General features: G+C 39.9%; 2 protein-coding genes across 9 annotated transcripts; one reads left to right on the forward strand and one right to left on the reverse strand.

The window, feature by feature from the left end:
* The first annotated feature begins 8,616 nt into the window (after positions 1 to 8,616).
* Positions 8,617 to 38,073, forward strand: cpdp (CPD photolyase). The gene is made up of 10 exons (XM_072572376.1): positions 8,617 to 8,725; positions 11,800 to 12,383; positions 14,584 to 14,729; positions 16,501 to 16,683; positions 18,637 to 18,795; positions 21,278 to 21,476; positions 29,069 to 29,221; positions 31,407 to 31,528; positions 34,858 to 35,017; positions 35,880 to 38,073. The coding sequence occupies exons 2-10, from the start codon at positions 11,906 to 11,908 to the stop codon at positions 36,020 to 36,022; spliced, it is 1,743 nt and encodes a 580-aa protein (XP_072428477.1). The 5' UTR covers positions 8,617 to 8,725; positions 11,800 to 11,905; the 3' UTR covers positions 36,023 to 38,073.
* Positions 38,074 to 41,324: 3,251 nt separating this feature from the next.
* rubcn (rubicon autophagy regulator) lies at positions 41,325 to 101,689 on the reverse strand. Of its 8 annotated transcripts, XM_072572378.1 has the most exons (23): positions 101,415 to 101,689; positions 97,441 to 97,594; positions 95,506 to 95,589; positions 87,574 to 87,721; positions 86,412 to 86,518; positions 82,498 to 82,657; positions 78,731 to 79,261; positions 74,357 to 74,401; positions 72,285 to 72,380; positions 71,402 to 71,517; positions 69,686 to 69,890; positions 64,476 to 64,574; positions 62,925 to 62,999; positions 60,061 to 60,121; positions 54,554 to 54,686; positions 54,020 to 54,165; positions 53,840 to 53,904; positions 52,004 to 52,242; positions 50,317 to 50,378; positions 47,582 to 47,762; positions 46,792 to 46,885; positions 45,756 to 45,889; positions 41,325 to 43,549 (listed from the first exon to the last, which is right to left on the reverse strand). In XM_072572378.1, exons 1-23 carry the CDS (start codon positions 101,480 to 101,482, stop codon positions 43,535 to 43,537), a joined length of 3,018 nt encoding a protein of 1,005 aa, XP_072428479.1. In that variant the 5' UTR covers positions 101,483 to 101,689; the 3' UTR covers positions 41,325 to 43,534. The 8 variants fall into 8 exon arrangements, with proteins under 8 accessions (XP_072428479.1, XP_072428478.1, XP_072428480.1 ...); XM_072572377.1 differs by lacking the exon at positions 41,325 to 43,549 and having other exon boundaries at positions 44,893 to 45,889; positions 101,415 to 101,688; XM_072572379.1 differs by lacking the exon at positions 41,325 to 43,549 and having other exon boundaries at positions 44,893 to 45,889; positions 47,582 to 47,735; positions 101,415 to 101,686.
* Positions 101,690 to 108,189: the final 6,500 nt, after the last annotated feature.

The following is a 108,189-nucleotide window of genomic DNA, read 5'->3' on the forward strand; positions in this document are numbered from 1 at the left end:
AGCTTACTATCATCATCTCTATGTTGGCCTAACTTTCTTTGTCTCTCTCTCTCTCTCTCTCTCCCTGGGCTCCAACTCCACTTATCTGGCTATTCCCTTTACTCCACCCCCTCTCATCAGGGAAAAAAAAACACTTTTCCAACCTACTGTCAGCTCTGAAGAAGAGTCACTGGACCCAAAATGGTAACTCTGCTTAGTCTTTACAGATGCTGCCAGACCCACTGAGTTTCTCCAGCAAATTCTGTTTTTGTTTCAGACCTTCAGCATCTGTTACTGTTCTTTATATTATCATGAAAGGAGAGAGGTTTTGCTAAAACTATGCATGACACAAATCAGACCACATTTGGAATAATGTGAAGAGTTTTGGGCCTCTTGAATGGCAGAGCAGACTTGATTGGCTGAACGATCAACTTCAGCACCTTCACCTTGTGATCTTATGCTCTCATTGTCTTTCCTTCCTTGACCACCTGCCCCTCCATATTGGAACAAATCATACTTTAAGCATGAATAACGAATTACTTGTTGTTTTAGTCATAACTGCTATTGCCCATATTACTCCATAAATGATCTATATCTGGAATTTTCTACTATCTTAATTACTCCACCGAGTATTTTTAAAAAATTTATTTGCAGTGTAATCAACTTTCACATGAGGTTCCGAGAATTCTGTAATAATTTGCTAAGGATTCTAAGGACTTTGGCCAGACCAATGTAAACGTTTATCACAACATTTTTACTGTTCTGAGTCAACTTGCGGATGAAGTTTCCTTTCAAATTCTCTTTTTTAAAAACTACTTTGCAAACCATAGAAGAGGTTTGTCAGGTCACATTCACCCTCTGTCAAGAGCTGTCTTTTAATGGCATACACATTCTATTTGAATTTGTTTTTGCAATATTGATGTCACATATCAAATTCAAGCCAATGAACAAGACTTGTTTGACAGAATGTCATGCAATTGAAATATTATCTCTATGTCTCTCTTCAACAACATTTCCTGACTTGCATCCACTGCTCTCTGTCAATAAAAAGCTTGGAAATAGGAGGAGTACACCGTTTATTGTGGCCATGCTGATTATCTAACTCAATAGCCTGTTACCGTTCATCCCCATAGCCTTGGATCTTGTTTGCCCCAAATGTTATTTCCAATTCCTTCTTGAACTCATACAACGTTTTGGCTTTGACCAACTTCCATGGTAGCTGTAGTGCTTGGAACAAGGTCAGCCACAAGGACCTCATAGAATATGAGCTCCCTGATTGGGGCTGTTAAAACCGGTTCAATCAGTGAGACCTGGCTGACATATAAACAGGAATGCCAGGGGTTCTGCTCACTCTAGGGGCTGCCTCCAAGCCAGCTGGATCAATGTCATGTACTTGTGAATAAAAGGCAATTTGGTGATGGGATACCAGCCATTGTAGGGTTCTTTCAGTGGCAACAAAAGAAAAAACATGCCCCTGGAAAAATTTGCTTGCAACATCATCTTTAAATTGGGGTAAGTATTTCTGAGGAGAAAGTGAGGACTGCAGATGCTGGAGATCAGAGCTGAAAATGTGTTGCTGGAAAAGTGCAGCAGGTCAGGCAGCATCCAAGGAGCAGGAGAATCAACGTTTCGGGCATGAGCCCTTCTTCAGGTGTATTTCTGACCATGCTACCAGTTGGGAAGCTTAACTCATTCAGTCCTGCCGTTGAAGATTGGGTCCAGTATGTGGAAAGAATGCATTATTTTTTTCCAAGCAAATGGCATTGGGACAGATGAAAAGCAATTCTCCTATAGACCTGCAGCTTTTTTTAGTTATGAGAAGCCTAATTTCCTTTGAGGCACCACCAGATACTAATTCCTTTCAATAGTTGACGGATTTGGCAAAGGAATATTACGATCCCAAGCTTCCTCTAATTCTGAGACACTATTGGTTTTACTTAGCAGTTCAAGAACTAAGGGAATCCATATTGGATTTTTGATGAGTTTAAGATGACTGGCAGAGGCATGTGATTTTGGTTTAACCCTAACTAAGATGTTGAGAGACCATTTGGTATGTGGGATTAATGATGTTAACATGCAAAAGAGCCTACTAGCTGAAGCCCAACTAGTCTTCAAATTGACTTTTTCATTAGAAAATGCAGCAAGTGGAGCATAGCAACTATAGGGTATTCCGATGGAAGTGGACAATCTGGAGGCTGACTGAACTTGGGGAACATTACTTGAGTGAAGACAATTATATAGCCACACTAAGGACATATCCTGACCAGAGGGACTTTACATCAGGCCACAGCATAACCTTAAGTCAAGCCTTGGCCAAATGGTTAGAACTTTCTTGAGGATCCAGGCAGGAAGGCCATTGTTGCTGCCAGTATATAGACTCGAGATAGCAAAACAGTCCTATTAAGCATGAATTGAGTAAGAGGAGTCATAGGCCGGGGTGATCTAGGACATTGCCCACCGTGGACAGTCTACCTACAGCTGGTTTGGAACGGTTAAATTGCTTAGCAATATCCAACTCAGAGCCAATCAAAATAGACATCTGGTTAAATAGTCACCCCGTTTGAATGGAGGTCGATACTGGTGCGGTTGTATCAGTGATTGTGAAACCAGTATTTATCAAAATTCGCACTGGACTCCAATTCTTAACTTTGTGTGAGAACTCGGCCAAGGTGAGAACCCATACTGGGGAACCCCTACAGATTTAGGATGCAGCTTCGGTTCCAGACTCTTATCGAAGCAGCTGGTTCAGTTACCACTGATTGTAGGAAAAGGCTTGGGCCCAAGTTCAATGGAGCAAAATTGGTTGAGAAAGATTCAACATGATTGACTCAACATTTTTCAATCAAAAAATGGCTGCCTGGGTGAAGTCCTAATTAAAAACCCGGAAGATTTTCAGGAAGGTCTAGTGACTATCAAGAAGCTCTAGGCCACCTGGCAGGTTGACCAAGAAGCAATTCCATGATTCTGCAAGTCCCACCCAGTGCCATTTGCCTTATGCTCAAAAGTAGAGGCAGAAATTAGGAGGTTGGAAAGCGAAGAAATCATCAAACCAGTACCATTTGTGGAATGGGCAGCACTGGTCATACTGATTGTGCAGCTCCACCAGTCATTTTGCCTTTGTGGGGATTTCAAACAAAGATAAACTATTTTGCACAGCTGGATAAATACCCAATCCCTCACACTGAGAACTTGTGCATAAAACTGGCATGGGTGGGGGCTGTGCTTCACAAGGCTGGACCTGAGCCATGTGTATTTACAATAAGATGAGGATTCCCAGAAATATGCTACAATTAATACTCATAAGGGTTTGTGCCAATGGACAAGACTGCCTTTTGAGGTATCTTTAGCCTGTGCCACTTTACAGCAGATGATGGAGACCATTTTACGAGATCTGCTCCAGGTCACCATTTATCTGGATGATGTGCTAATAACCAGCAAGACCAATAAAGAGCACTTGGACATAATGTTTAAACATTTCTCAAAGGCGGGTATAAACCTAAGGAAGGAAAAATGGATATTCCAAGCACCCTATGTGACCTACTTGGTCTACAGAGTTGATAGGACTGGATTACACCAGTTGGAAGGTGAAATGAAGGCTACGCAATAGTGGCCTGGCTCCCAAGTCTGTACCAGAGCTCAGGTCTTTCATTGGGTTGGTGAATTATTATGGAAAATTCATACATAATGTGGTCTCCAACTTGGCAAAAAGTGTGGTGCTGGAAAAGTACAACTGATTAGGCCGCATCCAAGGAGCAGGAAAGTTGACATTTCAAGCATAAGCTCTTCATCAGGAATGTGGCCTCACCGGCTGTGCTTTTCTAGCACCACACATTTTGACTCTGATCTCCAGTACCTGCAGCCCTCATTTTCTCCTCTCCATCTTGTCACTGTTACATCTGCTGTTGAAAAAGGGTCAGCCCTGGAAATAGTTTCGTGGTCAAAATGTAGCCTTTAGGGAAGTAAAGAAGCAGCTTTCGTTGTCTAAGGTGTTGGCTCATTACAATCCTAAGCATGGTGTGCTGCTGACATGTGATGCTCCCTAAATGGTATTAAGGTAGTGTTGGCTCATGGGTAGCCCAATGGAGAGAAACGCTCAATAGCGTATGTTTCCTGATGGTACAGAACTAGTTACACCCAGATAGTCATCTTTGGTGTGAGCAAGTTGCACCAATACCTTTGTTGACATAAATTTGTAATAGTAACATACCACTAATCCCTGCTAGGGCTACTTAAAAAGGACAGGGCCATGGCCATAGCTTCAGGGCAAATTCAGTGAAGGGCTCTTATTCCCTGTGCATACAATTACAAGTTTGAACACCATCCAGGAGGGTAAGCAACAAATGTGATTGCCTTGAGCCACATCCCACTGACAGATACATCACCAGTGGTGTCACCACTAGAAGAGTCTGCTCTGGTTGTAAACTTTCTGGATAACCTTTTGGTCACTGCCAAACAATATTAAACAAAACTAAAACAGCTGGTGGTGATGGGGGAAACAAAAGGGTCATCACAACCAGAATTGACACCCTTCTGGGCGCGGTGAGACCAGATCTCTGTAGAGGACGGCACTTCATTATGGGCAGCAAGAGTGATTACCCTGAGCAAAGGTCACTGCCAGATCCTTGTAATCTCCACCAGGGTTATCCTAGGGTTTCCAAAATGGTAGCACTGGCAAGAAGTTATGTCTGGTGTCCAGGATTGGATGCTGACATAGCCATGTTGGTGGGGCAGTGGCCAGAATATCAACAAGGACAACAATTCCTGCCAGCAGCTCCTCCATGGGAGCAGCCAGGTTAACCTTGGACTCGGCTACACATTGACTATGCCGGTCCTTTCATGCACTGTGGTTGGACATACATAGAGTTCATTTATCAAACACAGGGTTGACGATTGAAAAGTTGCAAGCATCTTTTGCAATACACGGACTCCTGGAGGTGTTGGTCACAGACAAAGGGCCTTCATTTACCATTAGGGAATTTGAGTGTTTCCTAAAGTCAGGTAGCATTTGGCAGGGAAGGCCAGCTCCATACCATCCCATCATCCAATGATCTGGCAGAAAGAATGGTCCAAACTTTGAAGACAGGTTTAAAGAAACAGCCTTCACTCAATATCAAATCACCCCGGTTCCTATTTGATTATTGGACCACCCTCATGCAACAACAGGAGTTCTGCAGAGTTGCTAATGGGAAGAACACTCCACACCAGGTTTAACTTGGTCGTCCTGGACCTGGGAAGGAGGGTGAAACAACACCCTGAATGCCAATACCGGACACAAGATTCCTCTAAGCGAGAGAGGCAATTTACTTCAGGGAATGAAGTTTGGTATCAAAACCATGGGAATGGTCCTGTATGGGTAAGAGGCATGATCGATGCAAGGTCAGGTCCCACAATGTACAAAGTTTGGGTAGGAGAGTCTGTCCTGAATAAGCACGTAGACCACACGAAAGCTGCAAACTCACAAATGGGTCAGGACCAAAACATACCCAGCCCCTCAGAAGGTCCAGCTAGGCTGTCAGAACCCTGTGATCTCCCCCTTTCCCTTGTGTCGAAGAAACCTCTATGGATGAGACGGACAAGGCAGATGTCACAGCTTCAACACCGTTACCACCGGATGGAGATGAATTTTGGCTGAGACGCTCCAGGCATAACAAGCATGTCATAGTCCAGTACACAATGCCAATATCCAAAGCAGAGTCAGAGCAACCAGACATGGTGTGAAAATGCCCCAGGAGAAGCTACAGGAAAAAGAATGGGCCTACATCCCAGGACGTAGGCAGGAAAGGATGTAGTGATTGGAACAAAGTCAGCCTGGTAGCCCTCATAGAATTTACGTTCTCTGATTGGGGCTCTTCACTTGGTCGAATCAAGAATTTCTAGCTAACAGATATCAACAGGAGTGTCTGCCCATTTGCCACCGGGCAGTGGGGATCCCCAGTGGAAGGCTCTCTACGTGGGTGTCCTCCCCCTTTCTCTTAGGGATCTGGGGTGAAGGGTGCTGCACTCAGTGGTCCCCTGCAACTGCATGGACTCCCAGGCCAACTGCTTGTTTTGTGGTGCTGTGGAATCCGTGGACCATGTATATATTGAGTGTGGGCACTTGCACTCCCTTTTTGTTTTCTCAAAAGCCTTCTTCTCTGCTTTAGGCTGCACTTCAGTCCCACACTCCTGATTTTCAGGCATCCGGTACAGAGTGTGGAGGGCAGGTTAGAGGACCTCCTCGTGGGTCTGCTCCTGGGCCTGGCCAAACTGGCCATAAACATGTCCAGACAGCGGACCATGGAGGGGGTCGTTAGGGCCGACTGCCTGCCCCTCTTCCGTGGGTATGTTCGAGCCCGGGTGTCCTGGAGAAGGAGAATGTGGTGTCCACCAACACCCTTGAGCTGGTCAGGGAGAGGTGGGCATCGCAGGGAGTAGACTGTATTATTTCCCCCTCCAATTCTATTTTGATTTAATCCCTGCCCTCACTCTTTGATCATGCAGCATTGCCCTCTAAGAAGGGCACTGCTTGTCAATGCTGAAAATGAGTTGCTGGAAAAGCGCAGCAGGTCAGGCAGTATCCAAGGAACAGGAGAATCGATGTTTAGGGCATCAGCCCTTCTTCAGCCCGAAACGTTGATTCTCCTGTTCCTTGGATGCTGCCTGACCTGCTGCGCTTTTCCAGCAACACATTTTCAGCTCTGATCTCCAGCATCTGCAGTCCTCACTTTCTCCTCACTGCTTGTCAATGGCCACCTGGGTGTTTTCTTTCTTCCTGGTGGAGGAAATTGAATAAGGATTTGTACACCTTGTCTCTCACCTGTGTCTCACACCTGCGCACACACATGGGCACTGAGGAAAATATAAGCACTACCGCTGTTAGGCTGCAGTGTGGGGAAGAAAAAATTAGGAGTGTCAGAGGTTCCTTTCACTCTGAGAGCTGGATATGGAGGAGCTGGATCAGTGTGTGAAGGACTCTCCATTTTTGTGAGTTAGGGAAAAGGGAGCTGACCTCTGAATTGCCTGGACCACACACAGTGTGTTCATTACTGCTGTTGGTGTTTCCTACTGGGGAGAAGAGCTTTCCTTTTTGTCTTTCCCCCTTGTTTCAGGTAGACTTTGCTTTGATTTCTTTATTGTGATTGTTCCTTTTCTCTGGATTTTTTTAATAAAAGAAAAAAATAAACAGGAGTGTCAATCCTACATGGGTGCTGGGGAAAAATAAGCACTATAGCAATTAGGCTGTAGTGTGGGGTAAGAAAAAGAAAAAACAGGAGTGTCAGAGGTTATGTTCACTAAAAAAAAAATAAAAATAAACAGGAGTGTCGGGGTTCTCTTTAGGAGCCAGCTCTGAGCTAGCTGAGCAGTGTCATGTACACATGTAGGGTAACTTGCTGATAGGATACTGGCCACTGTGGAGTTATTTCAGCAGCAAATTCACAGGCTCACCGCTCTCTGGATAGAAAGAAATTCTCCTCATCTCAGTGCTAAATGTTTTACCTCCTACCCTTAATTCTGGACTCACATCTAACCTGTCCACTTTTGTTAGAATTTTATTGATACCGACGAGATTCCACTCGCCCCCCCATTCTGAACTCAGGAAATATTTCAGATTTCCAGCTGCTGTGCTTTCGTGCTTAACTTTTGCTGGTGATGCAATCAGGAAGAAGCAAAATACTTCAAAAGGAGCATTTATTTCATACCCTTCAGCCTAAAACTTTCCTGAATTCTCTGACTACATATTCACTACATTCCAACCGTGGCTGCACTTCAGAACTACTCAACTGGAAGGCCATGTGACACACCAGCAGAACTTTAAACCATGAAGGCGCTACATTAATGCAAGCATTTCTTTGTCTTGTTTTAAAGTAGATTATCTGAACCTTGATTCATTGAGGCTGTCTAGACAACAAAAACAGAGATTGCTGGAGAAACTCAACAGACCTGACAGCATCTATGGAGAAAAAGCAGAGTTAACAGTTTCGTTCCCTTCTGAAGACGGGTCACTGGAGCCGAAACGTTAACGCTGCTTTCTCGCCACAGATGTTGCCAGACCTGCTCAGATTCTCCAGCAATTTGTTTTGATTCAGATTTCCAGTATGGGCAACTCTTTGGTTTTTTTTCTCTCTCGGAGACATAAAACTCTCCGCAGACCAAGTATCACAAATTCCACAATAGAAGAATCAAATTGATTTCGTATTGGTTGATGTAGACTTTAGTGAGTGTATGCTATGATACCGCGGGCTGCTGCGCACTAAGCTCAGCTGTTTCTTCCGGGACTCCAAAATCCACATATTCAATCACTTCATCTACCTGGCACTGAATTTTAATGCAACAAAGAATCAATTAATAGCAGGAGGTTCTGGTTTGCCACCGTCCGTGAATCAAAGGGAGCTGTAGAGGAAAACTTCTGGTTTATGTCTGAATTGTCCATTTCTCAGTCATTATTGTAATGGCTCCTTATTAGTTTTTTTTTAAAAAATGATTTATAGTATTTACTTAACATGCATTAGAACATGCTACACATATTCTCTAAGATGAAAATGTGCAGTTCAGTTTAAAATTCATACAACCACAGCCATCTCCTCCAAGTGATCTCATGCGGAAGTTGGTGTCTGGGCGGCTGCGCATGCCCAGTGGAATTATGTAACATTAAAAAAGTTACACCATGTTCCAATGCTGGCTTTTGTGAAAGAGCAAAATTGAAGGGAGAGTGCAAATCGACGGCAATAGAAGGGCAACAGCGCCTGCGGCTGGCAGCTCAAAGCAGGTAAAAACAACAGGGAGGCTATCTGCAGATAAGGCAGAGACGTGGTAGCTGTGCTTATTTGTTCTGTAATGATTTTATTGATCGAACCTTCTAACCTGAGATAAGAGAGCACTGATACAGCATCCAGTTCATAAAACGATAATGAACAGCAATTTGAGAAAGGGCAGACCTTCGAGGTGGCACAATGACAGATCATGTTTTCTTTTAAGTTCACAAGGATATAGGATCGGACGAAAGTGAGGACTGCAGATGCTGGAGGTCAGAGTCTAGAGTGTGGTGCAGGTCAGGCAGCACCCAATGAGCAGAAGAATCGAGTACAACACTTCCTCCTGTAAAATTATCATCCTTTAGTCCCAATTCCACCGCCTTCTCCGCATCTGCTCCCAGGGAGACCAGTTCCGCCACAGAACACACCAGATGGCCTCCTTCTTTAAAGACCGCAATTTCCCCTCCCATGTGGTTGATGATGCCCTCTAGTGCATCACATCCACTTCCCGCACCTCTGCCCTCACACCCCAGTCCTCCAATCGCCAATCACAACAAGGACAGAATCCCCCTGGTCCTCACCTTCCACCCCACCAACCTCCATATACATCGCATCATCCTCCAGCATTTCTGCCACCTACAAATGGACCCCACTACCAGAGATATGTTTCCTTCCCCACCCCTATCTGCTTTCCGTAAGACCATTTCCTCCGCGATTCTCTTGTCAGGACCATGCCCCCTGCCAACCCACTATCCCCTCCCGGCACCTTCCCCAGCCACTGCAGAAATTGCAAAAACTGTCCAAGGCCCCAAAAAACCTTCCACATCCATCAAAGTTTCACCCGCACTTCTACACATGTCATTTACTGTGTCTGTTGCTCCTGATGCGGTCTCCTCTACTTTGGGGAGACAGGACGCCTACTCACAGAGTGCATCAGAGAACATCTCCAGGACACCCGCACCAACCATCCCCACCGCCCTGTGGCTGAACATGTCAACTCCCCCTCCCACTCCTCTGAGGACATGCAGGTCCTCTGCTTCCTCCATCGCCACATCCTACCCAGCTGATACCTGGAAGAAGCATGCCTTATCTTCCACCTTGGGACCCTCCAACCACACGGCATCAATGTGGATTTCACCAGTTTCCTCACTTCTCCCTCCCTCACCTTGTCCCAGCTTCAATCTCCCAGCTCGGCACCACCTTCATGACCTGTCCTACCTATCCATCTTCCATCCCATCTATCTGCTCCAGCCTTCTCTCCGACCTATCACCATTACTCCCACCTCCATCCACCTATCACCCTCTCAGCTATCTTCCTCCCAACCCCTCCCCCTTCCCATTTATCTCTTCACTCCCGAGGCTCCCAGCCACATTCCTGATGAAGGGCTCCATCCCAAAATGTTGATTTTCCTGCTCCTCGGATGCTGTCTGACCTACTGCGCTTTTCCAGCACCACACTCTTGACAAGGATGTAAGTCAAATTGCATTCAAAAGAAAGATTTGGTCAGGTTTCAGAAAGACTGGTGTTCCATTGCATAGAGTAGATCTGGGTCATTTGAAAGAGGATTATAGGAACTCAATGTGCATGTAGAAACTAGTCCCTCTGTTGCTGGGATTAAATAGTGCTAGGCTGTTCAGGGGTGGCAGCACAAACTACTTCATTCTTAAAGGGTAGTGGAAATCTCCTAGAGTCATAGAGATGTACAGTGTGGAAACAGACCCTTTGGTCCAACCCATCCATGCCGACCAGATATCCCAACCCAGTCTAGTCCCACCTGCCAGCACCCAGCCTATATCCCTCCAAACCCTTCCTATTCATATACCCATCCAAATGCCTCTTAAAAGTTGCAATTGTACCAGCCTCCACCACATCCTCTGGCAGCTCATTCCATACACGTACCACCCTCTGCGTGAAAAAGTTGCCCCTTTCCCCTCTCACCCTAAACCTATGCCCTCTACTTCTAGACTCCCCGACCCCAGGGAAAAGACTTTGCCTATTTATCCTATCCATGCCCCTCAATTTTATAAACCTCTGTAAGGTGACCCCTCAGCCTCCGACACTCTGTGGAAAACACCCCCAGCCTGTTCAGCCTTTCCCTTTAGCTCAGATCCTCCAACCCTGGCAACATCCTTGTAAATCTTTTCTGAACCCTTTCAAGTTTCACAACATCTTTCTGATAGGAAGGAGACCAGAATTGCACGCAATATTCCAACAGTGGCCTAACCAATGTCCTGTACAGCCGCAACATGACCTCCCAATGCCTGTACTCAATACTCTGACCAATAAAGGAAAGCATACCAAATGTAGAGGAGTTTTGCAAATTACTGCAAAGTTAACCCTGCAGACTTACAGATGCTTATTGACAAAAAGGAAAAGCTAGGAAGTGACTTTTCTTTGAGGGAAGGACCCAAAAGCTGCATTTTTGAGGCTTTGCTTTACTGTTGGTGGTTGCAGATTTTTACATTGACTTTTTTGTCTCTGTAGTTTTCAAACTAACCCCTTCCTCCTATTCATTCTGAATCATATTTTTGTGTATCACAGAGAAGTATCACCTGGACTTCCAAGATATTAAATACCTCACCGTCAAAAACCTCCTTTTTGCAAACATCCATTATACAGCTAATGCTTAGTTTGAATCCGTTAAGTACAGGGAAACTCATGTCAGATTTTCAGCTACTAGATTTAGGCAAACTATCTAAATTTGCACATGATCCTACTAGCTGTCCTTCAGCTCGGTAAGGGAAGCAATCAGCTGGTGGAAATCTTACAACTGTTCTAATAGCAGGCAAGCTGCCAGTTTAAAATTTTATTTTTACTTCATTTTAAGTTGTTTGCATTTAATTATTTTAAAATAATTTAAATGCAATTAATAATTAATAATAACTTCTGCAATATTTTTGGTATTTAAAATAGTCAATGTGCTATTTTCAATTTTATTTATTTTTAGACATGCAGGAAAATGCATAACATGTACAAACCCATACAGGACCAGTCTGATAAGTGCTTCATCAGATGCAGGAACCCTGTGGTATTATTAAATAACATGGTGAATACAATGGAGACTTATTTCCTTTTTACCGTTTCCAGGTTATTAAGCATCACTTGCCGATCATTTTGCCACAGGCTTTCTGTAATTTACTGCCCCCAGCCTTCAGGTTGTGTGAGTCTGCAGTGTGCTAAACAAAGAAATAATATGTCTAAGAATGGGAAACAAACCGACAGGAATGCTGAAGATTCTGAGCACAAGACAAAAATTGAAGAGAAATCAAATAAAAAGGAAACTGCATTTTCCAGCTCCTCCAACAGTCTGAAAACATCCACGAAAAAATCAACGAAGAAACCTAATCATAATAACTCCAGTCGGGAAGATTCCCCAAAGCTCCAAGCTAAGGGAAAGAGAACAGTGGAAGAGAGACCTCCAGGATTGACTGAGGGGAAATTGTCCAATTCGAGGATCAAAAAGAGGAAAACTGAACACCAGGCTGAGACATCTCCCTCTGGAGAAGGAAATCTGTTGAAAAGTATCAATAAGTCACGTTTGGCCACAGCAAAATCAGTGGAAGAGTTTAATTTTAATGAAAAACGTATCCGTCTCCTTTCTAAAACAGAGAGCGTCAGGGAAAACTCTTGGGGAATTATTTACTGGATGTCCCGTGACCAGCGAGTACAGGGTAGGTTACATTGCATCTGTGGGTTGTTCTCTTCATGCAGTCAATCAGCATTCATTTTACTTGGCACACATTGCAGTTTTACCATCTGAAGAGTGTTTTTAACAAAATGTCACAACTTGGACTAACAACTAATTAAGAATGAATTACATTACTAAACATGGTTTAATCATTAATCTCTTATTTTTCAATTGATTTTATAATTGTTGATTATGTACTGTCATAGGATGTATTAGATGCCACTAATTATTCACAGTACGTGACTTACTCACAATACTGATATGTCCAGTTTCTTGTATTTGAATCAAAATGGTGATCAGAGAGAATTCGCAGCCAAGTTATTGAGACCCTTCCCACTTTTTCATTTGAGCAATGTTCTCTGCTGGTTAGGTGTTAATTTTTATTTATTATAAATGACACTGCAATTTCCAACAATCCATGTTAAGTATCTCTATTTTATTGAAAGATTCATATAGATATTTATAATATTTGTTAAAAACTTGATCCAGAATGTTCATCTGTAACAATGAAATTTGAATTTGTTCCCTCCAGGACAGCCTGGTCTGATCTTCCCCCACTCCCACCACTTCCTCACGTCCCCATGGCACTTTCCAATACAATAGCGAAAGGTGTAACACCTGCCCATTTACCTCCTCCCTCCTCATTATTCAAGGCCCCAGATACGCCTTCCAGGTGAAGCAATGTTTCACCTGTACTTCAGTCAATCTATTCGCAGTATTCACTGTTCACGTTGCAGTCTTCTCTACATTGGAGAGATGAAACGCAGACTGGGTGACTGCTTTGCAGAACACCTACATTCTGTTCACAAAAAGTACAGATGCCTGCTGATTTAACATACCACCATGTTCTTTGGCCAAAATCTCTGTCTCGGGCTTGCTGCAGTGCTCAAGTAATGCTCAGCGCAGAAGAACTGCGTCTCATTTTCAGCCTGGGGATCCTGCAGCTTTTGGGACTCAAAATGAAGTTCAATCATTTTAGGACTTGGACGTTTCTCTGAGATCCTTACTTGCCACCATCACACACCAGACCTTGTAATCACATGGGCTGCCATCAGAACCATCCTATTGGCAGCTACTAATGGTCCAAATTAACTGCTATTGATACCCTGAGGCCAACCTTTACCCATTCTTTTGCCTGTCCAACTGTTAGCTACAGTAATTTCTGAAGAAAGGTCACTGGACCCGAAACATTAACTCTGCTTTCTCTCCACAGATGCTGCCAGACCTGATGAGTTTTCCTGGAAATTTCTGTTTTCATTTCTGATTTCCAGCATCCACAGTTCTTTGTTTCTTTTTTAATTTAAATGTACCTTGTATTATGATTGGATGCATAAAGTCTGTGCAAGGACTAGCTCCACACTATGTAGTGATATTGTTATGGACTAGGCCAGACCACTCAAAACATTCTTAAGCAGGCAACCCTGACCATCACTTTGCAATTTGTTTCAGTCAGTGTACATGAAAATTACCTGGAGTAAGTTAGCTAGGTTGACTACCAGGTTTTAAAACAGACAGAAATGTATTCAAAAATTACACAATGAAAATACAAAGAACAGAATAAAGAACCCCTACAGAAGTCAGTCTATCCAAACTAGACTTAACTATGCTGTTCCAAATACACACAACAGTCCCAATAAGCAAACCCCTTTTAAAAACAGTAAAAATGGAACAGATGCTTACAGGTTGAAGTTAGAAGGGCAGAAGAGAGAGAAAGCCTGTTTCCACATAGCTGAACTCCAAACTAGTTCTGGGCTGAACTGCTCAGCTAGAGAGCTGACCACTCCCCTTTCATTATACAGGTCACTTCCAAAACGTGACCACTTTGGCCTGAAGTGTCATCTGTTTACATATAAACAAAAGGCCTCTCAATATCCTTTAATCTCTGTACCAAACTAATCTAATCGGAACTGGGAGTTGGTTTACAACCTCTCTGAAAAAAATCAAGGACACAGTATCCTTGAGAAAAGGAACAGCTTTTAGAAAAAAGGGACCAGTTTTGTGACAATATACATGGTTAATTTTGTAAAGAAAGTATCAAAAGGGGATTGGTGTGATTGTCCAGTTCTGCTTTGATAAATTACATAAAAATGTAACATCTAACCAATCTTTTAGCATTACTGTGGAGTCCAATAAGTGTTATCATCAATACATACATCATCTTCTGAGTGATTTTATTTCCACAGATAACTGGGCTTTCTTATATGCACAACGGCTAGCTCTTAAGCATAAACTTCCGCTCCATGTCTGCTTCTGTCTGGTGCCCAAATTCCTAGATGCCACCATCCGCCATTTTGGTTTCATGCTAAAGGGACTCCAAGAGATTGCTGAGGTAAATACTGTCATAGAAACATAGAAGATAGGAGTAGGAGGAGGCCATTTAGCCCTTTGAGCTTGCTCCACCAGGATCTTTGATCTCATTCACCCCAAGTGCTATATCTAGCTGCCTCTTGATTACATTCAATGTTTTGGAATCAACTACTTCCACAGGCTCACCGCCCTTTGAGTAAGGAATGTCTCCTCACTTCCATCCTAAATGGTCAACCCCGAATCCTCAGACTGTGACCCGTGGTTCTGGACACACCCATGATTTGGAACATCCTCCCTGCATCTACCCTGTCTAGTTCTGTTAGAACATTATGAATCTCTATGAGATTCCCCATAATTCGTCTGAACTCCAGCAAAAAACAGTCCAAACCTGGTCAATCTCTCCTCATACGTCAGTCCCACCAACCCCGGAACCAACCTGGTAAGCCTTCACTGCACTTCCTTGAGAGCAGGAGCATCCTTCCTCAGAAAAGGAGACCAAAACTGCACACAATATTCTAAATGTAGCCTTACCAAGGCCCTGTATAACTGCAACAGCACACCCCTGCTCCTGTGCTCAAAACCTCTCAAAATGAATCTCTCAACATACTATTTGCCTTCTTCGATTAATGTCTTGCATCAATGTTTTCAAATCTTGAGAAAGCTGACACTTAATCCATTACGAAAGGACTACTTTACTGCTGAAGATGTTCTGTCAAGGTTCAGTCTACCCTTGGCTGTTGATTCCAGAGATAAAAGCTATATAAAAAAAAAGGTCTCCTCCAAGTACCCTGGTCAACATTTATCTCTCAGCCAACATCACCAAATAATTTAATTGGTCTCTTAACACATTGCTATTAGCAAATTGGCACATTTTCCCGACATAATGACAATACTTCAAAACTAACTCTGAATCTAAGTTGCAATTGGATGTTGAGACCATGAAAGGCATTATATAAATCCAGGCTTATTTTTCTTTATACCTGCAGTAAAATGTAAATAATCTGTTAGCACAAATGAAGAAATATTTTGCATCCATTCCTTGGAACTGTGTGCCATGATTAGAAACAAAAGTTAGATTAGATTAGATTCCCTACAGTGTGGAAACAGGCCCTTCAGCCCAACCAGTCCACACCAACCCTTCGAAGAGTAACCCACCCAGACCCATTTCCCTCAGAGTAATGCACCTAATACTACGGGGCAATTTAGCATGGTCAACTCATCTGACCTGCACATCTTTGGAGTGTGGGAGGAAACCGGAGCACCCGGAGGAAACCCACGCAGACACGGGGAGAATGTGCAAACTCCACACAGATAGTTGCCCAAGGCTGGAATCAAACCTGGGACCCTGGTGCTGTGAGGCAGCAGTGCTAACCACTGAGCCACCGAGCCGCCCTATTGATTATGTTTTAGTCAGCTATTAAAACATTTTATAATACTGTTTCTGAACTGAATTATCCATTATCCTTAAGATGTATTTATTACATATGGTCTGCTTTTCATAGTATTTCCACAGGTACTTAGATATTCTCTATTTTAAGTAAACTGCCCTGTTAGATTTTGAGATAACGCACTAGGTTTCATGGCCTTTTCTTCCTTCCAGAATTCTCTGAGAAATTTGACATAAGACTTAATTAATTCAAATAAATTAATTTTCCTATGTTTAGTAAATTTAAGAAAATATTGGAAAAAAAGAATTTGAACAACAGTGGGGAAAAGTAATTGTACTAGTAAATTTGACGAGCCAGATCATGCAAATTGCCCTCACTGACAGTATTGCCGGTGTTATCTTGCAGGAATGTAAGCAGCTGAATGTTTCTTTCCATCTACTCATTGGTTTTGCCAAAGATGTCCTGCCAGAGTTTGTGAAAGGGCACAACATTGGAGGGATAGTTACAGATTTCTCTCCATTGCGTCTCCCACTGGAGTGGATCGAGGATGTAAGACACAACCTACCAGAAAATTTACCATTTATTCAGGTTTGTTCAGAATTTCTCAAAAGAATGTTTATGTTATGGAAAAGATGGAACTAATTATTGGGCAGCATAAAATATTTTCATCTTTCAGTGCAGGAGTTTAAATTGAGAAGAATGCCATTCAGTCCAAGCTTTATCTCCCCAATTACATTACTTAAAAAATAAAATGATCTGACCAATATCTCACTGCTGATAGTTAACTGTGGTGCTCAAAGAGGTTGCCATGTTTTCTGACACCCAGAAATGTTCTTCATAAATGCAAATTTTCTTCCCTTTTATTCTATTATTTAGTACAAGGCTTCCCCTCTCCACATGACAGTCAAAATTTAGCTGCAATGAGTTGAAGTTTGACACACTTTCTGGAGCCAACTTAAAAGAGGGAAGGTGTATTGATAGTTAAATTTTAACTGTAAAGGAAAGGATTAGAAAATAATTTGTAGTCCTTCTTCCCAGTCTCCGAACTTAAAATTTCTCAACCGCCCAGACATAACAATCTAATTCCCTTGCCCTTTTTCTCTGCAGCAATTACACAGCCTTGCTGCTGTTACAATCAGGTGAGAAGGGATGAACTGGCTGCCTTCTGTTTAGCCTACTTATGTGATCCCTTTGGATATATAATTTGGAGATGCCGGTGTTGGACTGGGGTGTACAAAGTTAAAAGTCACACAACACTAGGTTATAGTCCAACAGGTTTAATCGGAAGTGTTGTGTGATTTTTACCTTTGGATATATTTCTCCTTCTACAGCTGTCTCTCAGGATCAAGGCTGCCTTCTATCTGACTGAGTTTGAGTTCTGAGATGGCCAATGTAAAGTATGATGTGCAGACCCTGTCACATGTGGAGTGGGCAGTGCCTGACTGTTATCTTGATGAGTTCTTCTAAGGTCATAAATACTTTGGTGTTGATCACTCCAATAATTGATCTGAGTACATTACTTTCAGAGGAGTGCTCATGTAGATCACTCAGTAATACCCTAAATCTAATTCAGCAATGTAACAAAAGGACCACCTTCGGATTTCAACTAGATGGTATCTTTTTCATACTGCTATTACATGTCTCTGAGATGTGTTTATAGTAGACAGAAAAATATTAGGACAAAGTCAGATATAAATTATTAAGGAACTATATTTACAGGCATCAAGTGAGCACACATATTAACAACCAAAACAAAGTTAATTTACTTTGCTCATTTTCCTCACAAATGGACAAAATTAATGTAAGACACATTCTGTGCCTTTTTGTGGCCTGACTTGTTTAAGGCATAAACTTTCTTTCAAACTATGTCCAACTGCACAAACTGATCTCCTCCTGCTCTGTGACAAGTCCCTTTAGCCCTTAATTAAAATCTGAATGGCTCTGCAATTGTTTTGTGAACATTTGTCAGTCATCTAAGATGAGCTATATTATCCATGGCCAATGCCTGCTTCATTAACACATCAAGTTTTGCTCCATTTTTTGAAACGTGTACTTTTCTATGAAAGTGGAACATCTCAATGTGGTAGCTCATCCCCAAGTCCATTCAGCAAATCAGAAAGGGGAAAGCAAACTAATGTGATTGCCTCTCAGTGTGTATTGCTTAGATGTCTTCATGCACCTTGCTGCACCATCTGTAGTATATGGAAATCATTGCTGTGGAAATCGCTGCTGTAGCAGGGCGACCACAACACACTGTATTGTGAGACAGCCCAAGATCCAGTGAACAATACTTAGTGTTGTAGTGATTTTTTAAATATAGTTTAACTGCCAGATATATATATATATAATATATAAAATCTATATTGCGCAAAGAATATTTGATAATCAGTCTATATTCCTCTGATTTGGAGGCGCAATCTCTCTTTATTTCAAAGAGGAACAGGGACTGACTAAATTTAGAACATTATATTGGAAGGTTTCATAATTCTGCTGTAACTTGCTTCCATTATAATCTTTATGATGTGCTTTATGCTTGTGTAGGTCGATGCTCACAATATTGTACCCTGCTGGGTAACTTCAGACAAACAAGAGTACAGTGCCAGAACAATCAGGAAGAAAATTCATGATAAACTCCCTCAGTTCCTGACGGACTTTCCTCCAGTTATCCAACATCCTTTTAGCTCATCCTTGAAAGCACAGGTTGGTATCAGGATATTTAATCTAGAAGCTCACTGATTTGATTGAATGTTGGAAGATACAGAAATATGTTACTGTCTTAACTCCACTATTAAAAATATAAGGGTGGTAATTAGAACCAAAGTAGTTTTGAGCTTATGCTGGTTTGAAATTATTGCTGGCTGAGAGGCCAGCAATATAACACAAGGAATCTCCATAATTATTAAAAGCATTAAATTACTTTTAAAACAAGAAAGATGCTTTTGTATTTTGAATAGTGATTTACAATATATTACATTTCGTAACAAAAGCCCCCAATATTTACTGGCAATTTGTATTAGAAATTAGGAATGTGTGACACCTAAATATATAAACATATGAATTAGGAACAGGAGTCGGACATTCGGCCCCTGACACTGAATAAGATTTGCTGATTTGATGTGGTTTCAATTCCATATTCCTATCTACTCCCAAAGGCCTTTATTGCCTTATATTATTCAAGAATCCTTTCTGCCTACAGTCAGATTGTAATGGATTCTTACTGTATTGAGAACACATTTGTTTGATGTGTCTTAGTGAAAGAAATCCAATCTCATGCTAGTTCAGAGATTTGAAAATAAAACATACAGAAGCAGGCAACACCGTTGAGGCCTTTGAACCTGGTCCATCCGTCAGTATGGTCAGGCTGTTCATTCAACTTCTTAGCCTTTTCTTGCTTTTCCTCCATATCCTTTCAATCCTTTTAACCCCAGGTATTATAACTTGAAATCATGCAATGTTTTCACCTCGACTGCTGTCTGTGGCACTGACATCCACAGGCTCACCACTCTCTGGGTGCAGAAATTTCTCCTTATCCTAGTCTTAAATGGTTTATCCCATATCCTTAGATTGTGACCCATGGTTTGGACTCCCTGTACATCAGGAACATCCTTCCTGCATTCACCCTGTATGATCCTGTTAGAAATTAATAGATTTCTATTTGAGAATTTATTTTCTGCTTTTGACTATTTCACAAGAATTTCAAAATTTCTGTTTAAATTTTGCTGGATGTCTGTAAATGTAACTGACCAGAAGCCAGTTTTCTCATTCAAACTGGCCACCTTCAAAACCTTTTGTATGAAAAGTATCCAAAAGATAAACAGCTGGTTTTCTTTGATGTTAGCTTTAGGTATGTCAAGTAATTTTATCTTTACTGTACAATTTCTTTTTTATTGTTCAATATTTCACATAATGTTCTTGCCAGTGCTGTAGAGTCAGTTACTGAACCCCTGGCCATCAAAATCAGTGTCATCCTGTTTACCCTGCCACATCACTAAAGGAAACTAAGAATGGCTCATTGAAATGAGCCATATCAGCAGTATTATTTTCTACTGGCTATTTCAAATTGGATTTATAATGCTGGATATTGCAACAATATTAAATGGATTTACAGCCCTGAAACTAGTATAATGTTGTCATTGTTCAGGACATTGGTGAGGCCACTTTTTGAGTACTGTGTACAGTTGTGGTTGCCCTGCTATAGGAAGGATGTTATGAAATTGGAGAGATGCAGATAAAATTTACAAGGGTGTTACTGGGATCGGAAGGTTTGAGTTATAAGGAGAGGCAGGATAGGTTGGGATTTTTTTCACTGGAACATAGGAAATTGAAGGGTGACCTCACACAAGTTTATAAAATGATGAGGAGCATAGATAATGTGAATAGCAAAGGTCTTTTCTGTAGGGTAAGGGAGTTCAAAAGTAGGGGACATATTTTTAAGATGAGAAGAAGGATTTAAAAGGGACCTGAGGGGTAACTTTTTCACACAGAAAGTGATTCATACATGGAATGAATGCCATAGGTAGTGGTAAATGTAAGTAGAGTTGCAACATTTAAAAGACATTTGGATAGGTAAATGAATTAGAAATGTTCAGAGCGATGTGAGCCAATGAAGACAAATGGGACTAGTTTAGTTTGGTAACTTCAACATGGATGAGTTGGACCAAAGGGTTTGTTTCCATGCTGTACGACTCTTGTTTACCTGAATATTGAACTACAATGTTATGACCATCTCATGAAATGCCAGTTTGATTAAGTTACTTTAGCAAGAATTACATATCAAGGTCTTGTGGTGCAGTAGCTGGTGTCCCAACCTCTGAGACAGAATTCTGGGTTCAATTCGCATCCCAGCACATGATGATGAAGGAAGATTTATTCATAGTGTGACGAGCTAGAATGACTACTAAACTGCAAATCATTTCATTATGCATAAGTAACATGTGGCAGGAGTGGGACAGAGTCCTAGTCAGATATCTGATAAGAAAGAAATTTGAAGCTTCAACCATCATAATCCATAGCTCCAGCCAACAACACTCCCTGAGTGAACTACAGTACTTCACCACCTTATGATTACAGTATCCGATAGGTGCTTACTGGGATTTCTTGCTCTCTGTGTTAACTAAGTGTTTTATTCTTGTAAAAAAAAATGTTAATTGTAGCTTTCCTTGTTTGGGATTTATCTTTCCAGTTGATTGATTGGGATGCAGCTGCAGCAAACCTTGAAGTGGATCGCACAGTGAAGGAAGTTGACTGGGCTAAACCTGGGACTGCGGCAGGACTAATTAGGATGGAGGCATTCATTAAGGAGCAGCTTCAGCATTTCAGCACTGACAGAAACAATCCAAATAAAACTGCCTCGAGTAATATGTCACCGTGGTTTCACTTTGGTGAGTATTCAGGAAGTGTTTAACTTTAGATCTTTTTTTCTACAGAAGTATTTCATCTTCAGTATCATACTGGTCTCAAAAGAAATGTTGCCCCTTGATGGAGGGATCAGTAATCGGGGGCATAGAGTTAAGGTAAGGGACGGCAGGTTTAGAGAAGATATGAGATGGTGGTAATCTGGAACTCACTGCCTGTAAGGGTGGTAGAGGTAGAAATCCTCATAAAATTTATAGAGTCATAGAGATGTACAGCATGGAAACAGACCCTTCAGTCCAACCTGTCTATGCCAACCAGATATCCCAACCCAATCTAGTCCCAACTGCCAGCATCCAGCCCATATCCTTCCAAACCCTTCCTAGTCATATACCCATCCAGATGACTTTTAAATGCTACAATTGTACTAGCCTCCAGCACTTCCTCTGGCAGCTCATTCCATACACATACCACCCTCTGCGTGAAAAAGTTGCCCCTTAGGTCTCTTTTATATCTTTTCCCTCTCACCCTAAACCTATGCCCTCTAGTTCTGGACTTCCCCATCCCAGGAAAAAAAACTTGGCCTATTTATCCTAGCCATGCCCCTCATAATTTTATAAACCTCTACAACGTCACCCCTCAGCCTCCGACGTTCCAGAGAAAACAGCCCCAGCCTGTTCAGCCTCTCACTACAGCTCAAATCCTGGCAACATCCTTGTAAATCTTTTCTGAACCCTTTCAAGTTTCACAACATCTTTCTGATAGGAAGGAGACCAGAATTGTATGCAATATTCCAACAGTGGCCTAACCAATGTCCTGTACAGCCACAACTTGACCTCCCAACTCCTGTACTCAATACTCTGACCAATAAAGGAAAGCATACCAAACGCCTTCTTCACTATCCTATCTACCTGCGACTCTACTTTCAAGGAGCTATGAACCTGCACTCCAAGGTCTCTTTATTCAGCAACATTCCCTAGGACCTTACCATTAAGTGTATAAGTCCTGCTAAGATTTGCATTCCCAAAATTAAACTCCATTTGCCACTTGTCAGCCCATTGGCCCATCTGGTCCAGATCCTGTTGTAATCTGAGGTAACCCTCTTTGCTGTCCACTACATCTCCAATTTTGGTGTCATCTGCAAACTTCTAACTGTACCGCTTATGTTTGCATCCAAATCATTTATGTAAATGACAAAAAGTAGAAGACCCAGCACTGATCCTTGTGGCACTCCACTGGTCACAGGCCTCCAGTCTGAAAAACAACCCTCTACCACCACCTTCTGTCTTCTACCTTTGAGTCAGTTCTGTATCCAAATGGCTAGCTCTCCCTGTATTCCATGAGATCTAACCTTGCTAATCAGTCTCCCATGGGGAACCTTGTCGAATGCCTTACTGAAGTCCATGTAAATCACATCTACTGCTCTGCCCTCATCAATCTTCTTTGTTACTTCTTCAAAAATCTCAATCAAGTTTGTGAGACATGATTTCCCATGCACAAAGCCATGTTGACTCTCCCTAATCAGTCCTTGCCTTTCCAAATACATGTGCATCCTGTTCCTCAGGATTCCCTCCAACAACTTGTCCTCCACTGAGGTCAGGCTCACCAGTCTATAGTTCCCTGGCTTGTCTTTACTGCCATTCTTAAAAAGTGGCACCATGTTTGCCAACCTCCAGTCTTCCGGCACCTCACCTGTGACTATCGATGATACAAATATCTCCGTAAGAGGCCCAGCAATCACTTCTCTAGCTTCCCACAGAGTTCTCGGGTACACCTGATCAGGTCCTGGGGATTTATCCACCTTTAGCCGTTTCAAGACATCCAGCACTTCCTTCTCTGTAATCTGGACATTTCACAAGATGTCACCATCTATTTCTCTACAGTCTATATCCAACAATATTCCAACAGTGGCCCAACCAATGTCCTGTACAGCCGCAAAACGGCCTCCCAACTCCTGTACTCAATACTCTAACCAATAAAGGAAAGCAGTAGTGAGATGTGCTTTTGAATCCCAAGCCAAACTACGCGATGGCCAAGTGCTAGAAAATGCGATGAGAATAGTTGGTTGTGTTTTTGACTGGTATGGATGCAATGGGCCAAAGGGCTTTTTGCTGTGCTGTAGATCTCAATGACTTTCTATCTCTTTGCACCCTTATGCCATCCTCATAACTTATGTTTCTATCTAGCTTTTATCTTCAGGTAGCTTTGTAATTTCAAGGTAACCAGCCAGAATCAGCATGCTTTTGTAAAAGGGAAAGGCTGTGAATAAGGTGCAAGAAGTGGAGAGAGTGTACTTAGATTTCTTAAAGACATTTAATATGATACAACATCTAAGATAATTGTTGGAGGCTAGCATATTGCTATGGAGAGAGGATTGGCTAGCTGACAGGAACCAGAGATTAGGCATAAAAATGTCTTTATTCATCTTGGCAAGAGGTAATTCGTAGTGTGCCACAGGGATCCGTTCTGGAACCTCAATTGCTTGCAGTTCCCAGCAACATAGAACAGTACAGCACAGCACAAGCCCTTCGGTCCTCACTGTTGTGCTGGCCTTTTATCCTACCTAAAATCAGACTAATCTACATACCCTTTGTTGTACTATCTTTCATGTGACTATCCAAGAGCCACTTAAATATCCCTAAAGTATCTGACTGTCCTACCACTGCCGGCAGTGCATTCCACGCTCTCCCCATTCGCTGTCTAAAATACCTACATCTGACATCTCCCCTAAACCTTCCTCTAGCTACCTTAAAATTATGCCCCCTCGTGATAGACATTTCTGTCATGGGAAAAAGTCTCTAGCTATTCACTGTATCTATGCCTTTCAACCTCTTGTACGCTTCTATCAAGTCATCTCTCATCTTTCTTCACTGCAATGAGAAAGGCCCTAGCTTCCTTTCATCATAAGACATGCCTTCCAGTCCAGGCAGCGTCCTGGTAAATCTCCTCTGCACCCTCTCTAAAGCTTCCACATCTTTTCTATAATGAGGTGACCAGAACTGAATACAATATTCCAAGTCTGGTCTAATCAATGCTCTACAAAGCTGAAGCATAACCTTGCAGCTTTAAACTCAATCCCTCTGCTAATGAAAGCCAATACACCATACACGTTCTTAAAAACCCTATCATCGTGGGTGGCGACTTTGGACAAAAGACCCCAAGATCCCTCTTTTCCTCCGCACTGCCAATAAACCTGCCTTTAACTCTGTATTCAAATTTGACATTCCAAAGTGAAAGACTTCACACTTTTCCAGGTTGAACTCCATCTGCCATTTATCAGCATAGTTCTGCATCCTGTCAATGTCCTGTTGCAACCTCTAAAAGCCCTCCACACTATCCACTCCACCAACCTTCATGCCATCGGCAAACTTACTAACCCACCTTTCCACTTCCTCACCCAAGTCATTTATAAAAATCACAAACAACAGAGGTCCCAGAACCGATCCCTGTGGAACACCACTGGTCATCAAGCTCCACACTGAATACTTTCCATCTACCATCACCCTCTGTTTTGTATTGGCCAGCCACTTCTGTATCCAGACAGCCAGATTTCCCTGGGTCCCATGCCTCCTTACTTTCTGAATGAGCCTACCATGGGGAACCTGATCAAATGCGTTGCCAAAATCCACGTACACCACATCAACTGCGCTACCTTCATCAACGTGTTTTGTCACATCCTTAAAGAATTTAGTAAGGTATGTGAGGCATGGCCAGCCCCTCACAAAGCCATGCTGACTATCTGTCATCAAACTATGGTTTTGCAAGTAATCATAAATCCTGTCTCTCAGAATCCTCTCCAATACTTTGCCCATCACTGACGTAAAACTGGTCTATAATTCCCAGGATTATCCCTATTCCCTTTTTTGAACAAGGCAATAACATTTGCCACCTTCCAATCATCTGGCACTACTCCAGTGGACAGTGAGGATGCAAAGATCATCGCCAAAGGTGCAGCAATCTCTTCCCTCGCTTCCTGTAGTAATGTTGGGTATATCCCATCTGGCACAGGGGATTTATCTGTACTTATGTTTTTCAAGATTTTCAGCACATCCTCCTTCCTAACGTCAGCCTGTTCTAGCATATCAGTCTGTTTCACGCTGTCCTCAGAAATATCAAGGTGCCTCTCAGTAGTGAACACTAAAGCAAAGTATTCATTAAGGATCTCCCCTATTCCATCTGACTCCAGGCGCAAGTTCCCCCCACCATCCCTGATCAGCCCTACCTTCACTCTAGCCATCCTCATATTTCACATATAAGTGTAGAATGTCTTAGGGTTTTCTTTAATCCTAGCCACTAAAGCTTTTTCATGCTCCCTTCTAGTTCTCCTAAATCCATTCTTCAGTTCTTTCTGGCTACATTGTAACTCTCTAGAGCCCTGTCTGATCCTTACTCCTCAACCTTAAATAAGCGTCCTTTTTTTTCTTGACTAGATGTTCCACATCCCTGGTCACCTAAGCTTCTTTCAATGTACCATTGATTCCTTGCCTCAGTGGGACCAACCTGTCCAGCATTATCAGCATGTGCTTCCGAACCAGCCTCCATATTTCTGTTGTGCATTTCCATGAGAACATCTGTTCCCGACTTAGGTGCCCAATAGCATTGTAATTCCTCCTCCCCCAACTAAATACTTTCCCATGCCATCTGCTCATATCCCTCTCCACGAGTATGGTAAATGTCATGGAGTTGCGATCACTGTCACTGAAATGCGGTCCCACCAAGACATCTGACATCTGGTATAGTTCGTTGCCAAGCACCAAATCCAACATTGCCTCCCTCCCAGTCGGCCTATCTACATATTGCATCAGGAACCCTTCCTGGACACACCTAACAAAAACTGCTCCATTCAAGCTAGTTGAAGTAAGTAGGTTCCAGTCAATATTAGGGAAGTTAAAGTTGCCCATCACAAAAACCCTGTTACTTCTGCTCTTTTCCAAAATCTGCATTGCCTCTAATGGTGTGTAAGGTAGAATTCCTCATTCCTGTTATGTGACCTATATCACATTCTCTCCTTATGCTCAAAACGCTTTATAATATCTAGCTTCTCTTCCAGTGTTACAGCTTTTCTTTTGCATTCACCACCTGCAATTGTATCACCAGGACACTTCTTGCTAAAATTCTTGTCACTATGCCCTTCCATTTTTGCACGAAAAAAAATGTAGGAGTAGATTGTGTGTTATGCAGATACAAGAACAAATTAGAAAGGCATATGTAATGCAGTCCTGTAGGAATTATAGAGAGTTTACACAGGAAATAGACAAGAATATTCTTGTCTCAGAGGGAGAGCAATGAACCTTCAACAGTTTAATTTTTGAGATGAAGCTGCTCAATGTACTGTACCTCTCACATGCTCTGATGGCAGCTGACATTGGCCATGCGCAGAATGAAGTATGCAAAACGATCGCCACTGGAATTGAGAACAGAAATAAGCATTCTCGAAAATACCGTTCCCTAATTCTTCAGTGACATTGCAGGCAAATTGCACTGCCAAAAAGTCACTTCATACGAGAACTATCTGAACAAGTGAATTGAGTGGCAAAGTATGGAAAATGGAACATCACGTCAGAAAATTTGAGATCTTCCATTTTGGCAGGAAGAGTAAAAGAGCAGCCTATTGCCTAAATGGTGAGAGATTGCAGAATACTGAGATACAGAGGGTGCGAGGTATCCTTGCAGAGAAATCACAAAAATTTAATATGGATGGACAGAAAGCAATTAGGAAAGCTAAGAGAATGTTAGCATTTATCACGAGGATAATTGAATATGAAAGTAAGTAGGTAATGCTTCATTTTATGCATGGCACTGATAAAACTACATCTGGAATACTGTGCACATTATTAGATATCATATTTAAGGAAGGACATAGATGCATGAGAGGTAGTTTGGGGAGTGGTTACTACACTAGTACCTGGAATTGGGTGTGGTCTTATGAGGAATGCTTGAGCTATGTAGTCATGTATGCACTGGGATTTAGGAGATTTTGATGTGACTTGATTGAAACATACAGGATCCTAAAGGGGTCTTGACAGAGTGTTTACTCATAGTAAGAGAGTTCCAAAGACACATGAGAATCAGGTGAAAAACAAATTCACCTCATTTGTGTTTTAGAACAGTTCTCTTAGTTCTGAGAAGCCAGTAAAAGCAGAGTCCTTGAATATTTTTAAGGCAGAAGCGGATAGATTCTTGTTTAGCAAGGGGATGAAAGGTGATCAGAGGTAAGCAGATTTGAGGCCACAATCAGAAATGCCATGATATTATTGAATTACAGTACAACTCAAAAGAGCTGAATAGCCTAGTGCTGCTTCTAATTTGTATGTTCAGCAACTTTGATTCATTCCTCTCTTTATATCCAGGTCATTAATATAGATTGTAAATGGTTGAGCCCCATAACTGCTCTTTGCAGCACTCCATAAATTACATGTTTGCCAATTTGTGAATGCCCTATTGATGTTAACTCTTTGCTTCCTGTCTGTCTATATTAATATACGACCTCCAATTCCATAAGTACTTAACTTGCCTAATAAGCTTTTATGTTCCATCTTATTAAATGCCTTTTGGAAATCGCTGTATACTACATCTACTATGAGCCTATTATCTACATTACTAAACCCTCAAATATCTCCCATGATTTTTTCAAATACAAGTTCCCTTTTGTAAAACCACATTGACTTTCTCTGATTGCAGTCACACTGTCCAATATTTGATAACACAAACAAAGAAAAAATCAAAGAGATTGCAATATGTAATCACTCTGTGACCTGAAATTAAAACGTATGTTCTGAGGGTCACTCGACCCAAAACATTAACTCTGATTTCTGTCCACAGATGCTGCCAGACCTGCTGAGCTTTTGCAGCAATCTTTATTTTTGTTTCTTTTGCGCTTGGCCGTGCTGCACTCCATGTTTGCTTAGATCAATGGATTGGTATCAGAAAACTGCTTTATTTTAGATGCAGAATAATGACTAGTTAAATCTGAACATAATCTCTCTGATGCCCATTCCTCCTTTATGAATTAGAAGCATAACTTTCAACATCATACTATCCCTGTTATTTGCCTCACTTAACTAATTCTGGTTAGTCTCATTACTGATGCTGACCTGCTATCTTCAGGCAAAGTCCATACTCTCTTAAATCCAACAATCTTGCTACTCTTTTTCTTCATTACCGGATCTTGCAGAAAACCAATCTGAAAATATTGGTTTTTGTTCTCCCTTGCTTGCCAGTGAATCTAAGCACTGCCGTGTAACCCTTATTTGGGGATCCGTGTAGATTTAATGCATATTTCTCATTTGTCAATTAAATTATGTCCATGTCAAATTAATTTAGCATTTTTGATAGAAGTCATATTATTGTTTATCCTAGGGAAAATGGTCATAAATTGTCAAACATTTTAATTGGAATTGAACAGAATATAGCTATATAGATAGGATAATGAATAGGGACCAAATTTATTTGTTTGAATTAGAATGATATAAGTAGATTAAAGGTGGGTGTGCAGGGTAAGTGCAAAGAAATAGAAATTTCAAGTTTTGAGTTGGCAACTAGTATTGGTTTATCAAACTGAATGCCATTTTTGGAATAATACCTTTGGTGATTTTGAGGGTATCTCGATCTCTTTTTGAAGGTCAGGTTTCAGTTCAGCGAACCGTTCTGGAGATAAAGAAATACCGCAACAAGTTTAAGGACAGTGTGGACAGTTACATTGAAGAAGCTGTAGTGCGACGGGAGCTGGCAGACAATTTTTGTTTTTACAATAAACAATATGACAAGATTGAAGGTGAGGAGTAGCTTTGTTCTGTTTTAACTAAAGTATGAATAATGGTTGCTCTCTCAATGCTAGCTTTTTTGTTTTTCAATCTTAGAATATTTTTATAATTATTTTAATTTTAGTTAAATAAGAACTTAAAAATCTTAATCTAGCAGATCCATGGAATTGAATGTAATGTGCTCTCTCTTTTGATGTTGATTTGCTGTAGTGCACTCCGAAGAAAGGACCCGTATGTGTGGAATCTTAATCCCAGTTTCCCAGTAGCAGTTGTTCAAATGGACATTTATAAATATTCAGATACTTAAATAGCTTTGCACCAACGAGATTTTGCTGTTTAATGTTTACTTAGGTTTCAGGATGAATGGGTTCGACGAAATTTAACAAGGTTCAATTTTTTAAAATTTTAATCAGGGTGTACTTAATGTAATCTAACATTTTCACTTGACAGCCTGGGCAAGGAATCTGCCACTGCTTTCCTGATGCATAAACTACCCCAGGACTTGCTTATAAGAAAAGATCACAAAAGATGGAGGTTAAACACTTTCTCTTTATGGGAACAGGAGGATGATCCTCCTGGGCCATAGAAGGTATTTTCAGCCTCCTCTGGCCCAGCCTACACCTGTGTCTCTCCTACATCAAGACCCTCTGGGATCGTGCTCACCACACTTACCCAAGTGCCAGAAATCAATTCTTGGTTCTCTGATTTCTTCTTATCCCAGAGGCAAATGGCCTCCTCTTGTTCAATTGCAGACAGTGAGTAAACCAGGGCATCATAATGACATATCCGTTAAAATCAACATAGTTATCATTTTTAACTGTAAATCCATTTGCATTTGTTGTGACCAGGATGGGAGGACTGCACTGTCTAGCTCCACTACTCCAGGGTCACAACATAAATTTGATTAAGAATCTTAATCTAGCAGGTTCCAAATGTAGCAAATCATATGCTGTCTTTGTATTAGACTTAAAAGATCCATCAACTAAATTACATTATTAAATATGAAAATGTTTTATTATAAAGCAAAACATATCAATAATGCTAAACTAGTTAACACAGTCTTTAATGTGAAAATGGAAGTGTTCATTCCTCTCTAAATAACTCCAGTGAAACATAGAAACACACAGACACATGCACACCAGGTAGAGAGATAAAATGGATTATTCTTTGCAGAAAACACCTTTAGGGAAAACACCTTTTGGCCAATAAGACTTAGTTCTTGCAGGCAAATGGGACCAGATGTGAACGTTCTGATGAACATTCTGTAATGTGTACATGAGCGGCACGGTGGCACAGTGGTTAGCACTGCTGCCTCACAGCGCCAGAGACCCGGGTTCAATTCCTGCCTCAGGCGACTGACCGTGTGGAGTTTGCACGTTCTCCCCGTGTCTGCGTGGGTTTCCTCCGGGTGCTCCGGTTTCCTCCCACAGTCCAAAGATGTGCAGGTCAGGTGAATTGGCCATGCTAAATTGCCCATAGTGTTTGTTAAGGGGTAGATGTAGGGGTATGGGTGGGTTGTACTTCGGCGGGGCGGTGTGGACTTGTTGGGCCGAAGGGCCTGTTTCCATACTGTAAGTAATCTAATCTAATCTAATCTAAAAAAAAATGAGTGTTACCAAACATAAGTCCCTTGGATCTTGGCAGACATTGCTTAGGAAAGACAGTAGCAGAAGTCTTGCAGTCACTCTTCAAAAGGGCAGTCAGGTTTGACGCTGGATTCACAACAAAGGTGCTTCAAGAACAGGAGGTACAACTGAACAACTTGGTCTTTTTACAAACATCCCTCTGCCTGACCAATTGAACATCTAAACACAGTCTCCAAGCCTTCAAACAGAAACGCTTTAAACCCCAGTCATCTTAAACCCCAGTCTAGACTTTTTAGTCTAGCGCCTTCACCAAAGTAAATTCAGGCAACCAAGACCAGCAACTATCTGGAAACATGTAGTTTCTGAGAGATGCCTTGTTTAAAAGAAAAATATCCAATGTATCTTTTTTCTAAGTTATCAAAAAATTTGGTTGCCTTTATAATCCTTCAAAGTCAGCATGACAAAAAAATTAAATGTGAAGTCATAATCATAATACATTTGAAATACCTTATGTTATCTTTTAAGAAATTGAATATTTAGTGATTCTTAGGAATTTTGCAGATAGTTAAATCTGAGCATTGGTTATCCTCGAGTTATTTGTTTCTTTCAGGTGCTTCTGACTGGGCCCAGAAAACTTTGAAGATGCACAGCAAAGACCAACGCCAGTATCTTTATACACTGAAAGAACTGGAAGACGGGCGAACACATGATTCCTTGTGGAATGCAGCACAGGTGTGTACAGACACTAGCAATGTTTCCTCTCTATTTTTCTTTAGTTGGGTTACAAACTTTTCTAAGCATTCATGACTTGCGTTTTGATGCAAATTTCTTTGAAAGAATTGATAAAAGTGGCCAGTTTATGGCAAAAATGGTTTGATTTCCAGATCATTAGAAACTGGATATATAAGTGAGATACACATTGGTATCTTGCAAATGTAGCAAATGATGCTGACCTATGTAGGAGTTGCCTAGAAATTTCTTTTGAAGTTGTACTCAGTGCCCCTGGAGAAAATGGGAGGAGGAATCAGGGGAATGATCAATTGGATTGGCAGATGATTATCATTGCTCCTCAGAAGATCTAGGCCAATAGACCACTGTTACTATCACAGTATGTCCTATCCTACCAACAGGAAAGGCCCTCCAGAAGTTCTACACACTGTGTACACTTAGAAAGGAATTGCCTTGAGAGTTCTCAAAGTTGACATCTCAAGGAAGCAGGAAGTTTGCCCAAGTTTGACCTGACAAGTATTGTCTACCAAGACTCCCTGCCCCTTAACCTATAACTCAGTATATCTCTGTGCAGAACACCAATTGGAAGAAACACTTAGGGACAGAGAATGCAGCCTAGGTTGGGGACTTCCATGTCCCTCATCAAAAATGGCTCAAAAGCATTACGCAGACCAAACTGACTAAAGAACTAAAGTACGAAAGAATGCAGATGTTAAAGTGGGTCAGTGGCAGGTAGTTTGAGAGCCAATAAGTAAGAGAAACTTGACTGATGTCATCCTCACCAATTTGCATATCACAAATGCATTTATCCGTGATAGTTATTGGTTATAGCGATAATCAAACACTCCTTATAGTGTTCCATTTGCTCAAGCGGATACTCTCCATTTAATTGCATGACACGATCACTAAATGGAATAGATTTTGAACAGATCTAGCAACCCAAAACTGGGCACCTGTGAGGTGCTGTGGGCTATCAAAAGGGACAGAATTGGACTCAACCACAAGCTGAAACCGTGTCCTTGCATATCCCCACTCTACCATTACCATCAAGCTGAGGGTCAATCCTGATTCATTGAAGAGTAGAGGAGGACATGCCAGAAACAGGACCACATATATCTAAAAAGGAGATGTCAACCTGGGTGAACCTTCAACACAGAATACTCACCTACAGTAGAAACAGCATGCAATAGACAGGACTAAGCAATCTCACTACCAACAATCTGATCTAAGCACTACAGTCTTTCTGTATCCAGTTGTGAATGATGGTAAACATTGAACAACAAAAGGAAGTGGATGTTTCACAAATAATTCTATCCTTAGTGATGGGGAAGCTCAGAACATCAGTGCAAATGACAATAATGAAGCATTTGCATCCATCTTCAGGCAGAACTGCCAAGTGAATGATCCACCTTCAGGTTTCTTCTTTATGGCTGTAGCACTACAGATACCAGTCTTCATGCAGTTCAATCCACTCCTTGTAACATCAAGAAACAGCTGAAGACATTGGATAGGGGAATGGTTGTGGGTCCAAATAACATTCCAGCAAAAGTATTGAATATTTGTTCTACAGAACTAACTGCACCACTTGTCAAAATGTTCCAGTGCAGCTACAATACTGGCACCACCTTGGCAATGTAGAAAATTGCGCTAGTATGTCCTCTCCACCAAAAGTGGGAAATGTCCAACCTCTCAATTTCTGTGGACTCCCTATTATTAGCAAAGCAATGGAAGGCTTCATCAAGCTGCACTTCCTCAGCTGCTCATTGACTTTCAGTTTGTTCTGCCAGGATCACCCAGCTCCTAATCCTATTACAGGCTTGGTTCAAATTTGGACAGGAAAACTGAACTGCAAGATGTAAAGAGAGGGTGACTGTACTTAAGTTCGAGGCAGAGTATGACTGTGTCTGTGTGCAGCATCAAGGAACTTGTGCAAAACTGAATTTGTGGTGAGGGGGTGAACTCCCCATTGGTTAGAGTTAAACACACTGCTAAAGTTAAATAGGTAATTGTGGTTGTTGATAGTTAATCATCTCAGTCCCATGACATCACCAAGAGTTCTTCAGGGTAATATCCTCACCCCATTACCTTCCATTGCTTCATCAATGACATTCCCTCCTCCACAAAGTCAAAAATGGAGATGTTCACTGATGATTGCAAAATTCAACACTATATGCAACTTCTCAGCCTGTCTCCATGGCTGACAGATGGCAAGTAAAACTCATGCCGCATAAATGTCAGATACTGACCATTTCCAACAGTAGACTCTAACCAAAACAGAAATAGCTGGAGAACTAACCTCTCAAGAAGGGTCGCTGGCCCCAAAATGTTGACTGTTATCTCACCTGCTGTCAGACCTGCTGAATTTCTATAGCTGTTTCTGTTTTTGTTTCAGAAATCCAACCGCACTTCTTTCCTTTTTGTTTAGAAAATCTAACCATCTAATCGTGTTTAGTGGCATCAGTATCAACTAAACCCCCTCCTATTCATCTGGGAAATTATCATTGACCAGAAACAGAACTGTCTAAACTAAAGACTGAAGAACAGGTCAGAAGCTGGGTTTTCTGCAGTGGGTAATTCACCACCTTTCAACTCCCCAAAGCCTGTCCACCACTTACAAGGCACAATTTGGGAGTGTGTTGAAATACTCGCTATTTGCCTGGATGAGTGCAGCTCCAACAACTGGACACCATTCAGGTCAAAGCAGCCAGCTTGATTTACTAACTACTTTCAACACAGGTGCACAGTAGCAGCACAGTGTCCCATCTATAAGATGCACTGCAGCAGCAAGTCACCATGGCTGCTTCAAACACCTTCTGAATCTGCGATACCTACCACTTAGAATGTACTAGGTCAGCAGATGTTTGGGAATACCATCACCCGCAATGTTCCCCTCCAAGCCACACCCTGTCCTGATTTGGAATTATTTTGCCTTTCCTTTACTGTCACAGGGTCAAATTTGAGGTGGACTGTAGAAGTTCAAGGAGATAGATCATGGCCAGCTTACCAAGGGCAATTAGTGACATGAAATGAATGCTGGCCTGGCCAGTAATGTCCACCTCCTGTGAATAAGTGAGAAAAACCTATGATTATGTTTAAGGTTAAAATACTGATGCTTGTGAATCAGTTCTGAAAACAAGACATCAGTATTCAATAATTCTAGAAATTTCAGATATCAACCTGTTAAAAGACACTAAATAGGAAAACCCATTCAAATTATCTTGACTGTTTTGTCCAGAAGTAACATGTATGCCTATTCTGCCTGCCACTCCTAGCTGTCTTTCTGTAAAATGCAGTAATTTCAGCTGCAACATTTTTGTTATCATTCAATGTAGCTTCAGATGATCCATGAGGGGAAGATGCATGGTTTTCTTCGAATGTACTGGGCTAAAAAGATTCTGGAATGGACTACTTCTCCTGAGGAAGCCTTGCAGTTCTCCATCTACCTGAACGATCGCTATGAACTGGATGGCAGAGATCCAAATGGATACGTAGGTAAGCACAAATTTGCTTTTATATTTATCTAAAATTTTGTGCTGCATACATACCTTATGCCTCTACATAAATATTAGTGCACAAACCAGTTAAAAATAAATTATTAGACCATTTATAGTCCCTTTAACCACTTTTAATGCTGCCTTATTCCATTGTGCTCTGTTCTTCGATTCCTCCATCCCTTACCTTAATATTGCAAAAAGGGAATCTCTGCTGATTGGTGGAATCTATTACAGTGGGTAGGCATTGAAGTGTACTGATGAAAAAAATCATCTGGTATTTTCAAGTGCCACTTAGCTTTGCAAAGCAAAAACAAAAGTAAATAAATTCATTTTGACATACAGAGGAAGACCTCAAAGAGGCCAAGTCATCTGACATATTTAAAGTGGATCTGCTCCTGACAAGGTTGCATTACATTTATCCATTCCAAGCTACACTGGAAGAGACAGATTTCTAATACATAAAGCCATGCATTTCATGCATATGGCAAAGTATGTTACCAAGGAAATGCTAATTTCCCATCTAATCTAGAAGCTTCAATGGCATGAAAGTAAGGTACCTAGCACTTTCGAAACAGGTTCTGGTCTAAAATCTGATCCTGGTAGTAATGCTGCACCTATATTACACTGTTAACGCACTAAAATCACCATCCTTCTTTATTCCCTTTAATCTCTGACCTGAAATATAATCGTCCTGTTTCAGTTTGACAGCATCTGTTAAATATTACACTATTTCATCATTGAAATCTTGGTGACTGCCAACAAGTAAAACTAGTGCCCAAAAATGCAATTTCCTGATGAACCATCACTTTTCTGCCAACAATTATTTACTATTCATTTCTGATCAGCATTTTCTCTTATAGGTTGCATGTGGTCAATCTGTGGAATCCACGACCAAGGCTGGAAAGAGCGACCTGTTTTTGGCAAGATTCGCTACATGAATTATAATGGCTGTAAGAGGAAATTTGACATTGGTCAGTTCGAAAGAAAATACAGTTACAATTAGTTTAGAAATCCATTGTAAGTCAGTGTGCATCCTTTCATAAAATTGAATATTATGGATGTCTTTGTTCCATTTTATGGCAAATTCAGGGTGTGTGTGGGGTCTAGAAGATAGATTTAGAAAGATAATCTTAAATAAAATCAAGAAAATCTCATTTGAGTACTCATAATACAGGCTTTGTATCATCTATCCTGTTATACACAAAACTCCCCTTATTCTCACTTAATTTTTTGAATGAAGCTCCTGGATCCACAAAAGCAACAGAGAAATATTCTAGAATCTCTACTACTACTAGCCATGGCCAGTCTTGCTTTCCTCTTGATGCTTTCTTCAATTTTAGTTTTGCCAGAATTATGACATTGCTTCAATGTATTTAGATTAGATTACTTACAGTGTGGAAACAGGCCCTTCGGCCCAACAAGTCCACACCGCCCCGCCGAAGCGTAACCCACCCATACCCCTACATCTACATTTACCCCTTACCTAACACTATGGGCAATTTAGCATGGCCAATTCACCTGGCCTGCACATCTTTGGACTGTGGGAGGAAACCCACGCAGACACGGGGAGAACGTGCAAACTCCACACAGTGAGTCGCCTGAGGCGGGAATTGAACCCGGGTCTCAGGCACTGTGAGGCAGCAGTGCTAACCACTGTGCCACCGTGCCGCCCACATATTGTGATGCAATATATGTTTAAAGCTATATAGAACATATTCCACTGTGACTATTGAGTTATTCTTGCTAAAGGCTTCTGCTGTCCATTGCTGGCTGCCAGTAATGTAAATGGAGCATCTGTGATCTTAACCAAATAATTTTAAAGATAAAGCAAGGCTAAAGGAAATAGGTAATTACAGCTCAGTTTTTAGCCCTAGGTTGGACAAATGGAGTTTTGCACCATTGTACACAATGCCAGTTTCCTACCTCTATTAACCTGCTCCCCTCAGCCTTTTTCTGAGAGGAGGACAGGGGTGACTGGGCTGCGTGAAAAAGTTGCCCCTTAGGTCTCTTTTATATCTTTTCCCTCTCACCCTAAACCTATGCCTTCTAGTTCTAGACTCCCCGACCCCAGGGAAAAGACTTTGCCTATTTATCCTATCGATGCCCCTCATAATTTTGTAAACCTCTATAAAGGTCACCCCTCAGCCTCCGATGCTTTAGGGAAAATAGCCCCAGCCTATTCAGCCTCTCCCTGTAGTTCAAATCCTCCAACCCTGGCAACATCCTTGTAAATCTTTTCTGAACCTTAGTATATCTTTCCTCAGTTAAGGAACCCAAGTTGTTCATATTATTCCAGCTGGGTATCAGCATTTTCTGATTTATGTACTGGACTTCCAAATCCTAGTGTTCCATTGCTTGCTGCAGTTTTCCTCATTTAAATAATATTCAACTCTTCTATGCTTTCTGCCAAAAAGCATAACCTTGCATTTCCCCCACACTATATACCAGGTACCGAGTTTCTCTCCCCGCCCCCCCCCTCCCCCAACCAAGTCATTAAAAATTTCCATATGCTACTGCAGACTATCATCCTAACCACTTGCCTTCACACCTATTTTTCTTATCTACAAACTTTACTATTGTAGACTCACTTTCCTCATCCAAGTCATTAATATATAATGTAAATAATTGTGGCCAAAGCACTGATCCCTGTGGCAGCCTACTAGTTACAGGTGATCCCTTATCCCAATTCTCTTCCTTATATGAGTTGGCTAATTGTATATCCATGCCAATATATTACCTCCAACACTTATCCTGTTATCCTAATGTGTGGTACCATATCAAATGCCTTCTGAAAATTCAATTATACGACATCCACTGCTTCCCCTTTATCAATCCTGCTCGTTACCTCCTCAAAGAATTCGACTAAGTTTATTAGGCATGCTTTTAACTTTGTGAAGTTATGTTGTTGACTCAGATCACGCATTTCTAAATATTGCTTTTACATCGCTTATATTAGATGCTTGACATTTTCCCAATAATAGATATCGTTAACTGACCTATACTTACCCATTTTGTGTAACCTTGCCATTCCAAATAAAGGAATTACATTAAACAGTTTTCTAGTCCACTAGGTCTTTTCCAGAATATAAGGATTCCTGGAAGATTATTACCAGTGCATTCATTTCTGTAGCCTTTAAGATCATTGGATGTATCACACTGGATCCAGGGGACATATTGTTCATTAACTACATTAGTTTCCAAACACCTTTTCCTCTAGTGGTAGTTATGTTTATTTCCTGCCTTTCTGCCTCTTGAATATGTAATAATTTTGGAATATCTTTAGTCTTTTCTACTATTAAGGACTGATGTAAATCTTTTTGCCAACTCCAATTATACTATAAGAGTCAGTTCATTTTGACTTGTCTACATTTATGACAACTTAACATATCATTTAAAAGATAGTAGCCCTCATAGCACAGCACTTTCAGCTCTGGTAGGTTAGTCTTTAGTGCTGAGGTTTTGGAATGGAACTGAAGTACAAACTCATGAGACCTGTACATTATCAATAGATACAGCTTGCAGTAAATCCTACCCTCAGATTAAGTTGGGTGGTTGACAGGGGTTGAAATGGGAAGAAAAGTGTACGCATTTGAAATAAATACCTTAAACTGCTAGGAACAATTTTTGACTCACAGAGCTAGGATCTCTTCTCATTGTTCCCTTCTAAATTGCCACATTTATATCAGCAACATAACTTGGATTGTACAGAACTTAACATGAAATTTCAGAATGAATTACTGCAGTGGGATTCATTTCAAATTATAGTGTAAACCCAGCTATTTCATAACATTGGAGGGGTTGCTGGCAAGCTTGGGTACTGGCCAAGGCCAAGAATTCAGTGGTGCAAATTATATAGCAATTTAGTCTACTCCACAGCTCATCTCTCTCCACTCCCATTTGTTTTTTTTTCCCCACTTCAGTAATGGCCAATACTGTGAACTCTATAATGCCATCAATTTCCAATCCATTATAAGAATTATTTGTGTAGCAGTACCACCTGTAGCTATTCATGTTATGCTATGCATTATTGATATTATTGTACCAGAGCACACCACAGTAACTCAAATGGAACACTGCATCTGAATAGTTTAAGGAATGCAATACACTGAAAATATTAACCTCAGATTTAGCTGGAGTGCAGCAGTTCAAGAAGGCAGCTGTCCACCACCTTAAAGGACAACCAGGATAAGCAATAGAACATAACAGCGCAGTACAGCCCCTTCAGCCCTCAATGTTGCCCCGACCTGTGAAACAAACTCAGAAGCCCATCTAACATACACAGTTCAGTCTTCATCCATATGACTATCCAATGACCATTTAAATGCCCTTAAAGTTGGCGAATTTACTACTGATGAATAAATGCTGGACAGCTAGCAATGCCCACACGCCATGAATTAATTAAAATAACAATATGTCACTTTTGCATTTTTGAGATTTCCAGTTTCCATGGGTATTTTTAACATTTGATATATACATTCAGTTTTATCAGCTGCTGGGAGTATAAGTGCTACGACATTAATGGAAATGTCAGAGCTTTCCTGTGGTACACAGCGAACAGGATTATGAACTAAATTGCAATAAATGGACTGTTCTTGAAACTAAGTGACTGTTGAAATCAGCCAAAAGTGTCTTTAGCTGCTCCCAACTCTTGTTCACCTGTCACCGTGTTTACTAACCTAAATTAGCCCCCAATTAAGCAACACCTCAGCTTTAAAGTTTTTGTTGTTTTCAAACTCCATTATAGCCTCAACTTTTCTCAACCATAATTGTTTCCAGTTTTAATACAATTAGAAATCTAAACTCCTCCAAATGTAGAATCATTAAAATTGGGAATGCTAATGTCAATCAAACCACCTTCTCCCTTAAATTTTCCTTGAAGCCTCTCTAGCATGCTTTCGATCAGCTACCAAAAAAAGTCCCTTTTGTGCCTTGGTGTCAAATTTTAATATTTCGATGAGGGTGCCTTGAAACATTTGGCTACGTTAAAGCTGTACACAAATATGGTGGTGACATAATAATCTTGTGATAGCATGAGCCTAATAAGATCCATTTCAGTTAAGCAAGGAGGATAATTAAGTTTTTTTGTGCTAAAAAAAAATGAATTTGACCAAATTATTGTGTGGGAATTCAGTGGTCAAGACCATATGAAATTAGAACAGGAGTAGGTCATTCAGTACTTCGTGCCTGCTCCACCATTCAATAGGATTGTAGAATCATCCTCATACCCTCTTTTCTGCCCTTTCTCCATAACCCTTGATTCATCTACAGATCAAAATATATTTAAAAATATATCTCTGCCACGGACACCTGGGGGGGGGGGGGGGGGGGGGGGGGGAAAGAAGAAAGAAGAGAAAGAGGAGGGTCCTTGTGTAGCTCTAAGGCTGAGTTCCAAAGATGCTCAACCCTCAGAAGAGATTTCTCAGTTGTAAACTGACACACCTTTTCATCTGAGACTTTGCCCTCTGTTTCTCAACTCTTCCTATGAAGGGAAACATTCTTTCAGCATTTACCATGTCAAGCTACTTAAGAATCCTATGTTTTGATGAGATCACCTGTCAGTTTTCTAATCACGAGTAAAGTCCCAACTGATTTGGCCTTTGCTCATAAAGCAATCCCTTTATACTGGGGATCATCTCCAATGAAATAGTATCTTTCCTGAAAAGGGGACCAAAACTGCTCAGAGTACTCCAGATGTTATCTCACCAGCACCATGAACAGTTGCATTAAGACATTTCTACTCTTATACTCCCCAACCCCATTGAAACAAGAGTCAGAGTCAATATTTCATTGGCTTTCCAATTACCTACTGCGTGTGTGTGTGTGTGTGTGTGTGTGTGTGTGAGTGGGGGGGGGGGGGGGGGAAGAAAGAGAGAGTCCCCTTATGTTGCAGCATTCTACAATTTTTCCCCATTTAAATAACACTGACATTATTCTACCCTCCATAACGAATTTTACATTTTCCCACATTATATTCAATTACCAACTTTTTTTTGCCCACTTACTTAACCTATCAATCTCTAACCTGTATCCCCGCAACTTGCCTTTCCACCTATTTTTGTGTCATCTGCAAATTCAAGTACAGAACATTTGCTTCCTTCCTCCAAGTCACCTGAACACAGAAGTTAAATTAAACCATACCTAATAATGCAGGTGGTTATTTTAGGGTGGTGATTATAGTATCTCTGATAATGTTAACAAGGTATTTATACCTTTGCAAAGACATTACTTGAAGGTAGGCCAAAAAGAATCTTGCTTATGGAAATTGGTTACTGCTTGATCCTTGTATATAAAAAGTGTTAGCTGCTTTTATTTATATTAAGTATAAACAGTTCACAAAGAAAAACATAACACATTTGGAAATAACTTTATATATATAAAATTGTGGATGGGTTTTGAATGTAGTCACCATGTAACCATCAATTTTCTCCGCTCACATCCCACAAGATTTATTGAATAGGTCAGTTTACAAAATTACACTTTCATAATATTTACAATAATATTAAATGTCAGTACGTTGCTTTGCAGCTTCAAACAAAATAGTTTTGTTATTCAACTTTAGGATGCACTGCTATTCAAAATTGAGGAAGCATAAAACAGTTTCAAAAACCTGAAAGTGTTCAAAATAAAAATTGTATGTTTAAGCTAGGAGTCAAGGAGTTCAAGCACTATACAGTCAAAGAAAATTGTTTGAGCTGTATTCTTAAACTGAAAAATATTATAAATAATGTCCATTCTCCAGAAGAACTAGTACTATCATTGCATCTGGTGAATTGCAGCAAACCAAATTCAATTCATTCTGTATCACTAAACCATAAAAAGGGTTGTTTTTGGGTTGGAATGCAGTAGCATGCATAACAAGCAGAGGTGTATATCCCATCTAATGTACACCTTACTTGATTTTCCTGTCCATTGCATTCATGAAGTGCAAAGCAGAATATTTATTGGCTTATTAATAAAATTACATCTGCATTTTTTATTCACGAATTACAAACATACAGAACAAGACAAAATTCTTCCATTTTGAAATTCTGAAATTCCAGAAACAGTTAAAAGCTGCCAAAAACCAAAATGTTCATTACCCAAACATTTAGATCGTAGTGCTGAACCAATATTTTTCTGATGTAAATTTTGAAATAAGCTAATGACAAAAAAAAATCATTTGGGAGAACCTCCATCTTATACAAGATGGACACTTATTGGGAGATCAAATGTTAATAAATTTAAAAAGGAAAAAAACTGGCTGTATTTGTGCCTGAATGCAGGGTTGAATGTATCTGACCATTTTAATGGTCTTTCTCTGTACTGGTGAAGTGAATCCAATTCATAGAAATTTCCTTGCATCATAAAACAGCTAAATAAAAATAAATTATGTGGAGAATTAAAAATATTTGGTAATATACCAACCAAAAGAACACCACAGCACCCAAGATCTTGCACTGGACAGAAACTGTAAAGATTAAAACAATACTTAAAAAGTACTGGATCATTAAACGATAATTCAGATGGCTTTAAAAAAGTTCGGCTTCACATTAACATATCATCTGAGCCCCTTTATCTGTGAACCATACAACTGCCTATTCAATTCTTTGAAAATAATGAAGATTCTCCTTTCATGCAATCATGTTTGGATATATCATGACGTGGAGGTGCCAGTGTTGGCCTTAAGTTATCTATCCAAGGTTTTATTAAAAAAGGAAAAAAAGGTGACATCTCAGCTCAATCAATGCATTGAATGTGTAAGGGTACCCATTAGGATGGCCTCAACCGGGTCCTTGGATTCATTCCACACCAGTGGCTACTATATATTCACACACAGTTAGTTTCTCACTCACGGAGACCCTCTCTCATATACATGCTCTGTCAGACACAGACACAGTCACTCCTCCCCCCACCCCCATAAGGCACACATATACAAGCATGCACACATACAAGTATATGGGGTGAATTCATAATTGCAGATATGTTACATTTTGTTCAAAAAGCACAATCTGCAGGCAGTCAATCCATATAACATTTTATAAATTCCTACTTTGGAAACAGAACCAGTCTGACTCAACATTGGGATACAGAGACCCCAATCCTAATGCATTGTCTGAGCTGAGACATCATTATTTTTTATAAAACCTTGTTGTTATGTCAAGGTGGTGACTTATAATAGTTCTGGAATTTACATATTACATGAACTGAAGCTTCAACTCATTCTAAAAGATGAAAGACTTAACAGCTATCTCGGTATGTTCAATATATATCAGTTGCATGCACGACACTGATCTTTTGCTATAATGATCCTGCTCCACAGCTACCTGAAGGGGCAACGTTCTGACAACTAGTACTTCCAAATAAACCAGTTGAGCTATAACCTGGTGTTGTGAGAATTTTAACTTTAGACGTATGACATACCTGTTGGACAGGTAGGACTTGACTTGAGATCCTCTGGCTCAGAGGCATTACTATGTCACCAGATCCCAAGTAGGGATCTTAGGTGGAGATTGCTCAGATCCAGGAGGTTCAGTTGTCAGATGTTAAATGCCTAGTAATTAAAAGATAAAAAAGGTAAAAGATGTTGGGTACTGATTAGAAAGTATCTTAGATATGCTCCCAAACATGTCAATAACATGTCTGAACAGAAGGATTAAAAAATTTTTAAAAATTGATATTTTTGTAGATGCTTGTGGCAAAGTATACTATCCCTATCTTTAGGCTGGATGACCTGGGTTCAAGTCCAACTTGAGCAAAGATGCATCATAATCTGTCTGAATAGGAGGATTTAAAAATATCTACATTGAAAAGATACCACTACAATTGATATGTGATTAGCATCAAATTTTAAATTACCATATCAGATGTGCCAACACCTACACAAGGTTATGGTAATTAAATGACATATCCAAATTATGTTCTCAAACCTGCCCATCCAGAAATGTGCCAACCTGTCTGAATGGGTTGCTTAAAAATATCAAAAAAATCGCTAATATCTACTTAGGTATGTTTGAGTGCGCAATGTTCCTACCCCTGGGCCAGAAGGTCAAGGTTCAAGTCACATAAACAAACAAACAAAGCATCCACATACTCTTCATAAGTAGGCTTGGAGGGCACCCAAAAGTGATATGTCTATTTCAAAACTTCGTAATTCTAATGCAGCTCATTTTACACAGGTCTCCAATACTTTTCTTCATGATAGTATTGTGATGTCATGGACAAAATCTGTTTTATTACTGGTTTGTACCAACTTCCACTCCACCCGAGTTAAGACATTGCATTGCAATTAAACATCAAACCTTGTGGCCCTGCATCAGGACACAGATTTTGTTGCACGAGTAATTGGGTTTATATTAACATGACCTAGATCCAAAGCAGTTACAAGAACCTCAACATAACCAAGATTTAAATAGCTTCCTGTCTTGTCAAACCTCAAAAATCTATTTCATTTCAAGTATCAAGCGAGCAAAATATTTATGGCACGGGATGTTGACATTGCAGAATAGCAAACAAAGCTGAACAGAGTGAATAACCTTGTAGCACCACAAAATATTGAACAGTAGAGAGAAATACAACAGCTAAAATACACATGAATTTGCCAAATAACATCAGAAATGTTTGAAGGTATTCAATATCATTTTTTGCGATCTGTTCATTCTCAGTATTGAAAATCTACAAAAATAGATGTATATATCTGGCTAGAAGTTATACTGTATTTCGAATGCGACTCATTTAATCCATCACAACTCAATATTCCTGTGACATTCCAATGAAACAGTCTGCTTGGAAAGAAAAACACAACAAAATCGCCTCAATCATCCACATCATGAACAACACAGCTATAGAATACTCCAAACATTAGGTTTGACAGCTAGCAAAACAAAAAAATTTACATTCAAGCCAAACACTTTATTCTTGAACAATCCTTTTGTCATTCTACAGAATATATGATTTTAAAATAAATTTATACATTCTTGGTTGATTAAACAAAAATACTTTACAGCAGCTCAAATAAGGCAGCAAAACAAAATCAAACAGTAGTATAGTTAAATTTTCAGTATCCAGAAACCTTATAGATTATAAATTGACTAAAAACTTCCTTTGGCATTATCCAACATTACAGTACCAAGTTTTAAACTAAATACCAAAAAAATACTGCTGTACTAAATCAGGCATCAATACCACAGGAAGTGATACTACAATACCAAGGGTCAGAACTTCAATTTACAGACATTATCTTAAGTGCATCTTCAAGAATCTATGTACTTGCCTTCAGCCAGAAATGGGAAAAGTGGATGAAAACAGATTTTGTAAATAACATGTATACCCGCTCAGCTGACTGAAAACTCCCTCATTCTGGCAAGAATATAGACCAATCCTGGAATGCATTTTGTAGTTTACAAAATAGGAAAACTGCTCTGGATTGACAGCCTCCTCCTTCCAAAACAGCCTTTAAGCATTCATGCAAAAACATTTAATATACTTAAAACATGTAAATAAACAAAAAAATGGTCAGCATCAAGGACAAATGTACATTTGTTAACAGACAGATCAAAAGCACACCATCACTAAAGTTTACATTCTTGGAAGGCAATAAATAGCATTTTTATTACAGTTTTAGTATAGATGAAGCCCATAGCGCCAATTCTAATAAAAAAGTGCATGAACTCAACACTGCTTTGATCCAAACTTTCAAGTAGTTTTGTCAACTTCTGTTGTCTTCCTGCTCAGTCACAACTTGTACTCTGTGAACTCACTTCCTCTTCACCTTCTGACTCCAAGTACAATTCTATGGTCTGTTCAGCAAGGAGTTCTTTACGTGCCTGCAACCGGTCACAGCGGGGACATTGATCTGATTTAAAGCAGCACTTGTGGTAACATGCTTTACATTCTGCAAAGAAAAAAAATAAATCGCTTAATACTTTACAATAACAGTTCAACACACATTCTTTAAAGGGTGTTACTGTTTTAATACTTAACACAATTGGAAGTGATAAATGCTGCAAATGAGACAGAGTTCAACTACCAGAGTCTGAGAAAAACATTGGAATTGAAGATTGCTGCAGGACAAAATATTGCACCCTCCAAAATAGAATAGACCATTTATAAAGCTCCTTTAAGATGGTGCACTTGTCAAGGAGTTACAATGAGACATTATCGTTTCAGCAGATGGATTGATGCAGGGATAAAGGGAGACAGCGTTCCTGGTCGAAAAATGCAGTAATTTAAGGCATGTGGATTTGAAACCTCATTCAATCTCATCCTAAAATGATTCAAACAAACATTTTGAAATAAGTAGAGGAAGTGGCCAGCTGCTTTATGACTGATCACTGAACCATAAAGTAGAAATTGGGAGGTTCACTGATGATTGCAGGGTGTTCAATATCATTCCCAAATTCTCACAAATTAAAGCAATCTGTGTCCATTTCCGTAAGACCTAGTTAACATTCAGGATTAGATTGATAAGTGGCAAGTAATATTCAAGCCACACCAGTACTGGTTAATGTCCATCCCCAACAACAGTCTGTTTGCTGTTGCATGACCTTTAGCAAAACTGCAGTCGCTGAATCCCCACCTGAAACATTCTGGGAATTACATTTGAAACTGAACTGGATCAGCCATATACACACTGTGACTGCAATAGCATCTTGGAGATGGGAATTCAGTAGCAAGTAACTTGTCTTCTAACTCCCCAGATTTTGTCCATCAAAAATGGCAGTGAGCAAGATGTGAAGACGCTTTTACAACAGATTGTTTTTGGCTCGTCTTTTGATGTACCTTCAAAATACTCACCTTCACATCGTTTACATTTGTGCAATTCAAAAGGAAAGATGATATCAGTGCCATCACCACAGAATTCACAGATGAAGCCTTTTGCTTGACAAAGCTGAGTAAAAACAAAGATGACTTTTGTTTTATAAAAATAACGCTTTAGGTACAATAAAAATTCACCCTAAAAAGCATCAGTTCGTAAGTCCGACTAGCTTTCTTTCAGAGGAACTTTAGCAGCATAATTAACAACTACAGTGACAAAAATGATAAACCCATGTATGAACCTGGGTTACATCAAAATTGGCTCCATATTTCAAAGTGAACACACTAGACTTCAAAGTCATGGGAGAAATGTACATTTTCTTCTTCCCCCTGCCATCACACAGTCAAGGAATGAAATTATCTATCTTGCCAGCTTTGAACTGATTTACTGATAAAATAGGAAGAGTGTATATCATAATGAAATCTTCTCACTTGTATGGAGTCTATTTAAAAAGTCACAGTTCAACTTGTTCAGAACTTCAGTATTATGCAAAAAGAAGAACAGAATAGGGAAAAAAATTCAAACATGAAGAAAAGTGAAAATATAGAACAGAAATTAGCCCACTCATGAACAGTATAATCCTACCAAGAATCAATAAAACCAGAACTCTTTAGAACACAACTGTCATAGATGACTACATTGAATGTTTCCAAAAGCAATCACACCCTTACTTGCACTACAGTTGAATGGTTATGTTGCAGAAAATTACAACTTAACTGCAAATCCTTATTTATATTGATCATAAATGTAAACTACTTTTGTACATACCATGCAGCTCTCCACGTGTGCTGCTCCTATCTTCACAAGTTCTTTCAACCTTCCTGCCAATTCCCCTTTCTTCACAGCAGTGAGATCATTTAGTGAGTACAAGTGAAGATCCTCAGTCAGATGACCTGGTTTTGTGTCAAAGTTATCCAAGAGTCTACAAAAGCATGACAATATTCCATATCTAAGATTAAAAAAAAACTTAACTGCACTCCCAAAAGTCTGACATTGTCAATGACCCAACAATAAGGAAAGGATATTTCAGGGGTTCAGTGAGTTATAATAAGGTTTACCTCCAATTTAGTAATCATAGTCAGCAGTTTTTTTTTGTTGCTACAACAGCATTAAAAACAGATTTCAATTAAATAGCAATCAACTGATTACTGTAATTTGAACAAACCTCAATAGGAAACCCTTCAAGAAGTGGTACAACTTCTAATACTTCATTCTAAGTGCAATCCTCAAATAAGCTCTTTAACAAGGAAGGTTAATGGAGAAACGAAGCCTGGAATAGTTTATTGGTGGAGGAGGAGATGAAGGCATTCTATTACAACTTAGAGTCCAAATGTTATAATTGCCCAGACCCACGCCCATCTATCATCGTGTCTGGTTTAAATCTTTTCTACAGTTTTCCATCTATTCCACATGACCGACCTGCTATATACACACAGTGTGTTGTTCCTACTCATTCTCTCTTTGCAGTTTGTGACAGTGGTCATCAACATTCTCTCCTACAATGTTACATTTTCTGTCCTTGAAGATTGGCTCCCTAATTTACCTGCTAACTTACTTTAATAAAGCACTATACACAATTCACATACAAATTCAGTTGAACAATTTTGTTCTCTAGTCTTGGCTATTTGCACTGTCCTCGCTTATTCCAGACATCAGAAAAATTGAGCCAATCAATTGCCATTACCACTGGTACCATTAAATGGCATTACGCACGACTTTTGTAAAACAAAAACTATTTCAAGTTTTTAAGCAACAGTTGCTTCACATTAAAATCCAATTATGTAGCATTATATCCTTTAAGGTAGCCCTGTCACCTTAAAAAAAACACCCACAATTGCTACATTAAGACCAGAGATTTAAACTAACCAGGTCCTGTAATTCCAATCACCAGATATTGGAGACAAAGAGGGTACTGGATAAAAAGCAAAAAGGAGGCCACTCAGTAGCAAATTTTGAAAATAACCACAAAAAAAAACAAAACAAAGAATGGGTCTGACAAATCACTTGTTCAATTAACATAAAATTCACAACACTTGCCACATTCTAACATTTTGATAATCCATTACATGGGTATTGTGTTCCACTGTTTCATTTAAAATAGAAACTCTTTTGGAATCTGGTCAATTGAAGCATGTGTCAATAGGTCAACTGTTTTTAGCCCCCTATGAGTTTCCACAAACAGAAGGCAGCTCACAGCTCTTGCGAACTTCTACCTTCTAATGATTTTTCTTCAACTCCGGGAACACTTACATTAGGGTAATTTCATAGTCTCTTTCTATGTGGTCGAGTGGCCATTTGGTCATTATGCCTGTTCTGACTTTTAAAAAAATGAAACATTTTAATCAAAGTGCCCAGATGTGTTGAGACAGACCTTCAGTGCAGTTGAGACTTCAACCTGGGTCTTCTGACCCAAGCATTAGGACACTACCACAACACAAAAGCCCTGCCTTGTTGGCTTTCAGATATTTTTCAACCAAAGTGTTGGGATATTATTTCACATCTCTGAACAGGTGGGACTGGAATGCAGACCTCCTGGTTCAGGAGTGAGGATACTACCACTGATCCACAACCCCTCAAAGCTGGCTATTTTAAAAAAAAGTGTTGTTCAGTCGGTCCCATGCTCTTTAACCAATGATTACAATTCTTTTCCTCAAATGTATCCAATTTCCTTTTAAATGTAACTTTGGACTGCTTCCACAACTCATTTAGCCAGAAACAGTTCAGCACATAAAACAAAATCTTGTCTAGTTGTATCTACACTTAAATCTTTTCCCCTGGTTATCAGTCTCCTACAGAAATAGCTCCACTCCTTAGTTATTGTTAATCAACCTGTTTGAACAGGTTGTGATACTTTTGGGGTGGGTGGGACTAGAACCCAGATCTTCCAGGCCAGAAGTTCAGGTAGGAGCACTATCACTTTGTGACATGATACTTAAGGTTTCTCCATAAGTATTCTATCAACTCAAGAATTTTGAGCATTTCAATTAATCTCCCATTAAAACTAGCAGGAAAATCGTCCCAGTTTTTCTAGTCTATCCATACATCTTTAGTCTCTCATGTAGAATGAGATCAGTAAATTCTTTGCAATTTCTCCAAGGCTTGGAGATGCTTCTTAAACTCTGCTGAATAGAACCAACATTTTGGGTTTACAAACTACCAATTTCATACTAGTGGCTCTTAAATGCATGGGTTCTCCAGCTCACTCTTTTATATACAGAAAATAATGGAAGAGAATGCCAATTCAGATTGTTAGGAAAGAAACAAAAGTCAGTGAAATTAGTCTGGGATTGTGGCAAAACAAAATGAACAGAACATTGGGGGGGGGGAGGAGGAAGAAGAAAATGAGAGAACTGGTAGTCTTGTTAACAACAGCAATAAATCACATTTAGTTAGGTTAGACTACCCAATTTGGAATATTTAAATGCAGTATTTATTCCTGTCAGCCAACAAACACCACAGTTGAATCTTCACTGTTTTGTGAAATAACAAAAAGTCTAACTTACTCTTTTGCCAACCGGCACGTTTTGAATAAATTCTTCATGTGAACAAGCTGAATTCTCAGCATCTGTAAAAGGTTTCAAAAAGAGATGATTTAATACACATCAATTACATTTTAGACTTAATTTTTCTGCTCCATGTAGAAAACTATATAGGTTAGATTTCCTGCCAGCTGCACAAAATAATTCTTACACCTATGAATAATACTGAAATCAACTGAAAGATTACACAGGATTGACTCAGTTATAGATCAAGATTATTGCTAGATACTTTATGGAACATGGTAAGTAAAAACACTGACATCCCTATAAATAATACTTGGATTCAACAGATTTGAAATTTTCTTTTGAAACTCATTCAAGGGAATTTGACCATCATGCTTGGTCAGTATTTATTTCCCATCTCTACTCGCCCTCAAGACGACAATAGCAACAGCCTTCTTTAACCACTTCAATACATGAGTCTGGAAACACCCACAGTGCTATTCGGAAGGCCATCTCCAAGTTGATTGCAAAATTAATCAGCCAACATCCCCATTTCTAAACTTACAATGGAGGGAAGATCACTGATAAAAGCAGTTGACGAGGATTGGTCTTAGTACACTATCCTGATAGTTCCAGAGCATCATTATTGAAGTTGAGGTGATTGACCTCTAATTACCACAACCATCTTCCTTTGCGATGGGTATAACTGCAATTAATTTCTATCAACTTCAATTTATTTAGGACTCCTGGATAGCAAATTAAAACAATGCCTTGAAGTCAAGGACAGTCAGCCTTGCCTCACTTTCAAGGCTATAATAAGGTCAGGTGTCAAGTGTCACTTGCAGAATCCAAACTGTACATCACCAAGCAGGTCATCCCTTTGCAAATACCACTTGATAGCACTGCAAATGACTCTTTGCATCACTTTGATTATGATCAGAGAGGAGACTGACAGGACACAAATTTGCTGGGAAGGGTTTGTCCTGCTTTTTGTGTACTGGATACACCCATGCCTTCTGCATGGTCAGGTAGATGCCAGCTTTATAAGTACACTTATACTGGCTGGGGAGCAGATTATCCTGGAGCACAGGTCTTCAATGCTATTGTAGGAATGTTGTCAGAGCCTATAGCCTTTGCAGTACTCAGTACTTTCAACCATTTCTCGATATCATCTGTCAGGTGGAGTGAATCAAATTCATTGAAGATTGGGGATTTCAGGAACATGTCAAGATGGATCATTACTTTTGGTGAATATGACTGTCAAATGAATTGATCAACAATCTGGGAAAATGGTAAGAATCATAGAGCCTTATCACACAATGAAGCCATTCAGCATATTGTGCAGGCTCTGAACAAGCAATACAAATCAGCCCCACTCCCAATGTATGTCGAATTCCCTTTTCAAAGTTACGACTGAGGCAGTTCATTCGAGATCACAAATCGCTGCATGAAAACAAATTTTCAATCTTCTGATTCTTTTACCAACTGTGTTAAGTCTGCATCCAGGTTTATGTTACAGGCCTTCTGTTTGGACTTTTTTTTTAAAAAAAAACCTAATTAGGATAATAATTGTGGCATTACAACGATAATGGCACACTGAAGAAACTACAATTGTGCCAATTTATCATGCTTCAGGAAAGCCGTATATTCTAATGACTAAAATAATCAATTTTACGGACCTCATAAGAAAAGTTTTAGGATTGCTTACGTAGATTTGATCCAGAGACTTCACTTTTCGATATAAAGCACTGTTAATGTCCTGAACATTGAAGAGTGGATCATTCCATATTTTATTCAGCAAATCCTTGGAAAAGTTACTGACATAGTACTTGCTGAAATCCCATTTCCGCAATATGCGGCTTGGAACCACCGATTGGACATTCTCATGACAGCACTGACAGAAATACTTTCCCAGATATTCACAATACCGTAGTCTCTTTATGTAGTCTGGAAAGAAAAAGGGAAGAGGTCTGAAACTTCGAGGGCTACTGGAGGAACAATAAGTTAACAATAAAACATCAGAAATCTATGGTGCAAAAGACATTCCAAAGAAATGAGAATTTGTTTAAATCTAAATGATTTTGTTTTGAAAGATACGGCTCATTTTATCTCCTCTCAAACAATGAATACTTCATTGTCTATAATAATTGATCAAACAATTTGCATTCAGCCTGCAGTAGTGCCATTTTTATAGTCAACCCACTGTTCATTCTTTGTACACACACATTTTTATTTTCTAATTAATATTGCAACCATAATTTTCAGTGGAGGGATGGGGGAGAAGAGGAGAACACAAAGGGACGAACCTATATTACACATTTACACGAAGACTCATAACAGTTGGAAACTTAGATTCTAAGGTTGAAGAAAAGTGCATTTTAGTTTTCAATTTTGTGAACATCTGTGAAAGTTATTTTGAACAGTGAGCTAAAGATGAAATTTCTACAAAAGATTAGATTAGATTCCCTACAGTGTAGAAACAGGCCCCTCGGCCCAACAAGTCCACACCGACCCTCTGAAGAGTAACCCACCCAGACCCATTTCTCTCTACTACTCCTAACACTATGGGCAACTTAGCATGGCCAATTCACCTGACCTGCACATTTTTGGACTGTGGGAAGAAACCCATGCAGACATGGGGAGAATGTGCAAACTCCACATAGATAGTCACCAGAGGCTGGAATCGAACCTGGAACCCTGGTGCTGTGAGGCAGCAGTGCTAACCACTGAGGCACCGTGGCCACCCCCCCCACAAATCAGAATATTTTAGCTAAACGACTAGCAAGCCCCTTCAAGGTAGAAGAGAATAGCAGAAGCAGAAGGCTACAGACAAGTTGGAGAGGAAGACTGAGTCTGAAGAGTCATCTAGACTCAAAATGTTAGCTTGCTCTCTCTCCACAGATGCTGCCTAATCTGCTGCGATTTCCTGCATTTTGTGTTTGCATGACATTTACAAAACTACTGAAGACATGAGTTTAAGAAGCCAATGTCTGATAGTATCAGTGAATTTGCTTAGAGGTATTAGGGAGACACATAAATTGAAGAGAATAACAGTGAAAGCATAGAACTTTGTCAAAAGGGAAACCGATTACAATGATGCCATTTTAATTAGGAACTTCAGCATGGAGAAAGGGTTGATCCTTCACTTAGGTTTGAGTGTTCATAAAGATACTGTTGAAGAGTTGACGTTTTCTTTCTGATATTTGTAAAGTGTGCATTCTATTAGTTATTAGACAGTATAATAGAGTTTTTGTTTCTTTCCTCCCACTTCAGCATAAGATGTTCTTTTAATAAAAAGTAATTGGCAGCCTTTTTTCTGTAACTGATCACCAGAGTTAAAAAGAAAAAGTAAAACTTATGGTCTATTAAGCTAAGTCTCACTTTAGGATCAGACTTGTGCAGTATTACCATCAGCTGGGATCATAACAATTAACAGAATTTCTAAATACAGCACAACTCCTATGAGACAGAAAAGAAATGATCAATTATGCAAATGCAAGCAGAACTTTACTATCACGTTGACATTCAGGAATTTAGCATTTACCTGGCTCTACTCTGATACCACATCCTGCACAGCGGTAATTTTGTTTGACAACAACCACCTTTCTCCTTTAATGACAAAAGCATAATTTGATCATATGCAGTGAACTCATGTCCATGTGAAAGATTGCATAAAACAGAAAAAAATCTTTAGCCAAGTAAAATAAGCGTACAAAAAGCTTACTTGGGTGATGGGTGAATGTTGAAGATGATTTGAGGCCGGGGTGGTGCCCATTCTAAATTTCCTCGTACTCTAATTCGTAGTTTATAAATATCAGCGTGCTCACCATCATCAGGAGATACCGGAAGAGAGTCTGGAATTGGCAAAAGCTATAAAGAAGTTACTTTATGTGGAACTAGAGAAGTTAATCCATCACCACCTAAATTTGCCAGAAATAATAGAATGAACAAATGTTACTGACAAAGACAAGTCAGGAAGGCAACATTACAAATTTTAAAATAACCAGCAATTCACTTGGATGACAAAGATCTACTAATTTCCATTAAGCACCAGGAAGCACTGGCACAAAAAGTGAATAATCAAGCTGCCGTTGCTTTTAATATTAGTTTAAAAATAGAAATCCTGGCATATTTTATGACAGAAATTTCAGGATTCTGTGTTCAAAAATCACTGACTTTACTTAGTGATTACCAAACTACTAGTCATCACATCAAGTTTCTTTATAGTTGAAAGGTGAAGAAACTAATTGTTTCCTACCTTCTGAGGAGCATCATGTTCTGGAACTAACCAGTCTAGCTCAGAGGCAGCAGGAAGCTGCATCCCCTCAAACTGTTTCAGCAGGCCCATGGCAACTGCCTCAGCTGAGTTGGAATGAAGGAATGAGAATGTACTGCAAGATAAATAAAAATACAAATTACCACATTATGGTTTAAAACCTGGTAAGTAAACATTTTACTTCTGAATGTCTTCCTTTTACTCCGTATTTAAATATAAACCATTCAACTTGGGATCAAATATCTTACTACACAGCCAGAATATAGGCAAAACCAAGGCAAGAAGCTTGGAAAGATCATTCCATATACATGATTAAAACTGGAGATACATTATGTCCTCTTTTAGACTGTAATATCATTAGTTGTAGTCACTTCAACATGAAAGAAACCATTTGGTCCTTAAAAATATTCCAGCTCTCCATAGCACAATCCAGCCAGTCCCATTTTCCCTGTTCTATTCCTAGATCCCTGTATATTTAATTCCTTCAAGTTCCATCTAAATTTCATTTTGAAATGAAATACTGCTTCCACTATATCCTGGGCATTATTACTTTCAGCTTAACAAGAGTTCTTCCGGACATCCCCTCCCTCCATCCTTGAAACATTAACTCATGAGAACAGCCTGCCCATCACCTACAAAGCCCAAACCAGGAGTGTGAAGGAATACTTTCCATTTGCTTGGATGACAAATGCAGATCTCTCATTACTTGAGACACTTGACAACCATCCAGGGTAAAGCTGCCCACTTCGCGGACACCCCTTTCACTACCTTAAGTACTCATTCCCTCCAACACCAACATAATGAGAGCACTGTTGTATACAACAGTTGCACTCCAGGAACTCGCCAAGTTTGTTTGACAGCACCTACAAATCTGCAACCACTACAACCTCAAAGAACAAGGTCAACATGGGTACACCACTACTTGCAAGGTCTCTTCCAATTCCATCCTGAATTAGAACTAAACATTCTTTCCCCTTTGCAGTTGCTGGGTCAGAATCCTGGAACTTCCTTCCAAACCTATGAATACACCACCACCATTGTATGGATATTAATACATTGCCCTAACAGCATAGATTCTTGTCTTATCAAGCAACTTAACATGGTACCTTATGAAATGACTTCTGGAAATCCAAATGTATTAAATCCACCGCTTCCCCTTTATTTAACCTGCTTATTACCTCCTCAAAGAATTCAATAAATTAGCCATCATGATTTATTCTTGTGAAGTCATGACGGCTGTGCTTGATCATATTATGCATTTTTAAATGCTCTGCCTTTATATCCTTTATTATAGCCTTTAACATTTTTCCTGATAATAGAGGTTAAGCTAATTGGCCTATAGTTAGCTATTATTTGACTCCTTTGCATTTTAAATAGATATTTGACAGGCAGTTTTCCAATGCTTTAATTTCCCATTTGGCTCATCTCATTAATCTTGATTATGACCATCTCAGTCAAATTGAGAGACAAGAATGACTGCCCTTGACAGGCTGTATTTAACCAAGCATTGTATCAAGGTGCCCGAGCAAAACTGGAGCCAACAAGAAAAAACCCTCTGCAGTTTGGAGTCATACCTCGCAGAAAGGTCAGTCATTTCAGTTCATGGACAGCTCTGTAGGAGTTCAAGGTAGTGCCCTAGCCCCAAACATCTTCAGCTGCTTTCTGAACAATTCTCTCTCCATCACAAGGTCAGAAGTGGGCAATTTCACTAATGATTGTCCACCATTCAGTACCATTTATAACTCCTCAGAAATAAGAAGTCTATCTCCAAATGGCTTGGGCAGATAAAGCAACTGAGGTGCCACAAAAATTGCAAAGACACACTAAGAAGAGAAAAAAAGTGTGGCGCTGGAAAAGTAGAAAAGGACAGGCAGCATCTGATGAAGGGTTTATGCCTGAAACGTCAATCCTCCTGGCTCCTCGGATGCTGCCTGATCTACTGTATTTTGCCAGACTTTTCAATTCTGATCGCCAGCATCTGCAGTCCTCACTTCCTCCAAGAAGAGAAAGTCTAACCATCATCCCTTGATTTTCAATGGTATTACCTTCATCAAATCCTCAATCATCAATACTCTGTGGCCAGAAATAGACCAGGACCAGCCATATAAATACTGAGGCAACAAGAACAGCTCCATCTACAAATCTTGAAGTAACTCACTTCCTGTCTCCCAAATCCTGTCCAGCATTGGCACAGCAAAATCAGTAATGTGATGGAATACTCTCCACTTTTCTTGATGACAGTACCTCCAGAAGCTCTGAAGAACTTTCTCACCATCGAAACAAAGCACACTACCTTATCAATTATGGATATGGTGACACACTCCCTCCACCACAGTAGCAGCAGCAGTGTGTACGATCTAGAAGATGCAACATAGAAACTTACAAGGATCCTTCGATAGCATCTTGCAAACCCAAAACCACTAAAACTAATCAACCGGAATGCACTTCTCCACCTTTCAGCCACATATTCATCTCCACTTTTATGCCAATTTACACTTGGTACAGTTAAGAATTCAGAGATTACAACCTCTAAGTTTTTTCTAATTTATTATTTACCTAATTCCTCTCAAACTTGAAAGTCAGGAAACCCTTTCCCAGTTCTACCCATGTCATTGGTATCTAAAGGGATGACCAATGGATCATTTTCCTTCCACTAAAAGGCACAGTGGTTCGCACTGCTGCCTCACAGCACCAGAGACCCGGGTTCAATTCCTGCCTCAAGCTACTGACTGTGTGGAATTTGCACATTCTCCCTGGGTCTGCGTGGGTTTCCTCCGAGTGCTCAGGATTTCCTCCCACAGTCCAAAAAATGTGGGGGTTAGGTGAATTGGCGTAGTGTTAGATGAAGGGGTGAATGTAGAGGAATGGGTCTGGGTGGGTTGCACTTCGGCAGGTTGGTGTGGACTTGTTGGGCCAAAGGGCCTGTTTCCACACTGCAAGTAATCTAATTTAATAACTTCTTTCTAGTCATGAGCTCTTACCTTGAACCCTGGCCTTGAACTGGCAGCACAGTCACCTGAACTCTCACCCATTGCTGCAAAGAAAAACATCAATTTCCCTCACTATATCACCTCCTGCTATTGGAGTATATTGTTGTTTGCCCTAATTGAACAGTTTCCTGTACCATGATGCCATGGTCAGTTTACTCAACCAGACTGCAGACCATGCTCTCATCCAAACAAGAGGAGAGAACCACAAACCTAGTGGATAATCACAGAGGCTGACAAACCTGAACACCTGCCTCACTCAGTTACACTGACCAGTTTCTGACCACTTACCAAATCAAAAGACTCTATCCAACGTGGTGCGACTACCTCAGAGTATAAAGATTGCAGATAAACTTCCCTCTCTCCGAGATGTTAGTTTCTGTACTTCAGCCTCCAGCTCAAACTGAACTAAAGCTGCTAACACTTACTGCAGACAAGTTTGTCCTAGATCACAATTGTATCCAGGAGCTCCTGCATGCTGCAGCCATTTAACATTTCGTATCCTAGAACACAGCATGCAGAAAACTTTTAACCTCCATGATGCTCCAGTTATTCAGTGTCACACTTCTCTAAATGACATCACGTGTAACTACATGACCATTTTATTCAGTTTTTAAGGCTTTACCAGGAAGTCAAAGCCATAAATTATCCATGTGTTTTATTTCTGTCTAAAGTCAACTACTGTGCTATTCACAAGGTCACAACAAGTTAGAATTCATTGCATCTAACTTCAGTAACATTTCATTATGGACTATTCCTTCAGTTTTAATTCATATATTGACTGTATTCCACAGTATCATCTCCTACATATTTTCTATGATTTGGAGCTCATTACAGCCTTGCAGATTGGCAAGCCAAATTAGAGAAACCCTCAAATTTAGACTGTTGCCCTCAATAGAAAACAATTTCTAAATTATAAAAACCAGTGAACAAATTTATTTTCAACAATATATCTGTTCTATTTCAAACATTAATTGAGCTGAATATGGAATTGTTTTGTAATGACAGATTCCTGATAACGTTATTAGCATTTCAAAATTACTAATGAATCAAGGATCAAAGGAAGATAAAGAAACAAATACAGTAACAATTCTGAGAGAAAAAAGTGTGTTAAAGAAGTTTATGGGGTTTAATAAAGGTACGTTCTGTGGATCCGATGGGATACATTCTAGGATATTAAAGGAAACAGCTATAGGGAAAGAAGATGCACTGATAGAAATCTTCAAGGAGGACTTTTAGACTCTGAACCTTTCTCAGAAGATTAGAAAACTGACAAGGTAACACCTTCATTAAAATATGGGAGACAATAAAAAAGGTAATTTTAGACCAATTAGCTTAGTATCTATTATTGGGAAAGTGAGTGTCTATTATAAAGGAAGCAATAGTAGAGCATTTTAAAAAAAAAACATATGGTCAAGCCAAGTCAATATGTTACCATAAGGCAGAAATCAGGCCTGACGAACCTACTAGAATTCTTTGAGGGGTAACAAGCAGGATAGATAAAAGGGAAGCAGTGGATGTCAGGTTACGATTTTCAAGTGTCACAAAATACTAAATGTTAGGGTACTTAATAAGAGAAGCGTCAAGACGTTTTAGGCTTGTTTAGTAGCAGGGATAGAGGATTGGCAAACAAGAGAGTTGGGATAAGGGGGACATTTTCAGATCTGCAGGTATTGAAGTGCCACAGAGATTAGTGCTGGGACCACAATTCTAAAGTGGACAGTATCCTGGGCTTATTATTAGTGACAACATACAACAGCAAGAGAACATTTGTTGAACTTATACAGGACACTTGCTGAAGCTCAGTTGAAGGGCTGTGCGCATTTTTGGTCACCACACTTTAGGAAATGTTTGAGCACATTGGAGAGATAACAGAGGTAGACAAGAATGGATTTATGGTTCGTAAACTACAACTCATAGGATAATTGGGGAAATCAGAACTAACAACTGCAATGTGCAGAAAAGCATGTCAGAGATTGGGTGGCTTTGAGGAAGTATGTTGCCTGGAATTGTGCTGGAAGCAGGTTCATTCAAAACATTCATGCAGGCATTAGATAATTAATACAAATAGTGTGCAGGCCTATAGGAAAAGGCACAAAGTCAGAACACTCATTTGAAGAGTTAATGCAGGTATGATGGCCAAATGATCTGCTACTCCCACCATAACACTCTGATACATTATTTTGGTTGTGCGCAACCTCAGACAATCTAAGTCAGGAAGGTTGCATCAAATCATGTCATAATGAACATCTTTGAGATTAGCAAGTCCAAATTTGACTTACAATATACTCTAATGTTGGTAGGAATGGGGTCAGCAAGTTTGAATTATAAGCAATGGAAAAAAAGAAAATTTAAGTTTGACCAACAGTGAAGGCGACATTTGTTACCAAGTAGTGCATTCTGTCCATGCTTTGGCATTTCACATCAAGTATAAAGGAGAGTCGAACATTCCATGTCCTAATCTAAGTGTAAACTTTGACACAGATTTTAGTTAAGTCTTACATGGACTCTGAGCTTATTGCTGGTTTGCTCCGTGAAGCCAAACTCTTTCTAATGTCTGCATCTGTAAAATAAAACAACACAGCGTTCATGACATGTTTTTCGACAACCAAAGCCTGAGTTCAAGGGACCTTTTCCAAAGTTTGAAGAATGGCTGCAACACTAATGCACCATATTTAATGGATTAAAATATAGATTCTATACACACAGATACTTATTTTCAGAGCAATAATGGGTGAAACAAAGATCTATTTCACTGCATGCAACCCCAACAATCTAAGTTACAACTGCATCTCAATTCTAATAAAACCAAATGATTAAATGGCACAGAAATGTGAACTGCAGAATGAATTTGAAGATTTAAATTATTCAAAGAACAATTAGACACATGTTTATGCCTGTTACTTTCCACATCACCAGTTTCCTTAAGGATAAGAAGTGGGAGGAAGAAACAAATCGTTGTAAAATTTCCAGCAGCCAGTGATAGCGTGGGACTTGCCAGATTTGATTCAATGTGAAATTTGTTACAAGTTTCAAACAAAGTAGTTGTACTCCACGACAGAGACAACACATCTTGAAAAAGGATTTTAAAAAACTTAACTGTACCTATGATATGATAATATCTATAAATGTCCATGGTAACAATTAACAATAACTCAAAACTGCTCTTTTTTTTCCCCTCTTAAGAAATTGGGACAACTTGTTTGTTACATTTTGTTGGCCTTCATCTCTATAAACATTGGCACACATTTGAAAAGGCGGTGTTAAATATTTTTTTGTGAATAGCAAAATCAGTGTGCTAAGGCATTAATCACACATGAATCAATGCCACAATCATATACCTTTATGCATTGATTTATTCAAAGTCAGACGCAGGGAGCAGTACAACGTATCAAACATTGAGCTAATTCCTTGAACGATGATCAAAAAGCAACTTAATAGTGGCAACCAAACTTACCAAGTTTAACAGTGGACAAATTCAGATTAAAGCTTTTTAAAAAAGGGAACACACTAAGACAACACAATACTTGCAAAAGGACCATTCCTCAGAACACAATTAACTGTGTAAATTACAACAGGAAGTGGAATAAAACTTTAAAATTTCTCTCAAAACATACAAAATCTATCACAATTTAGATAATACCATACAGGGAAAGCTACACAGAACAAAATTTAAATGTTAAAATCAGTATGCCAAATATGAACAGGTGTTTTCAGCTGCAAGTAAACATGGCAAATTCCACCACTTTCATAAACCTTTGGCTCTGACAAAAAGGATAGATTACAGAATTAGCAGAAGCCAGAATCAGTTCACTAAACTAGTGTGCTAAATGACAGGTTTCACAAGTATTCAAGTCTAGATCCAAGTCTCAGGAATTTTTTTTTTTTAAATCCTGAAAAGTGATCTTAACTGTATTAAGGCATGCATTAAATGTACCAAACACTGGAATGCTTTCCCAAACTATCTAGCCAAACAAACTGAAAGTAACAGTGGTCTACCATATTGGTGATTTTATTAATCTTGATCAAGTAGATCAATTAAATTTGAGTGCTAGTACACAAGAATACCAGTTATTTCTAGAGACACCTTTCCTAATTGTGCCACTTAGCTTATTTTGTCGACGTTCCCTTGTCGGGGAAGGTAATTAAATGAAAAATGGAAGGGAACATTAAGCGCCCAGCTACATAACAATGCACGGATTTCATTTACTAAAGTAATCAGACCATTTGTATTTCCCAAGGAAAGGTCCTTTTTGGAGCCTAACTACAGTTAAAAGACAACATAAAACAAAAGAGCCAGAGAACTCTAGGGAGAGCTGCAGACTTACAAGTTTATCAATAAACATCAATAACAGAAACCAGTTCAATGATTTTTGCCTGAATGGAATTGAAGACACAACTGGTCTCAACTTCTCCAGATCAGAAAAAGGAAAATCAACCATCCAGAGGCTCATCACTGAAATGCAATGAAACACCATTTTCAGAAATTCAATGGTTATGAAAATGTGATCACCCAATTGTTAATTTTACAATACTTGATATGCTGGAAACACTTGAGAAATGGCCAATTGGACAATGTCTACTGATACCTGCGGAACTTCATCCAATGAAAACCGTTGCAAGAAGAATGAGGGGCAAATTATTAGGACAAAAGAAAATCATTGGATCGATAAAAAAAAACACAGAAACCAAGTGCTGTTTTGGACCTTCAATATTTGTTTTAAAGAATTGCAGCTTTGATGAGTTTATACTGAAGTACACAAAACAATGTTTCAATAACATGATCTTTCTTTTTGCTGAAATGATACATATTCATTTTTTTCCTGGTGTCAGATTTGTATCTTCCATGGTGTCAGCGTGCTTAAGGGGTCCTTCCAATGCTGCTTTAGCTACCAACATACAATAGTTGGCCATGGACGACATTCAACATGCCTCCAACTCGAAAACCTTCAGCACTTATGGGGGATGCACTTGGTTTCAGTGTGGACCCAATAGCCGAAATTCCAGAAACTAGGCAAAAACTAGTATACCATCATCTAGTAAACAGAAATCTTTTGCAAAGAAAATTTTCCATCAAGTTTAGAAAGCAGACTACTCTGGATTCTTTTGTCAGAGTCGTAAAATAATACTTCCATCTTTGATAATGTTGTGGCTCACTTGCAAGATATACAATAGTCTTATATCCACCTCTGTTAGACACCTGTTAAAATTGATCTGAAATACCCAAAAGTAAATTTAGTATCTTGCAAGGAGTAAAATTATGCTAATTATAAGAAGCCTCTGCAGACTGAGCTCTCCCTTAAGTGCTGTGGAAGTCAAGCATTGGAAATATAAATCAAATGACATCTAAATCACTAATGAAATACCTGAAAACAATGATGCCATTGATGCTGAGAGCCCATTCGCTGACATGTGAATGAGGTTTGACTCATCAATACAATCTGTATGACACAGTGACAATAAGATTTACATCATTCCAACAGTTTTTCCCAGCAGCGTGCAGGCAGTTTGGCAGTAAAGCCCTGCCTGATAAAGCGAAAAATAAACTCAAGTACCACTCTTTAATAATTATTGACTTAATGGTTGCAATTTGGCATAGTAAGGGATATAACAGCTTTAATAGAAATATAAAACTTGCATCTTACGGGAATATTCATTAGCAGCATTTTTGAAATAAAAACACATTTGAATTCAGAGTCCTCTTTTGTTTTTAAAACTTGCAGTGTTGTGACTCATGATTGCTATTCAGATCACTAAAAGGACAGATCTTGATAGACTGGGAAGGTGAGAAGGGAAAATATAAATAAACAACTTTCAGTTGCATCATCTTTCGTGAGAATGCTATGCTCAAATCATTTTTTGGAATACAGTAATCATACAAAGATATTTAATATTTTAAGCTAGATTTTCTTTAATAGCATTCAATTACAGTCATTTACATTAATTCTATGTTTATGAACCCTCAAGCCATTTACGATTCAGGTACAAAAAGTTGGAGGGGTTAATTCTGATACACATGATACAAATCGGATTTAAAAAAATTATGAACCACAAAATTCTTTAGCATATACTTTTCTTACTAAAAGGAGTATGTAATATAGAGGAAAAAATGTGACCAATACCAATGTCAGTTGCACATCTAATCAAACACAAGCAAGTCAACTGGGGGGGTGGGGGGGAAAGAGGAAGAAAAAGGAGATTAAACTAACACTTCACAGTACATTACAAAATTAGATCTGCTTCTGGTCTTGTGGATACTTTGTAGATTGTCAGTTCTTCCCTTGGTCAGTTTGCAACTGAATTATCTGTAGACCACCCCAGTTAAGTGATGGTGACATCCTTTATCAGTGTTTGCCCTAAATGCTGATGACTCTTCCAAAAATGATGCAACCACATCAAAATATAGCAGAGAACTGAAAGCTACTTTTCTTATTCAGATGTACCAAAAATGCTCTTACTCCCATTGGAGAAAATGCAGATTATGTGTGATCCAAGTTCTGAAACATGGTTAGTCAACTTCAAAGATGGAGCATGATATTAGAAAGACTTTCACAAGAAAGTCATTTTCTTTCCATTGCAAAGTGCTGCATGGTAAATTTAACTGTCAAATAATTTGTTTTTTACTAATCAATGCATCAATAATAATTGCAGATACATATAGGAAGGCTAGCAGAGCTTATGAAACACTCCTCGTACTTTGATCTCATCAGTCATGAAAATGTTTTTGTGATACCTTGGCATTTTACTTAACATTAACTATAGTTATGATATTGAGGTTTTTCACCTTTCTCAAAAAACAAAAAAAAAGTTATGGGAAGTCCAAAGTATTGTAATGGTTACAGTCTGCTGAAAAGCAGCCGCATCAGGGGAATGGACTTTGCCTGTTCCACAATTTTCCCTTTTATCTTTGACAATACCTTTTAATTCGAATTCATCCACTCCATCCGTGGAACCAGAATCTGATAGAGGCGCAGAATCACGGGAACTGATAGGGGACCCACTTTCTGTGGTGCAGGCTGTGAAAGTGAAAGGGTCTGTGAAAACTACACATTTTAGAGGCTCATTTAACAACAGAACTAAATAGAAAGTTAAATCAACTCATGCCGAATTAATAGAACTGTACAGATGGCTGCTTAGTTGGCATAAAACATAGGAATTAGGAGAAGACATATTCGGCCTTTTAAGCCTGGTCTGCCATTCAATAAAAAAATAGTTGATTGATTTGTGTTTCAAATTTCATAAACTCACCTACCCCAATGGGAGAGAAATCTACCTCCACCTTAAAAATATTCAATGACAATGCCTTCTGAGGCAATGCATTCAAAAATCAAGATATTTCTCCTCACCTCTGTTTAAAAGGGAACCGTTCATTTTTAATGAGTGACCCCATTTCTGGAATCACCCACAAACGGAGAGATCCCTTTCATGTCCATCTTGTCAAGGCCATTTAGAATGTTATGTACTATAATTAAATTACAACACTTCTTCTAAACTCCAATGGAAAGGTTAGTATGCCCAACCTTTCCTCAAAAGGCAACAGAATAAGACAACAGCTAACAATCTAGTAAGCCTCCTCTGAAATGCCTTCAAAGCATTTCCATCTTTCTTTAAATAAGGAGACAAAAACTCCAAGTAGTATTCAAGATGTGGTCTCACCAATGCCCTGTATAACTGAAACATTATATCCTTATTACATGTTCAATTGCTCTCATACTGAAAGTAGCATCACATCAGCCTTCTTAATTATTTGTTGTATCTGCATTTTAATTTTGTAACTTATGCACTACAGCAACAGGATACCTTAGAAATTTGGAAATCTGCACTCATTCTCCATTGACGTAAAACATTTCTTTTAAAATTCCTGCCAAAGCAAACAACTTCACATTATTCCACATCATACTCCATCTGTCAGATTTCTGCTCATGCACTCTATCTACACCCATATTCATCTGCATTCACAGTAGGTCTGTTCCACAACCTACTTTCTGATCTGCAAACAAACATATGTACATACAAACATGTAAATTGGGAACTGGATCAGGCTATGCAGTCCCTCGAGTCTGCTCTGCCATTCAATAAGTTCATAGGCAATCAGATAGTAACCTCAAATCTACCTGCCCACCTACTCCCACTAATCTTCCAACTTTTTACTTAACATCGTCAGTCACCTACAAACTCAAAACATGAAGTCATTGCACCTCCCTGCATCCCCTGCCCCACAATACAAATCATTGATACAAAATGCCAAAAGCCAAGTCCTCAGCACAAATCTCTACAGAACTGCACTTGGTATTTTCCACCAACCAGATGACCCATTCATATGGAGACATACAGCATGAAAACAAATCTTTCAGTCCAACCAGTCCAAGCCAACTATAATCCTAAACTAAACTAGTCCCATTGGCCTATGCTTGGTCCATATCCCTCAAAACATTTCTTATTCATGTACTTATCTAGATATCTTTTAAAATGTTGTAACTGTACTGGTATCCACCACTTCTTCTGGAAGTTCAGACCACATACAAATTTCTATGTAAAAAGATTGTGCCCATGTCTTTGCAAAATCTTTATTTTTGTCCATAACTCTGGCTAAATGGCAGAAAACAATCTTCTATCCATGCTATTCCCGACACAAGCGTCTACTTTGCACAACTTGTGGGATCTTGTCAATGCCTTCAAGAAATCCAAGTGCAGTACACCTACAGGCTCCCTTTTATCCACAGTAAATTTCTCCTTCAAGCAACTCCAATAAATTAGTTAAACAGTACCTTTTCGCATAAAATCATGCCATTTCCAATTACATTTTTAAAAAAGTACCCAGTATGAGTTATCTAATAATCAATTCCATTTCTTCACCACAATATATGCCAACCAACTGGCCTACAGTTTCTGGTTTTCTGCCTCCCTCAATCTTGGGTAGAGGTGGTATATTTACTCCTTTCCACTTCAGATTCTGGAAAAATTTCCTCAAGTTTTAGAAAATTGACACCATTAGCCATAATCTTTAAGGCCCTAAGATAAATTGGGCCAGTGCTCTGTAAACCAAAATCCAGTTCTCACTCATCAGTCTTTTAGCCATATATTCCATGCCCGAGTAAAATATCATTGGCTCAAAGCCAGATCTGGGCAAACAAAATAGGCTGAGACTTCAGTGAAACACTAAGGAAATGCTTTCTTTTGGATGAGAGGTTAAGCTTAAAGATTGCAAAATAAGACAACAGACCATGGTGTGAGGGGCAAGGTATCAGTGTGGATTGTGGATTGTGGATTGGCTGACTGGCAGAAAGCAGAGTGGAGATAAAAGGGATCTTTTTCAGGATGGTAGCCAGTGAATAGTGGAAGTCCATAGGAGTCAGTATGTGGACCACAGCTGTTGAGGTTATATATTAATGATCTGGATGAAGAAACTGAGGACACTGTTGCTAAGTTTGCAGATGACACAGATAGGTAGAAGGACAGATGGTGCTGAGGAAGCAGAAGGCTGCTGAAGGGCTTGGGACAGGTTAGGAGAGTGGGTAATGAAGTGGCAAATGGAAGACAACATGGGGAAGTACAAGTTCATGTACTTTAGAAGAATTAGAATTAGCTTTGTCACATGTACTCAAATGAGTACAGTGAAAAGTGTACAAGTTACTGCTTAGAGCACCATCTTAGGTACAAAGGTCCCTAGGTATAGCTTCAGTTACAGCTCTTCAAAAAACAGAAGTATGAATTCCAGCACAGCACATTTTAGAAATAAATTATAAAATGGATGAAAAAAAAAGTTCAGAATAAACCAATCTACACTGGTGACCTAGCCTCCAGTCTGTGCCAGGCTTCACTAGACCCTGAAATTGCTCTGGAATCACTGAGACTGGCAGTCCACACTGATGCCATGCCAGGCTGAGAGACTGCTACATACCACCCAGGAGGCTATCATGCCAGACAGAGAGACCTGTCTTCTAGTAAAAAGAATAGAGGTATAGATTAATTTTCTAACAGGGGAAAGAACTGTGAAAACTGAAGCACAAAAGGCAAATGTAATGTTAGCAATCATTTTGAGAGAACTAGGATACAAGATCTGGGATGCAGGTGTATGGAATACAGTGAGAACTAGCCACTTGGATACAGAACTGGGTTGAAGGTAGAAGACAAAGGGTGGTTTTGGAGGGCTCCTTTTCAAACTGGAGGCCTATGGCCAGCGGTGTACCACAAGGATCAGTGCTGGGTCCACTGCTTTTTGTCATTTATATAAGTGATTTGGATGTGAATGTAGGAAGTATGGTTGGTAAGTTTGCAGATGACATCGCAATTGCCGGTTCGGTGGACAGCAAAGAAGGTTACCTCAGAGTACAATGGGCTGAGGAGTGGTAGATGCAGTTTAGTTTTGATAAATGAGAGGTGCTGCAGTTTGGAAAGGCAAATCAGGGCAGGACTTACTTAATGCTAAGGTTTTGGGGAGTGTTGCTGAACAAAGAGACCTTGGAGTGCAGGTTCATAGTTCCTTAAAGTGGAGTCACAGGTATATAGGACAGTGGAAGCAGCATTTGGTATGCTTACCTTTATTCATCAGTGCATTGAGTATAGGAGTTGGGAGGTTATGTTGCGGCTGTACAGGACATTGGTTAGGCCATTATTGGAACAGTGTGTGAAATTCTGGTCTCCCTGCTAAAGGAAGAATGTTATGAAACTTGAAAGGGTTCTGAAAAGATTCACAAGGATGTAGCCATGGTTAGAGGGTTTGGGCTATAGGGAGCAGCTGAATAGACTGGGGCTTTTTCCCTAGAACTTTGGAGGCTGAGGGGTGACCTTATACAGGCTGATAAATTCACGAGGGACATAGATAGGCTGACGAGACGAGATCTTTTGTTAAAAAGTGTGGTGCTGGAAAAGCGCAGCAGGCCAGGCAGCTTCCGAGGAGCAGGGGAAAATCAACGTTTCAAACATAAGCCCTCCTTCAGGAATGGAGAAGGGCTTATGCCCAAAACATTGATTCTCCTGCTCCTCGGATGCTGCCTGGCCTGCTGCACTTTTCCAGCACCACACTTTTCAACTCTGGTCTCCAGTATCTGCAGTCCTCACTTTCTCAGAGATGAGGTCTTTTCCCCAGATTGGGAAAGTCCAAAGCTAGAGGACATAAGTTTAAGGTGAGAGGGGAAAGATTTAAAAAGGGGATGTAAGAAGCAACTTTTTCTAGAGGGTGGTGAGTGTGGAATGAACTGCCAAAAGGAAGTGGAGGAGGCTGGCACAATTACAACATTTAAAAGGATGGGTATATAAATAAGAATGTTTTATAAGCCAAATGCTAGCAAAGGTAACTCAGTTTATTTAGGATATATAGTCAACGTGGAAGAGTTGGACCAAAGGATCAGGTTCCCTGCTGTAGATCTCTATGACTATAAAAACCACCTCTGAGCTTTCAGGGGCTCTTTTGTCTCTAGTTGCTCTCTTCTTCTTAATACTCATTTAGAATCACTTTGTATTTTGCCTAACTTTATCAGCGAAAGCTATTTCAAACCCCCTCTTTGCCTTCCTGATCTACCTCTTTTCTAGTGCCCCTACACTCTTCATTCTGTTAGAGAGATTCAATTGAACCCAGTTGTTTACATCCAATATATGATTTTTTTTTATACTTGATCACAACCTCAATAGCTTGATTCATGCACTGGTCCTCCAGTAATTTGACTAAAATCCTTCTGCAACTGGCTGACATGACAATTTGTCCCTTCAGATTCTCTAATGGAGAATACATTTTACCAAAAATATCCACCTATATCTGACATGCCACCTACTTAGGAAAGAAAAATGGAAGAGACAGTTTCTCCAACGTTGCAAGAAACTTAATTTCACACATTCCATGGTTCACACACATATCTTCAGCCACTTCTGTACACATCTACAATTACTAAATACAGAGGGCCAGCAATGTTCAACTTACAAACACAATCCCATTCAGGGGTGCAATTTTAAATATCTGGCATTTGAATGTTTTTTGTATTTACAAATATCATCCTGCAATTTGTTCTGACTTAAATACAAACCAACTTGCGAACGGACTCAGGAATGGAACCTGTTCAAAACCCAAGTACTGCCTATATTAAAAGGTTTATTTTTCATTAGCAGATTTTATTTACACAGCCATACATACTATCTGACTCAGTGCTCCTCAATCCAGGCAGAAGCTTTTTCGTACGAATCTGCTGTCGTCGAATACGAATCTTCTGTTTTAGTTCTCTTATTTCTTTGTCACTATCCTCTTCATCATCATCCATGATTTGTTTCTTCATCAGATTGCACTTCATTAGTTCAATGGCAGCAATCAGTGATTCAGAGATACTGAAATGGGCATTCTCCTAAATAAAAAGGTTAAGTTTTTTTATTATGAAAATATTTTGTAAATACAATAGCAAAGAGAAGGAAAGGGGATACTTATTTAAAGAATTCCCCATTCTGAAGAGATCGCTCAAATTACTCAGGTCATCTTAAAACTCTGGATACCTCTGCTGTGAAAAAAATAAGTGTACTCGGTCAAATGCTCGAAACAAGCAAAGGAATTTTTTTTTTTAAAAAAAGATTCTTTCCCTCTGCCTTCCAAGAGGAAATAATATTTTACATTTTGTCTAAATAAATTTTGCAATTGTATTCACAAACCCTATGTCTCTGCCCTTGAATGAAAACAAACTTTGAAATTGTATCAAAAATAATTGTTCTCAAGAAGGGTACTAGACTCAAATGTTAACTTTGTTTTCTCTCCACATATGCTGCCAGATTTGCTGAATTTCTCCAGCAATTTCTGTTTAACATGATTTATTTGCTGATTTTCAGTCAATATAGGTGAGTTTGTACCTATTTACTTTTCCCTCATTCAATAAGATTGCCCACATGATGGATAAGGAAGGACAAACCAGCCTTAGCATTTTCTATGTTCTATGTAATACACTTCTAAATCACATTTGATTGTTTCAACAAGTGCAATTTAAAGGAGCGAAGAAGAATAAAAGCAAATTACTGCGGATGATGGATTCTGAAGCCGAAAGGGAAAATCTCAGCAGGTCTGGCAGCATCTGTAAGGAGAGAAAAGAGCTGACGTTTTGAGTCTAAGTGACCCTTTGTCAAAGCTGCTAGAAGAATGATTTTATGCAACCATCACAATTGAAAATTTGTATCATACCTGTTAAACAGTTCTGAGAAAGCTTTAATGCATCTGCAGAAGGAATCCTCTAACATTTAGGTATCTAGTGGAACTGGTTTTTAAAACCCACATCAACTTAAGCCAAACATAAAAAATGAAACGTACAAAAAAAATGTCTAATAGCAAAAAGGATTTTAGTGTACCGATCCTAAGCCAATCTTTTTCAGAAATTACAACAAAATTCCAATAGCCTGTTTAGCATCAAGTAAACTGGATAGAGAAGGAAGTGACAGATTGTTCTATTCTCAGTCAGTTTTTGCAATGGACGTATTAATTTTTTAAATCATCACATTATTGCTAGAGAAAATCTGTACACTTGTGTACCCATTAGATCAAAGCACAAAGGAACACGGCACTGTCCAAACTGTGACATTTGTGGTCTGAGTGTGCTTATCTTGAGAGAAATAAAGTTTTACAAAACAATTGTCATGGTGTTGATAAGACAAAAATGAAACAGCTTTTGAAATGTAAAATCAAAACTAACCAAGAATAAACAGTGGTCATCAAGAATTTTCATAAACCTGAGTTTTTAAAAAGCAGCTAATAGAAAGCTCACTTTAACCTTAATAAAAACTTGCAATGCACAAAGAAAAAGAAAAATAAAGAGAACAAATTCAAGGTGCACAGCTAACCTTCACATCTTTGTTGCTTAGGAAGGAAACATAAATATACCTTTTCCAAGTCTGCACAACTTCCGAAGTCCTGTTCCGATAGATAGCTGATCAGAGACTGGCCCTGTGATGGTCGTCGAAACATTCCATCAGAATGGTGTGTGTAACAGGTACCCTCTAGAACAAATTAAACCAAAACTGTAAGAACAAGTTGAATTATTCAGGGAAAAAACCCTAAAGACATCTGACATAGTTCACCAGGACTATGATTGTTACTACCTATTACACCTCTCAAAGTGTTGCATTATCAAAGTAATACTGAATGTTAAAATCTCAGTAAATTCTGTAATACTGAAGAATAAGCAATGGTAAATGGAGCAGGTAATGCGAGCAATCTTAAATTATATAAATTCTATTCAGACCTAAATTTTAGATATTTGTATTTAAAAATCTGCAATGTCTGAATAGGCCAATTAATCACAAGTTGCTTAAAGACATTAAGTGTTTATCATTTGTTAATGAAAGTTTATAAAAAAAGTTTCCTATTCTGAAATTAACAATTGTTACTGATTTACCCAAAATGTCAACTAGCTGACTGGCTGCTAGCAGGTTTTCTGCTATTACGAATATGGACCAGGAAGTCCTGTTGACCAAAAAAAGAAATGGGCATCTTCAGAATAGAGGAGATCAGAGCAGGGGAAGGGAGGGCAATCTAGAGAGAGATGGAGAGAGAAGCAAGGAAGGGATAGAACACTGCCACAGCACCAACCCAATGCCCACCACACCACTTCTAGGGAGAAGAAAATTCCCAGCTTTGAAAATTCTGGGGCTCAAACCTCAACCTAATAAATACTATGTTAGAAACAAAGATACAAGGCAAAATAATTTAGCATGCAACTTGAAACAGCAAAAGAAAAGTAAACAGATTTGGAAATGGCATTTACCAGCTTCCATATAGGGAGAGATAGGAGAACTGATCTGACAACTCTGAGTTGTGAAAGGACCATTTTCCTTCAGGTTTCTTACTCCCAGGTGTGACTCTAAAAGAGGAGATCCAGTTAGTCAGACATTCATTTATTTTAGAGACTAATCACTTCATTTTACTGCAGGCTTTATTTCCCTTGAAGTGTCAGTTAATCTGTAATACTGCATTGCTACCCTGGGAAAGAATAAGTTAGTTAGGACATACTTACATTATAGCATGAAATTTATCAGAAACATGCTTTATACAAATGGAGCTTTTTAAAACAGTGTTTTTTATTCAAATTATCTGCTTGATATTGGAAATTGGTTTCAATAAACCAAACAGGAGAGAAAAAAAATCAATACTTAGAAAAACAAATACTGAAACTGAAAGCAACATGCAAGACAGTTTAAAACTAGGGAAAAAACAAACCAAAGTGCACAATCATATGAAATGTAAGTGAAGCAGAGAAGTGGTGTCACTGGTCAGGCTAAGTCAGCATCAACCAATATCGGTGTTTACAAAAGTTAGGTTCTGCAATTAGTGTTAGATCACCACAGTCTAGGAGTCCAATGTTAGCCTGTCTGCTCCATGCTTTTTAAACATTGAAGCATTTAAATCCTTTCCAAGAGCTTCCATTCAGTGTTTTCAGGAGATTGAAGCTGATTCTATTAGATCAGAGGATGAGAACATGTAGCTTGAACAACTTGAAATGAATCAATTCAAGACCACATTTTTAGGACTGTCGTCATCTTTCCATAATTAACAATAAAGCCTCATCAAGGTATTTAATTTAGCAATTAGTCTGATGTTTTTATTTGTTTCTGAGAAGACCTTCAGAACTAAACAAACAAAGATTAAACATCTGATCACTAACTTTAAAATAAGTAATTTCAGGAGACACCAATCAACTAAAGCTGTGCATCAAGAAATTCCTGTTTGACAACCATATCTGAGTTCCAATCACACCCAATTAATCAACACCTTAATAAGAGCTAAAAGAAATGTTATAACCTGTTTATAAGGAATAGGTCTACAACATGGCAGGCTGTGTGTTGGTTGGGATTGCAGTTTGCATTACTAATATTCTGAAATTCATGCACAAACAAGAACTTAAGTGCACCGTGTAGCATTCTCAAATCATATTGCCAATCATTGACAGGCCAGCATTGAAAAGTTAGGCACTGATCCATGATTCAGAAAATTAGGAGTTCTGGTTGTTTTAGTGGTCACTTTTAAGCATTGCGAGCAGCCTCAGAGAACCACAACCTCAACAAAATTTGATTAAGCACTCCAGTGGCAGTTTGAAATTAGTGGAGTACTTAAAATAATAAAACAAAAAGTGGGTGGCCAATATGTAATGACCCAATCACATGATTATCTTGTCTTTTAATAAGGGTCACAAAGTTTTTCAAAAAAACTTGCAAAAATGCCTCAAATTATGCTATCATTAATATTCCAAAAAGCTGAAACTGATAACAATAGAAGTTTGTACATGATTCTTCACCTAAATTTATCACATGGAAAGTCACAAGGAAAAGCAAATCAGGCCATTTCTTTGCTCAAGGAACCAAGAAACTGCAAAACAGTTTGAAATTGATCAGAAAGCTAAATTTCATCAGCACAATTAAAACAAGCACTTAACTCAGATATCTTTCACTTGTGGATTATACAGACCAGAATGTAAACAGTGTAATCTAAATGTATATTTAACAATATTATTACAAGCAAATTTTTCCAAAACAAAATGGTCAATCATCTGAATGAAAAAAGGCCAGTTCTCATTTGGATCACTAAGCTATACTGACATATCTATATACTCTCTTTAAAAAAAAAGAGATTTTGAACTAAACGATAAAAATTAAAAACTTAAAAAAGGTGCATGGGGGAATTTTATTGGTTGAAGCAACTTGAAACGTAGACCACCAACCAGTTCCATTTCTGCACTTTACAAAATGATGAAGCTGACACTGATATTATCATTAATTATAGTGAAGACTGCATGCTGCTGCTGCTTCATGAAAGTGAAACTTATGACAGCTATTTTCAAACCTTCCACTGGGTCCTCTACTATAATAGTGATTTTCCGGAGGTCCCCTTGAGAAAGCCGAAGAATAAAAATTGGGAAAATAAAAGATTACAAAACATTAGGATTAGAGAACAGTGTCAAATATATGATCTCTTGGCTTGGCTCAGTGCCTCCGCCCCACCTTTCCTGAGCTAATGCCATAATATTGTGCAAACTGCACATTCGTATTCACGCTGTTGCCAAGTTAGCTATGATGATAAGCTGTAACTAATCACCTCTAATATGCAAAGACAGCCTTAAGTTTCTTTTCCCTCTTCTAAAATGGTCAAACCAACACTGCAAAAGACTGGCTTCCACAGCCAGTACAAGACTTGAAAAATTAGTCACAATATACAACCGCTGTTACAACCTAGCTGGCTCATTATATATTTTGCATGATAAATGTTCAATGTTTTGTAAAAATAGTACCTAAAGGCAAATAAATAAACAAATGTCTTTGCTTAGTTACTTCCTATACAAGATTCTTGACTGGAGAAAGATTTTTCAGCATTTAAAACATCCATTTAAAACCTGTTTAAATCATGAATTAACTCTCAGATTACATTCATAAACGGGTGTCAATGAATGTAGTCTATTCCTAATATTTCGGAGCCATAATATTTACGTAACTGGTCTGGTATAGTTTCCATTCAATGCTAACCTCCCCAGATGTTGATAGTGTGGGATAAAACAATGGTAATTCCATTTAACAAAGGTGCAATTGCTGAACCTCTATGGTAGAAATTGTCTTTATTTGGTAATTGTGTGGCACAAATGTGACTTGTCACTTATCTGCCCAAGCTCAGATGTTGCCTTGCTGCATTTGGCTGTGGACTGCTACAAATAGATGTCACAAATGGTGCAACATTGTGCAATCACCAAACATCTCCACTTTTGTCGTTTGACAGAAGGAAGATCATTGATCAGGCAGGTGAAGATGGATAAGCCTAGGTCACTGTCCTGAGTAGCTCCTCTAGACATGCCCTGAGCCTGAAATGATTGCAGTGATTGTTTCATTGTGCTAGGCGCAAGTCCGGAGGACCGCTCTCCCAATTCCTAATAACTCAATTATTGCTCGGGCACCCTCATGCCATAGTTTTCCCTTGACATCATAATTTAATAGTCACACTCATCTCTCCACTGAAGTTCACTTCTTTGGTCCATGTTCAGACCAAGTCTCTACAAAATTCAGAAGAACACACTTGACAGAATGCAAACCAAGTGGGTATGAGAAGGTTATTGTCGGCTAAGTGCCATTTGATAGGGCTATCGTTGACACTATGCTGAATAGCGACAGTAGACAGAGGGATAGTAGTTTGTCAGGTTGGATATGTTCTATTTGTGAACAAGATTCACCAGAGCAATTAATCATAATGAGATAGATGGAATTGTTTGAATTTGAGTGGGATAGCAGATGGCTAGTTCTTGAATACAAGTCTTCAATACTATGACCAGGATACTGCCTGACCCCATAGCTTTTCCAATATCCAGTGCTGTCATTTCAATGATATTGTTTGAGATGAACACTAACATCTGTGGTGCTTGGGACTGACCTCAGAAGGAGGCTGAAACAGAAGTTCATGTAATACTTCTGGCTGAAGAGACATATGAAATGGTAAGCCTGGACCTTGGTACTAATATGCTGTGGTTCCCCCATCATTCAGGGTAGGGATATTTCTGGAGCCTCCTACTAATTTTGACTGCATATGGCTGCAGGGGTGGCTGTGGTTAGCTACTGATGTCCAGACCCAGGTTCAATTGCACTCACAGGTGACTGTATGGAGTTTGCACGTTTTCTGTGTCTCCTTGGGTTTCCTCCCACAATCCAAAAGTTGGGCAGGTTAGGTGGACTGGCCGTGATAAATTGTCCCATAGTCTCCAGAAATGCGTGGGTTAGGTGGATTAGGCATGGGAAAAGCAGGTTTACAGGGATAGGGTGTGGGCCTGCATGGGATGCTCTTCAGACAATGTGTGGACTCAGTGGACCAAGTGGCCTGCTTCCACACTGCAGAGATTCTATGATGACTGTAGAACTTGCATTGTTCACTGGTTGCGGAATCGCTTAGCCTTTAACACTTGCTGAAGAGGAGGCTGGACATGCAAATAGTCTTGTATTGTAGCCTCATCAGAACAAAGAAAAGAAAATTTACAGCACAGGAACAGGCCCTTCGGCCCTCCAAGCCTGAGCCGATCCAAATCCACTGTCTAAACCGGTCACCCAACTCCTAAGCATCTGCATCCCTCTGCTCCCCACCTATTCATGCATTTGTCCAAACACATCTCAAATGAATCTACCAGGTTGACAATTCCTTTTTCGGTCCATCTAGTACTGGTCCTGGACATGCCCTGACCTCTTAAGTGAGCCAAAGTTAATCCCCTGGTATGGTGTTGATGCTAGAATGAGGGATGCGAGAAGCCATGAGGTTGCAGATTGTGGTCAAACATAATTCTGTTGCTGAAAAGCCACTATACTTCATGAATATCCATTGAGTTTATGAATTTGCTAAACATTTATCCATTCAGCACAATGGTGGCACCACACAAGATATTGGGAGAATGCTCATTGAGAAGAGGAGGCTTCGACGCCACATACACGATGATAATCACTCCTAACAATACTGTCATTCCAGCAATACAGGCAGATTGGTGAAGGGAGGTCAAGTCTGTTATTCAATTTTTTTTGTTTCCTCATCACCTTCCAGAGACCAAATCGGTAGCTATGTCTGTTAGGACACAACCAACTCAATCAGCATTTGTGCTACTCTGCCAATTATGGCGACAGCCATTGAACATTCTCTGCCTGTGCCATCTTCAGTGCGCCCAAGCTGTGTCCATCCTAAAAAGTAGATTTGTTTTGCACTCTTTTGGAGATGGGTTGTTAGTGGCAAACAAGTGGTGTTGTGTCCATGCTTGACTTCATAACATATATGACATATGACCTCAGGCTCGAAGGGTCAAACATGTCAAGATCTCTCAGATCAACTGTCTACTCAAGTGTATACATCTGCATTGCCATGTCAGTAAGACAACACAATCAAGGACTGCAATAGTAGTGTCTGGATGCAAGGTATGATTCAGAGATTGACTGCCAGTGGAACAGCTCCAACTAATTTTGGCAGAAGTCCCCAAATATGTTAATTCAGAGGACTTGGCAGGGTTGAAAAGGCCATTTGTGGCATTGTTGTTTCCAGTCCTTTGTCAAAGTTGGGTGGTCAACCTGATTTCATTTCTTTATTAGACTCTGTCAAAAGTTAGTCACAATTGAGAGTTTTCCTAGGCTAAGCCAGGAGGTACTTAAGAGTCAATAATGTTGCTGTGGATCTGGAGTCTCATGTAGGCCAGATCAAGGGAGGATGGTAGGGTTTTCTTGCTTAAAAAAAAGGGACAGTGAACCATTACAATAGTTTAATAGCAATCATTAGACTAGCTTTTAAATCGAGAAGCTTATTAGACATCTACTCAGTAATAAGGGTATGGAATGCTTTGCCTGCAACGGTAGTAGATTCGCCAAGTTGAACTACATTTAAGTCGTCATTGGACAGGCATATAAATGTACATGGAATAGTAGAGGTGGGATGGGCTTCAGATTAGTATGACAGGGCGGCACAACATCGAAGGCCGAAGGGCCTGCGCTGCGCTGTAATGTTCATATGTTCTATGTTCTATATGTTATGTGGTATGCAAATCCCTGACCCCAAGGATTAGCCTTGGTCTTTGCATAACTAGCCCAATGAGCAAAGCTGCACCACCACCTCCCCAGCAAATTGAAACCAAGCAATACATCCTCAGGCCTCCATCAAACAAACACCAAGTTTCAACTGACAGGTGTTTCATTCTTCTTGGCATCTTCCAAATCAGTCATCTTTTGATTAGTCCTGGAGATCAACTTCTAGAAAATTAAAATAAAGTTTATTTCCATCTTCAAAGCTATTCCCCTTTCCGAAAGCAGCTTCTCAGATTCCTTTAAGATGTCACCTTTAAAGAGTTTATAGAGGAAATGCTCACAGGTTTATCAACCACAAGAACAATCAGCATTTCTCCTGTCCTATATTCACCTGCTACTCTCATACTTTAACTTAGGAGATCATTACGAGTAGAAGCTCTGACTTCATTTCAACTGTTCATAAGTATAAAGGCTTAATGTCAGGCAGAATTTCATCCCCTTTCAAACAGATGATAGTTACAGGCCAAAGAGCAAAACGTTCTACAGTTATTCACACCAGCATGATTCATCAACAGATTCACCAATTATTACATTTGTCACCTCCTTGTTGACTGCAAATGTAAATTCTACTCATCATACCTTGCACCAAACAAATCTTGATCTATGAAATTCATTGAATTAAAATTCACTGTACCTGATGTCTTTGCTGTTGCTATACCAGTATCAGAATGGGATCGGCTATGGCTCTTCTTGAAACTAGCCTGTCGTTCCAGATTCTGGGTTTCGGAAAAGCTGGAACGCCTTGGAAGATTCAGCAGAGATTCACTACAGCTAACGGTGATTTTAGGAACTTGCCAGGCAGAAGGAACTAGTGTCTGAGAACTGCCAGTACAAGGGGAACTGCTATGACTGCACTGGCTTGAACTGCGATCTCTCCGTCCCAGATTTCCAATTGCCAGATACTCTGGCCCATCGTCCATTTCACTTGATCCCTCATCCTGTACTTCAGCTGAAGAATCCTCACTATGGCTAACTGGGGTACTAATAGTTGTCTCACTGACTGGAGAAAATGGTTCCATAGAAGGGATGTCGTGAAACTGGTGGATGCCAGAGTATTGATCCAATGCTGGTTTATCCGTTGAATCTGGAATAAATGTCAAATTAGCCCTCTTCTTTAATGCTTGCCGAGTGTTATTGATATTATTGAAATCCTGAGGTGCATCACCTATTAAAAGAAAAAAAGACAAAAGGATTAGCAATTGCACTTTTTCACAAATTTTATGGTATTGTACTACAGTTGTGCATGAATCACATTAAGTTGGTTTGCAGGTGCAGCTGGTAATTAAGACAAACAGGATATTGTCCTTCATTGCTATAGGATGGTGTTTAAAAATAGGGAGGTTACAGTACAGCTGTATACAGTGCTAGTGAGGCCTCACCAGGGAGTACTGTGTACAGTTTTGGTCTCCTTATTTGAGAAGGGATGTACTGGCACTGGAGGGGGTGCAGAGGAGGTGTGCTAGGTGAATTCCAGAATTAGGGTGGTTGGCTTGTGAGGAGAGAATGAGTAGACACCAACTATACTCATTTGAATTTAGACGAATGACAGGGCATCTTATTGAAACATATAAAATTATCAAGGGATTAGATAAAATAGAAGCAGGGAGACAGTTTCCACTGGCAGGTGAAACTAGAACTAGGAGACGCAAGACTGAGTTGAGAAACTTCTTCACCCAAAGGGTTATGAATCTGTGGAATTCCCTGCCTAGTAAAGTAGTTGAAGCTACCTCAAATGTTTTTAAGACAAAGATAGATGGATTTTTGAACAGCAGGAGAATTAAGGATTATGGTGAGCGAGTAGGTAAATGGAGCTGAGTTCATGAAAAGATCAGCCATGTTCTGATTGAATGACGGAGCAGGCTCAACAGGCCAGATGCTGGATTAGTGGTGCTGGAAGAGCATAGCAGTTCAGGCAGCATCCGAGGAGCAGTAAAATCGACTTTTCGGGCAAAAGCCCTTTATCAGGAATAAAGGCAGAGGGCCTGAAGCGTGAAGAGATAAGGTAGAGGAGGGTGGGGGTGGGGAGAAAGTAGCATAGAGTACAATTGGTGAGTGGGGGAGGGGATGAAGGTGATAGGTCAGGGAGGAGAGGGTGGAGTGGATAAGTGGAAAAGGAGATAGGCAGGTAGGACAAGTCATGGGGACAGTGCTGAGCTGGAAGATTGGAACTGGGGTGAGGTGGGGGAAGGGGAAATGAGGAAACTGTTGAAGTCCACATTGATGCCCTGGGGTTGAAGTGTTCCGAGGCAGAAGATGAGGCTTTCTTCCTCCAGGCATCTGGTGGCGAGGGAGCAGTGGTGAAGGAGGCCAAGGACCTCCATGTCCTCGGTAGAGTGGGAAGGAGAGTTGAAATGTTGGGCCACAGGGCGGTGTGGTTGGTTGGTGCGGGTGTCCTGGAGATGTTCCCTAAAGCGCTCTGCTAGGTGGTGTCCAGTCTCCCCAATTTATAGGGGACCGCATCGGGAGCAACGGATACAATAAATGATATTAGTGGATGTGGAAGGCTCCTTTAGGGCCTTGGATGGAGGTGTGGGTGCAGGTTTTGCAATTCCTGCAGTGGCAGGGGAAGGTGCCAGAACGGGAGGGTGGGTTGTAGGGGGGGCGTGGGCCTGACCAGGTAGTTATGGAGGGAACAGTCTTTGTGGAAGGCGGAAAGGGGTGGGGAGGGAAGCATGTCCCTGGTGGTGGGGTCTTTTTGGAGGCAGCGGAAATGTCGGCAGATGATTTGGTTTATGTGAAGGTTGGTAGGGTGGAAGGTGAGCACCAGGGGCGTTCTGTCCTTGTTATGGTTGGAGGGGTGGGGTCTGATGTGCGGGATGTGGACGAGATGCATTGGAAGGTATCTTTAACCACGTAGGAAGGGACATTGCGGGCTCTAAAGAAGGAGGCTATCTGGTGTGTTCTATGGTGGAACTGGTCCTCCTGGGAGCAGATATGGCGGAGGCGGAGGAATTGGGAATACAGGATGGCATTTTTGCAATAGGTAGGGTGGGAAGAGGTGTAATCCAGGTAGCTGTGGGAGTCGGTGGGTTTGTAAAAAAATGTCAGTGTCAAGTCGGTTGTCATTAATGGAGATGCAGAGGTCCAGGAAGGGGAGGGAAGTGTCAGAGATGGTCCAGGTAAATTTCAGGCTGGGTTGAATGTGTTGGTGAAATTGATGAATTGCTCAACCTCCTCACGGGAGCACGAGGTGGCGCCAATGCAGTCATCAATGTAGCGGAGGAAGGGGTGGGGAGTGGTGCCGGTGTAGTTACGGAAGATCAACTGCTCTACGTAGCCAACATAGGCCAGATGGCCTACTCCTAATTCTCATGTTCTTATGTTATGCTCAGTTCATGATTGTAAAGACAATAAAATTATTGGTCTGATCCATATCAATTTTCATTGAGTAAAGCAAAGATCCACAAAGAACTCAATAAGACTAGCATATAGAAAGCGAGCATAAGGGGGATTTACATGAATATTCATAATGCTTATTTTTGACTTTTGTCCAAACATTAATTTTTATAGCTCATTATTATTCAATCACTTTACATTACAATATGTAAACTTTACTCTGGTGGCAACATTTTTATTTTGATTTTCTTTTCTCTGCTTGCTGCTTCCAGCTGACAGAAGTAAAGGATAGTGAGAAACCAACCATCGAGACATGGTGGCTCACTCCTGCCTCACAGCACCAAGGTCCCAGGTTCGATTCAGGTGACTGTCTGTGTGGAGTTTGCACATTCTGCCCGTGTCTGTGTGGGTTTCCTCCGGATGCTCTGGATTCCTCCCACTGTCCAAAGGTGTGCAGGTCAGGTGAATTGGCCATGCTAAACTGCCCAGAGAGTGTTAGGTGCATTAGTCAGAGGGAAATGGGTCTGGGTGGGTTACTCTGAGGACCAGTGTGGACTGGTTGGACGGAAGGGCCTGTTTCCACAGTGTAGGGAATCTAATCTAGACCAATATATAGATCAAGGGCTGAGATCAATGACGTTTGGGCCATTATTTACATACATTACACTTGTAAGTAAGCCTAAAGAGTTAAACTCTTAAGCCAGAGGATTTTGGAAAAACATGACAAACTATTCTTAAGACTTCAAGAACATTAGAGGAAAAAGTAACAAAACAGGTTTTAAAAAAACTTTGGCAAGAGGTACAGACTGATACACACAAGGGAATGAATAACATCAAGCATCAAACAAGCAAAATAACCAGCTGAAAACTCAGATTGCTGAATATAATTGGCTGATTAACAATATTCAAAAGAAGTTTGAAATAGGGGAAACATTTTACCTAACTTTCTGGAAGTGTTGAGATTACGCTCAAGTTTTTTTCTACAAAAAGCTCTTACATCTATCATCCTGGGAAGGGAAGGGAAGGAAAATGTCTAAAAATAAAGACGTTTAAAATTACTCTTACCCGAAACATGCAAATTGGTAGAATGAGCCAAGAGGTTGGTATATGAGGTCGTATGCCTTTTCTGCCACTCCCCTACAGAGGGCATACACTTGGTTCCAGGAAGAGCAGTCAGACTTTGGCTTTTCACCATTGGTAAGGAGGAATTGCACTTCCTTGCAAACTAAACATTATAAAAATATTAAGATGACAAATATAGCAGATTATGGCAAATCTTCCAGAGCTTTAAAACAAAATGTTTAACTTGATTGATTCAAGTTGTTATAAATAAGCTAATTCATTATTGTTTCCTTAAAATAACACTATTGAAAGACAGTTAAGTTTATACCTACTGCATGTTCAACCACTGATTTTAGCCACAAGCTTCCTCGCAGTTGGCTTTGTTAGAGGCTTGACTCCTCACAGAAAACACTTCTGTGCAAATATGGCCAAAGGTTTAGACGAAATACAAAGCTTGTTTCCAATTTACGACATTTTGGAAATTGAACTCTGTACTCCAACCGTTTTCACAGAAACTTTCAGCACAGGATGCCTATGGTCTGTGCTAACACTTGGAAAGACCAGTCAGTCATTTTTATTCTTACATTCTGATCTTTTTGTTCCTTGTCCTTAATATTGGCATCGTCATTTATCCTTTGAAAATGCATTGAGAAATTTATAGAATCAGATTCCACCACTTTTCTTGACAAGGTTCCTCATCCTACAACATAACGCAAAACAGAATTTTCTTCTCCCTTTTAGATGTTTTGACAACTATTTAAAACTGTGCCCTCTGCCAGAGGAAATACTTTTTTCATCATCTGCTCTGTCAAAGCCTCATTAATCTTGAAAGTATATGACCGTAAGACATCGGAGCAGAAATTAAGCCATTCAGCCTAAGTCTACTCCACCACTCAACCCTGGCTGATAAATCTCCCAACCTTGTTTTCCCACTTTCTGCCTATAAAACGCTTGATTCCCAAGAACCTACCTTAGTCTTAAATTTACTCAATGACCTGGCCTCCACAGCCTTCTGTGACAATGAATTCCACAGTTTCACAACTCTCTGGCTGAAGAGGTTTCTCCTATCTCCATTCTAAAAGGTCTACCCTTTACTCTAAGGTTATGCCCTTGGGTCCCAGTCTCTCCAACCAATAGAAACATCTTTCCAACATCTACTGTCTAGGCCGTTCAGTACTATTTTAATTAGAGCACCCCCTCATCCTTCTAAACCCCATCGAGTATAAACCCAGAGTCCTCAAACATGGCTCGTATGTTAAACCTGTCATTCCTGGGACCATTCTTGTGAACTCCTCTGAACACACTCTAGGGCCAGTACATCCTTCCTGAGGTTTGGGGCTCAAAACTGCACCCAACACTCCAAATGTGGTCTGACCATCTGGCACGCGAGTTACACTTGCAACTGAAGTTCCTCATCCTTGGTAAACATCCTCTTTATGCTCTCTAAGCTTTTAGTGCTTAGAAAGTGTATTGTGGACAATTCTAAGATTTAATTCAGCGATTTATCTTTCCTTTTTTTTTGGTTGGAAATAACAAAGGATGAGGACATTCCTGGCTCAGCCAGCATTTGTTGTCCATCCCTAACTGCCAGAGGGCATTGCTGTGGGTCTGGAGTCACATGTGGGCCAAACAAGGATGACAGTTTCCTCCAACAATTGACAAAAGACTCACAGTCATTGTTAGACTCAATTTTCGATTTTTTGTGAATTCAAATTCCACCATCTGCCGTGGCAGGATTCAAACAGGTCCCCAGAATATTACCTGGGTGTCTGAATTAGTATTCTAGCGCTAAAGCCATTTGGCCATTGCTTGAACAGTTTTGGTCTGAACATTTAGAAGATGCATTCAGAACATAGACCTGGGAACTAAACTTTTAAAATGTTCTAACTTAAACAATTATTCTTGCATACAGCACAATGAGACCAAAATGAAACAACAGGTGCTATAGGCACACATTATCATCTCATTGAAACTTACAAAACACTGACAGGCCTGAATAAAGTGGACTTGGAGAAATTGTTTCTGCTAATAGATCAGACCCAATACCCAAGAGTACAGCCTCAGAGTGAAGGGATGACCTTATAGAACTGAGATGTGAAGGAATTTCTTCAGTCAGACTGGTGAATCTGTGGAACTTAATGCCACAGAAGGCTGTGGAGGCCAAGTCTTTCAGTATGTTTAAAACAGTGGTAGATAGTAAAGGGATCAAGGATTTCAGGAAGAAGGCAGGAGAATAGATTTGAGAGCATATCAGACCTAATCAAATGGTGCAGCAGACATTAATGGGCCAAATGACCTAATTCTACTCATGCTTGTTACAGTTTAATGGTCTTCACAAAAACAACTGGATTAACCTGATGCAATCAGCTTACTCAAATATCTTTCAGATTCTCAAAGCACAATATTCATGATCTGGTTACAGGATTTAATTATGTAAACCAGCTTGTCTACCCATAAACAAGAGGTGCATTAAGCATCAACAGACCGAAGTCAGTAACGTGTACATGTCAATGCTCACTGCAACATATTCACTACCACGAAGCAATTTTTTTTTAAAAAATGAAATTTGACAGTGCATTGGGGTTTCACCCAAAACTTACTCATTTTTGTAATGACATACAGCGATATGCTACATAACCAAGTAAATCCACAGCTAGGTCATTTCCAGATGGGTACTTCAATCAAGTTGTTCAAAAGAAAAACACTGTAAAGGTTTAACAAGCATTTTTGGGTGAAAGTGGATATGCAAGTAAAAACAACACTTAAGGTCTCAATAGTTGCTGGAAAACCACTTAATTTTTACTCTTCCAGCAAATGTTCAACTTCAGTACTATTACTGATGATACAAGATAGAGTACATATGCGTTAAAATTCTTCAAGGAACAATAACTTGATTACTTTAACTCTCCATAACATTACACAGTGACAACAATGCATACCATCTACAAAATGCACTACAGTGACTTGCCAACGTTCATTCAACAGTAGCCTCCAAACCCTTCATCTCTAGAACTGAGAGGGATAAGTGTAGCAGATGCAAGGGAACCACCACTTGCAAACTCCCCTTCAAAACAACATACCATTCTGACTGCGTTATATCACAATTTCTGCATTGTTGTTTGGTGAAAATCCTATGACAGCCATCCAAACAGTATTGAGTGTCACCAGTAGTTCAAGCAAGCAGCTTATTACCAATTCCTCCACAGCAATAAATCCTAGCTACTAAGACCATATCCCACGATCTGACTAAAAAAAAAACCAGATGATAAAAGGTAGAAAATAACAATCCTTATCCCTGCCTCTGTAGCCCCAACGTCCAATTTTGAAATCTCTCAACATTCCTGTGCATTTACTAAGCTGAAAGGTTGCACCAATTTCCCCACAATGAGGGCATTTTATTGAGTCAAGTTTTACAAAGCAAGGAATATAGCACAAGCCGAATTCTATTAAGGGACAGCAGGAAAACCAAAAGGATGTGCTAGAGTGTCTGAAAGTCTCAGCAAGCCATGCTGCATAGGGGCTACAAAAAGAGTCAGCGCACCGTCTAATAAGAAATATAAGTAAGCTTCCTGATGTTCAAATGACATACCTTCTCGTGTCATTAACATCGTGACAACTATGAAATTAATAAAATTAAATAGCCTCACAGGGAAAATCAAAATGACAATGAACCACTTAAACAAGATACTAGACAGCTAAAAACTATTCCAATACCATGCACCATCAAATAAATCCAGAATTTGAAGAGAAAGAAAAAAATAAATACATAAACTACGAGAGTATAGAACCAGCTCTGTGGCCTGAAGTGAGCCTGGGGTCAAAGTCAGTTTGCTTTAGAAATATTATTTAAACGTTTAAGACAGCGTTTTAACCTGTCCATACAATTAATTGTTTTCTAAGGAAAAAGCCGGTCTTACCACGGATGTGTCAATCTGAGCTAACATTTTAGGATTATTCTGTTCCACAGCCTCCAAACATTGGAACATAGCAGTCACATGGGGATTGCTCAACAGAAAAGCAGTATCTGTAAGAGATAAACAGCCTGTAATGATTTTCTTTTATAGGTGGAAAGTTATGGCAAAAGACATCCATCAACAGGTCTTCTCTACACTGAGGAATCTGTTTAACAACTCATTTCTTCGAAAACATTTAGTTTCAAGTCCTGTTTCATGTGATTTTATCTTTGAGTACAGTCAACAATCTGCATGTTTTTAATTTAGTAGCCTAATACACTTTAAAAACTTTAAGCTATTTGTCACTTATTATATCAGCTGGTATGAACATTTATTTCAAAATCTAATGAAAAATGACTACAGCTACTGTTCATTTTTTGTAGACTTTGAATTTTAAAAGTTATATTTAAAAGCAGCCCCAAAATGTAATCTCAAAATGCAATTGACACAAAGTCGATTCCTACTGTCTTGAAGTAATGTTAGTACACTGCCACTTTGTAGTAGTAATTATCCTTTCTTATACGCAAATCACTTTATTGCTCGTGTCCATTGCACCACTGGTGCACTCTCTCCTAAAACTTGTCCTATCACATCAGCATCTCAAGTACAGAAATATGCTATGTAATCAAGAAACATTTTGGTCATTTTTCTCTTTAAACTTGGAACTCCCAGTACAAAGCCAGGAACCTTGATTTAACAGTGTTAACATGTCAATGTAAGCTCAACAGACTTGCATATTATAATTGATTCCAACTGACGATTTTTGGTACTTGTATGGTGTGCGAGTCAAGAAATTATTGGCCCTCAAGTTTGATTTTCCGTGCAAATTGAAATTGAACAAACATCCCTTGAAGGCTCCATTTTCTCAACCAAGACATCCTGCTATTGTTACTAATCACAATACTGTCCAAATTGTGAGCATTAACCTTTTATCTTTACAATTAATACTTGTTTCCCAACTGCAGATAATTATACCTACGCATCCAATTTATGGGTTAGAGGTTGAAAACCTGAAGCCTCAAACTCTCAAATTCAACTAGGTATATTGATGATCTATTGTGATATTATGGAAGTCAAGTTCAAATCTACAACATTATAGTTTAAAGTACATTAACTCACACTGTACCTTTGTAAAATTTCCTTGTGTATTCACAGTCACTGAGCAATGACCTTAGCTGTGATGAGAGGCAGTGGAACTGAAGGCTGTGATGGAGCCAATACTGTGCTTTTTGTGGATTACTCTTTGGGATAGATTGCACATCACTCTCCATAATCTAAAGGGAAAAACAAAAAGTGTATTTACCGATAAGACTGTGCGCTTCAGTTTGTTTTACCCTTAAATCAAATACCTTGACCCTGTTTGGAAAAACAGGGGTCATTATTCACAGCGATATGTGGATCTCCCGGTCTTTCTCCTCGAATTTGAGTGGCTTTAAAAGTTCAACATTGACATCATCTAGTTCATACTTCTGGATTTACATTGCCTTCTGCCCAATTCCTTTTTTCCCCCCCTCATTATGCCCAAAATAAAGCATACACCTATCTCTTCCCTTTTAAGTGAAAAAAAGGCTATTTGCTCTTTTCATTTCCACATCGGTACTAGAGAAAGATCTGAATTAGTCTTCAATTACAGGTAAACAAATGTGAATAGAATTGGCACAGCCCCACCATCTCAACAAAGAGAATCTCTACTGAAACAAAGTGCAAATGGCAATAAAATGAAGATAGAGAAACAAGAATGAGAGAGGGATATTTATTTATATATGCAATTGACAATTCGGTAGTTGTTTCTTCTCTCAAAAAAGTTCAGGTTTTCCCTTCATCGCTGCTGTTCAAATTACTGTTTTGATATTTGTCCCACTTTTATAACCAAAATTGCTTAGAGTCACTCATGTTATAAACATCCAAGAAAAACTCACCTGGTAATGGGAGGGGGGGAGGCGGAAGGCGAGGGGGGGGGGGGGGGGGGGGTGTGGAGAAGGGAAAAAGAACTCCAAAATTCCAGTATTAAAAGCAAAATTTATTTTTTGTAACTCCAATAGTGAACTTCAAGCAAAAACTATTCAGAAATCCAAGACCCCCCCACTTTTCTTAACCACTTATTACTTTAGAATTGGGGTCAGATAGTATGTGTGTTATTGGAACAGTATATTAAACATTACATGAACTTAATCTCAAGACCACACAATCTGTCTTTATCAGTGTTGTCACTCTTCTGGCTGGTGATTCCCCCTGGGTCTTTTTTTTAAAACTACGAGTATTTTTCACATGAAAAAGGTACCTTTGTTAGAGTGTGGCTTCTAATTTCTTTGAGAGCTAGAAAATAGATGGGCAGTTGCTCTCTGGCTCTAATCGGTTGCAGTTTCTTTCCGTCCAATTTTCCAAATGCCGGGTTTTATATACCACCCAATACATTAAATTCTAGTACGTTGATTGGTTTCCAGGTGTCAGAGCAAGAAAATTCAAATTCCTTTGGCTTTTGGTATCCTGGGCATAATTTAAACTAATTTGTTAAATTCAAATTGTTGTCAAAGCAACCACAACTCAGGTATCCATTTAACAGCCAATTGTTATATTTGAAACAGCCTGATCTTTAGCTGGCAGCTGTGGCTGTACTTTAAATTCAGAAAAGCACTTGAAGGTCCGAGGGAATGTTACTGAACAAACAGACCTTGGAGTGCAGGTTCATAGCTCCTTGAAAGTGGACTCCCAGGTAGATAGAATAGTGAAGGCAGCATTTGGTATGCTTTCCTTTATTGGTCAGAGTAAAGAGTACAGGAGTTGGGAGGTCATGTTGCGCCTGTACAGGACATTGGTTAGGCCACTGTTGGAATATTGCATGTAATTCTGGTCTCCTTCCTATCAGAAAGATGTTGTGAAACTTGAAAGGGTTCAGAAAAGATTTACAAGGATGTTGCCAGGGTTGGAGGATCTGAGCTATAGGGAGAGGCTGAACAGGCTGGGGCTGTTTTCTCTGGAGCGTTGGAGGCTGAGGGGTGACCTTATAGAGGTTTACAAAATTAGGAGGGGCATGGATAGGATAAATAGACAAAGTCTTTTCCCTGGGGTCGGGGAGTCCAGAACTAGAGGGCATAGGTTTAGGGCGAGAGGGGAAAAGATATAAAAGAGACCCAAGGGGCAACTTTTTCCACGCAGAGGATGGTACGTGTATGGAATAAGCTGCCAGAGGATGCGGTGGTGGCTGGTACAATTGTAACATTTAAGAGGCATTTGGATGGGTATATGATTAAGAAGGGTTTGGCGGGATATGGGCCGGGTACTGGCAGGTGGAACTAGATTGGGTTGGGATATCTGGTCAGCATGGATGAGTTGGACCAAAGGGTCTGTTTCCATGCTGTACATCTCTATGACTTTATGAACTAAGATTTCAAATACAAAACTTAAATCATTGTTTACTGGGCAGTGCTCCCCGCATACTTTTGCGCTTTGGAAACTTAGGCAATCTAGGTCAGGCACTTCAGAAGTACCACCAACACTGCGTTTGTAAGACCCTCCAGATCTGGTGCCAAGAAAGGCGATCAGTCATCGAGAGTTAAGTTGGACAATCAGTTCTCAAAAATTGAAATGGGTCCCAGTCCTCAAGAATTGGGGCAGTCTCCTGGCTACGGTAGCAGTGGCTGCAGTATTGGCAGTGAAGTGGCTGTGGCAGAAGCGACGTTCTGGGTCTAGTCAGCGATTGCTGCGTCAGCATGCTTCTTCCTTAGTGTTACGGCCTCAGGGACAGCCTTGGCTGCTGTTGAGTATAGTGATGTTCTGTAGCCACTTCAGAAATCAAGCAGCCATGAATAGAACAAAAATGAAATTTGTCCTTTGTGTAATTTGTTTTTATAATTTACGTGATGAAGATGGCACTGGCTTATGGCACCTTATACTACTGTATTTTCATAAATACATGTAACAATAAATTATGACAACAAACAGCAGAAGCCTCTCTTAAGGCATCTTGTCCAGTGTCAGAGCACTCTTTTGGGCAGCTCTGTGGCTCAGTGTTCAGCACCGCTGCCTCGCAGCATGGGGGTCCCAGGTTCGATTCCAGCCTCAGGTGACTGCATGGAGTTTGCACATTCTCCTTGTGTCCGCATGGGTTTTCTCCGGGTTTCCTCCCACAGTCCAAAGATGTGCAGGTCAGATGAATTAGCCATGCTAAAAATTGTCCATAATGTGAGGTGCATTAGTCAGAGGGAACTGGGTCTGGGTGGGTTACTCTTCGGAGGGTCTGTGTAGACTTGTTGGGCTGAGTGGACTGTTTCCTCACTGTAGGGAATCTAATCACTCAAAACCAGATTCATTGAGCAGGATTTATGGCTTGTATATCTGTCATCAGATTCAAATTAATCTGAACTCTGTTGCAGCAGGAGACTTCTGGGAGTGAAAAAGAAACTTCATGGGTTTCAAAACATCTCCACCCAATTCTTGAACTACAACCACCTCCTGCTCAGCACGTGGGCAAGCCCGCAGACTGTGCATTGGATTGATAAGCAACCTCAGAATCCATGCTACATAGGGACTGCATAAGAAAACTGGCAACCACATTAAAAAGGTCTATCTAGTGAACTTGAGCTTTTATTCTACACATTTTGACATATGAAATAAGAGTAGGTGATTTGACCCCTCAAATCTGCTCCATCAACTTGGTTATGGCTAATCTTCTACTTCATACCCTTTCATGTCTTTGACATCTAGAAACTTAACCACTTTGAATATACCCAATGACCATGAATTCATTTTAAATAGGTTAACTAATGAGTTTAAAATTGCTCTGCAGACTGTTTTTATCTTAAAAGGTTTAACTATTGTGTTAGAACAGTTATATGTTAATCAGTGTTCTAAAATAGTACCAACAAAATTAGACCAGCAGTCGCTTCACTTCTCCGACAGGCCAGACTAAAGAAAAAAGGTCTAGAAATGCTGTAGAAATTCAGAAGAGCTATTTTGATCAGTTTCCATCAGAATATATCTGATCACATGAATTAGGAGCAAAGTATGCAATTCAGGAAGATCATGCTTACAACTACACATTCCCATCTCCTACTTTTAGGAACTTTGATTCTCTTGCCTATCTCTGTCTTAAAGAGAATCAATGATCCAACTACTTATGCCTTTTGAAGCAGCATGCACCAAAGTCACTATCATAAAGGGGCAATCCTTAATTATTCAATGGTGTACCCGAGTCCTGACCTCTCAAAAGGAAACATGATTTCTATGTTTGCCTTCTGAAAACTGTTCAGGATCTTATAAACATCACTTGCTTTATTCTAAAATACAATTAAACCAAGTCCAATGCTGATTATTCAGTTTTATTCCTAGAAATAAATTTTAATCAAGTCTGATTTAACTTTCAGTGTTGATATTAAAATGAACCTTTTTTTGCTAATAAAACATTTCTTGTTGCATCAAAACAACAACAGTGCATCCACTAATATAGTACAAACTGGAGGTCAGAGCTAGATTGACTATTCAGGATTCTGATGTCCAAGCTTAAATTGCAAAAGAAAACAGATATACAAGGTTGCAAACATTGATACTCTGATATCCTCAGCAATGTCTCTAAGAAATGTAGTTGCCATGTCGGCCCAAACAGTAATTCACATGCCATGATTTTCAAATTATTCAGAAAAATATCACTATCATATGGCCTAAAATTACAGCGACAGCAATTTTCTAATGGGAAAAAAATTTAATGGCTTTTAATACACTGCAGTTTCAGCTAAAGTTTGAGCTATTATTACACAGGTAGCTACAGAAATACCAATTTTTGGTAAAGATTAAGAATAATAGTGGAGGCGAAGTAGACTATAATCAACTGATGCTTCATTTATGATAACACCACATATTTACTTCAGTTAGTTCAGAGTATTTGTAACTGCCACAACACAAGAAGTCATTAGATGTATACGCACTGAGAAGCAAATGGACTGAGTTGTAATAAACAGCATGGTTTATTATTATTATTATTGGGGAGGTTGTGCCTCACTAGCTTGATCAAACATTGAGGTAATAACAAAAATAATTGATGAGAGAAAAGCGATCAATGTTGTCGACATGGTCTTCGGTAAAGACTGTACAAAAGGTGAAGTCACATGCTATCAGGGTGAGCTGACAAGACGGATACAGAACTGGCTTAGTCATAGTCATAGAGGGCAGAGGGCAACAGTGGAAGGACGCTTTTCAGAACGGAGGATTGCGACGAGTGGTGCTTCACAGGGATCAGTGCTGGGACCTCTGCTGTCCATTATCTACGTAAATGATTTGGAAAAAAATATAGCTGGTCTAATAAGTTTATGGACAATACAAAGATTGGAGGAGTTGCAGAAAGTGAGGACAACTGTCAGAGGATACAGCAGGATATACAACAGTTGAAGGCATGGGTAGATGGAGTTTAATCTGGACAAATGCGAGGTAATGCATTTTTGAACGTCAAGCACAGGTGAAAACTCTACAATGAATAGCAGAACCTTTACAAGTATTGATATGCACAAAGATCTGGGAGTGCAAGTCCACAGATCACTGAAGGTGGCAGCACACAAAATAGCAAAAAAGACCTATGGCACGCTTGCCTTCATTGGAAGGGGCATTGAGTATAAGGATAGACAAGTCATGCTGCAGCTTTATACAACCTTAATTCGGCCACGCTTGGAATATTGCATACAGTTCTGGTCGCCAGACTATTGGAAAGATAAAGATGCTTTGGGAAGGGTGCAAAAAAAAAGGTTTACCAGGATACTGCCTGGTATGGACGATTTTAGCTCTGAAGAAAAATTGGACAGACTGGGTTTGTTTTCACTGGAAAACAGAAGGTTGAGGGGCAATCTGATAGAAATTTCTAAGATTGCGAATGGCAAGGATAGACTGCAAAGTATGAGGCTTTTCCCCCCCCCCCCCCCCCCCAGAGTGACAGGGTCAATTACATGGGGATATAGGTTCAAGGCATGAGAGAGTGATGTTTAAGAGACGTGCAAGGCAGGTTTTTCACACAAAGGGTAGTGAGTGACTGGACTGTGCCAGCAGAGGTAGTGATGGAAGCAGGAACAATAGCAGCATTCAAGCAGCACCCAGGCAAATGTGAATTGGAAGAGAACAGAGGAATATGGATACTGTAAGTGAAGAAAGGTTTAATATGGAAGGGCAAAATGTGTTGCTGCAGGTTTGGAGAGCTGAAGGGCCTGTATATATGCCTTTTTTTTTAAAAAAAAACACTGCCAGATCAAAACAAACCAACTTTGAATTTATGATTTTGAAAGACCACTACAAGGTTTTAAAAGTTGAAAAATTAGAACAATTATTTCTTGGAACGGGAGGCAGTGTACCTCACTAAAATTTTTTGCAAGTGAAAACTGCTACTATAAAGTCATATTTGTCAATATATAGTTAGATACCTTGCTGATTTTTTAATTATAGAGTCATAGAGATGTACAGCATGTAAACAGACCCTTCAGTCCGACTTGCCCATAACCAACCAGATATCCCAAAGTGATCTAGTTCCATTTGCCAGCGCTTGGCTGATATCTCGCTGAACCCCTCCTATTCATATCCTCCTCCGGATGCCTTTTAAATGCTGTAATTGTACCAACCTCCTGCACTTCCTCTGGCAGCTCATTACATGCACAGATCACACTCTGCGTGAAAACATTGCCCCTAGTTCCCTTTAAAATCCTTCCCCTCTGACCCTAAACCTATGCCCTCTAGTTCTGGACTCCCCCACCCCAGGGAAAAGACAGTCTATTTACCCTATCCATGCCACTCATGATTTTATAAACCTCTATAAGGTCACCCCTCAGCCTCTAATACTCCAGAGAAAACAGCCCTAGGATGTACAGCCTCTTTATTTTACTGTTATCAATTCTGAATTCCGAACTGAAAATGACTGATCGATTTTAGGAAAGCTTGGGTTAAAAGAACAAATCAGTCAAGCATTTCTGTTTGAGGTGCCAGACCTAGAGGCTAATTGCAGGCTGAGCCTTGATTAAAAAGGTTCTAACAGAGAGTAACCCCTGCCCCACCCCAGGTTCAAACAGATCGCAGAAGATGGTATTGATGAGGTCAATATCTAGGACATTCAAGCACTTGGCAGTTGCTGAATGGTGACTGAGGTCTTGGGGAGAGTGAGGGCAGAAACAGATTTCAACTTGTTTGTGAAGTTAAGTTTTCCAAGAAATGGATCTGGAAAGCTGCTGAGACAGCATGAAGATTTGAAAGGCCCCTGCCTAATGTGATATCCCAGCTTTCAGAAGCCAAAAGGGAGAATGCTGCCTTTGCCTGGGAGAAATCAAGAAGGTGGCCTGATCAATATTTCAGAAAAAAAAACAGCACAGGAGTCCACATTTATGCCTGTGAACAAAGCATTGTGAAGGATATTCCAGTAATTTGGCCAGTTTTATAATTTTCTTGACCCTTGAACTATATTTGTCTTTTGAGAGACTGAGGCTGAAAACAAATACCTCAATTTTAAAGCAAAGACACTAATCAAAGTTTAAAAAAAAATCTCAACACCAGGTTATATTCCAACAGGTTTGATTGGAAGCACTAGCTTTCAGAGTGCTGTTCCTTCATTGGGTGTCAACTTAGCATACTGTTTAATTGTTTTCTCTGCAAATGTCAATTTGTATTTAATAAATTATTCTTAAGATACAAAACTGATGTCTGGAAATGAATTATTCACAAAGTTTGGTATTGGTTATTCTAAAGTCTGGTTAGAAAGCACTGAAACAACTGTTTGAGGGCATTCAATGGTTTAATTTTACTGTGTTAGAAAGGCTGCTTTGGTTCAACTACTTCTCTCCACGTCATAACTATGTACAGTAAAGTATTAGTTGCAAGAAAACCTACAATATTTCTGAAAACCTATATTTCAGTACTGAAAACAGCACCCAGACTAACCTGCTTCAGCAGCTTTTGTTTTTAAAATAAACAGCACAGCAATTAATCAATAAACATGATAAAGGAAAGTTTATTTGCATACAAAACCATGTCAAAGGATTAGCCAAACCATAAATATTTAAATTTTAATAGTGGTAGCATTCAGCTTCCTGTGCCTTACCTGAACAATATGATTAGCAAGGCTAGGGCTGACCCAGTGGCAATTAGTTATAAATTGCCAGTAATCTTTATGCTGTGCATATACCTAGTGAATTGCAAGAAAAACTAATTAAATATCAACATAATTAACTCTCTAGCATTAACAATTTACACTTCACACCATTAATTTTTCTTTGACCAAGTCTCAGTAAACTTTAATGCACAAGAAAAACTTGAAGTCAGTTAACTAGTTCCTTATTTCAGGTTTAAAAGACTGATCGTTAATCAAGAACAATAACATCAAGTGAAAATAATAATGTTACAACTTGCACAAACAACAGATAAACCTAGAACCAGTTACTTTTCACAAAAGACCTTTCTTTAGACATCTATTTTCTGGTCTTGTAATATGAGACCAGTCAGATATATTTGAGTTTTACTTTCCTGATAAAATGCATCTTGCTTTCTATAGTCACACTTAATGCAGAGGATTTAGAGAAAGGTGGAAACAACAAATGCAAAAGCAAAATATTCCATAACTCCTTTGAAAAAGATTCCTTACATGTATGGATGTCACTCATCAAGTTCCTGAACTGAGCTATGTAAATGTGCTGAACCGGTGAACTCCCCAGTAAGAGAAAGGAAATACAGCGCGGTAAGGAGCTATTTTTGCTATGTTATGATTTTAAACAGTGAGCAAAAATCCCCACATCTGCAGTATGAGTCACACAGTACTGCAGAAGCACACACGTAATAAAGTAATGGGAGCTAGTTATCTGAATTTCAAATACAATGTTGCAAAATTTAGTGGCTGATGACATCTAAACCTTAGATCTTGTTAGATTATGCAAGATAATATCCACTTTCAAATGGACACCACAAAAATTAAGAAAGAAACATCTAGCTTCACCTGACAAATTATGAATTCTACATATGTGCAGGATTATTTGTTTCTGATCCTCAAAAATCCATTTGACAAGGAAAAACAAATTCACAACACAAAACCTTTCAGCACTGTCGCACAGCAAAGAATATTTTAAGCTTAGTGTTAAACTTTCACCTTTGTACAAGCGTAATACATTAAAACCTGGTGGATTAAACCATCTACTCCAGTTGATGTCCGAAAGTTACCACTGGATAAAGAAAATTAGCTTAAACAGACTAAATCAACTATAGTTACTATTAGCATTTGAGTTACAACTCAAGCTATCCACAAAACTGTCAGGCTTTTAAATTAGTATTTTAATACGCATTCCCTTGCATTCACATTAACACATGACAGAATATCTTGAGTGGGAGGGAGGTTTGTGCGTCTGTGTGCTCGAGCTGAACAAAGATGATAAAGATTAGGCTTTAAAAAAAAAACGAGTGTACTATGAGAATAGTCCGAATCAAAAAAGATTTGAAAACAAACTGCTCGTTTCACATTACATTCAATTAAGCTAGTGCAGTATACCAGTAAGAGACTTTTAAGTCATTCAGGCAAACTTTTGTGGAGACTTTCAGATTAACTGAAGCCGACTCAAGCAGATGTTACCAACCATAGAGAAGCAGATTCAATTCAATTATAAAAGTTTGAGTTAAAGGCAATGTTACCCTACCAATAGCAGAAAACATAATTCAGAAAATGATCGCCAAGGAGCATGAATAATAACATTACCAAATAGAAAACAGTCTATTGTAGTCTCTCTCCCATGTACAATTCTCCTCCATAGGATTCTGAATACATTTATAAAAAAAGGTTATTTTTAACCAAAAATCCTTCACCAGTTTAATAATTTCAGTGGAATGTGTGGAGTGTGAACCAAAAAGAGTGTGATCATGCAGATTACATGTAACGGTTTACAATGGCTAGATAATTCAATTGACCAAGTTCTGCTTACTACTACAAATAAGGTCATTAAGCTTTGATAAGAGCACTATCTACCCAAATGAAATACATTACAAAAACAGAGACCTCATCCTCCAGGAGTCCATGACACAAAATCTTGTTCATATCCTTACAGAGACGCTCCAAACCTCCATACTTAGACCAAACATTGGGGTTATTTGTTGACAGCAGCCCCTCCGCAGTGGTCTTCAGACCTCCCAGGAGTTTCCACTGTTCTTGTCTGCAAATGAACAAAACAAAATTGCAAACTTAAGACAGATTATTTAGCCAGTTGTTTCATGTACACTTGATTCAAAGCTCAGCTGTTATTTGACCCATTTCCAATACCACACTCAATTACAACCAATAATGGCATCCTTATGCAAAATAACAAGTGATTTTACCTCTACAATCAATAATCACTAATTAGTACCTCCTACACTTTGCACCATTTTAACAGTACAAATAGCCCAAAGATGTTTATAATGTGGACACATTTGTACCATCAAGAAAAGTCAAATAAACCAATCTTGAAAATGGGACAGAGACTAGGCAGCTGACATTACCATTTTCCCTTTACTGCGGATCAGTCCCTTCAATGCACCTCATTGATCCAGAATAGTAGCCTGAACAGCACATTTAAATTTGTTCCAAGTCGCAAGCCAGTCAGCAAATCAAAGTTAGCAGATAAATTGCGTACTTAAATATGGAACATATTTAAAACATAACAATTTAATATTCCTAAAATAGATATCACAACAAACATCATAACTGAACAGAGATCAAAAGAAACCATGGAATGAAACTAGGAGATAAACCTCAGCATCCAGTCTTATCTATCAAAGAGGGTTTAAAACCAGGGATATAGAGAGTAGGACATTAAGATTGCAAAAGGGAATTCCAAAAATCAATAAACTGGTGGCTGAAAAAATACACAAGCTATGGAGGAATGAAGTATGTAAGCAGTAACATAGGCCCGAATGCTGAAATAGTGTGGTGAGGCGGTCAACAATTTCCAAGAACAAAGGCAAATAGTTTTAAACTAAAAATCTAAAAGAGCACACAAGGGTAGGAAAGCATCACAAATGCAGGGATCACAGTACAAGGATTGCAGTAGCAATAAATGCAGATTGTAGCACTCAATTGGCTACAATTCAGAGTGGAAGAAGAGTGGAAGGAGAGCACAAAAGAAACTTGAACATCAAATAATTCCATCAACAGATTCAGCAGTAACTGAAAAGGTGAAGATTAGACATGGAAATACATACAAAAAGAGAAAAAATATGTAAACGCCCTTAGGAGTAAAAACATACGTTATTTGGCTCATCCAAAATGATGTGCAACCTGCATTGGAGGATCAAGTAATAACGTTGAAATCAAGAGACAATAGAAAGTTAAAACAATTTTGACGATATTCTTCCTTCTGGACAACATCATTAAAAGGGACAGTACTTAATATATTAAAGTAGACTCAAGGGTACACAGATGACCATGAAGGCATGGGAGAGGATTCCTTTAACAAAATTTTCAACATAAATTAATTCCATGAAAGTGAATTATCACTCATACCTTACTGTATAATAAGGAAATGAGACCAATCATGCAAACAACTGGGGAAATCAGTAAAAAAAAAGCAACAGAAACAGCAGCAAAATATTGAAGGGAAACTGGTTCTGAGCCACTCGAGTCTCTCAGTAAGGTCAACTCCTGAAAAAGGCAGTACCAGAGAAACTGTCGGACAGTTACGAGCATGACAATAATTTGCATTCCTTTAAGCTAGTTACATACATTCTTTTAAGACTACCAAACAAAATGATACCATGCTTCAGCTAAAAAAAATAACCATAGTAAACATAAAAATTAATCTGACTAAAATGAGCATTGCACAAATAGTTGGTCACAAACTCTGCATCTTACGAGATCACCTTCATGCGATCATATGACTGGAGTACAGTTGAGGGATCAGTGCTGAAAATGAAATTAACTATCAGCAGTTTACTTGGAGGTCACCATTCATTACATGTGATAAATATATTCAAATATATTTAAGAGGCAACATGACTACAAAATGGTGACCTATAGCAACCTCATTAGCCTAATCCTGACATCTATTTTTGAAAAAAAAGGTTGCCTTATTAAAAGGCACTAGGGAAGAGATCTGAACAACTACCAAGTGTGATCCAATAAGAATAGTCTGTGCTTAGCTGGCAGGAACAGGGTAGCTATGGCAGGACAAGAAAGGACTCAACAGAACAGCATGGAGGAGAAAAATAATGCAGACACTGGAATCTGTACTGAAAACAAGAAGTGCTAGAGATCAGTGAGTCAGGCAGCACCCAGAGGGAGAAAGCAAGCTAACATTTCAAGTTGAGATGAATCTTCAAATCAGAGCTCCAATGAAGATTCATCTAGACTCGAAACTTAGCTTGCTTTCTCTCCAAGGACCTGTTGAGATTTCCAAGACTACTTGTTTTCAGTACAGAGCAATAACCGTTTTGGCAAATAAACTGACATGCACCAAGATAAACAATTAGAAAATACTAGATTCACAAAGTGCTGAGATGTGGGTCCTCTCCATGATCCTCCAACAGTATTCAGGTGCTCATGTAAAAGAAAGAAAAAAAAATACTGCCAGAGAAATGATTATGCAGTTGCAAAACTAAATAGGTAGACTAGGAATAAATTCTATATCTTCTGTCAAAAGGACCTGAAAAGAACCAAAGAAACAAGAGAAACTGGGAGCAAGTACAGTGGGTAAAACACTTTCACCATTAGAAAATAAATCCACTTGAAGTCCAAATGAATGAGATCAAAGTTCACTTGTTTAAACAAATCTTAAGATATTTACAACTTGGCCAGTCTTACAGTTTCAAATAGCATGAGCCTACAGCATTAAACTATGACTAATTCAACATGGCAATTTGCTCATTACAAAACAGAATTTTAAACTGAAAACTGTCAACAGAACTGGTGCAGAAAATTGAAAATATTTAATTCATACTCCTGAATTCTTTCATTCCAAGTCAACAGTTAATTAACAGCAGTATACATACTGACAATCACACTTCAGGCCAGAAAACCTGCTCAAGAATTTAAAAGCTGCCACATATGCAAGATGTTGACCTTCTAAAGAGAGTATTCGAGTTCCCCTCCCAGCCTCTTGCCATTCTGACTTGGAAATAGATTGCTGTTGCTTCCGAGATACTGGGTCAAATTCCTCACATTCCCTCAACAGCATTGTCAACCAAAAGCATGTAGACTGCAACAGTTAAGAGGCAATTTACCACACCTTCTCAAGGGCAACCCTCAAGGGGAGGGTAATAAATGCTGGCCAGCTAGCAATGCCCACATCTCAAGTTCATCAAAAAAAACATATGACTGGAGTACAGTCAAGGGACCAGTGCTGAAAACAAAATGAAGTATCCAGCAGTTTCCTTGGAGGTCACCATTCATTATATATGATATGATAAATACATTCAAATATGTTCAAGAGGCAACATGACTGCAAAATAGTGACCTGTAGCAACTCCATTAGCCTATTCCTGACATCAACCAAATGAAAGAACATTCATCTGTCCTTAGTCCAGCTCAAATAATTTAAAGGATTCAAATCAGAAACATCTGACTTTATGCCTTCAGCTTTTACTATAAATATATAGCAAAATTCTTTATTGACCTAACACTTAAAAATTAAAATATCTTCACAGTCATACTCACAAAATGTAAAACTCAGTCTCGCCTTTCAGGTCAGGTTACAAATGGGTTATGGATTTGTCAATCAAGTCAACTGATTTCTTTTTAGTAGCCCAGCAAACGGTCAGATGTATCTCGGAGACACCTATCATTACGGTAGCCTCCACCCCTTCATTATTAGTAAGCTATTTAGATAAATTATCATTAACAGTGTATCACCGAAAATGATAATCCGCAGACGGAGTCCTGCTGTCGTCAAAGAGGAAGACGTTAGCCCCGCTCCAAAACACAAGTTCAGGAGCTGCTGATTAACAAGAAGCTCAGGGCAGGCACCGAGATGCTTGACCGCAGCAGACTCGGGCTGTTACCTGCACTCTGCCTCCTCCGCGCTCTCCATGTCGTGGTGCCAGTCATTCTCTCTCCATGTCGACAACATGTCTCCACCGGCCTCGACTTCTCTCTGGATATTCTCCGAGATGCCAACTCTTCGCCTCCCAGCTTCTCAAATTCTGTCACAGCTTACCACGACCATTCCTCCCCACCCGCCCCCAGGTCTCAACGCTGTTGCCACCAACCAGAAGCCCCTTGCCTCACGGCCGCTCCCTCTCGACCCTCCACACCACGTGATGTCAGGCTCTGGCCCGCCCTAGCAACGGAGCCGGAAAGCGGCCTGTACCAGGGCCCGCCTCCCGCGCTCACGCAAACACCGCCCCCACCGAGAGCGGCCGGTACTTCACCCTGACCCCGATCGGATACCGGCCAATACCGCCTCGACCGGTCCACCTCCGGTGCGCGCGCTGTATCTCGCCCTTCGGCCCATCTTTCACGTCCTATCCCCTCTGGATACCAACTCATCCGCCTCTCCCTTCCACCGGTACGAAGCTGTCTCCCTATGTTTCGGACACAAACATGGCCAACATGCTGTCTGAGGTGTGTCATTTGTGTCTGACGGGGCTAAAATGGGCGGCGTTAAACAGACAGGTTTAAAGATTCAAGGTAAAAACAATGACTGCAGATGCTGAAAACCAAATACTGGATTAGTGGTGCTGGAAGAGCACAGCAGTTCAGGCAGCATCCAACGAGCACTAATCCAGGTTTAAAGATTCATTGAGCCGCAGGCTATAAACTGCGCTTCACTCAATTTTCACCGCACGATACCATTAGTAGATCGAAAAACTCTGAATCAGATGTTCCTGGCTGGCAAACTGAAACATACAAAATCATTTAAGTGCAAAAGCGTGCTGCACCATTCAATTAAATTATGGATTATCTTCCACTGATTTTATCCGCCTTTAATACCTTGACTGATGCTTTTGTTAGTTTAAGACGATTGATCAAAGGTTTGATGTGGAGGAGCCGGTGTTGGACTGAGATGGACAAAGTTAAAAATCACACAACACCGGGTTATAGTCCAACAGGTTTATCTGGAAGTACTAGCTTTTGAAGCGGTGCTCCGGAAAGGCCTCGGAAAGGAGCAGTGCTTCCAGATAAATCAGTTGGACTATAACGTGGTGTTGAGAGTGTTGTGCGGGTCAGGCAACAGCCGAGGAGCAGGAGAGTCGACGTTTGGGGCAAAAGCCCTTTGTCAGGAATGAGGCCCTCTTCGGATGCTGCCTGACCTTAATCTCCAGCATCTACAGTCCTTACTTTCACCTAGTTGATTATAACCTGGTGTTGAACGATCTCAGGTTTGAAATTTTCGATGACCTACCATCCACAATTTTGGGTGGGAGAAAATTCTAGAGCTATCCTTTGTGTGAAAATAGCCAAGTTATTAAAGGTCAAATCCGAACCTATTGTAGTTCTTATATATTTTTGCCAGTAAATACCAGAATTGATAAAATAACTCTTGCATAATCACTACAGTATGGAAACAGGCCCTTCACCCCAACAAGTCCACATTGGCCCTCTGATGAATATCCCATCCAGACCTATTCCTCCACATGTACCCCTGAATAATGCACCAAACCTGAATATGGATTTACTAAGGGGAGGTCATGCCTGACAAACCTGTTGGTATTCTTTGAAGAGGTGACAAGCAGGTTAGACCAGGGAAACCCAGTGGATGTGGTCTATCTCGACTTCCAAAAGGCCTTTGATAAGGTGCCACACGGGAGGCTGCTGAGCAAGGTGAGCGCCCATGGTGTTCGAGGTGAGCTACTGGGATGGATTGAGGATTGTCTGTCTGACAGAAGGCAGAGAGTTGATAGAAAAGGTTCTTTTTCAGAATGGCAGCCGGTGACGAGCGGTGTCCCGCAGGGTTCAGTGTTGGGGCCACAGCTGTTGGCATTATATATTAATGATCTGGATGAAGGGACTGGGAGCATTCTAGCGAAGTTTGCAGATGATACGAAGATAGGTGGACAGGCAAGTAGTACTGAGGAAGTGGGGAGGCTGCAGAAGGATCGAGACAGTTTGGGAGAGTGGTCCAGGAAATGGCTGATGGAATTCAACGTGAACAAATGCAAGGTCTTGCACTTTGGCAAAAAGAATAAAAGCACAGACTACTTTCTAAACTGTGAGAAAATTCGTAAAGCCAAAGTACAAAGGGATCTGGGAGTGCTAGTCGACGATTCTCTAAAGGTCAACATGCAGGTTGAGTCTGTGATTAAGAAAGCGAATGCGATGTTGTCACTTATCTCAAGAGGTTGGAATATAAAAACGCTGTTGTGCTACTGAGACTTTATAAAGCTCTGGTTAGGACCCATTTGGAGTACTGTGTCCAGTTTTGGTCCCCACACCTCAGGAAGGACATACTGGCACTGGAACGTGTCCAGCGGAGATTCACATGGATGATCCCTGGAATGGTAGGTCTAACATATGAGGAACGGCTGAGGATCTTGGGATTGTATTCACTGGAGTTGAGAAGATTAAGGGGAGACTTAATAGAGATGTACAAGATAATACATGGCTTGGAAAGGGTGGATGCTAGGAAATTGTTTCCGTTAGGTGAGGAGACTAGGACCCGTGGACACAGCCTTAGAATTAGAGGGGGTAAATTCAGAACAGAAATGCGGAGACATTTCTTCAGCCAGAGAGTGGTGGGCCTGTGGAATTCATTGCCGCGGAGTGCAGTGGAGGCCGGGACGCTAAATGTCTTCAAGGCAGAGATTGATAGATTCTTGTTGTCTCGGGGAATTAAGGGCTACGGGGAAATGCGGGTAAGTGGAGTTGAAGTGCCCAGCAGCCATGATTGAATGGCGGAGTGGACTCGATGGGCCGAATGGCCTTACTTCCACTCCTATGTCTTATGGTCTTATATCCCTGAACACTATGGGCAATTTAGCATAGCTAATTCACTTAACCTGCACATCTTTTGATTGTGGGAGGAAACCAGAGCACTCATTTGAAACCCAAGCAATGTGCAAACTTCACACACACAGTCACCCAAGGCTGAAATCGAACCCAGGTCCCTTTGCTGTGAGGCAGCAGTGCTAACCAGTGAGCCATCATGCTGCCCTGTGGCCCATGCAGGTGCCCACGGCTACCCTTTTGGTCCTCAGCAAGTGGGAGGAGTTGAAGGAGAAGTTATTGAGGGTGAGGACCAATTCAGCCAATTGAATGAGTGTAGCAGTGGAAGGGTACTGGTTGAGTCAGCAGGACAGGAAGAAACAGAGAGCTTGGAGGCCTTCGCCATGGCGGATGGACGTGTACAGGGACTGGATGTTCATGATGAGGATGAGGCATTGAGAGCCAGGGAAACAAAAGTTATGGAGGAGGTGGAGGGAATGGGTAGTGTCCTGAATGTATGTGGGGAACTCCTGGACCAAGAGGGACAGGACGGTGTCAAGGTAGGAGGAAATAAATAGGGTGGGGTGAGAGCAGACGGAGACGATGGGTCAACCAGGGCAGTCAGGTCTCTGAATTTTGAGTAACAGGTAGAACTGGGTAGTGCAGGCTTCTAGGACAATGAGATTGGAGGCTGTGGATGGGAGAGCCCCTGAGTTGATGAAGTTGTGGATGATATGGGAGAAAATGGTTTGGTGATGGGAGGTGAGGTTGTGGTTAAGGGGGCAGTAGGAGGAAGGGTCCGTGAGTTGGCACCTGGCTTCAGTGGTGTACAGGTTGATGCATCAAGCTACCACTACATCCCCCCTTGTCTGCTGGTTTGATGGTGAGGTTGAGGTTGGAGTGGAGGGCTGCACGTTGCGAGGGTGGGAAGTTGAAGTGGGTGAGAGGGGTGGACAGATTGAGGTAGTCAATGTCACAGCAGCAGTTGGAGATGAAGAGATCGAGGGCAGGTAACAGACCATTAAGGTCAGTGGGCCCCTGCCTCTTGTCTGCTGGTGACACCACCCACAGTCCCATGACCTACCAACTCCAAAGAAACCCTCCCCACCCCTCCCAACTTCAATTCTACACCAGGTCCTAGCCCCCAGCCATGCCATTTTTATCTTCCCCAGACTTCCCCCTCACTAAGGATGAATGATCAGTCCTCAGAACGTTCATCCCACAACACTCCCAGATCATTGAATTCCATATGCATCACGACATTGAATTTTACTTCCGTCACCTTCGCCTCCGTGCTTACTTTTTCCATCATGACTCCCACCCCACCCACCGAGGGCATCCTTTAAAGAGACTTCATAGTGGTATAAACTTGATAGGAGACAAACAATCCGCAGATGCTGGAAACCAAGCAGGAGACTGGAAGAACACAGTAAGACAGGCAGCCTCAGGAGGTGGAGACGGTCTTGGGAGGCACAGCTTGCTCAGAAAATAAAATATTGAGAATTTCCAGAACAATCAGGTTGCACACTAAATTCAGTGCAATGGTGCTTTAGAAACAGGAGACGAAAAATAGCATTTCCAGAGTAGGCTTTCCTCAACTGAAAAGTCCCTAAACAAAACTCAAATCCCTAAACACTTCAAACATAACAACCACAAAATCCAAGTGTAAAAATCAGATATTTCTCTGAAATGAGTTTGTGGAATTTAATAAGAAGCATGATTTTCAATAGTATGGTTTAAAAGTAAAGTTTCAATGTCTCAATGACATTCCAGAAATTTTGGCAAACCTATTCCAGTTATAGAGTCATAGAGATGTACAGCACAGAAACAGACCCTTCAGTCCAACTCGTCCATGCTGACCAGATATCCCAACTCAATCTAGTCCCACCGGCCAGCACTCAGCTCATACCCCTCCAAACCCTTCCTATATATATACCCATTCAGATGTTGTTAAATGATGCAATTATACTAGCCTCCACACTTCCTCTGGCAGCCCATTCCACACACACACCAACCTCTGCATGAAAAGTTGCCCTTTAGGTCTCTTTTATATCTTTCTCTTCTCACCCTAAACCTATGCCCTCTAGTTCTGGACTCCCTCTCCTCAGGGCAAAGACCTTGTCTATTTACCCTATCCACACCCCTCATGATCTTATAAACCTCTATAAGGTCATGGCTCAGCCTCTGACGCCCCAGGGAAAACAGTCCTACCCTATTCAACCTCTCCCTATAGCTCAAATCCTCCAACCCTGGCAACATCCTTGTAAATCTTTTCTGAACCCTTTCAAGTTTCACAACATCCTTCCACAAGCCCATCAAGTCCACTACGCCATTCAATCATGGCTGATGGGTATTTCAACGCCTTCTGATAAGAAGGAAACCAGAATTGCACACAATATTCTAAAAGTGACCGAACCAATGTCCTATACAGCTGCAACATGATCTCCCAACTCCTGTACTCAATACTCTGACCAATAAAGGAAAGTATACCAAATGGCTTCTTCATTATCCTATCTACCTATGACTCTACTTTCAAGGATCTATGAACCTGCACTCCAAGGTCTCCTTGTTCAGCAACACTCCCTAGGACCTTATCACTAAGTATATGAGTCCTGCTAAGATTTGCTTTCACAAAGTGCTGCACCTCGCATTTATCTAAATTAAACTCCACCTGCCACTCCTCAGCCCATTGGCTCATCTGATCAAGATCCTGTTGTAATCCGAGGCAACATTTTTTACTGTCCGCTACACTTTCAATTTTGGTGTCATCTGCAAACTTACTTACTATACCTCTTAAGCTCACATCCAAATCATTCATATAAATGATGAAAAGTAATGGATGCAGCACTGATTCTTGTGGCACTCCAATCTGAAAAAAACAACCCTCCACCATTACCCACTATCTTCTATCTTTGAGCTAGTTCTGTATCCAAATGGCTAGTTCTCCCTGTATTCCATGAGATCTAACATTGCTATCTAGTCTCCCATGGGGAACCTCATCGAATGCCTTGCTGAAGTCCATATAGATCACATCTACCACTCTGCCCTCATCAATCCTTTTTGTTACTTCTTCAAAAAACTCAATCAGGTTTGTGAGACATGATTTCCCACGCACAAAGCCATGTTGACTATCCCTGATCAGTCCTTGCCTTTCCAAATACATGTACATCCTGTCCCTCAGGATTCCCTCCAACAACTTGCTCACCACCGACATCAGGCTCACTGGTCTATAGTTCCCTGGCTTGTCCTTACTACATTTCTTAAATAGTGGCACCACGTTAGCCAACCTCCAGTCTTCCAGCACCTCACCTGTGACTATCGATGATACAAATATCTCAGCAAGAGGCTCAGTAATCATTTGCCTGGCTTCCCACAAAGTTCTAGGGTACACCTGATCAGATCCTGGGGATTTATCCATTTTTACGTGTTTCAAGACATCCAGCACTTCCTCCTCTGTAATATGGATATTTTTCAAGATGTCATCACCTATTTCCCTACATTCTATATCTTCCATGTTCTTTTCCACAGTAAATACTGATGCAAAATACTCATTTAGTATCTCACCCATATCCTGTGGCTCCACACAGATAATGAAGTAGATTAATTTTTTCTATAACCCTTCCAAATTCCAATCTTCAAGAAATATTAAGTATGAAGTAGCTTCATATCAAAATATAAAATTAGTAATTCTCATTAATACCTCCTATTTCCACATTGTAATGTCAATTGACTTCTTCCTTTCATCTCATCTGCTGCACCATATTTGTCAATCTTATTCTTCACAACCATCTGATGAAGGAGTAGTGCTCTGAAAGCTAATGCTTCTAAATAAACTTGTTGAACTATAACACCGACGTCTCCAAATCAAAGCTAATCTATTCTTTCGCAACATTGATGTTGAGAGTTGAACAC

Source organism: Chiloscyllium punctatum, chromosome 6, assembly GCF_047496795.1.
Source record: "Chiloscyllium punctatum isolate Juve2018m chromosome 6, sChiPun1.3, whole genome shotgun sequence".
Taxonomy (NCBI): Eukaryota; Metazoa; Chordata; class Chondrichthyes; order Orectolobiformes; family Hemiscylliidae; genus Chiloscyllium; species Chiloscyllium punctatum.

What these genes read in the sequence shown, in the direction of transcription:
- cpdp (XM_072572376.1), top strand. Translation starts at nt 11,906, where the DNA reads ATGTCTAAGAATGGGAAACAAACCGACAGGAATGCTGAAGATTCTGAG. An exon ending in CCTTGTGGAATGCAGCACAG is followed by an intron (nt 31,529 to 34,857) that starts GTGTGTACAGAC and finishes CATTCAATGTAG; the next exon opens with CTTCAGATGATCCATGAGGG. An exon ending in AGATCCAAATGGATACGTAG is followed by an intron (nt 35,018 to 35,879) that starts GTAAGCACAAAT and finishes TTTCTCTTATAG; the next exon opens with GTTGCATGTGGTCAATCTGT.
- rubcn (XM_072572377.1), bottom strand. Translation starts at nt 101,482, where the DNA reads ATGTTGTCGACATGGAGAGAGAATGACTGGCACCACGACATGGAGAGC. An exon ending in TTGCTAATCATATTGTTCAG is followed by an intron (nt 87,722 to 95,505) that starts GTAAGGCACAGG and finishes TTTTCCCTTTAG; the next exon opens with ATTATGGAGAGTGATGTGCA. An exon ending in AATGGCATCATTGTTTTCAG is followed by an intron (nt 60,122 to 62,924) that starts GTATTTCATTAG and finishes TTTATTTTACAG; the next exon opens with ATGCAGACATTAGAAAGAGT.